The 125,715-nt window shown below is 43.4% G+C and overlaps 1 protein-coding gene across 2 annotated transcripts; it reads left to right on the top strand.

Annotated features, from left to right (window-relative positions):
• Positions 1 to 18,132: 18,132 nt before the first annotated feature.
• On the top strand, positions 18,133 to 71,213 carry LOC139542051 (chemokine-like protein TAFA-5). Of its 2 annotated transcripts, none has more exons than XM_071347043.1 (5): positions 18,133 to 18,722; positions 41,510 to 41,659; positions 46,102 to 46,229; positions 65,649 to 65,691; positions 69,850 to 71,213. In XM_071347043.1, exons 1-4 carry the CDS (start codon positions 18,638 to 18,640, stop codon positions 65,670 to 65,672), a joined length of 387 nt encoding a protein of 128 aa, XP_071203144.1. In that variant the 5' UTR covers positions 18,133 to 18,637; the 3' UTR covers positions 65,673 to 65,691; positions 69,850 to 71,213. The 2 variants fall into 2 exon arrangements, with proteins under 2 accessions (XP_071203144.1, XP_071203143.1); XM_071347042.1 differs by having other exon boundaries at positions 18,134 to 18,722; positions 65,649 to 65,695; positions 69,850 to 71,212.
• The last annotated feature ends 54,502 nt before the right edge of the window (positions 71,214 to 125,715 follow it).

Genomic DNA, 125,715 nt, shown 5'->3' with positions numbered 1-125,715 from the left:
GCTTTGGTCCTCCATAATTTATAGCCATTCATCTGAAATAATTCATAGATTTTAAAGGAAAAAAAACATTTTGTTTGTCTTGGACAAACAAGAAAGCCGAGTTCCTAACAAGTTCAGGAAGCCAAAATAGAGCTCTGTGAGGTGTTCACAGCAATGGGGGCAGATCAAGAGAGACCTCGAGAAAATATGCACATTTTCTACAAAACTAAACATACACATACAATACCAGTCAAAAGTTTGGACACACCTACGCATTAAAAGTTTTTCTTAATTTTTACCTCTTTTTACATTGTAGAATAATAGTAAAGACGTAGTGAAAACTATGAAATAACACATACTATGGAATCATGTAGAAACCAAAAAAGTGTTAAACAAAGATCCTTCAAAGTAGCCACCCTTTGCCTTGATGACAGCGTTGCACACTCTTGGCATTCCCTCAAAAAGCTTCACCTGGAATGATTTTCCAACAATCTTGAAGGAGTTCCCACATATGCTGAGCTCTTGTTAGCTGCTTTTCCTTAACTTTGTCGTCCAACTCATCCCAAACCATCTCAAAAACAGTTGAGGTCGGGTGATTGTGGAGGCCAGGTCATCCACCATCTTTGATGTGTGTGAAGTATAAGAGGTGTGCCACTAGTTCACAGATGATAGAAACTATAACCTAAGGAGTCAGCAATTAGTGTAAATGGGGCAACGATTTTGGTCATATTCAAGGTGAAATTGTACAGACTTGCATTGAAATGAATGATACTAACTGTATACTGTATATTCATATGTTGTATTGCAAATACATAATAGCATGTAGTATAGCATTGTGGGTGTTTTCATATAAACTATGAACTTATATCAATCTTTTTTCATTCACTCCATTGTTATGAGAACCTATCCTCTAGGTTTTAAAGTTTCATTTGTGCTATAATACTGATGTACAACCGCTATCCACTTGCTTTTTGGGTAACAGGTGTGCTTTGTTAGTCTTGAATCCAGACAAAATCCATAAACGTGATTGTTTCACCCTCTACGCTCTATAACCAATAAATTGTATTCTAAATAGCTTTTAAAGTTTATAAACTGTGTGTTTGTGTAATGGTAAAACATGGCATGTTTTCAATTTCCTGAAAATGTTCTGTTTTGAGATAATAAAAAACATCACTATCCATCTACCTACACTCATAGCCTAAAGAGAAGTTATAGTTTTATATCAACAGGCGATATCAAAGACGTTTTTTGGAGAGACATGGAAAATAGGGTCTCTAAATATCTCCCCATGAAATGTTCATGTTGTGTTGTTTGCTACCTGTGGTTTGGGGAGGACACGGATGAGTTGGTATCTGACAGGGAGGCAGCAGTGGTTGAAGTTGCAGAGACAAGCAAGCTGCTACCAGGCTTCACAGTCACTTTGCATGCTGATAGTTTGACAACTGAGCACCAACTTCTTCCTGTAGCTTTGACAAATAGTACTTTGGTTCCCTTCTCTGAAACGAGATGGCAGCAGATTGGCACCGTTCACACAAGGAAGGAAACAGCAGAGTATGTACATCTCCCTTTGACTGAACACTCAACTCAGAGCATTGTGTTTGAGCCACAATATGCTTACAAAATGTTCACAGTAACATTACACTTTGGCGTTGACAAGGGTGACCAAACGCCCCAAGGATAAGTTCCATCCCTCCACTGATACAGTACTTTAGCTGCCTTATTATCATTTCCCTCTGGTTGTGTCCTAAATGTGACACTATTCCCTACACAGTGCACTACTTTTGACCAAGGCCCATTGGGGTACCATTTGGGTCACAACCTCTGTCTGTAGGGTAGTGTCAGAGGTCCCTGGCCAGAGCTGCAAGATTAATTGGATTGCATGGCACCACTTTGTCATGGAGTCTTAGACAGGGCTAATAGCATTGAGAGACTCCTTAGTTCTTTCAAAAGGAGCTCAGCCTGCACTCCAATGTAGTCCTTGGAAAATGAGAATCATTTTCTCAAGGACCTTAGCCTCTCTGCGGTTTGCTCCTTTTTTATCTGTGTGTGTGTGCGTGCGTGCGTATGTGTGTGCGTGCGCAAGTGTTTGTGTGTGTGTGTCCGTGGTGTGTGTGTGTGTGTGTGTGTGTGTGTGCATGTGTGTGAGCACCTGTGTGTGTGTAAAATCTGTCAGCAGTTTCAATCTATCAACTCATAACTTTTTATACCATTGAGTATACCATATGTGAGAGTGTACGGATGGAAACCTACAATCTAGCAATTCAGTGTGATTTGATACTATAGATACAGTACATGCAGAGATGTGTTTGGCCTCAAAGTCAGTTGATGTAGATAAACTAAATATACAAAAGTATGTGGACAACCCTTCAAATGAGTGGATTCGGCTATTTCAGCCACACCTGTTGCTGACAGGTGTATAAAATTGAGCACACAGCCATGCAATCTCCATAGACAAACACTGGCAGTAGAATGGCCTTACTGAAGAGCTCAGTCACTTTCAACGTGGCACTGTCATAGGATGCCACCTTTCCAACAAATCAGTTTGTCAAATGTCTGCCCTGCTAGAGATGTCCCGGTCAACTGTAAGTGCCATTATTGTGAAGTGGAAACATTCAGGAGCAACATCGGCTCAGCCGCAACGTGGTAGGCCACACAAGCTCACAGAACGGGACCTCCGAGTGCTGAAGCGCGTAGCGAGTAAAAATTGTCTGTCCTTGTTTGCAACACTCACTACCGAGTTCCAAACTGCCTCTGGAAGCAACATCAGCACAAGAACTGTTCGTCGGGAGCTTCAAGAAATGGGTTTCCATGGCCGACCACACACAAACCTAAGATCACCATGCACAATGCCAAGCTTCGGCTGGAGTGGTGTAAAGCTCGCCGCCATTGGACTCTGGAGCAGTGGAAACACGTTCTCTGGAATGATGAATCATGCTTTACCATCTGCAGTCCGACAGACGAATCTGGGTTTGGCAGATGCCAGGAGAACGCTACCTGCCCCAATGCATAGTGCCAACTGTAACGTTTGGTGGAGGAGGAATAATGGTCTGTGGCTGTTTTTCATGGTTCTGGCTAGGCCCCTTAGTTCCAGTGAAGGGAAATCTGAAGGCTATAGCATACAATGACATTCTAGAGGATTCTGTGCTTCCAACTTTGTGCCAACAGTTTGGGCAAGGCCCTTTCCTGTTTCAGCATGACAATGCCCCTGTGCATAAAGCTAAGTCCATACAGAAATGTGACCGACCACCTTGATTTGGTCTTACGTAGCAACATTTGAAATTGTGTTTTTTACGAAAAAGCAGAGAGACAGAGCTACAAAATGGTATATCATCCACTGCATTTGAGGAACAATAGGAAAGTAAATCTGCTTTGAAAGTTGATCAACTTGTAAACTCACTTTTGAGAAAATCCACTTTGAATGTTTTGGTATCTAGTGAAGAGCTCTTCTTTGTCTACACCCATTCAGCATCATTCACACCCTCTTAAGCTTTAGCCCCACCCATCTCGTTTAGCTCTCGGAGCCCACACTTGACGCTCTGGCCGATTTGTTTACCTCTGGTTATATAACATGAAAACATTTTTACGTTCAAACGGCTCTCGTGCGACGTACAACTAGTTTCCTGAATCGGGTCACAAACGCCCCTGGAGGCAGCGATTCTGCCACTGGCTCTCTGCTGTTGTTCTGCTAAACACGACTTTACATTCTAGTGTAGGTGACCACCAGTGTTGATGCAATGATTACAGTATAAATGTATACATACTGTCACGTTCCTGACCTTATTTCCTTTGTTTTGTCTTTGTTTAGTTGGTCAGGACGTGAGCTGTGGGCATTCTATGTTATGTGTTTCTATGTTGGGTTCATTGTTATTAGCCTGATATGGTTCTCAATCAGGGGCAGGTGTTTTACGTTTCCTCTGATTGAGAACCATATTAAGGTAGGCTGTTCTCACTGTTTGTTGGTGGGTGATTGTTCCTGTGTCAGTGTTTGTGCCACACGGGACTGTTTTCGTTCGTTCGTTCGTGTGTTCTTTCCTGTTCGTGCGTTCATGTTATATGTTCACAAGTTCAGGTCTGTTAACGTCGTTTATTTGTTTTGTAGTTTATCAAGTGTTTTTTCGTGTTCGGCTTTCTGTAATAAAACAAGTATGTATTCAAACCACGCTGCGTTTTGGTCCGATCCATGCTCCTCTTCAGACGAGGAGAAAGACGAGCGTTACAGAATCACTCACCAACCAAGGACCAAGCAGCGTGGTAACGGGCAGCAGCGACAGCAGCGGCAACATACACAGGATTTCTGGACATGGGAGGAAATTCTGGACGGTAAGGGACCCTGGGCACAACCTGGAGAATATCGCCGCCCTCGTGAAGAGCTGGAGGCAGCTAAAGCCGAGAGGCGGTGGTATGAGGAGGCAGCACGGAAGCGAGGCTGGAAGCCTGTGAGTCAGACCAAAAAATTATTGGGGGGGGCTACAAGGGTGTGTGGCGAAGTCAGGTAGGAGACCTGCGCCAACTCCCCGAGCTTACCGTGGAGAGCGAAAGTACGGGCAGACACCGTGTTATGCGGTAAAGAGCACGGTGTCTCCTGTACGTGTGCTTAGCCCGGTGCGGGTTATTCCACCTCCCCGCACTGGCCGGGCTAGATTGAGCATTGAGCCAGGTGCCATGAAGCCGGCTCAACGTGTCTGGTCTCCAGTGCGTCTCCTCGGGCCGGCATACATGGCACCAGCCTTACGCATGGTGTCCCCGGTTCGCCAACACAGCCCAGTGCTACGGGGAGCATTCAACCAGGTAAGGTTGGGCAAGCTCGGTGCTCAAGGGAGCCAGTACGCCTGCACGGTCCGGAATATCCGGCGCCACCTCCCCACCCAAGCCCAGTACCACCAGTGCCAACACCACGCACCAGGCTTCCTGTGCGTCTCCAGAGCCCTGTTCCTCCAGCCCAGTACCTCCAGTTCCGGCACCACGCACCAGGCCTACTGTGCGCCTCAGCCGGCCAGAGTCTGCCATCTGCCCAGTGCCGCCTGCACTGCCCGTCTGCCCAGTGCCGTCTGCGCTATCCGTCTGCCCAGCGCCGTCTGAACTGCCCGTCTGTCCTGAGCCTTCAAAGCCGCCCGTCTGTCCTGAGCCTTCAGAGCCGTCCGTCAGTCAGGAGCCGCTAGAGCCGTCCGCCAGACAGGAGCCGCTAGAGCCGTCCGCCAGACAGGAGCCGCCAGAGCCGCCCGCCAGACAGGAGCAGCCAGAGCCGCCCGCCAGACAGGAGCAGCCAGAGCCGCCAGACAGGAGCAGCCAGAGCCGCCCGCCAGACAGGAGCAGCTAGAGCCGCCCACCAGACAGGAGCAGCCAGAGCCGCCCGCCAGACGGGAGCAGCCAGAGCCGCCCGCCAGCCATGACCTGCCAGTGCCGTCAGCCAGCCATGACCTGCCAGTGCCGTAAGCCAGCCATGACCTGCCAGTGCCGTCAGCCAGCCATGACCTGCCAGTGCCGTCAGCCAGCCATGACCTGCCAGTGCCGTCAGCCAGCCATGACTGCCTGTTTACCTGTTTGTTTTGTTGGTTAAGTTTTTCTCTCCGATTAAAAGATGTGGAACGACATGCACGCTGCGCCTTGGTTGTTTTATGACAGGGAGTTTGAGGATAGCGAGCGTGACAATTTACATATAATCCGACTTGGTGAAATGGTGCAGCCAGGAATAGATTAAATATACAGACAGAATATATACACAGGAATTTACACAGTCTACATACAGTATACAATATATAGATTAGATACCATAAACAAAGAACAATTACACATTATAGGAGAATATTAGCAAATTAACAGTTGAGGATTGTACTCTTTTAATTTAGCCTTGTAACCAGCCTAAGCGTTTTAAGCAAATTAATCAGGCTGGCATGCAGGTTAGTATTTCTGTACTACGAACCAAATATTCAGTGGTACTCTTATCTAAATTATATTAAATTCAGGTAATCCCAGTGAATTAAATATCCCTTTAACAACAGAGACCTGTCCCAAGAAGGCAGCCATGGTTACACATACCCATTTTTGATTACAAAAACTAAGGGGATGGCAATCAACAGAAAACTTGCTCAGAATTGAAATGCTCACCTTCGTTTATGTGGATTTAAATAAATCACGTCACTCCTCCTCTCCTTGGTAATCAGTTCTGGGCCATTAATAAGCGGAGGACTATCGACTGCCAAAGAAGCTGATCATTGAATGTGTAGAGACCATTAAACACAAACACTTCGAGGCTACTCAACAACAGTGAATTCATGTTCCTTATTGGCAAAATCAAAAACTTGGTGGTCTATTCCCAGCTAGCACATTTGGTTCCTTGGAAGTTGTTGGAATGAACATTTTTGGTTTTCCATTGGTTCTAGGAAAGAAGCAATACGTTTCCTGACCGTTTTTTAAAATGTTCTGAGAACAGAAGTGGAAGTACCTGTTCTGGGAACGTACATTTTTAGGTCGCAGGGACTGAGAACTTTTTACTATGGTTTATTGAAAGTTTTCCTGGGATGTTTAATTCACTTTCTGAGAATCATTTTAATAACACTGCTAGCTTAGTTTGGGTTAACTGTTTTGAACTCAAAGCACAGCTCAGTTGTAATTATTTTGCCACTATGGCCTATTTATTGCCTTTACCTCCCTTATCTTACTTCATTTGCCCACACTGTATATCGACTTTTTTCTCTATTGTGTTATTGACTGTATGTTTGTTTATTCCATGTGTAACTCTGTGTTGTTGTTTGTGTCGCACTGCTGTGCTTTATCTTGGCCAAGTCGCAGTTGTAAATGAGAACTTGTTCTCAACTGGCCTACCTGGTTAAATAAAGGTGAAATATATATATATATATGTTTTTTTAAACAGATAGCACACATGGAAATTTCATTTCCTTAGGCATTAACAATGCAAACACATTTTTTTTGTGGCACAGCGTCAGTGAGATTCAAAACTATGATCTTCTGTTCTCTATCAATGGAATTAGTCCACTGCGTCACCAGGATGGAGCTAGCATGCCATGTGTTTTTAACTCATACAAAGCTATTCACTTTAGTCTAATCAAACAGACCCCATTTCAAAGGAAACAAGCACTCATGAAGACCAGGTGTGGCCATTTAGTGACTCCTGAATACACCAAACAAGATAGAGAATAGAGTTTTGTTGACGCTGAGAACACCTACCTGTGTCCTCCATAACTTCATGAGGATGGACACGAGGACCAGGAGGAGATCTGCAGCTCGCTGCCGTGTGCCAGAGGAGAAGTATGCTTCTCTGCAGGATGTTTCAAGGATGGGGTCCAACAACGCAGCAAGAGAGGCAATCCGTGTGCAGGAGATCTTCACCTCCTACTTCTTCGGAGGGTGCTGTTCCCTGGCAACACCATAGACTACACTATGCACAACCAATGGCTCTTTTGATAGCCACCCACATTGCAATAAGAGTATTCTTCCATTTACTTAGCTTTGTCAACTGTAGTTATTCAATTCCCAGTTTCTCTCCCTTTGATTTCTACTTCTCAGGTGAGGGTGCTGTTTAGATAAGGGTGTGATGTCTGTACAAAAACAAACCAGGAGTCACCCATATTGAATACATTTTGAACAATTAGACACCCTATAACCCAGACCTACACACTCATGTATCAATCTGATTGATGGATTGTGTTGTACAGTATGCAGGCTCAGGTATATAACTGTGGCTCCTTCCACCTTCAATGAATAGGTGGGCCATGCATGGAGCATAGTAATCCCTTGTGTGTCTGTGCATGTTTTTCAGCATAAAGTACTCTGCAGCCACTTAGAATGGACACCAGGTGAGGCCACACACACAGATTCATGTTGAACACTGTCTCTTTAACTACCTTATTTTCTCAATAATAGGCTCTCTCCTTCACTTCATCTCTCTCTCCTCTTCTCCCTAAATCCCTAAGTTATATCAGCTGTGTTGATGAACCCTTCCCGCATCTGAACTGGCTACATAGAAGGTACTATAAGGGCACGAGGCCAGACCCAGATGCAGACATGGGAGGCAGATGGTTTGAGTCTTTGATATTTATTATATCCCAAAAGGGGTAGGCAAGAGAATGGTCGTGGACAGGCAAAAGGTCAAAACCAGTTTAGAGTCCAGGAACGCCACCTGGCATCCTACCGGGGCGCATACCTGGCTGATCAGGGTGTCGGCAGGATGAAAAATTGGCGATGAGGGCCAGGTCCAGGATGTCTTTAGCAGGAACCCAGCACCTCTCCTCCGGGCCATAACCCTCCCAGTCAACCAGGTACGGGAAACCCCTGCCCTGTGGTCGAACCCTCAGGAGGCGGCTCAACGTATACACTGGCTGGCCGTCAATGACACGGGGGGAGGGATGGGCCTAGAAACAGAAGACAAAGGGCTTAATCCTGGACACATGAAAAGTAGGGTGAACACGGAGGGTATGGGGCAACAGCAGGGGGACAGCAGTGGGACTAATGACTCTAGAAATGGGGAAAGGACCAATGAAATGGGGGGAAAGTTTATGGGATTCTACCCGGTGGGGTAGGTCCCGAGTGGACAACCATACCCTCTGCCCGACCCGATAGCGAGGAGCCAGAGTCCGGTGGCGGTCCGCTTGTCAACGATACCTGGAGGTGGTCTTGAGAAGAGCCGCCCGAGCTCTTTTCCAGGTACACCGACAGCGGCGGATGACCATCTGGGCTAAAGGTATGTTGACCTCAACTTCTTGCTCTGGGAAGAACGGGGCTGATACCCCATGGAGCATTCGAAGGGGGATAGTCCAGTAGCTGAGCAGGGGAGAGTGTTCCTGACATATTCCACCCAGACCAGTTGCTGACTCCAGGTGGTGGAATTACTTGCAACAAGACACCGGAGTGCCGTCTTCATATCTTGATTGGCTCGCTCCAACTGGCCGTTAGACTGGATGAATCTGGGATGAATCCCAGATAACCCGATAAGAGGGCAGAACGCCTTCCAGAATGGGGACGAGAACTGAGGACCCCGGTCCGAGAAAATGTCAACTGGGAGTCCATGGATTCGGAAAGACATCCTGCACCATAAGCTGGGCCGTCTCCTTGGCTGAAGGTAACTTCGGAAGAGGGATGAAATGGGCTGCCTTGGAGAATCTATCAACCACCGTCAGGATGGTGGTGTTGCCATCTGACGGAGGAAGCCCAGTGACAAAATCCAGGGAAATATGGGACCAGGGGCGATGAGGGACAGGGAGTGGCTGTAGGAGGCCATACGGAGCTTGCCGCGGAGTCTTGCTTTGCGCGCTCACCATGCATGCAGCGATGAAGGCTGAGACGTCAACAACCATGGTGGGCCACCAGAAGCGTTGATGAAGGAAAGCCAGAGTTCGACGAATACCAGGATGACAGGTAAGCCTGGAAGAGTGAGCCCATTCCAGGACCTGAGGCCGGACCAAATCAGGAACGAACAGCCGGTTATCCGCCCCCCCCCCCAGGGTCCGACTGGGAATGCTGTGCCTTGTGGACCAGAGCCTCAATTCCCCAAATAACAGGAGGCAGGGAGGATGGTCTCAGATTCAGAGGGAGTGGCAGTGGAACTGTACAGACGGGATAGGGCGTCCGGCTTCACATTTGTTGACCCTGGGCGGTAGGAGATGGTGAAATTGAACCTAATAAATAACAGAGCCCAACGAGCTTGCCTTGGGTTGAGGCGCTTGGCAGTGTGGAGGTATTCTAAATTCTTATGATCTGTCCATACCAGAAATGGATGTTCTGCCCCTTCCAGCCAATGTCTCCACTCCTCCAGGGCCATCTTAACTGCTAGGAGTTCCCGGTTCCCAACATCATAATTCCTCTCCGCAGAGTTGAGACGATGGGACATGAAGGCACAGGGATGAAGCTTTTGGTCCTGGATGGATCGCTGGGAAAGAACGGCCCCTACTCCCACATCAGAAGCATCAACCTCCACCACAAACTGATGAGTTGGGTCTGGAAGGATGAGGATGGGAGCAGTAGTAAATCGCTACTTTAGGTCCCCAAAAGCCTTGTCCGATGCTGGAGACCATGTGAACGGTACCTTTGGAGAGGTGAGTGCAGAGAGGGGAGCCGCCAGGTTGCTGTAGCCCCGAATGAAACGGCGGTAGAAATGTGCAAAACCCAGAAACCATTGGAGCTACACCCTGGACGTGGGCTGGGGCCAATCTACCACCGCTTTCACCTTCTCCGGATCCATCTGTACATTCCCCTCAGCAATAATGTATCCCAGAAAGGAGATAGTGGAGCGGTGAAACTCGCACTTCTCAGCCTTTACAAACAACTGATTCTCCAGGAGGCACTGAAGGACCTGTCAAACATGGAGAATGTGTTACTGGGCAGAACGAGAGAAAACCAGGATGTCGTCGAGGTAGACAAAAACAAAACGATTTAACATGTCCCGGAGCACATTGTTGACCAGAGCCTGGACGACAGCAGGCGCGAGTCCAAATGGCATAACCAGGTACTCATAGTGTCCACTGGCAGTGTTGAAAGCTGTCATCCACTCATCTCCTTCGCGTATCTACATAAGGTGGTAGGCATTCCGAAGCTCCAGTTTAGAAAAGATAGTAGTCCCCTGGAGAGGTTCGAAAGCTGAGGAGGGAAGTGGTAGAGGGTACCGATTTTTAATCATAATATCATTGAGGCCCCGGTAATCAATACATGGATGCAGGTTCTTGTCCTTCTTCCCCACAAAGAAGAATCCTGCGCCGGCAGGAGAGGCAGAGGGACGAACGCTCCCAACAGCCAGTGAGTCCTCTATGTATTCCTCCATGGCCTTGGTCTCAGGACTGGACAGGGAATATAGCTGGCCTTGAGGCGGTGTGGTGCACGGGAGGAGGAAAATGGCACATTCAAAAGGACAATGTGGAGGTAGGGAGGTAGCACGAGCCTTGCTGAAATGCTCCAGGAGGTCCTGATAATCTGCGGGCACGGCAGAGAGATCCAAGGCCGTACTTAATCCTGGAGACAGATGTTTCGGAGATGGCTGTGCCGCCTTTAGGCAGTGTGAATGGCAAAATGAGCTCCAACCCAGAATGGAACCCGTAGTCCTGTCAATATCTGGGTTGTGTTTTTGGAGCCAAGAAAACGCCAAATCCTCAGGTATGTGAGGGGACTCAATGAGGAGAAGCTGAATTAACTCACTGGGGTTTCCAGGTACCTGCATATTAATGGGAACTGTGCTGTGTGTGACTCTACCAATGGAGCGGCCGTCTAGGGCCCTGGCATCCATGAGAACAGAGAGGAGTTGAGTAGGGATACTTATTTCTGATACCAGGGTAGCGTCAATGAAACTCTCATCTGCCCCAGAGTCATTAAGCACCCGGAGAGACTTAGACTGGTCTCCCCACAGCAAGCTCACATAAAAAGGAGTTTGGGTAATGGGACTTAGAGGATTCCCAGTCAGACTCACCAGAGTGCTTGACCTAGTAATGCTTCAGGGCTCTTAACTGGGCAGATGGCTAAGTAATGCCCTACATCTCCACATTACAGACAACAATTGGAGCTTAGTCTGCAGGAACGTTCCCGAGGTGATAACCTAGCCCTTCTCAGGTGCATAGGTTCTGGTGTATCAGGCTCACCCGTCATCGATGATTCTCAAGGAAGCTCGGGTGGCTTCGGATCCTCTTGTAAAAATAGCCTTCGGGACTTCCGGATTCCTTCGAAGATGAGCGAGCCACTGCGGTTGAACGAGTGTGACCTAGGCCAGACCGCCTCTCACTCCTGCGTTCCCTTAGACGTCCATCAATTCTAATAATGAAGGCGATGAGGGAACTGAGGTCCACCGGTAATTCCCGAGCAGCTAGCTCATCATTTATCACCTCAAATAGTCCAAGAAGGAAGGTATCGAAAAGAGACTCCGGATTCCAGGCACTCTCTGCAGCCAACGTGCGAAAGTCAACAGCATAGTCTGCCACACTACGGGAGTCTTGACGTAATTCAATACGTTTTTGTGCTGCCTCTCTCCCGGATATTGGAGAATCGAACACCTTCCTCACCTCTGCCATGAAATCCTCCAGATCACGGCAAATGGTGGACTGTTTGCTCCCAAACTGCCGTAGCCCAGGAGAGCGCCCTTCTCGACATTAACGTAATAATATACGCCATCTTTAATTGGTCCGAAGGGAACGAAGATGGATGTAGCTCAAAAATAAGGGAGCATTGAGAAAGAAAACCCCGGCAGGTTCCAGGATCCCCAGAATATCGCTCCGGAGGAGGTAAGCGGGGTTCTCGGGGAGCCGGGCTAGGCCGTACAAACCCACCACTGATTGTAGACAGGTTACTGGGTGGTTGGGAGGTCTCGGAGGTGGCAGGCTGCCTATGAGCTAACTCCCTGATTTGCTCCATAATAGCCTTAAACCCCTGGTCATGGCGTTCCATCAGGGAATGAAGCCCTTCCAGAAGGTCCTGTAGTAGTCCTCATGCCTCCCAGTGGTGGATCCCTGCAGGGAGACAGAGTGGCGGAGCTGGTCCAGGTCTGCTGGGTCTATGGCCAGTTCGTACTATAAGTGCACAAGGCCAGACCCAGATACAGACACGGGAGGCAGATGGTTTGCCACCTCTTGTTCCTCTCTTTTTATAATGCACACCAGATGTGCATTGAAGTACAGATTGAACTCGTATTTGTAATATAATATTTCAATTATAATATTTATAATTCATGTATTATGTATTGATAAGACCTGGATAATGAATTTCTTTCAATAAAGCGTTTCACATTCTCTACTGGTTGAAATGAAGTCTCTCGTTTGATGAAATACTATACCTATCCTGTGTTTATCAAATCAATTTTACATGATGCATAGGAAGTGTAGTGCACTGTTTTTTTAAATTCTATTTCTGTATATATGTTATGTTGAACTGAGCTGTTTTTTTATATTTGGCACATTCCTGAATTAACAATTAACTAGTTAGTTTAAATTTGGTTGATTGTCTAAACAACTGACAAGATCGCCAGTTAGTTGCTAGTGTCCAACATTAGCTAGCTAGTTAGCTAGCTAGCTAGCTTAGCTAGTGGGCTGATGTCGAAAGCACAATAATTGAATTTAACATTAAGGGGTACCGTAACGTGTGCTTCCTCTCCGGCGCTCTAGGTCGCCATGCTCCCGCGTCTCAGCCGAACTGACATGTTTCCCGCGCCTCAGCAGAGGTGACCGGTCCGCTCCTGATCCCTGGGAACTTATTTTTGGTCGGCGTCCTGCGGCTGTAGCATCGTGTTGGATAGGGGGTACTGTCACATGTACTCCCTCTCCGACCTCTAGGTCACCAGGCTGCTCGTTATGGCGCACACCTGTCACCATCGTTACGCGCACTTGCGGTCATCAGACTCACCTGGACTCCATCACTTCCCTGATCACCTTCCCTATATATGTCACTCCCTTTGGTTCCTTCCCCAGGCGTCATTGTTTATGTTCCTGTGTCAGTTCTGTGCGTTGTTCGTGTTTCTTATTTTTGCATAATATTGTGTTTGTCACACCCTGGCCTTAGTATTCTTTGTTTTCTTTATTATTTTAGTTAGGTCAGGGTGTGACATGGGGAATGTATGTGTTTTTGTAGTGTCTAGGGTGGTTGTATGGTTTAGGGGGTTAAATAGAGTAGATGGGTTTGTGTTTAGTATAGGTGTCTAGCTGTGTCTATGGTTGCCTGAATGGTTCTCAATCAGAGACAGATGTCATTAATTGTCTCTGATTGGGAGCCATATTTAAGGCAGCCATAGGCACTAGGTTAATGTGGGTAATTGTCTATGTTGTACGTTTGTAGCCTTTGTGTGCACTTACGTCATTAGCTTCACGATTCGGTTGTTGTTTTGTTTCAGTTTGTTATAGTGTTTGTTGCGTGTTTTTTTCCTTTCTCTACAATAAAAGAGAATGTATTTTGCACACGCTGCGCCTTGGTCCACTTTCTCTCAGCAAGACGATCGTGACAGTGTTTATTTATTAAAACACTCACTCCCTGAACATGTTTCCCGACTCTCAGCGCACATCGTTACAATAAGTCAGAGCAAAATGTGTAGAATTGCAGGAAATTAGCTTAAAATACCTTAAAAGAAAATGACTCAAGTGAAAGTCTCCCAGTAAAATACTACTTGTTTTTAAATATACTTAAGTTGTCAAAGGTAAATGTAATTGCTAAAATAAAAAATTAAAGAAATAATTTAAAATTCCTTAAATTAAGCAAACCAGACGGCACATTATACTTTTTTTTACAGATAGCCAGGGGCATTCAACACTGAGACATAATTTACAAACAAAACATTTGTGTTTAGTGAGTCCTCCAGATTAGAGGCAGTAGCGATGACTAGGGATGTTATGAATTTGTGTGTGAATTTGACGATTTCCTTGTCCTGCTAAGTACTCAAAATGAGTACTTTTGGGTCTCAGGGAAAAAGTATGGAGTAAAAAGTACATTATTTTCTTTAGAGTGGAGTAAAATTCAATGTTGTCACCCTTTCCTTAACCCTTTAACCCTAAATCCTAACCCAGAGCCTAGCTAACATTAGCCTATCATATCACATGAATTGTAATTAGTAACATATCATACGAAATTGATGATGGACATCCACAAATTAATACATACCATACAAAGAGTAACATATCATAAACAATGGAGATTTGAGTTTATGTACAGAATAATACGAAATGCTCTGAGACCAGGTTACAGCGACTCATAGGCTAGGCCTACAGCTGACAAGCCATTGGGCAAAAACTGGTTGAATCAATGTTGTTTCCACGTTATTTAAACAAAAATGTAAATGTGAAAGTGGCAGTCAGTGTTGTTTCAGATGGAGGATGATTTTTTTTTTCATGAACTTTGCCTTATTTTTATTACAGCATATTGGATGACTGTCATTCATATTCCATTCACCCAGTTAAATGTAACAGCGATAGGTTTAGGCTAATACATGATACTCAAACTTTCCCTATACCCATCATGAGGTTGCCAGAACCCAGCCTATGAATGAAAGTTTACAAAGTAGGTGCACACAGGTCGAGAGACAAATTTGATGTGATAAACAGTGACAAATGGACACACAGTGACATTCAATACCGTCTTGCACACTCTTGCTTTCATCTTAAGCCTTAGCCCCACCCATCTCTTTAAGGGTTGGTCCAACCGTTCTGTACTAACTTGCCAGCTACTTCCAGATATCTAAGAGAGAGAGAACAGCTCACTGAACATTACTCACTATATCTGTGGTTTCGCGTTCAGAGCGCACACTGGAGGCTCTGGCCAATAAGTAGGATTGTTCTGCCCGCTACAGTCAAGCACCCAAGTTAACTGGCTAACATTGGCTAGCTACATCCAGACACATAATGAGAGAGCACCCCACTCTGACCATTGTACTCCCCCTAGTAGAGCTGGTTAGGCTTTTTTCATGTTATCCAGAGCGTTGACTGTAACTGTGACTGTAACTGTGCTGCTGGCAACAACTGAATTACGCTTTGTTGATGACGTTTACTGACACCGAACATATTCAACGGGTGTTGATCTTTCAAAAATGCATCAGTTATTCTGCACTCTGGCACACTAAGACGAAAGTCCTTTGTTAATAAATGTAGCTAGATAGCTAGCTAGGTAAACAATGAATCCCAATGCATGATGTAACGTTAGCTAGCTAGGTAAACAATGGACCATAATCACAACTCATGACGTTACTACCCTGCATGAATCTGCAGGTAGCTAACCAACCAGGTTCTATGCTAGTCAAGCAAATGTGTCTGAGATATGAAGAATACGATCATACGCATAACGTTAGCTAGCGAACAAACCAGCTAACGTTTGCTAGCTAACAGTACACTTGAAATTAAACCACTTTCTGTCAAAATTAGAAACGTGTAATATCTGAAAATCTTACCAGTATACATCATGGTTGGATGCGTCTCCTATCTGATGCCATGCATGGTTGCCTTAGTTTGACAATGTAATCCAGACTGGTGTTTTTCTCCATCTCCTTAGCTATCATACTCGAATTTCACTGACTTCAAAACTCGGTCCTCCAGAAAGTGGAGAGCATACACATATTGTTAGCTAGCGAGCTAGCCAGCTAACATTAGCTAGCTAACAGTACACTTTAACTTGACATTAGGTTTATGCAGTTTTACTAAGCGCTAAAAAAATTTAAAGCAGCATTCGACAGGATTACCTAAACATAGTGACCAGCTACAATAGACAGACGCGGGCTATATGGTAGACCAATTCAAACTCATCTCTCGGCATGTCCAGCCCTCTCATTATCTCAGCCAATCATGGCTAGCGGGAAGTTTACTCTTTTTTTCTGTTGATAAACCAACTAGGCTCATAATTTAACAATTTTATTCATATTTACAGATGGCATACACGTTTGATATGAAAGCACATGAAAGTTCACATGTTCGAGAAAGCATTTCTGCCCAAAAACATTTAGATAAAAAAATATGTTTTACTTAAAACAGCTCTCCTGTGAAGTCGTGACTTAAGACATATGCCTAGTTTCCTGAATCGGTCATTAACGTCATAGTCAGCATAGCTAATAGAACTAACGCGTTAGAAACCCACAACCATGCAGTAATGTTACAGTGTAGTAAGTAAGCAGTTACACCGCCCCCCGGTGGCAATAAATTAGTAAAACCAAAAGCTTGTGTAGAACAAGTGTGCGGGCCTTCTTGTTCTATACAAGCTTTTGGTTTTACTCATTCTTGTTCTATACTAGTATTCTTTATTAGCCCAGCATCTATGTTTTTAAGGTTGTGCGTATGACCACCAAAAGCTTACCTTGACTTGGAAGAGTTCCAGTGTTGTGTTGGATAGTCATAGACAGCTAGCTAACATAGCATCCCTCTGTTTGAGCAGGGTGTTTCAGTAGGCTAAACTAGCTAGCTGCATTTGCTAGCTAAATGAAACTGAAAGTGAAAAAAAAATTACAGAATCTGTCTCTCTATTTCTCTCTTGCTTCTCCTTCATTTAGGAAGAAATGAATCTGTCCAAAACTGTTCAACTGTTTTCTTTCTCTCTCTTTGAGTCAACTACACACCACATTTTATGCACTGCAGTGCCCGCTAGCTGTAGCTTATGCTTTCAGTATTAGATTCATTCTCTGATCCTTTGATTGGGTGGACAGTTCATGCTGCAAGAGCTCTGATAGGTCGGAGGACGTCCTCCCGAAGTTGTCAAAATTACTGTGTAAGTCTATGGAAGGGGGTGAGAACCATGAGCCTCCTAGATTTTGTATTGAAGTAAATGTACTCAGAGGACAGAAGCTAGCTGTCCTCCGGCTACACCATGGTGCTACCCTACAGAGTGCTGTTGAGGCTACTGTAAACCTCTTTGCAAAATAGTGTGTTTTAATCAATTATTTGGTTATCTTTTATTTTATTTTTTTATTTAACCTTTATTTAACCAGGTAGGCAAGTTGAGAACAAGTTCTCATTTACAATTGCAACCTGGCCAAGATAAAGCAAAGCAGTTCGACACATGGAGTAAAACAAACATACAGTCAATAATACAGTAGAAAAATGAGTCTATATACAATGTGCGCAAATGAGGTGAGATAAGGGAGGTAAAGGCAAAAAAAAGGCCATGGTGGCGAAGTAAATAAAATATAGCAAGATTTTCAGTGGAAGAATGTGCAAAGTAGAAATTGAAATAATGGGGAATAATCTAAAAAGGGTAACTTTTTAAATGTTGTATTTTTATTCCCTTAGGAGGATGGTCCTCCCCTTCTTCCTCTGACTCTACTGAAATGTGATGATGTTGAATCAACCTGGAAAATGTATTGGATTTGCAAAAAGTAATCAACTTTTTTGTTGATTTCACGTTGAATTCATGTTAGTTGACAACTCAACCAAATGTAAATCAAAACGTTGAACTGATGTCTTTGCCCAGTTGATAGAGATGGAGACACCGATAGCCTAGTTTTAATTATCAATCTTGTCCAAATAATTCCAATAACTGACCAATGCAATAGGTTTTGTAAGTGTATAATACAAAACGAATCCAACAAAAACGCAATTTTATAAGCGGCCTTAATATGTTGTCTTTTATTGCAGTCGCTTGCACATCACAAGTTACCTTGCAGAAATGTATATCCTGTTTTGATTTTCAATAACCTAACTTTTATTTTTATTGGGCTGAAGGAACAGTCAGTGGGTACAGGTTCCGTCCTCGTCGGCTATTCACGTTCAAGCGCAAAGTTGCTTACGATTCTTGCGGAGATCTTGGTGTTCGCCTCCGCGTCTTGCAGATGGCTTATCTTTCCATCGACAGTCCGTGGATGGATAAACCTAATGGGATAAACCTGTAACCTCCACCGGGATTAATGGTAGGCTAATTCATATCGCTGATGTTTCATTAGAATATTCTCCTGAATTTGAATGTGTTTAGAAACTTGCCAAATTGACATCTAATTTTGATTCAATTTTGGGCTATGACGCTTCTATCGGTGTTCCACTCCCTACAAATCATCGACAGACAGTCACAGGATAAGATAAAAGTGTCATTTTTAATAAGGGATCCTGTCAATCATAATCTTTTGGATTTTCCTCCACTAATTTACCGCGCAAAATGGATGCCAGCGACGGGCTATCAGAACACAACATGAATAAGTATTCAGCCATTTGAACGCCACCTTAAAAGTGGGAATAACGAGGGATACGTCGAGACGGGGCTGCGGTCGGGAAAGGGAATGAAGAGGCTCTCGGCAGGTGGAGGAGCGTCACTCTGCTGTCTGCTGCTCCTGTGGGTCATCTACTCCCATCGCCTGAGAGAGGGTAAGTGCATAGCCTACATGATGCATGCCACGGTTACTCTACTTACTGTACGCTTTTATTCATGCAAGGAGATAGGACAGATGCAAATGGATCATTGTCTTGATACTGCTATACTGCTATCTCAGTGTATAATTATAATTACATAATGTTGTTTTGCTTTGTTTATTGCTTTTTACATAAAAATTACCCTCTCTTAGGGTTGGTATTGTAGACCTTTTGTATGGTTGTGTTTAAGCAGTAAAACCCGACAAGGTGGTATATGGCCAATATACCACAGCTAAGGGCTGTTCTTTCACAAGATGCAACGCTAGTGCCTGGATTCAGCCCTTAGCCGTGGTATATTGGCCATATAAACTCTTAGGAAAAAAAGGTGCTATTTATAATCTAAAAGCGTTCTTCGGCTGTCCCCATAGGTAGAACCCTTTGAAGAACCCTTTTTGGTTCCAGGTAAAATCCTTTTGTGTTCCATGTAGGACCCTTTCCACGGAGGGTTCTGCATCAAAAGGTTTCTACGTGGAACCAAAAAGGGATTTCCCTTGAACCAAAAAGGGTTCTCCTATGGGGACAGCCGAAGAACCCTTTTGGAACCTTTTTTCTAAGAGTGTATCACAAACCTAGAGGTGCTTATTGCTATTTTAAACAAGTTACCAACGCAATTACAACAGTAAATAAGTAATTTTGCATCATACCCGTGGTATATTGTCTGATATACCATGGCTTTTAGCCAATCAGCATCCAGGACCCAAACTACCCAGTTTATAATTGTTGTTAGGCTACTCAAATTATGAATACGGGAAGCACTACTACTGTCATGTATGCTTTGGACTATCCCTGGCTATGATGTAGCCTATTCATTTTGCTATTAAGCCTACACTATTATTCTTCATCATGTTTCTTGTGATTTCATACGGGTTTGTATTCATTCCTTGCCATTCCATGACAGTAGTAGCCTTCCGTGTTGAATTATGTATGCGCTAGTGCAATTACACCTTCACTCGTCCACAGAATGGAAAGCAAAATCATGTTTCTCTCCGTTACCTCGGCAACGATTTGGAACCCCATAGTCATGTCTAACAGAGAAAGACACCAACGCTTAGGAACTTGGTTATTCACTTATTACTATTGTGTTCATTTTCTTCTCTCTGGTTCACAAGGCAAATGCATACTATGTCCTCCTCGGCTCCTCGTCTCTCAAACCAACAATATTTTATCCCTATTCATTTCTTTGACCCGAAAGGATTGACAAAAGGATGCTGTGTTTGAGTCTGTTACAATCCTATTATTCATTACCTTGTTACGGGCTGTAGAAACGAACCGATCAATTGAGTTTAATCTTTCACAACCCACTCCCATGCTGTAAGGCTACAGATGAAGCCCCCAGGGAATGTCTAAAGACTTGATAAAGTATATGCCTACATAAAGTCTGCATATAAACTATTCTAATAATCTATGCCATGTAGCAGATGCTTTTATCCAAAGCAACTTACAGTCATGCGTGCTTACATTTTACATATGGGTGGCCCCAGCAGTAGTCGAACACACAACATTTGCCATTGCAAGCGTGCTCTACCAACTAAACCACACAAGACCATTACATACAGTGAGGGAAAAAAGTATTTGATCCCCTGCTGATTTTGTACGTTTGCCCACTGACAAAGAAATTATCAGTCTATAATTTTAATGGTAGGTTTATTTGAACAGTGAGAGACAGAATAACAACAAAAATATCCAGAAAAACGCATGTCAAAAATGTTATAAATTGATTTGCATTTTAATGAGGGAAATAAGTATTTGACCCCCTCTCAATCAGAAAGATTTCTGGCTCCCAGGTGTCTTTCATACAGGTAACGAGCTGAGATTAGGAGCACACTCTTAAAGGGAGTGCTCCTAATCTCAGTTTCTTACCTGTATAAAAGACACCTATCCACAGAAGCAATCAATCAATCAGATTCCAAACTCTCCACCATGGCCAAGACCAAAGAGCTCTCCAAGGATGTCAGGGACAAGATTGTAGATCTACACAAGGCTGGAATGGGCTACAAGACCATTGCCAAGCAGTTTGGTGAGTAGGTGACAACAGTTGGTGCGATTATTCGCAATTGGAAGAAACACAAAAGAACTGTCAAACTCCCTTGGCCTGGGGCTCCATGTAAGATCTCACCTCGTGGAGTTGCAATGATCATGAGAATGGTGAGGAATCAGCCCAGAACTACACAGGAGGATCTTGTCAATGATCTCAAGGCAGCTGGGACCATAGTCACCAAGAAAACAATTGGTAACACACTACGCCGTGAAGGACTGAAATCCTGCAGCGCCCGCAAGGTCCCCCTGCTCAAGAAAGCACATATACATGCCCGTCTGAAGTTTGCCAATGAACATCTGAATGATTCAGAGGACAACTGGGTGAACGTGTTGTGGTCAGATGAGACCAAAATGGAGTTCTTTGGCATCAACTCAACTTGCCGTGTTTGGAGGAGGAGGAATGCTGCCTATGACCCCAAGAAACCATCCCCACCGTCAAACATGGAGGTGGAAACATTATGCTTTGGGGGTGTTTTTCTGCTAAGGGGACAGGACAACTTCACAGCATCAAAGGGACGATGGACGGGGCCATGTACCGTCAAATCTTGGGTGAAAACCTCCTTCCCTCAGCCAGGGTATTGAAAATGGGTCGTGGATGGGTATTCCAGCATGACAATGACCCAAAACACACGGCCAAGGCAACAAAGGAGTGGCTCAAGAAAAAGCACATTAAGGTCCTGGAGTGGCCTAGCCAGTCTCCAGACCTTAATCCCATAGAAAATCTGTGGAGGGAGCTGAAGGTTCGAGTTGCCAAACGTCAGCCTCGAAACCTTAATGACTTGAAGAAGATCTGCAAAGAGGAGTGGGACAAAATCCCTCCTGAGATGTGTGCAAACCTGGTGGCCAACTACAAGAAACATCTGACCTCTGTGATTGCCAACAAGGGTTTTGCCACCAAGTACTAAGTCATGTTTTGCAGAGGGGTCAAATACTTATTTCCCTCATTAAAATGCAAATCAATTTATAACATTTTTGACAACCGTTTTTCTGGATTTTTTTGTTGATATTCTGTCTCTCACTGTTCAAATAAACCTACCATTAAAATTACAGACTGATCATTTCATTGTCAGTGGGCAAACGAACAAAATCAGCAGGGGATCAAATACTTTTTTCCCTCACTGTAGATCCTTCACAAATAATCTATGTACTTTATTCAGACTCTATAAAGCCCTGAACTATGGAATACTATGGAATACTATGACCTGCCCTACGATGCTGATCAAACCTGCAACTTGACCTTTTCTCTATGTAGCCGACAGTAGTTCAGCTTTGGGATAAATTACTAGAATTCTATTCTCAACCAAACAAGAAGGATCCATAGTCACAAAGATGAGGACATCCTTGGGCAGCCATGTTGATCTTTTGTAAACATTGTTTTGAATAATGGTAGACAAACATTTTATCCCCACTGACTTCTCTTTCCTTCGATCCCAAATCGACCACTTGCTCCTACCTCCTATGCACTTGTGGAGATCTGAAAGGATTAGATATGATATGGTAGTAGCTCCTAGCCTGGCTCACGTGGTACACAGCGAGGGAGAGCCGTGACACTGGTCTGGACAGGAGTCCGTTTGTTGGTGCAATATTCCCACAAAAACTGGCGGATGCTTGAAAAACTTGAACTTTGATTGGTTCTCCAAAAAACAAAATCCTGGGGGGCTGAGACTAGAGGTCGACCGATTAATCGGAATGGCCGATTAATTAGGGCCGATTTCAAGTTATCATAACAATCGGTAATCGGCATTTTTGGACACCGATTATGGCCAATTACATTGCACTCCACAAGGAGACTGCGTGGCAGGCTGACTACCTGTTATGCGAGTGCAGCAAGGAGCCAAGGTAAGGTGCTAGCTAGCATTAAACTTATCTTATAAAAAACAATCAATCTTAACATAATCACTAGTTAACTACACATGGTTGATGATATTACTAGTTCATCTAGCTTGTCCTGCGTTGCATATAACCAATGCAGTGCCTGTTAATTTGTCATTGAATCACAGCCTACTTCGCCAAACGGGTGATTTAACAAGCGCAATCACGAAAAAACCACTGTCGTTGCACCAATGTGTACCTAACCATAAACATCAATGCCTTTCTTAAAATCAATACACAAGTATATATTTTTAAACCTGCATATTTAGTTAATATTGTCTGCTAACATTAATTTCTTTTAACTAGGAAAATTGTGTCACTTTTCTTGCGTTCTGTGCAAGCAGAGTCAGGGTATATGCAGCAGTTTGGGCCGCCTGGCTCGTTGAGAACTGTGTGAAGTCCATTTCTTCCTAACAAAGACTGTAATTAATTTGCCAGAATTTGACATAATTATGACATAACATTGAATGTTGTGCAATGTAACAGCAATATTTAGACTTATGGATGCCACTCGTTAGATAAAATACGGAACGGTTCCGTATTTCACTGAAAGAATAAACGTTTTGTTTTCGAAATGATAATTTCCGGATTTGACCATATTAAACTTCTTATGGCTGCAGGGGCAGTATTGAGTAGCTTGGATGAAAAGGTGCCCAGAGGTGCCCAGAGTAAACTGCCTGCTCCTCAGTCCCAGTTGCTAATATATGCATATTATTATTAGTATTGGATAGAAAACACTCTGACGTTTCTAAAACTGTTTGAATGATGTCTGTGAGTATAACAGAACTCATATGGCAGGCAAAAACCTGAGAAAAAAATCCAACCAGGAAGTGGGAAATCTGAGGTTTGTAGGTTTTCAACTCATCGCCTATCGAATACACAGTGGGATATGGGTCAGTTTGCACTTCCTACGGCTTCCACTAGATGTCAACAGTCTGTAGAAGCTTGTCTGATGCTTCTACTGTGAAGTGGGGGCGAAGGAGACGGGAATGAGTAAGGTCTACCATGAGCTGACCATGCTCTGACCATGCGCGTTCACATGAGAGGGAGCTCTGTTCCATCGCAGATGGAATTCTCCGGTTGGAACATTATTGAAGATTTATGTTAAAAACATCCTAAAGATTGATTCAATATATCGTTTGACATGTTTCTACTGACTGTTACGGAACTTTTTGACATTTCATCTGCTTTTAGTGAACGCGCTTCCTGACTTTGGATTTGTTTACCAAACACGCTAACAAAAATAGCTATTTGGACATAAATGATGGACATTACCGAACAAAACGAACATTTCTTGTGGGAGTCCTGGGAGTGCATTCCGACGAAGATCAGCAAAGGTAAGTGAAGATTTATAATGCTATTTATGACTTTTGTTGATTCCACAATTTGGCGGGTAACTGTATGGCTTCCTTTTGTGGCTGAGCACTGTTCTCAGATTATTGAATATTGTGCTTTTGCTGTAAAACTTTTTTGAAATCTGACACAGCGGTTGCATTAAGAACAAGTGTATCTTTAATTCTATGTAAAATATGTATCTTTCATCAAAGTGTATGATAAGTATTTCTGTTATTTGATGTGGCTCTCTGCAATTTCTCAGGATATTTTGGAGGCATTTCTGAACATGGCGCCAATGTAAACTGAGGTTTTTGGATATAAATATGAACTTTATCGAACAAAACATATATGTATTGTGTAACATGAAGTCCTATGAGTGTCATCTGATGAAGATCATCAAAGGTTAGTGATTCATTTTATCTCTATCTGCTTTTTGTGACTCCTGTCTTTGGCTGGAAAAATGGCTGTGTTTTTCTGTGATTTTGCGGTGACCTAACATAATCATTTGTGGTGCTTTCGCTGTAAAGCCTTTTTGAAATCGGATACTGTGGTGGGATTAACAAGAAGTGTATCTTTAAAATGGTGTGAAATACTTGTATGCTTGAGGAATTTTAATTATGAGATTTCTGTTGTTTGAATTTGGCACCCTGCACTTTCACTGGCTGTTGTCATATCGATCCCGTTAATGGGATTACAGCCATAATTAATGACCTAAGGCTCATATTTTTGTGTGTTATTATATTATAATTAAGTCTATGATTTGATAGAGCAGTCTGACTGAGCGGTTGTAAGCAGCAGCAGGCTCGTAAGCATTCATTCAAATTGCACTTTCGTGCATTTACCAGCAGCTCTTCGCTGTGCTTCAAGCATTGCGCTGTTTATGACTTCAAGCCTATCAACTCCCGAGATTAGTCTGGCAATACTAAAGTACCTATTAGAACATCCAATAGTCAAAGGTATATGAAATACAAATGGTATAGAGAGAAATAGTCCTATAATAACTACAACCTAAAACATCTTACCTGGGAATATTGAAGACTCATGTTAAAAGGAACCACCAGCTTTCATATGTTCTCATGTTCTGAGCAAGGAACTTAAACGTTAGCTTTTTTACATGGCACATGCACTTTTACTTTCTTCTCCAACACTTTGTTTTTGCATTATTTAAACCAAATTGAACATGTTTCATTATTTATTTGAGACTAAATTGATTCTATTTATGTATTATATTAAGTTAAAATAAGTGTTCATTCAGTATTGTTGTAATTGTCATTGTTACAAATATATATATAAAAATTGGCCGATTAATCAGTATCGGCTATTTTTTAGTCCTCCAATCATCGGTATCGGTATCGGCATTGATAATTCATAATTGGTCAACCTCTAGTTGAGACCTCTCGTTGTTAGAAAATCCAACAGTTGTATTGGAAGGGGGAGGCGCTTGGGGCTGTGTGTGCTTGTCCATGTGGGTGTTTGAATGAGAAAGACACAGAGGAGAACCAATCAGTAAAAAGGCCGAGCCCCCTTCATTATCGATGCATTATGCCAACAACATCAAGGAGCTTTTCTGGACTCCGAAGTCAGGAAGACTTAGAGTTTAATGTCAGCCAGTCTAAGTAGCTCCTACTTGCCCTCTGATTGACTAGAATTCTATCCATATCGCTTACACCTGTCCAATCCTCTCAGATCGTCACACGTCCATAGAGGCTAGTATAGGGGTCGATTTGATTTGGGATTGGGCTCTCCTCCAGCATTTGAAGTCTTCTGAACTGTCCCATCACTCAAGTCAGATACCTCTTAGATAGTGTGGACATAAATTCACCTCCACTTCCCTATTGTACGAATGTGCACAAACACTACATGACCAAAAGTGTGTGGACACCTGCTCGTTAACATCTCATTCCAAAATCATGAGCATTAATATGGAGTTGGTACCCCCTTTGCTGCTATAACAGCCTCCACCCTTTTGGGAAGACTTTCCACCACATGTTGAAACATTGCTGCTGGGACATGCTTCCATTCAGCCACAAGAGCATTAGTGAGGTCGGGTACTGATGTTGGGAAATTAGGCCTGGCCTGCAGCTGTGTTCCAATTCATCCCAAAGTTGTTTGATGGGTTTGAGGTCAGGGCTCTGTGCAGGCCAAGTTCTTCCACACCGATCTCGACAAGCCATTTCTGTATGGACCTCCTTTGTGCATTGTCATGCTGAAACAGGAAAGGACCTTCCCCAAACGGTTGCCACAAAGTTGGAAGCACAGAATCGTCTAGAATGTCATGCTGTAGCGTTAAGATTTCCCTTCACTGGAACTAAGGGGCCTAGCCCGAACCATGTAAAAAATCCATTATTCCTCCTCCACCAAACTTTACAGTTGGCGCTATGCATTCGGGCAGGTAGCATTTTCCTGGCATCCACCAAACCCAGATTAGTCCTTCGTACTGCCAGATTGTGAAGCGTGATTCATCACTCCAGAGGCCGTATTTCCACTGCTCCAGACTCCAATGGCGGCGAGCTTTACACCAATCCAGCTGAAGCTTCGCATTGCGCATGGTGATCTTAGACTTGTGTGCGGTTGCTCGGCCATCGAAACCCATTTCTTGAAGCTCCCGACAAACAGTTATTGTGCTGACGTTGCTTCCAGAGGCAGTTTGGAACCCGGTAGTGAGTGTTGCAACCGAGGACAGACAATTTTTATGTGCCACCCACCTTAGCACATGGCAGTCCCATTCTGTGAGCTTGTGTGGCCTACCACTTCGCAGTTGAGCCGTTGTTGCTCCTAGATAACTTCACAATAACAACATTTAACAACACTATACAGAACGGGGCAGCTCTAGAAATTTGACGAACTGACTTGTTGGACAGGTGGCATCCTATGATGGTGACACGTTGAAAGTCACTGAGCTCTTCAGAAAGGCCATTCTACTGCCAATGTTTGTCTATGGAGATTGCATGGATGGGTGCTCGATTTTATACATCTGTCAGCAATGGGTGTGGCTGAAATATCAGAATCCACTAATTTGAAAGATTGTCCACATACTTTTATATATACAGTATACTGTATCTCAACCACACCTGACCTTACACAGCTACTCAGTGCTCCTAGGGCCCATCTCCAACTCCCCCGGAGGCCCCTGGAAGCCCCCAGTTGCCTAACAAAGAGAATGTGAGGGAAAAATGATGTATTCACCTTATTTGTTGAATATGCAACAATTATTTACTTAACGAACAGTAAGATATTTCATCCTGCTAATGCTGTGTTTTATGGTCTCCACTCTAGCACCCTGCAGCCAGTCTGGGTGTTGAGGACGTGGGTTCTACTAGAGATAGCTTGAAGCTGACAATTGACTTGTGTTGGTGTGAAAATGAAAACCTAAAAGATAGCATTCTATAGACAAGATGTGGTGTGTGTGACTCGAGATAGAGAGAGCCTGGAAGAATTAAGAACAAAGCCTCATTGTCTCATCTTCCTGGCATCTGGGAAACTAAGACCGTCCTGTGTAGATAACCAAGGTGGCTTATGGGAAGGTTAGAAATCACTGACGAAGCAATCTTGCTATCAGCTATATAAAAACTGTGCGTCGTCTGTAAAGGCTAGACTCTCAGCCTAACAGTCAGTCAAGACTGGAGGGCTGACGGTCTCATTATTGCAATAATTTATCAATATTAAATAAAGATGATTGTTTGAAGAAATGACCAAGGCCGAGTCTCTCTCAGTACTGATTTTCCACGACAAGAGGTATTGGGTCTTGGGTGCCGGGCCGGTCATGAATCCTGCCACGACTGGCTGCATCGCCTCCCCTCTATAGCGGCGCCATCCGTCACAGCGGCAGCGACAGGAAATCAAAATGCAGTAGCCTGTCCGGCTCACACCATTGGGCCCCAGCCCCACACTAATGGATTGCCTGTCATGCCTCTCTCTACGCTCGCCAATTTATTCAACGATACATTCGGAGATTTCTGTATTTCCCTCACCGGAGCCAATTCCTCCAGTTGTTCAGTTGGACCAGCAGCTCCACTCTCTTCATTTTGTTAACCCTCAGCACCTTTGTTTTGGACGTGGGTTCGAGGACAGGGTGGAGATAGAGAGATGTTCTCTGATTTATGAGGTGGAGGTAGTTGTTGTTCTGACTATATCGGCATCGTAAGGTTGTGATGATGGGATGGTAAGTTTGTCACGTTAGCTGTGTGCTGTAGCCTACTATGTCCATTTGAAGCTACCAGCTTAATGGAGAATGCTTTGTAAAGTTTATAGAAAGATTTCAGTCCTCTCCGGCAGCTCAGTTCAGTGGTGACAAGTCAGTGAGGACGATTTTGATAAAAAATTGCAAGTAAACCACTACTCCTGTTTGAAGTCATATACAGTGGGGCAAAAAAGTATTTAGTCAGCCACCAATTGTGCATGTTCTCCCACTTAAAAAGATGAGAGAGGCCTGTAATTGTCATCATAGGTACACTTCAACTATGACAGACAAAATGGAAGAAAACAAATCCAGAAAATCACATTGTAGGATTTTTAATGAATTTATTTGCAAATGATGGTGGAAAATAAGTATTTGGTCAATAACAAAAGTTTTTCTCAATACTTTGTTATATACCCTTTGTTGGCAATGACAGAGGTCAAACGTTTTCTGTAAGTCTTCACAAGGTTTTCACACACTATTGGTATTTTTGCCCATTCCTCCATGCAGATCTCCTCTAGAGCAGTGATGTTTTGGGGTTGTTGCTGGGCAACACGGACTTTCAACTCCCTCCAAAGATTTTCTATGGGGTTGAGATCTGGAGACTGGCTAGGCCACTCCAGGACATTGAAATGCTTCTTACGAAGCCACTCCTTCGTTGCCCGGGCGGTGTGTTTGGGATCATTGTCATGCTGAAAGACCCAGCCACGTTTCATCTTCAATGCCCTTGCTGAAGGAAGGAGGTTTTCACTCAAAATCTCACGATACATGGCCCCATTCATTCTGTCCTTTACACGGATCAGTCGTCCTGGTCCCTTTGCAGAAAAACAGCCCCAAAGCATGATGTTTCCACCCCCATGCTTCACAGTAGGTATGGTGTTCTTTGGATGCAACTCAGCATTCTTTGTCCTCCAAACACGACGAGTTGAGTTTTTACCAAAAAGTTATATTTTGGTTTCATCTGACCATATGACATTCTCCCAATCTTCTTCTGGATCATCCAAATGCTCTCTAGCAAACTTCAGACGGGCCTGGACATGTACTGGCTTAAGCAGGGGGACATGTCTGGCACTGCAGGATTTGAGTCCCTGGCGGCGTAGTGTGTTACTGATGGTAGGCTTTGTTACTTTGGTCCCAGCTCTCTGCAGGTCATTCACTAGGTCCCCCCGTGTGGTTCTGGGATTTTTGCTCACCGTTCTTGTGATCATTTTGACCCCACGGGGTGAGATCTTGCGTGTAGCCCCAGATCGAGGGAGATTATCAGTGGTCTTGTATGTCTTCCATTTCCAAATAATTGCTCCCACAGTTGATTTCTTCAAACCAAGCTGCTTACCTATTGCAGATTCAGTCTTCCCAGCCTGGTGCAGGTCTACAATTTTGTTTCTGGTGTCCTTTGACAGCTCTTTGGTCTTGGCCATAGTGGAGTTTGGAGTGTGACTGTTTGAGGTTGTGGACAGGTGTCTTTTATACTGATAACAAGTTCAAACAGGTGCCATTAATACAGGTAACGAGTGGAGGACAGAGGAGCCTCTTAAAGAAGAAGTTACAGGTCTGTGAGAGCCAGAAATCTTGCTTGTTTGTAGGTGACCAAATACTTATTTTCCACCATAATTTGCAAATAAATTCATTAAAAATCCTACAATGTGATTTTCTGGATTTTTTTCTTCTCATTTTGTCTGTCATGGTTGTACAGGCCTCTCTCATCTTTTTAAGTGGGAGAACTTGCACAATTGGTGGCTGACTAAATACTTTTTTGCCCCACTGTACCTACGGGGATGTTTATGGAAAAATGAAAATGTTTTTACAGCAAAATCAATCAAGGCCCATATTTTACAGCTCCCTGAATAGGAATTATATTTTGCATCAACGGTTTGCCTCCCTTGCGGTTAAGTTTGTAGTGATTTTCTATGTGGAGTGCATTGGAGTTTCAAATTCTTGATGTTAGGGAGAGTGTGGGTGGAAAGTGTAAATATTATCAGTAATTGTCCTCGTCTTTTCCTTCCATAGTCTTTTTTGAATCATTTTATTCCACGAAAGGCGCTCCTTCCTGCATTTTAAAGGGTTAGTTTACCCAAATTACTTAATCACAAAAATGCCTAAGAAAAGTAGTGTATTGCAATCCACAATCTGGGTTTAGACTACTTTTCAGAAACAAGCATTGATGACCAAAAACCAAAGAGAGTGAATGGCCCCAGCATGCTCTTGGGCGTTATGAGTAGGGGTAAATCCCTTTGAATTTAATCACTTTTTGACAACACTCCTTTTGATTTGAACAAAACCTTCCGTACATATTTGCCCATGGTAGAAGTGCACTTAAAGTGACTTTTTGGACCTGAATGCCAAAACATTCAAGAGATAAAAGTACTCAAAGTTGATCCCTTTTGCATACCGTTCAATACCATGAGATATCCATGTCTTCATCACTGGATTATTTAAAGCTTACAAACAGTGTTGTCAAACTATTTTATAATTTCTTGAAATTAACAGATGTTTTTCATATTTGCATATGTTGTAGCGTGATCCTATTTTACATCATCTGATGTTTTTGACTAAGATGGTTGGAGGTCTAGACATCAGAGAATGTTGACTTGAATGGGAATATCTGTTGTTTTAAAATAAACTGTCAATCCCCTATAGGAAACCTGTTGAAATCACAGAAATATAGATAATAGATAGACATTAACATTTAAATTGACATTGAACAATGGATGGACCGATGGCCATCTTTGTGGCAGTAATTAGAAGTTACAATTTCAATGGTGTACCAGCTAATTTGCAGGGATAGGTCCATTCTATGAATTATATTTCTATGATTGAAATGACACACACTGCATTCAACAACATGTTGTGTCTCAACCGATGGTGGCAAAACACAAAAACCTCAGATGATGTACATGCTACAACACATGAGAATAAGAAAAAATCGAAGCCTACACGTTTAAAAAAAATAACTGCCCATACCATAACCCCACCGCCACCATGGGGCATTCTGTTCACAATGTTGACATCAGCAAACCGCTCGACCACACAACGCCATACACGTGGTCTGCGGTTGCGAGGCCGGTTAGACCTAATGCCAAATTCTCAAAAATGACGTTGGATGCGGCTTATGGTAGAGAAATGAACATTGAATTCTCTGACAACCGCTCTGGTGGACATTCCTTCAGTCAGCATGCCAATTGCACGCTCCCTCAACACTTGAGGAATCTGTGGCATTGTGTTGTGTGACAAAACTGCACATTTAAGCGTCACCTTTTATTGTCCCCAGCACAAGGTGCATCTGTGTAATGATAATGCTGTTTAATCAGCTTCTTGATATGCCTGTCAGGTGGATGCATTATCTTGGCAAAGGAGAAATGCTCACTAACTTGGATGTAAACAAATGTATGCATAACATTTGAGAGAAATAACCTTTTTGTGCAAATGGAACATTTCAGGGATCTTTTATTTCAGCTGTCTTATTATCCAGTGATGAAGACATGGATGTCTCATGGTAGTGTGGGGTATGCAAATGGTCAACTTTGAGCACCATTATCATAATAAGCACCATAATATTCTGATATTCAGGTCCAAAAAGTAACTTTCTGACCACTTCTTCCATGGGCAAACACGTATGGAAAGGTTTGTTTAAAACAAAAGGGATGATGTCAAAAAGTGATTGAATTCAAAGGGATTTACCTGTAGGCTATGAGAACATACTCTTATTTTCATTCACAAATCACCCCAAAATAAATCCAGTGACTCCCCAAAATCCCAATTTTTGCCATCCATGAGTGAGAAACCTACATACCAAGTATAGACCATATATTGATGTTCCCTACATGTTGTAGAGAATAGCAGTAGTGCTGAACATAGCTGTTCAGATCCCAGTCCCAACTTCTTACAGGTTATGGACAATTTGTGCTTTTAGTATTTGTCCAGTAGGTTTCCTCGATGAGATGGCCCAAACAATTCCCGACTCAGCAAGTAGAGCTCATGGGGGAGTTATAGGACAAACAAAAACACTCAAAGATATAGGTTATGCCACTCATTACAAACTGTATCAGACATGCGTGTGTCCTGTTCTGGACTAATGAGCAGGAGTGTGGGGTGCTACGAGGTACTGTATTTTAAAAACGAACATGTTCATAACAGAGCAGTACGTTACTCTTTAGGTGTCCACAAGTTTGCACCTATTTTTGCAATAACTGGGGACATGGGCTGGGAACCCTGTGAGGTGAGATGGAATGCGTGTTTGGCAGACTTTGGAATAGACTGTTGGATATGCCAACTGCCAGAATAGCAAGTAAAGTTTTTCAAAGAAATAGAGAATGATACACATTTTATTTTATTATTTTATTATGTGGCTCTTGCTCAGCGCAAACTGGCTCGAACCAGAATAGAAAGAGTGGGAGGCCCCGGTGCACAACTGAGCAAGAGGACAAGTACATTAGTTTGAGAAACAGACCTCAAGTCCTCAACTGGCAGCTTCATTAAATAGTACCAGCAAAACACCAGTCTCAACATCAACAGTGAAAAGGCGACTCCAGGATGCTGGCCTTCTAGGCAGTAAATGTACTTGTCCTCTTGCTCAGTTTGGCACCGGGGCCTCCCACTCCTCTTTCTATTCTGGTTAGAGCCAATTTGCGCTGTTCTGTGAAGGGAGTAGTACACAGTGTTGTACCAGATCTTCAGTTTCTTGGCTATTTCTCCCATGGAATAGCCTTCATTTATCAGACCAAGAATAGACTGACGAGTTTCAGAAGAAAGTCCTTTGTTTCTGGCCATTTTGAGCCTGTCACTCATCTCTGCCTTTGCAAAATGTCTGTGTTCTCCTCGAACCATATCACATTTTGGAACGTAGACTATACCACCTGTTTTCAAGTTAATTTGCTAATTTTTCATGCCTCTGACATGTGGGAATGATAAATAAGGGTGTAATAGCCTACACTTTTCTTGATATTTTGTTCTGATTATTGTAATAGGCTTGTGTTTTACCGGTACAGCTTACCCCCACAATTTATTTTGCCGGGACGCCGTACTGGACCTTACCATCTTACTTTCACCCCTGGTAAATACTAAAGTATATTACAGTAATGTCTGCAAAAACACTGCAGTAAATACTACAGTATTCACTCATTACCGGTCAAAGGTTTTAGAACACCTACTCAAAGGTTTTTCTTTATTGACTATTTTCTACATAACACATATGGAATCATGTAGAATCCAAAAAAGTGTCAAACAAATCAAAATATATTTTACATTTGAGATACTTCAAATAACCACCGCTTTCCTTAATGACAGCTTTTTTCTATATATTTTTTCTGCACAACCACTGCGCAAAAACACTACAGTGAATAATATAGTATCTACATATAGTAATACTTCTATAGTATACTATAGTTTTTTTTTCTTCATGTGTGCTGCCCTTCTTTATCAGGCTTTAGGAAAGGTTTGTAGTTGAATCTGTGCTTGAAATTCAATAATTAACTGAGGTACGTTACCATGCATCTCTGTAAGTGTGTGTGTGTGTGTGTGTGTGTGTGTGTGTGTGTGTGTGTGTGTGTGTGTGTGTGTGTGTGTGTGTGTGTGTGTGTGTGTGTGTGTGTGTGTGTGTGTGTGTGTATGTATCCATGCATCTCTGTAAGTGGGTACGTTTGTGTGTGTGTGCATGTGTGTGTGTGTGTGTGTGTGTGTGTGTGTGTGTATCCATGCATCTCTGTAAGTGGGTATGTTTGTGTGTGTGTGTGTGTGTGTGTGTGTGTGTGTGTGTGTGTGTGTGTATCCATGCATCTCTGTAAGTGTGTGTGTGTGTGTGTGTGTGTGTGTGTGTGTGTGTGTGTGTGTGTGTGTGTGTGTGTGTGTGTGTGTGTGTGTGTGTGTGTGTGTGTGTGTGTGTGTATCCATGCATCTCTGCAAGTGGGTACGTTTGTGTGTGTGTGTATCCATGCATCTCTGTAAGTGGGTACGTTTGTGTGTGTGTGTGTGTATCCACGCATCTCTGTAAGTGGGTACGTTTGTGTGTGTGTGTGTGTATCCATGCATCTCTGTAAGTGGGTACGTGTGTGTGTGTGTGTGTGTTTGCATGTGTGTGTGTGTGTGTGTGTGTGTGTGTGTGTGTGTGTGTGTGTGTGTGTGTGTGTGTGTGTGTGTGTGTGTGTGTGTGTGTGTGTGTGTGTGTGTGTGGATATATGTATCCATGCATCTCTGTAAGTGGGTACGTTTGTGTGTGTGTGTGTGTGTGTGTGAATATATGTGTGTGTGTGTGTGTATATGTATCCATGCATCTCTGTAAGTGGGTACGTTTGAGTGTGTGACTCAGTGATAAGGTCATTTGCCCCGGTAGAGCTAGTCTCTCTACTCGGTAGCGGGTGCCAGCGCCTGTAGATGTCATCTGTGATGGAAACCAGAGCGTGGGCGACCCCCCCCCCCCCCCCCTGCCATCCCTCACTCTGTGACCCGCCGTAAGTGCATTTCATAATCTGAAATAGAGGCGAGACCAAGCTTCTCCGTGCCGCCAAGTGACTGAAACCCCCTGTCATATGAATTAACTCCTGCTCTGCGTGATGGAATGGGCTGCAGTGGCTTAGGGCACATTAAGAAGCCTGTAATACTCCGCACTGTCTCCCTCCATCTCTCCCTCCATCTCTCTCTCCCTCCTCCCTCTCTCCTCTAGGCTTATCACATGTGGTCCCATTCATCTGGTTGCTGTTGAATCACGGGGAGAACATTGATATCAAATGGCACAGCCGTAGCCTCCAGCACACTGCTTACAGGAGTGGGGGACTTGCTGGATGTGTGGGGGGAGGTGTGTGTGTGTGAGACTATGTTGTGTCCGAATACTCATACTTGCGTCCTAAATCGTAGGCCGTTTGAGTACACAAGAAATAAAGTTTTATAGTATGTGACATTTAGAAAATGAAATATACTTGATGTAGTGTTTGAGAGATAAGCAGCATGTTATTATGCACACCTGGTTAAAATGGTATGCACGTGTTCAGTACGTGATATTGGAAATATGTATCTGATTGGATGCGCATAGTTTTATTGGCAGGCCTCATTGGTTGGCGGCCAAGGTATTCAATTGTGTTTCCTTTGAGCGGGTGCAGATGGACTCGGCTTGGAACCTGCTATGTAGTACCTACTGCCATCTTGGAAATAAACCTCTTTGTGATGTTAATGCTTTTTTACTGTCGAGTTTCTCTTTACAATAACTAAAAATAACCCGCTTCCATTACCCGGGGATGCAACACTTTAAATACCCAGATGTCATAATCATTTCGGCTTTGACAACAGCTGATCAATTAGATATGGGGATGTGCACAATGCGTTCCAAAGAGGGGCTGCGACTTTTGAAAGCTAGATGTCCAAGTAAACAAAACAAAACAACTTGGAAGATGGCGAGTAGCGAAGCTTCTGTGGTGGTGTAAGTCGTTTTTATTTATAACAATTTTTTTTTTTTTTTTTTGGTCAAGTCCTTTAAAAAAAAAAAAAAAGTGGATTTCTTTTCTAATTGAAAAGTGTTTCTGTCACGAGTCCCGCCGAAGATGGTGCCTCTTCCTGTTCGGGCGGCGCTCGGCGCTCGTCGTCACCGGCCTACTAGCTGCCATCGATTTCTTTTCCTTTTGTTTCTGTTAGTTTGGGCTGATTGGGTGCACCTGTTTTGAGTTTAGTTTTGTGGGTTGGTTATTTAAGGGAAGTAAGCCCGCTGGGTTTTGTGCAGGCTTGTTATTCTGTTTTTTGGTGGTGATGATTTAGATAGTGGATTCTGTCCTTTATATGTTGGACTGTATTTTGACGCGCCCTTTGTTGTGTGGCGTAGCCTTCTCATTTGATTATTCCTGGTTGAAATAATAAATTCCACTTGCTCGGAACTCCCTGCTCTCTGCACCTGACTCCTTCATCTTACCATTGGAAGTGTAACAGAAGCCCGCACCTTTACATGGAGTCAGCAGAAGCAGCAACCACCCCTCTTCCATCGATGGAGGAGCGTGTCCTCCATCACACCGCCGTACTCCATAGGATTGGGTCGGCAATGGACATGATGATGGAGAGAATGGAGCGATGGGAGAGGAGTGGTTTCCCGACGACTACCCCAGCTCCTTCACGGACGTCGCAACCTACTCCTTCCACGTCGGCGTCTGGTTCCGGCGCGTTGCGTCTCGCGCTCCCGAGGGAGTACGACGGAGCGGTGGCTGGGTGTCAGGGGTTTTTGCTCCAGTTGGATCTTTACTTGGCTACTGTTCATCCGACTCCCTCGGGAGAGGAGAGTGTTAGCCTCCTCATCTCCTGTCTGACGGGTAGAGCCCTGGAATGGGCTAACGCGGTCTGGAACGGTCCAGACTCGGTTCGAGACCACTACCCAGAGTTCACCCGCCGCTTTCGGGCCGTATTTGACCATCCTCAGGAGGGCCGTGCGGTGGGTGAGCGACTGTTCCACCTCAGACAGGAGACGAGGAGTGCGCAAGACTTCGCATTGGAGTTCCGGACCTTGGCTGCTGGTGCGGGGTGGAATGACAGGGCCCTGATGGACCATTACCGATGTAGCCTTCGGGAGGACGTCCGTCGGGAGCTAGCTTGTCGGGACAATACACTCTCCCTCGATGAGCTGATTGACATGTCAATACGACTGGACAACCAGCTAGCTGCCCGCGGGCGTTCAGAGGGGGTCCTGTCAGTTCCACCTCCCAGCCCTCCCGCTCCAACTCCGATGGAGTTGGGAGGAGCTGCATCTAGGGGGACCGGAGGAGGTGGCTTCTCTTGCACCTATTGTGGCCGGAGAGGACACACTTCGGATCGGTGCTGGAGGAGTCCATCTGGGAGTCGGGATGGCAGGCGGAATACTCCTCGGCCACCCCAGGTGAGTAGGCACAAGACTCACCCAGAGCTCCCTGTTGGTCACATGTTTTTGGTTATTTTTTTCCCTGCGTTTTTCCCCGCTCTTCAGCATAAGGCGCTAGTCGACTCAGGCGCAGCTGGGAGTTTTATGGATCGCGGACTCGCCCGTAAGTTGGGTATTCCGCTGGTGCAGATAGACCCACCTTTTCCCGTGCACTCCCTAGATAGCCGACCGTTAGGGTCAGGGCTGGTCAGGGAGGCCACGATTCCGCTGGACATGGTAACCCAGGGGGATCATAGGGAGCAGATCAGTTTTTACCTAATTGATTCACCTGGGTTTCCAGTGGTGTTGGGGGTTCCCTGGCTAGCCATTCACAATCCCCACATTTCCTGGAGACAGGGAGCTCTTCAGGGGTGGTCAGACGAGTGTTCAGGTAGGTGTGTGGGAGTTTCCATCGGTGCCACGTCGGTGGAGAGTCCAGACCAGGTTTCCACTGTGCGCATTCCCCCAGAATATGCCGATTTGGCTATCGCTTTTAGTAAGACAAAAGCGACCAAATTACCACCACATCGACGGTGGGATTGCGTGATAAACCTCCAGGAGAACGCTGCACTTCCCAGGAGTCACTTGTACCCATTGTTACAGGAGGAGACGTTGGCTATGGAGACATATGTCACGGAAGCCCTGGGACAAGGGTTCATTCGGCCCTCCATGTCACCCGCTTCCTCAAGTTTCTTTTTTGTGAGAAAAAAGGAGGGAGGCTTGCGTCCGTGCATTGATTATCGAGGTCTAAATTCAATCACAGTGGGATTTAGTTATCCACTACCTCTCATCGCTACGGCGATGGAATCATTCCACGGAGCGCGTTTTTTCACAAAACTGGACCTCAGGAGCGCGTATAATCTGGTGCGTATTCGGGGAGGAGACGAGTGGAAAACAGCGTTTAGTACCACATCAGGCCACTATGAGTACCTCGTCATGCCGTATGGGTTGAAGAATGCTCCAGCCGTCTTCCAATCCTTTGTAGATGAGATTCTCAGGGACCTGCACGGGCAGGGTGTGGTAGTATATATTGATGACATCTTGATCTATTCTGCCACACGCGCCGCGCATGTCTCCCTGGTGTGCAGGGTGCTTGGGCGACTGCTGGAGCATGACCTATACGTCAAGGCTGAGAAATGTGTGTTCTCCAAATCAGCCGTTTCCTTCCTGGGATATCGTATTTCCACCTCGGGGTTGGTGATGGAGTGTGACCGCGTTAACGCCGTGCGTAATTGGCCGACTCCGACCACGGTAAAGGAGGTGCAGCGGTTTTTAGGGTTTGCCAATTACTACCGGAGGTTTATCCGGGGTTTTGGTCAAGTGGCGGCGCCCATTACCTCACTGCTGAAGGGGGGGCCGGTGCGTCTACGGTGGTCGGCCGAGGCAGATGGAGCCTTCAACCAGTTGAAGGTAAGGTTTACTGAGGCTCCCGTATTGGCGCATCCGGACCCTTCGTTAGCGTTCATAGTGGAGGTGGATGCGTCCGAGGCTGGTGTTGGAGCCGTGCTATCACAGCGCTCGGGCACGCCACCGAAGCTCCGTCCCTGTGCTTTTTTTTCTAAGAAGCTGGGTCCGGCGGAGCGGAACTATGATGTGGGGGACCGGGAGTTGCTAGCTATGGTAAAAGCCCTGAAGGTGTGGAGACACTGGCTTGAGGGGGCTAAATACCCTTTTCTCATCTGGACTGACCACCGCAATCTGGAGTATATCCGAGAGGCGAAGAGATTGAATCCGCGTCAGGCTAGGTGGGCCATGTTTTTTACTCGTTTTCGATTTACAATCTCTTACCGACCAGGTTCCCTCAACACTAAGGCCGACGCGCTGTCTCGTCTTTATGACACGGATGACCGGCCCATCGATCCGACTCCCATCCTTCCAGCCTCTTGTCTGGTGGCCCCGGTGGTATGGGAGGTGGACGCGGACATCGAGCGGGTGTTAAGGGAGGAACCTGTGCCGTCCCAGTGTCCGACTGGCCGGAGGTACGTACCGCTTGGTGTTCGTGATCGATTGATTCGGTGGGCTCATACACTACCGTCTTCGGGTCATCCGGGGATTGAGAGGACAGTGCGGGGTCTTAGGGGGAAATACTGGTGGCCCACCTTGGCTAAGGACGTGAGATCCTATGTCTCTTCCTGCTCGGTATGCGCACAGAGTAAGGCTCCTAGGCACCTGCCGAGAGGGAAGTTACAACCCCTCCCGGTTCCACAACTGCCATGGTCTCATCTATCGGTAGATTTTCTGACTGATCTTCCCCCTTCACAGGGGAACACTACCGTTCTGGTCGTTGTGGATCGGTTTTCTAAGTCCTGTCGTCTCCTTCCATTGCCTGGTCTCCCTACGGCCCTACAGACTGCGGAGGCTCTATTTACCCACGTCTTCCGGCACTACGGGGTGCCGGAGGACATCGTATCTGATCGAGGTCCCCAGTTCACGTCCCGGGTGTGGAGGGCGTTTATGGAGCGTCTGGGGGTCTCGGTCAGCCTTACCTCTGGGTATCACCCCGAAAGTAATGGGCAGGTGGAAAGAGTAAACCAGGAGGTGGGTAGGTTTCTGAGGTCGTATTGCCAGGACCGGCCAGGAGAATGGGCGAGGTACGTCCCGTGGGCAGAGTTGGCCCAGAACTCGCTCCGCCACTCCTCTACTGACATGTCGCCATTTGAATGCGTACTGGGGTACCAGCCGGTCCTGGCTCCGTGGCATCAGAGCCAGACCGAAGCTCCTGCGGTGGAGGAGTGGGTACAGCGCTCTAGGGAGACCTGGCGGGCAGTCCAGGACTCTCTCAGGAAGGCCAGTGAACGGCAGAAGAAGAGCGCTGACCGCCACCGCAGTGAGGCCCCTGTGTTCGCACCAGGGGACAGGGTCTGGCTCTCGACCCGAAACCTGCCCCTCCGCCTGCCCTGCCGGAAGCTGGGGCCGCAGTGTGTGGGGCCATTTAAAGTCCTGAGGAGGATAAACGAGGTGTGTTATAGATTGCAACTCCCTTCTTACTATCGTATTAACCCCTCGTTTCATGTGTCTCTCCTCAGGCCGGTGGTAGCTGGTCCCCTTCAGGAAGGTGAGGTGCCGGAGGTTCCTCCGCCCCCTCTGGAAATCGAGGGGTCCCCGGCGTGCACAGTACGAGCGATTCTGGACTCGAGACGCCGGGTGAGGGGCCTGCAGTACCTCGTTGACTGGGAGGGGTACGGCCCGGAGGAGAGGTGCTGGGTACCGGGGAGGGACATTTTAGATCCTTCCCTCTTGGTTGATTTCCACCGTCGCCACCCGGATTGTCCTGCGCCTCGCCCTCCGGGTCGTCCTCGAGTCCCGCCGAAGATGGTGCCTCTTCCTGTTCGGGCGGCGCTCGGCGCTCGTCGTCACCGGCCTACTAGCTGCCATCGATTTCTTTTCCTTTTGTTTCTGTTAGTTTGGGCTGATTGGGTGCACCTGTTTTGAGTTTAGTTTTGTGGGTTGGTTATTTAAGGGAAGTAAGCCCGCTGGGTTTTGTGCGGGCTTGTTATTCTGTTTTTTGGTGGTGATGATTTAGATAGTGGATTCTGTCCTTTATATGTTGGACTGTATTTTGACGCGCCCTTTGTTGTGTGGCGTAGCCTTCTCATTTGATTATTCCTGGTTGAAATAATAAATTCCACTTGCTGGGAACTCCCTGCTCTCTGCACCTGACTCCTTCATCTTACCATTGGAAGTGTATTAGTTTCTTGTTTGTAATATATATTTTTTTACATGATATTGGTACATCTTATGTTGGTGTGTGTGTGTTTTACGTTCAACATTTCAACAAAAAAAATTACACTCGCGCACCTGAGCTATCTTGTTGCAGGTGCATGGTAACAATTTATATACGTAGATTTTTTTTTTACCTGCTCTTGCTAGTATCACTTTTTTATTCAAGCTTACGTTTTGGCCTCTTGGCCGTCATCAGAGCTTTTTGCTCTCTTTTGAACGAAATTAACCATCTTTGGTATAGTAATAGTATTAAAGTTTTACCGGTACCGCATACCCCCACTATTTATTTTTCTGGGATGACTTACTGGACCTTACTGTCTTATTTTCACCCCTGTTTGAACTGCATTGTGGGATGAGGTGAAATAATGCCTCAAGCCAGGAAGTAGAGCTGAAAGTTAACCTTCATGGAGCAACCTTGTTCATCTTAATATTTCATTTCTGGCAAAGACATAAAGAAGCACCTATGACCTAAAATTGAGCAAGCGACTATTCCATTGATTCCACTGTGCCGGGCAGCTCAATCATGCGCAGCTGAAGTATTTAGAAAGAAAACAAATACTATTTGAATGCAGGTCTAGATGAGAGCTTCTGCTGAATGACTGTAATGTAACACAGACGGTGTCTGAAATGGCATCTTATTCAATTCAATGGTCAAAAGTAGTGCACTGCATAAGGAATGTAGGATGCCATTGAAGACAGACAATGTAATGGACTCTCCCCCTTTTGTTGTCTCTGCAGGCCAGTTGGCTGTGGGCACCTGTGAGATTGTGATGCTCAACAGAGACAGCAGCGTGCCAAGATGCACCATCGCCCGTCAGACTGCCCGCTGTGCCTGCAGGAGAGGCCAGATCGCTGGCACCACGAAGGCCAGGCCAGCCTGCGTCGACGGTGAGTGTCAACAATTGCGGTTAAGGCGCTATCTAGTGTTATAAAATTCAGGTAAAATCCACATATTTTCCAGAAACCCTCATTGGAGGATTTTGGATTTCATGCTTATTCCCTCCTGATTCTAGGAATCTTCCAACTGGGATTTCTGGAAAAATCGGTAATTTTGCAACCCTAGCTGCATCTCTCCATGGTCATCTTACATGGAGATCAACCACACTTTAGCACCCCCCTGCCCCAGTCCGCATTGCTCTGCAGTACATAAACAACAGGACATACCTGGCGTATCTGGTACCACACGGTCTTTGTAATACTGTAACTGGCTCCGGCAATGCTAATTAACTAAGAGAGAACTATGATTATAGAATAAGGAAGTTGATTGTTATTGGCTGCTAGAGTTGTAATGGTTCACCAAACCCACGGTTTGGTATGTATTGCGGTTTTGGGGTCACGGTTCGGTTTCAGTACGGAGGGAAAATTAAATGCCAATGTTCAGCATTCACAATGTTCCATGCATTGTCTGTTGTGACCAGATTGCTATGTTGGGCCTCACACATTTCCACTCTGATGCTGCATTTGTAACACTGTGGGAGGTGGGAATTTACCAGTTGTGAAGTCTTAAATACCAGTCGGTTGCGTTCATGTGATTTGAACTCGTTGGGAAATGCTGATTGGCTAATGGCCAACAAGCTGTGTCAACCATAAACTAAAAGTACAGCTATCATGCTTGTAAACAAATGATAGAGTTCAAAAACCATATTAATAGATTGCTTTTTATAAATAATGTTTTGTTGCATTTAACTGTCGAAAATGCCGTTATCGAGGCCATCGAGGGGACGCGGATAATTTCAATGACCAAGACTTCGCCAGATAAATACAAATCCCCTGCGTGAAATCACCCATCCCTCTGTAGATTCAAGCCCTCCATGGACGTCCCATCGGCTCCGGCCAGGTGGAATATCAGACCAAGCCCATTCCACTGCAGTTTAGGGTGAACCACTCTGAGACTCTTAGTTTTCTGTTGATTACTGCTCCCGAGAACCCCCTTATCCTAGGGTACCCCTGGCTAGTGCTACATAACCCACTATTCTCCTGGTCCACGGGACACCTACTAGACTGGGGTAAGAACTGTCAGACTAGATGCCTAAGACCCCCACCAACAGCCTCGCTGCGTTCCCCTGCATCCATTGAAGACCAAGACTTTTCCCCTCTCCCTCCCGAGGAATTCGACCTCCGGGAGGCCTTCAGTAAGAGGTAATCCACCACCATCCCTCCTCATCCATATGACTGCGCTATAAAACTCCTACCCGGCTCTACCCCTCCCCGGGGCCGTCTGTACTCCCTCTCGACCCCTGAAGCAACAGTCATGGACAATTACATCCGGGAGTCGCTGGAGGCAGGTTTCATTCGATCGTCTACATCCCCAGCTGCTGCAGGCTTCTTCTTCGTGGGAAAGGAGAATGGAGTTCTGCGTTCCTGCATCGATTACAGAGGGCTGAACAGGATTATGATTAAGGATCGTTACCCCCTTCCCCTGATGTCCACCACATTGGAGTTGGCCTATGGGGCCCAATTCTTCACCAAACTGGACCTCCGCAACGCTTACAATCTGGTGAGAATCAGGGAGGGAGATGGATGAATGGAAGACTGCCTTTAACACTCCTAGTGGCCACTATGAGTATTTAGTCATGCCATTCGGATTATCGAACTCACAGGCAGTCTTCCAAGCATTGGTCAATGACACGCTTAGGGATATGTTGAATCGGTTCGTCTTTGTTTACCTCGGCGACATCCTAATCTTCTCCAAGATCCTTTCGGAACACATCCTGCACGTCCACCAAGTCCTCCTGCAGAATCAACTATACATCAAGATAGAGAAGTGTGAGTTCCATGTATCCAAAGTTTCTTTCCTGGGCCACATTATGTCTACCGCAGGCATCCAAATGGACCCTGTAAAGGTGAGGCGGTCACAGACTGGCCCCGTCCAGCCTCACTCAAACAAGTTCAGCTATTCCTCGGGTTTGGCAATTTTTACAGGTGTTTTATACGCAACTTTGGTGCCAACGGTCGCAACCCGCCAGTCCCAGACACGTTTTTGCTGGACCCCCAAGGCTGACAGGGCGTTTGGGGAGCTCAAGGGACGTTTCACCTCCGGACCCATCCTCGTCCATCCTGATCCTACCCGTCCCTTCGTGGTAGAGGTGGACACCTCGGATGGCGAAGCACAGGCGGTCCTTTCACAGCGGAACGAGGAGGACAAGAAACTATGCCTTTCTCTCCAAGCGGTTCTCGCCAGCGGAACACAACTATGATGTAGGCAACCGAGAGGTCTTGGCAGTTAAGTGGGCTCTTGAGGGGTGGAGACACTGGTTGGAGGGGGCACCTCATCCTTTCGTGATTTGGACGGACCATAAGAACTTGGTCTCCATTCAAGAAGCCAAGAGGTTGAATTGCAGTAATCAAGATTTGAATGGGCGCATAAGATCTAGTTGTTTTACCAGAATAGCCTGAAAAAAATCTGGCTATAAATTCAGCTGTTTTACTCAAAAGGCATAGGCCTACAACGTAGTGTTTATCTGTTAAATATTTGTTTAATTTATTCCTTCAGGTTGACAGTGCAGACTGAACCAAAGTCCCTGTACTGGACAGTTCGGTACAAATACATGTACTGTTACACCCCTACTGGCTGCCTGCCGCGGAACTCGTGCTCCGTTAATAGTCAGTCCATTAAAGAGGGACCTGTTGCTCACTGGCTGCCACTGTGGAGAACGGGAATGCTTTCTGTCATTACATCTCTTAATGGAATTACAGCGTAGAGTTGAGGTGAAGGGTGGTGCTGTCGAAAGGATATACCCACCACAGCACACATGCAATTGACCATTACTTGTGTTACCGTAGTGGGTTTGGGAACTTTGCCTGTAAATGTAATTGTGGAGGTAAAATGGAAATGTAGAGGACTTCATGGTTTGATGGTTATTCAGATTCTCTTTCTGTGATTTTCTCCTGCCCCCCCCACCTCACTGTACCTGTGCCTGTGACATTAAAACTTGAAACATTCATCTTGAGCACCCACTTCTCCAACAAGGTGACCTCTGATGTCACCTACTGCCTCTATAATGGCATTTATGACAGTTAAATGCAGTCTGGGTGGGGGGCCGTGATGACAGGTGTCACAGCTCTCCCCATGTGATTACTTTACCCCAGGTGATATTCAGTAGGACAACGTTCAAAAACGTTTTAAATGGAAAAAGAAAATGACCGTAGCACCACCCTGTTTCACTCTGTTTAATAACGTTTTTTTCCTATTGGACACGACCCAGCTAAATCAGTCCGTCTTCCAGCCAGGCTTTGCTATAGCGCTCTGTTGGTCCCTCTGATGCACACTTTGAAAACTCAGCTCTATTTTTTTAGCCCTTCAGCAGTTGGATTTGGCTGTCACATAATATACTCACATCTACATTTATGAATGACTGATCAATCTATGCTTTGTTATGTCTGATGGATCGTGCTGACAATCCAATTCGCAGAGGGAAATTGGAGTGTCGGGCTGGATAGCTGGGCTTTTTTCAGCAGATGAAGGAATTGAGCAGTAAGCTAAAGGGAATTTTGAATGCTTTTTTCATTAAAGCTAAGTCTATGTGGTCTTTGAATCCCTTTTTTACCCTTTTCCATTTCTAATATGATATTGGAAAACAGTTGGTGTTCAGTCCGCCGTTATTCTGTGTGTGTGCGTGCTGGTGTGCATACTGGCATGCTAAGTCCCATGGAATGACAGATCTGTACAGGACAGCAGTATCCAGCTCAAAGGGCCAACCTGACACACCCAATTATTGAAAACATGGACAAGGGGTTATCCTTTACTGACATCATGTCACAATCACTAGGGACACAAGCTCATTCACTCTATTTGGGGACATATGCCACTGTAGTTCCTCTCTTTCAATTTGCCCACCATCATAAAGTCAGAAGGACCTTTTGGTAAACCGAAAGGAACAATAGGTCATGCCAGGTCCTGAGAGGACCGATTAATCTTTGAGCAGACGTGAACACACACACCCAGTGTGAGGAACAATCAGTGTTAATTAGCGTCAACAAAGACTAATGCTAATTCATTGTTTTCCGGACAGATTATACAGAGAGCACAAGAGTGGCCATCATTACATTACGTCTAGACTGATGACATTCAAAGGATCTAATCAAGAACCCCTGATTGTGAAATACTTCTTTCACTCTCTCTCGCTCTCTCCTCTCTCTTCCTCTATCTAGATGTCTGTCATCTCTCTCTCTTCGCTCTCCCATACTCTCCTTGCTCTCTGGTTTTTATTACTGTTAAAATGCACTAAAGTGTGACTTTAAAGGTTGATATACAGTAGATCAATCGAGCTTGGTTCTAACTTTTGGTCCCACCCTCTCTCTCTCTCTCTCCCTTCTCTCTGTCTCCTCAGTGCGTATCGTAAGGAGTAGACAGTGGTGTGAGATGGCACCCTGCTTGGAGGGAGAGATGTGCGGCCTCCTCTTCAACCGCTCTGGTTGGACCTGTACCAAAGGCAGTGGCCACATCAAGACAGTCACGGTAAGACGTAGCCTTACAGAGTCATGTATGGAGTACATATTGAAACATGCAACTGCCATTAGCATTGTAACAGGAATGGAGAAAGGGGAATTTACATGGATTTTGAATAATGTGGATCTGTAACTGTGCTGTTATCATTGGGTTGTAAATAACGTTGATACACAATTATGATACAATAAGTGAGAGACATAGAGAAAGGGAGTGTGTGAATGTGCATGCATAAATAAATAAATCATATTTCTCCTATTCCCAAGTCCAAATTTTGCCTACATTTGGTGTATCATTTTACTGCAAGAAATGCCAAAATCATGCCGGAGATATTATTAAGGCTATAGCCCTATTCGCACGGGACTAGTTGGTTGTGTAGCCTATTTATTGCCCCAGAATGTCTGTTATTCCAGAGGACGATTTGGATGGGATGCATTTTTTCTGCCCTCTGTAATAAATAAAATAATAAATTGACAGTTACGTTTTCTAGATGTGAAGATATTTCAACTAGTCCAGACGATAACAGGCTACGCTAATAACATGAGCTTGTTTCCCAAATGTTTTAACCGTGGTCTTTGGTATAATGTGGCCATAATATTTGAATTGAGGATGTCATCATAATCGTTTGGATATTTTAGCGAACCACAGTAGAAGACGTCCCAAATACATACAAGATGGCGTAGCAGTCAGACGTCTTTGTCCTTCGTGTTGTCGTGTCCCATGTATATATATTTTTAATATTTTTCTAAACCTCATTGCCTGCATCCGAAATGTGTCTGAGGTCAAACAACCACCCCTCATCACTATCAAACGCTCCCTAAAACACTTCAGCGAGCAGGCCTTTCTAATCGACCTGGCCCGGGTATCCTGGAAGGATATTGACCTCTTCCCATCAGTAGAGGATACCTGGTTATTCTTTAAAAGTGTCTTCATGACCTTAAATAAGCATGCCCCATTCCAAAAATGTTGAACCAGGAACAGATATAGCCCTTGGTTCTCTACAGACTTGACTGCCCTTGACCAGCACAAAAACATCCTGTGGTGTTCTGCATTAGCATCGAATAGCCCCCGTGATATGCAACTTCTCAGGGAAGTGAGGAACCAATATACACAGGCAGTTAGGATCATTAAAGCTAGATTTTTCAAGCAGAAATTATCCTGCTGCCCTGATGGCTTTCTGCCAACTGTTCCCTCTCCCTCCAAGTTGTTAGCCAACATAAAATGATTGTAGACTCTAAGGACCCATTTTCTGGACCCTGGACTAAAAAGCACTTTCAATGAAGAATCTCCATTGAGTATGTTTTTTGTTGTTGTCCAGCAGTTGACTTCATCTTGGTCCGCAAAACCAGCCCTAGTTTGACAAGCCTATGCATTGAAAAGCATTCCGTTTGAATTTCAGCCATCGATCAATTAATCTGACCAACTAAAATACCGAAGTGTTGATAACGGCATCTTGTAAAATGTGTTATAATGTCGGTGACTACGCAAACCAGCATGCCTAAGTTCTTAATGCCCAAAGTTATTTTGATATCCCCTGCTCAAAATTGGAGGAGACAGACTTCAAACGAGCCCAGTGCTCAAAGCAAGGAAAAAAAACCTGGATTTCCCTTTGGTTTTTCATACAGGATGTAATTGATTGTAATGTATTGATCCCCCCCCAGTTGTATAAGGAGTAACTAATTATTTCATTATATATATAAAAAAGTATGCTTGAATGAGCACAGAGAGCAGAGGAATATTGTGTGTTAAGGAGGAAAGAAGGATAGGTTTGGAAAGTATGAATCAGTATGGATAGACGGAAACAGATGTAGAATGAAAGATTACTTAAAACGAAAGAATGAAAGCTGACTGCTGAAATCATTTCAATATGATTCCCCTATTTGTTCCCTCTTCTCTTTGACGTTCCAATGGCCTTTATGTTTTAGCTCCATTTTAAGAGCTAGTGAATTTCATGACTTTATCCACAGTATCTGACATGTCCCTGGGCACAGCCCCTTGTAGGTATAAATAAAGTGGCTTCCACTCTTTTTTTTTACTCCTCTGGTGCTGCCACACTCTATTAATTCATCTATGTTTTCCTTTTATTTTCTCCTCGGTGTATGTTACCCCTCTCTTGTTCTTGTCAGAGCCCCTGTCTGAACACTGTCCTTTCCCCTGGCACTTAGCGCACTTAAAGCCCGCTTCCCATTTCGACTTCCGTCATTGCCTACTTTTTGAACTGACATTTTTGTTTTACTCAGCTCTGTTTTCTTTGCAAACAGACTGTTGTCTGGTGTAAAAAAAGACCTGTGTTCTGTTGAGGTGTAACGTTCAGAATGGAGCAGATATAAATTAAATGTAGAATGGCTCTGGTTGCTCTCGATTCCATGTGATGCAAAATAGGGTATCTTCTATACACCTCATTTCTATCGGCAATGGTCTGGATTGTGCTCCCTACTAAATATGAAATGATGCACATCAATTAGTTACAATTAGTAGTTACGTATTGTGGCAGACGGCAGGGAGAGGTGAGGGAGGAATATATTTTGCTGCCCGCTGGCTCCACCCCCAAGCCTTATATGGACGTCCTGCCATAACGAGGCAAGCCGGTGTGTCGTTAAGCCATTGAGTGCTTGGGGATAAAAGAGGAAGCGGGATGCACAAAGAGGGAGAGGACCGAGAGGGAAATGCATATTATGGAGAGTGTGAGAAGCGGGAGAAATACCTGTACGATTACCCATTGTGAACTGGTTGCTGGATTCCCCCTTTTTATTATATATATACATGTATATATATATATATATATATATATATATATATATATATATATAATCAAGTTGATGGCACTGTCATATAGCCTCAGCCCCTACATAAAGCTGAGTGACTCACTCATTCATTGCTTTGGATCCCATAAAATAAGTTCCAACATTCTTTCTGATAGTCTTTAATAAAGAAATGTTTTGGTTATCCTGACCTGGACACCATGTAGAGTATTATAATAGCCCATTATGACTATTAGCAGGACAATATACCTTTACCAACACCTCTCTGTATTTTAATACTTAGTGCATTGCAATTGATCAGCATTAAAAACATTGTGAATGGGGCCTCCCGAGTGGCACAGCGGTCTAAGACACTGCATCACAGTGCAAACTGCATTGCTACAGACGCTGGTTCGATACCTGTGCTGGCCACCACCAGGAGGTGGCTTTTGGTTTCTCCAGAAATAAATAATTCTAAATAACAAACTGGCTTTATTTACAAATTAGTGAGAATGTCTCACCCCATGTTCAAGAATGGCCTTTTTCTTGCTCACTCTCGGTTAAATGAAAACAAAATCATCTCCAAAATATTGTTACTTTTAAAACAAAGCGATCATTATTATTATTATTATTGTTAATTTCGAATTCTATGAAAGCCCCTTCGACATTTTCAGATATTCTAACAATCCTAACGAAGAATTCCCCTTAGATATTAATTTAGAATCCTCCAATCCTCTAAATGTAATTAATGGTGGAGAGTCACGTCATTGAAAAAAATATTTTTAGATAAACTGTAGGCCTACCGTAGGCGTAATGGGTCTCACTAGTGTTAAGTAATGTGCTGTTAAAAGTGTAATGTGATGTTAAAAGTGGTGTTTATTTATTTAAAAAGCATATTGAAGAACCAATAACCTACAACTATTTTAGCACCGTTTCGCGCTGCTCTGAGACAAGCATGGGGACTGGTCTTGATAAATCAATGAGATTTTTATTTTCACTGAATCTCTGTTTGGGTATTGGTTACACTGCAATTAGAGTGTGGAAATGTTATGCCATTAGATATTAATTTGAATCTTCCAATCCTCTTATGCTGTAGCCTACTCCCGACCGTCACGTTGTACAGCGCCATATTTTCCATTCCATCCTAACGGAAACCTTTCTTGAATATAAACACCATAATATTAATCAAATTAATTAAGCTACATTTAATTACATTAAATTAATTAAGCTACAAGCTACATTAAAATCAATCCATATACTAAACTCAGCAAAAAATAAATGTCCCTTTTTCAGGACCCTGTCTGTCAAAGATAATTCATAAAGATCCAAATAACTTCACAGATCTTCATTGTAAAGGGTTTAAACACTGTTTCCCATTGCTTGTTCAATTAACCACAAACAATTAGTGAACATGCACCTGTGGAACGGTCGTTAAGACACTAACAGCTTACAGACGGTAGGCAATTAAGGTCACAGTTATGAAAACTTAGGACACTAAAGAGGCCTTTCTACTGACTCTGAAAAACACCAAAGATGCCCAGGGTCCCTGTTCATCTGCGTGAACGTGCCTTAGGCATGTTGGAAGGAGGCATGGGGACTGCAGGTGGGGCCAGGGCAAATAAATTGCAATATCCGAACTCTGAGACACCTAAGACAACGCTACAGGGAGACAGGACGGACAGCTGATCGTCCTCGCAGTGGCAGACCACGTGTAACAACACCTGCAGAGGATCGGTACATCTGAACATCACACCTGCGAGACAGGTACAGGATGGCAACAACTGCCCGAGTTACACCATGAACGCACAATCCCTCCATCAGTGCTCAGACTGTCCGCGAGAGGCTGGATTGAAGGCTTATAGGCCTGTTGTAAGGCAGGTCCTCACCAGACATCACTGGCAACAACGTCGCCTATGGGCACAAACCCACCGTCGCTGGACCAGACAGGACTGGCAAAAAGTGCTCACTGACGAGTCGCGGTTTTGTCTCATCAGGGGTGATGGTCAAATTTGCGTTAATCGTCGAAGGAATGAGAGATACACCGAGGTTACGTCCGGGAACTTGCAGGTGCCTTGGTGGAAGAGTGGGGTAACATCTCACAGCAAGAACTGGAAAATCTGGTGCAGTCCATGAGGAGGAGATGCACTGCAGTACTTAATGCAGCTGGTGACCACACCAGATACAAACTGTTACTTTTGACCCCCCCCCCCCTTTTTTGTTCAGGGACACATTATTTCTGTTAGTTACATTTTATGTCTCAGTTGTTGAATCTTGTTATGTTCATACAAATATTTACACGTTACGATTGTTGAAAATAAACGCAGTTGACAGTGAGAGGACGTTTCTTTTTTTGCTGAGTTTATGTTCTTACAAAAACAAAAAAACTCTTGTAATGCCAATATGGAAGACTATCAAATGCTCCTCAAAGATGCGCTCTCATGGTCAAATTAGCACTAACTTGCATTAATTAATGTTAAAAATTTGCTGACAATTAAATAAAGTTCCATAGAATGCTGCTGCAGCCCGCAAGGTGTGCTGCAGTATGACGCAACTTTTAAAGGAGGAACCACTGTACAAGCGTAAATATGTTGCATTTCTAAATCCGAACGAGCGGTTGTTAGGGTGCTAAATATACATATTTACAAAAGTTGAATTCCTTTGTCTCTCTTTCTCCCGCTCTTTCTTTCCCCACCCCTTTCATTGTGTAACAAGCCGTCATGTCGGGTTAGTCCACTAGGGACTTTTCATTGCATTATGTTAATAGTCAATGTATAATCTATCCTGTGTGTGTGTTTATGTAATTCTGTGTGATTATTTAGTTAGTTAGTAAATAAATAATTAACTTATTCGGTCTAGCCCCCCTTCTTCTCAATTTCCGCCTGACTGCCTGTAGCTCAGGCCCAGAAGCAAGGATATGCAAAGTCTTGGTATCATTTGAAAGGAAACACTCTGAATTTTGTGGAAATGTGAATTGAATGTAGGACATATGGTAGAAGATAATACAAGGAAAAAACACAAGTTTTCTTTTTTTTTTTATTGTTGTTGCATCATCTTTCAAATTAACAAGAACAGCCAAACATTCAGATAGGATGCTGGGGACAATTTGAATGAAGAATATAAGAGGGCAACAATAGTTGAACAAAGTTTCAGACAGATAACTTCAACAATGAGTGAGCTACATGACATTGAACATGAAAATCACCCAGGTGTCCCACACAAATGTACCCAAATGTACCCAAGTGGCTGAATTTCTACAGTGATACATTTTGAAGCAAATAACTATATTCAAAATACATAAATGCTATTCTAACACACCCCCAATATATATATATATACACTGCTCAAAGAAATAAAGGGAACACTTAAACAACACAATGTAACTCCAAGTCAATCACACTTCTGTGAAATCAGACTGTCCACTTAGGAAGCAACACTGATTGACAATAAATTTCACATGCTGTTGTGCAAATGGAATAGACAACAGGTGGAAATTATAGGCAATTAGCAAGACACCCCCAATAAAAGAGTGGTTCTGCAGGTGGTGACCACAGACCACTTCTCAGTTCCTATGCTTCCTGGCTGATGTTTTGGTCACTTTTGAATGCTGGCGGTGCTTTCACTCTAGTGGTAGCATGAGACGGAGTCTACAACCCACACAAGTGGCTCAGGGAGTGCAGCTCATCCAGGATGGCACATCAATGCGAGCTGTGGCAAGAAGGTTTGCTGTGTCTGTCAGCGTAGTGTCCAGAGCATGGAGGCGCTACCAGGAGACAGGCCAGTACATCAGGAGACGTGGAGGCCGTAGGAGGGCAACAACCCAGCAGCAGAACCGCTACCTCCGCCTTTGTGCAAGGAGGAGCACTGCCAGAGCCCTGCAAAATGACCTCCAGCAGGCCACAAATGTGCAAAACTGTTTTTCCCCTCATAAACAAAAAGATTGCAAGTGTAGGCACACACAGAATCGGCCAAAACAAACAGTTTGTAACCAAATTTTGTTGGTTTGTTACGCATGTATTGTTTGAGGCTGATTCTGGCATTTGAGGCTACCATCCTCATCTATGGACAGGTTCTGGGCGGGCTGAAAATAGGTCTTGCAGGCCTCAACGATGTTGGTGTAGAGAGGTTTGATTTTGCAGTGCCTATCAAACCTTGGTGTGCCTCTCTTTTTGTCATTCTCCCCATCGCCCGTGAGATAGCCAGAAATCTTTTACAAGAAAGACATGACAGTCATGGGGAAAGGCAGTTGGTAGAGAGCTGACGTTTTCCAGTAGTCCCTCAGAGTTTACAACTTCACCAGCCCCATGTAAATGACCAGTGAAAGGTAGCAGAAAAGGTCTGACATGGAAATGGCCTTCCATACCTCTTTCTTTCCTGCCTGCTTCTTAGCCCCATACTTATTTGTGTTAGACACCAGGGAATCAATAACAGACGAGGTGAAAAACAGTTGAAAAAGTTGAAGGGGGCTGTACTTTGCAGTCATGTCTAGTTGAGGTCCTGACTGCCTCTTGGGTCTAAATACTGGTGGAATTGGATCAATGTCATCTTCTAGCACAGAGTGCCAACGACCCTCGGCAGGTTTCTCTCCTCCCCACCTCCGCTTCTTTGTAACTGTCTTCACACCTCTAGATGGCCGGGTAGGTGTGGAGCCGGAGATAGCAGGGGTCCGGCTGGATGAACCAGCTTCAGAGGGGGATGGACACCTAGACATTGGAGGCTCATAATCAGAGTCACTGCCACTGTGAAAGAAAGAAAAATCAGCTAGAATACTTTCACGTATGAGCCCTGTATCAACACGAAAAATAAACAGATATGTATTATATAGAGTACAGAGAACATACTCACTAGGGTGAAGTGCTGTTCCATTCCATGTTTATATAAAATAAAACACACACACTCACATCCACAATGTATAGCCAATGTGTACTTTACACATTTCATTACTGGTGATAAAAAAATCGAAAAAAACATCTCAAATGAATAATATTTTATATTATTAATTTCAAACAACTGTCACGTTCTGACCATAGTTCTTTTGTATTTTCTTTGTTTTAGTGTGGTCAGGGCGTGAGTTGAGTGATTGGGAACCATATTTAGGTAGCCTGTTTTCTGTTGGGTTTTGTGGGTGGTTGTTTTCAGTCTTTGTGTGTCTGCACCAGACAGAACTGTTTCGGTTTTCACTTTGTGGTTTTTGTATTTTGAGTTGTTCACTTTCATTAAATAAGATGAACAATTACCACGCTGCGCATTGGTCCTCCGATCCTTCAAACTTCTCCTCCTCAGACGAGGAGGAAGACGACAGCCGTTACAACAACGACATTAGCATGACAAGAACTCTTACCAGTCCACAATAGCATCTTCTCCGTGGAGAAACATGTCTTCCACCTGTGAGTCAAAACTTGCCTCGCTGAAAGATTCATCTTCCTGAAGCAACTCGGTCTCGCTTTCTCTATCAATTTCCTTTGTAATTTGGGTTAAATCTGTATACCTAGACTTTGTTTTCGCTTTTCCTGATTTATTCGCCATAATTTAAATATATGAAATTGCTGAAAATGCTATTGACTATGTACTGCTATGCGTAACACTCGTGGCTCCGTCAAGTAGGATTTTCAATGGTGAATGAACCTCTTTTACGCCAGAGTTTTCAACAAAGGCTGCTCTTCGAACGTATAACCATTTCATATTGCCGTTTACCTCAGCTCATTGGCTATCTTCCAAGCTAGATTTCAAGATGATCAGTGGTCATTGGGCCAAAATACAGTCAATCAACGATAGACCGGTCCTACCATTGGTGCGCAATGAGGTCATTGATTGGTGTCTTCAAATCGGTTTGTTTCGGTCAATTACGTCCCGGGAAAAGAGCCATCATGTATGGTTGTGTTAATAACCATCAGAGGATTGCAATGAAACCAACCATGACTGGATAAACGTTTGTTTAGTGTGTGTAATTACCACAAACGCTTCGTCCAAAGTTGAATGAGACGGAAATTACGACGCAACCGGTTTACAAATGTTTCGTGTTAGGCTAAAAAAAAATGATTTTATCAAACAAAACGAACATTCACTGTGTAGTTAGGACACTTGGCATTGCCACCAGAGGATCTTCAATTCGTGACGCTAATGCTTGGTTGGAAAATGCTAGTAATACTTGTGTGTGTGGGGCGCGCAATACCCCATAATGACAATGCGAAAACAGGTTTTTGTATTTTTTGTCAATGTATTAAAAAATTCGTACCTTTATTTACATAAGTATTCAGACCCTTTGCTATGAGAATTGTAATTGAGCTCAGGTGCATCCTGTTTCCATTGAACATCCTTGAGCTGTTTCTACAACTTGATTGGAGTCCACCTGTAATAAATTCAATTGATTGGACATGATTTGGAAAGGCAACCACATTTGTATATAAGGTCCCACAGTTGACAGTGCATGTCAGAGTAAAAACCAAGCCATTATGTTGAAGGAATTGTCCGTAGAGCTCCGAGACAGGATTGTCGATGCACAGATCCGAGGAAGGTCCAGAAGAACAGTGGCCTCCAACATTCTTAAATGGACAAAAGTTTGGAAACACCAAGACTCTTCCGCGAGCTGGCCGCCCGGTCAACCTGAGCAATCGGGGAGTAGGGTCTTGGTCAGGGAGGTGACCAAGAACCCGGTGGTCACTCTGACAGAGTGCCAGAGTTCCTCTCTGGAGATGGGAGAAACTTCCAGAAGAACAACAATCTCTGCAGCACTCCACCAATCAGGCTTTTATGGTAAAGTGGACACCAGCTAGAGTTAGAGTTGTCCGAACCTTTGTCTGAATTCGCATTTTCAGACCCATGGAGATTGTTTAATCCATCTGGAAAAGCATACTCTTTTTTTCTCATCGGTTCACCACACATTTACGCACAGAGACTACTTCCTTGTAGATGACAGACTTTCCCATTCCATATCTTCATGTTCATATAATCCAATTGTTGTATCTGACCACGCCCCTGTTACTATGGAAGCAGTCTTTCAAACTGTCTGCGACCACCACCTAAATACTCAACTGCTCAGAAATAAACACTTTGTCAATTTTGTTTTGGGTCAAATTGACTTTTTCATGAGTACAAATAGAACCCCAAACATCGCTGCGTCTACACTCTGGGAAACTTTGAAAGCATATATCAGAGGTGAAATTATTTCCTACACCGCACATGAGAACAAACTGAAACGGGATAGGCTATCTATGTTAACACGCTGCATTGCCCAATTAGATTACATTTATGCCATTTCACCATCTCCGGATATTTATAAGGAGCGTTTTAACTTTGGAAGCAGAATTTGACACATTATTAACAGACCAGGTTACTGAACTGCTTGTCAAGTCTAGGAGCACTTACTATGAACAAGGAGATAAAGCCAGTAAATTATTAGCTCACAAGTTACGTCAACTATCATCATCATTTCAGATTCCTAAAATCCGTACATCGTCTGGGATATCATTAGACCCTAGGGGGATCAATGATGAGTTCAAGAGATTTTACCAGTCTTTATATACTTCTGAAAGTAAAGTGGTTACATTGGATTTGGATAATTTCTTCCACTCACTTGCTGTGCCTTCGGTCAGCCGGGATTTGGTTAAAAAATTAGAGCAGCCGATCACTGTTGAACAATTGTCTAATGCTGTCAAATCCCTTCAATCCGGGAGAAGCTCAAAGCCTGATGGCTACTCGGCAGAGTTTTATAAAAACTTAATCTCCAAAATAGCCCCTATTCTAATTGAAATGTACAATGAAGCATTTCTAAATGGTGCTTTCCCACAGACTCTCAGTCAGGCAACCTGTCACGCCCTGGCCATAGAGAGGTTTTTATTCTCTATTTTGGATAGGCCAGGGTGTGACTAGGGTGGGCATTCTAGTTTCTTTATTTCTATGTTTTCTATTTCTTTGTTTTTGGCCGAGTGTGGTTCCCAATCAGAGGCAGCTGTCTATCGTTGTCTCTGATTGGGAATCATACTTAGGCAGACTTTTTCCCACCTGTGTTTTGGTGGGTAGTCATTTTCTGTTTAGTGTCTGTTTACCTGACAGAACTGTTCGCGTTCGTTTTTGTTACTTTGTTCGAGATATAAAATAAAATCATGAACACTTACCACGCTGCACTTTGGTCCACTATTCCTTACGACGACGAGCGTTACACAACCAGTCGGGTAAAAAAAAAAGAAGACCCTCTTGACTGTGTATCAATTAGCCTGCTAAATGTTGACTATAAAATTCTAGACAAACTTCTGGCAACGCGTCTGGAAACAGTCCTCCCATCAATCATCTCTCTGGGTCAAATAGGATTTATTAAAAATAGATACTCATTCTTCAATCTTCGACGATTATTTAATATTATATATAATCCTTCTGTCGCCAATACCTCTGAAGCCATTATATCCCTGGATGCGGAGAAAGCATTTGACCGGGTGGAATGGAATTTTTTTACACTCCAAATAAATTCGGCTTTGCCTCCAAATTCATGACTTGGATAAGACTTCTGTACTCACCCCCTCAAGCCTCTGTCAGGACTAATAACACTCATTCAGATTGCTTCCCTTTGCAACGATTGACACGCCAGGGTTGCCCTTTAAGTCCCTCACTGTTTGACCTCACCATAGAACCCCTTGCAATAGGTCTTCGTTCCAACCCCCTCCTGAAAGTTATAGTCAGATACGGACACAAACAAAAACTGTCTTTATATGCAGATTATTTATTATTATACACATCCAACCTTTCTATTTCTGTTCCTGCTGCCCTTGCCACTTTCGCATCCTTCGGTCACTTATCAGGGTATAAACTGAATCTCAGTAAAAGCGAATTGATGCAGCTTAATATGGCCGCAAAAAATTCCCCTTTACATAACTTGCCATTTAAAATTGCTCACAGTAGTTTTATTTATCTCGGGGTACATGTCACAATCAGATTTGAAAACCTTTTTCAAGCCAACTTTGCTCCTTTGCTACACCTCTCCTTAGTCACAAGAATTAATTATATTAAAATGAATACTCCCTAAAATCTTATATCTCTGAGTGCCTACCGATTTTTCTTCCCAATACATTTTTCAAAAAGATTGACAGCCTAATTCTACCTTTTATATGGAACATAAAGCCCGCTAGGATATGAAAACAGCTTGTGCAGAGGTCCAAACCAGTCGGCGGTCTAACGCTACCGGATTTCAGATTCTATTATTGGGCCACTAACCTTAGGATCATTCAGTACTGATTGCAGAGGAGAGAGATATCCCCAGCCCCAATTTGGCTGGAGATGGAGGCCGCCTCATCTATACCATCATCATTGTCTTCCCTCACTCGCTCCTCCGTTACAGGCCCTTACTCCACCTTCAACAAAAATATATGTGTCAAAACAACATTGAAGATCTGGAATCAATTTAGGCGCCACTTTGGGTTCCAGACAACCTCTTCTTTGGCTCCGGTAGCCTCAAACCCAGCTTTTCCCCCCATCTATGGTTGATGGTGCTTTCTCAACATAATCTAGTCTCTGTATTAAAAGAGTCAGATATCTCTATTAACAATACATTTAGTACGTTTGAACAATCATCAGCTACATTTGGTCTCCCCAGACATTCTTACTAGTCTGGAGTTACGTCCACAGCGTAGATCCCCGATTCCCCACCCTTCCTGGTGAAACACAGTTTGACACATTTCTTGTCCCACTTCCTACTCTGAAAGGCCCCATGTCAATAATCTATAGTCAAATTTGCTCACTACAAACCACCTCATTAAATAATATGAAATCCTCATGGGAGGAGGAACTGGGTGAGGAAATATCTGATGAACTATGGGAAGGGGCACTCAAAAGGGTACATACCTCTTCTATTTAAGCTCGGGCACTGTCTCATTCAATGCAAACTCATTCATAGGGACCACTGGACCAAAGCAAGATTATCCAAAATGTACAAGGATGTGAACCCTAATTGTCTACGATGTAACCGGTCTCCTGCTAATCATGTACACATGTTTTGGTGTTGTCCATCTCTTGTTGGTTTATGTAAAGACATCTTTAACACACTCTCAGAATTAAGCCAGATCGACCAGACCCTTTTATTGCACTATTTGAGGTTTCCTTACCCGCAATACAATTGACCAAAATGAATAAGGATCTAATTGCCTTGGTTACTTTGTTAGCAAGACGAATAATTTGACATAGATGGAAATCCTCTGCACCCCCTTCTCATGCTCTTTGGATTAAATCTGTTATGAATTGCATGAAGTTGGAAGAATTAAACACACACTCAATGGGTCTGTAGACAAATTCTATGCAATGTGATGTATACTTATATATTGGTGAGGTAAGAGGCCTGGTATGTGTATACACGACATCTCGGATGTTAAGGATGGTATTATCTGTGAGGTAAGAGGCCTGGTATGTGTATACACGACATCTCGGATGTTAAGGATGGTATTATCTGTGAGGTAAGAGGCCTGGTATGTGTATACACGACATCTCGGATGTTAAGGATGGTATTATCTGTGAGGTAAGAGGCCTGGTATGTGTATACACGACATCTTGGATGTTAACCTTTCACGAGCCTCTACCCCGGGTCCGGGATCACCCCCCACCCCCCCCACACACTGATTAGCATAGCTAGCATAGCTTCACAAGTAGATAGTAGCATCTAAATATCATTAAATCACAAGTCCAAGACACCAGATGAAAGATACAGATCTTGTGAATAAAGCCACCATTTCAGATTTTTAAAATGTTTTACAGGGAAGACAAAATATGTAAATCTATTAGCTAAACACGTTAGCAAAATACACCACTTTTCTAACTCCATCAGTTTCTTACTACTTCAGGTGCTATCACCAATTCGGCTAATCTAAGATATTGATAGCCACAAACCAAGAAAAAAACTCATCAGATGACAGTCTGATAACATATTTATGGTATAGGATAGGTGTTGTTAGAAAAAAGTGCATATTTCAGGTAGAAATCACAGTTTACAATTGCACCGACCATCACAAATCGACTAGAATTACTAGATAGAGCAACGTGTATGACCAATTTACTCATCATAAAACATTTCATAAAAATAGACAAAGCATAGCAATGGAAAGACCCAGATCTTGTGATTCCAGACAATATTTCAGATTTTCTAAGCGTTTTACAGCGAAAACACAATAAATCGATAAGTTAGCATACCACATGTGAAAACGTTACCAGAGCATCGATTCCAGCCAAAGAGCGCTATAACGTAATCACCGCCAAAATATATTAATTTTTTCACTAACCTTCTCAGAATTCTTCCGATGACACTCCTGTAACATCATTTTACAACATACATATACAGTTTGTTCGAAAAGGTGCATATTTAGCCATACAAAACCGTGGTTATACAATGGAAATAGTCACAACTCAAGCCTCAAAATGAGGAACGTCAGCTTTCAGAGTGATCTAGTTTAATCGAAAGCTAATCATATACTTGACTAAAAAATACAGGGTTGACAGGAATCGAAAGACAAATTAGTTCTTAATGCAACCGCTGATTTACATTTTTAAAATTATCCTTACTTTTCAATACAGGGTTCGCCAAGTGAAGCTATACCAAACAAAATGGCGAAATATGCGTTTAAAATATTTCGACAGAACAACGATTTATCATATTAAATATTGCTTACTTTGAGCTGTTCTTGCATCAGATTCTTGGGCAATGTATCCTTTCTATGTTATAAACGTCTTTTGGTCGATAGATGTCCTCTGTCCTTGGAAATATCCACTAACGATCGAACGGGACCACAAAACGTGTCCAAAGTTTCAGAGTGCACAACAAAGAAATTCCTCAAAATCGCACTAAACGGATATAAATTGCTATAAAACGGTTCAAATTAACTACATTATGATGTTTTTAACAACTATAACGACTGAAAACATGACCGGAGAAATATTGCTGGTTAGACAACGATTTGGAATGAGGCAAGTCCGATGTCCTTCACGCTTCAGGCGCGCGACGAGAAAGGGAGGTCCCTATACATTTTGTGGTTTTATAATGGCTGTGATTGTGCAATCGATTCCATTCAAAACGTGATGACGTACAGACACCCAGAGGAAGACGTAGGCAGTGTCGGTTTCTTCATAGCATTCACTGTCGCCTTAAAAACAGACTCCAGATCAGGGGTAAAAATTTCTGAAATCTGACCCCTGTCATGAAAAGTGCTGTAGATATTGTTCTGTACCACTCAGAGACAAAATTCCAACTTCTATAGAAACTAGAAGGTGTTTTCTATCCAATAATAACAATAATATGCATATTGTACGATCAAGAATTTAGCACGAGGCAGTTTAATTTGGAGACCCAAATATGCTAATGCGGAACAGCACCCCCTATAGTTCCAAGAAGTTAAGGACTGTATTATCTGTGAGGTAAGAGGCCTGGTATGTGTATACACGACATCTCGGATGTTAAGGACTGTATTATCTGTGAGGTAAGAGGCCTGGTATGTGTATACACGACATCTCGGATGTTAACGACTGTATTATATGTGAGGTAAGAGGCCTGGTATGTGTATACACGACATCTCGGATGTTAACGACTGTATTATATGTGAGGTAAGAGGCCTGGTATGTGTATACACGACATCTCGGATGTTAACGACTGTATTATATGTGAGGTAAGAGGCCTGGTATGTGTATACACGACATCTTGGATGTTAAGGATGGTATTATCTGTGAGGTAAGAGGCCTGGTATGTGTATACACGACATCTCGGATGTTAAGGATGGTATTATCTGTGAGGTAAGAGGCCTGGTATGTGTATACACGACATCTCGGATGTTAACGACTGTATTATCTGTGAGGTAAGAGGCCTGGTATGTGTATACACGACATCTCGGATGTTAAGGACTGTATTATCTGTGCTAGTTGACCTGTAACAACTGTCTTTTATTATTCTTTTTTTTTATTCTCTCTTTTTGTTTTGCTGTATTGTTGTCTTTGATGTGTTGTTTTATATTACTACCAAATACCTTACAAGTGCAATTATTTTGTAAATGCTGGTGTTGAAAATTCAATAAACAAAGTAAAATAAACAAACATTTTTTTTTTAAAGAAGAAGAAAAAAAGAAGCCTCTTAGACCTAGACTTGGCACTCCGGTACCGCTTGCCGTGCGGTAGCAGACAGAACAGTCTATGACTAGGGTTGCTGGAGTCGTTTACAATTTTTAGGGCCTTCCTCTGACACCGCCTGGTATAGAGGTCCTGGATGGCAGGGAGCTTGGCCCCAGTGATGTACTGGGCCGTTCGCACTATCCTCTGTAGTGCCTTGCGGTCGGCGACCGAGCAGTTGCCGTACCAGGCAGTGATGTAACCCTTTAGAATGCTCTCGATGGTGCATCTCTCTTTTGTTATGTCTCGTGGGTTTCATAACCAAGTCTTTACAACAATTCAATAATAACGACCCTCATGATGCGCTGGGGCACAACCACAATACACAACAATAGCAATTCTAGCAATAGGCCTTGAAGGTGCTATAGTATGTTTCACTGCAGACCTCATCCAACAAATAATGTACAGAGAAATGGGACCAGCCCAGCTGTTAGATAGCGACTGTTGTTCATCTTCCTTAGCCATTAGATTGAATGACAATGTGTGTTGCCTGGATAAGTACACAAACTCCCGCCCCGGTCTGATAGCATGCACTCTGGCATGTTGTGTATTTGGGGCTCTGACGAGGCAGAATAGTAGCATTTCTAGTGGTTGTTAGTGGTTCTGAGCATGATGAGTCTTTAGATGGTTAACCCCACCCAGCAAAGGCCACTCCAGGATGCTAGCACATTACTGTGCAGTCCTCTTGCGATACAATGTTTCTTTTTTTGTCATTGTGCTCGCAGTGTCTACAATGGCTGGGAACTCTGAAGGTGAGAATTAGTGTCCTTGTCTGAACTACCACTCGTGTTAATGTAGTGTTGCCTCTTCTCCGGTTCAGTGTACCCCTCCACAGTATGCAACCAAGCTGCTGGGGTTACTTGAGTAAAACCGTTTGTAATAGTGGATTTTATATATGTAGCAATGTTTGTAGAGATCCTTTTTTTAGTGGCACAACTGGTTTGTACATTGTCAAGTGGGTGGTCATGATGTGTGTTAGTGATCAGAGGAGCACTGGTTCGAGCCCAGTAAAGGGACCGGGACAGTGGAGGAAGCGAAGCTGTTAGCAGCAACAGTGAAGCCAGTTACATAGAGACACATTCTTTTTTTTAAGGTTAGATCAGCACTCCTACTCTGAGAAGCTTGACACATACTTGACACATAGTCCTCGGAGCTCGGGGTCAGGGTTTATGCCTTTCAGTTAAACAAAGAAGAGCTAAATAGGGAAACACTCGATACCTTTAATGTATCCCTCTCTTTCTCCATCCCTCTCCCGTCATTTTTTTTCTCTCGATCTTTCTCTTTGTCGCCTAAGGAGAGGACTTAGTCTGCGATGTCCTTAGGTTTCTTGTCCTGTAAACGCTAGGCATTGCTCAGCTGTTTGTTTGACTGGCAGTGGTACAGGCCACTATGTCTCTCGCACACCTCCTCCTCTCCTGGACCCAACTCACCTTGTTAGTGTCAGCGTTTAACAGTGCCAAGCTAGTGCCACTACCGCCTCAGCACATTGGCTTGAGTTAGTGTCCCCACAATCGATATCTAAGAGAAGTAGCGAGAGAAGGGCACTTAATTGTTGGAGAAGTACTAGCTCAATCGGGACTCGCCTTTGGGGGGGGAAATCCCTTTTTCTTTGAGAGCCGAACGAGGGAAAAGTGCCAAAGTTGGGTATATCCCCAAAGCCAACACTTCCTTTGGCCGACCTTTCCTTCAAGTTCTCTGCTGCCAAGGACTGTAACAAATTGCAAGAATCACTGAAGCTTGAGTCTTATATCTCCCTCTCTAACTTTAAGTGTCAGCTTTCAGAGCAGTTTGCCGATCACTGTTACTGTACACAGCCAATCTGTAAATAGCACACCCAACTATCTCATCCCCATATTGTTATTTATCCTCTTGCTCCTTTGCACCCCAGTATCTCTACTTGCACATCATCATCTGCACATATATCACTCCAGTATTAATGCTAAGTTGTAATTATTTTCGCCTCTATGGCATATTTATTGCCTACCTCCATACTCTTCTACATTTGCACACACTGAGCATAGATTTTTCTATTGTGATATTGACTATACGTTTGTTTATGTGTCGCACTGCTTTACTTTATCTTAGCCAGGTCGCAGTTGTAAATGAGAACTTGTTCTCAAATGGCCTACCTGGTTAAATAAAGGTGAAATATAAAATAAATTAAAATATCAATACCTCGCCTTCTACTCGGTTCTTGTACGTTTATAATAGATAGCAAGGTCTTGGAACTCTTCTCACACCACCAGTAGAGAATGTTCTAGGCATTCAGCCTTCAACTGAAGAAAACAATGAAATCAAGAAACCTTGGGCATGCTCGGAAGATTCTATTGTGGTCATTTGAGATTTTTTTCCCCCTCACTCTTTTCTTATTTTGATATAAAGATGCCGCAGAAGTACTTAGCATTTAGATGAGATGATGTCGAAGCGGTGTGGTGTATCAGCACCGCTCCGAGGAGTGTTTCTCTGATAGCGCTTGGTAGGGCACTCGGACAGACAGAACAGACACAGCAGGCAGACAGACAAACAGATGGACCAGACACACACCAGACACAACCAGACACAACATACAGAGACACGACTGAACTACCGACTGACCAACAGATGGGTGGGAAGTGGAATACCAAATGTGCCCGTTGTTGCTGCAGGAGCCCCCCCCCCCCGTACAGCAGAGAAGAGGCTCCTGGGAACGCCAATGTGTTTACCGCTCCCCACTGTACCATGGCCTTGATTGGCTGCACAGACCATTAGCTTCCTGATTATTAGACTTTAGCTTCTTGGAAGTAAGATATTCACATTCCCCACAGCTAGAAAGCACTGGCAGTGGTTTCCGTCCCTCTGGGCAAAAGGCAAACAGTTGTTTTTGATGCTTACCAGTTTAAATGCGCTGACGAGTTTCTTCAAATGTGAGGGAAACAACAGAAAGTGCTCTGGGAAATTAATGAGATGCACAAAATATTAGTGCTTATTCACAGAGAATAGATAATGAAGTGGAAATAAAGTATTCCTTTGCTATTAAACAACATGCAGCAAGCATATAGTTCAATTTTCACTGGACACACAGTATATTGTAATTGTTCTATTGTGACACTGGAAGGTAATGCCTCGGGAACCATGGCTCAGTCGCCCATATGGACCCACCTTACCTGCTAGTATTTCCTGGTAGTGTATAGTTCAAAGGTCAGAAAAAATGCAACGTTTGACAAGTAAGCCTAACTTTACGTTTTGGGCTCCCGAGTGGCACAGCGGTCTAAGGCACTTCACCAGCTGTGATCGGGAGTCCCATAGGGCCCAGCATAGGGGAGGGTTTGGCCGGGGTAGACGGCATTTTAACATAAGAATTTGTTCTTAACTGACTTGCCTGGTTAAAAAAAATATATATATATAAGTTTCCATCATCTAGCCTTAAATTTAATTGAATGTTTTTTCATCTGTGCTTCAAAAGGGACATCTGTTATATGCTCCTTGCCATTTTGCTGGTCTAAAGCATGATAGTACACTTTGATAGAAGAGAGCTGTGGTCTGTCCTGAAGTTTCTGCCTTCCAATCTTGTCTTTTATCTTCTTTCTAGCCTTTGCCTAAGGAACCATCGTAAGGAGTTTAGAACACAGTGGGTAGGTGAGTCTGGCTCAATCCATTTTCTTTTTTGCACTGCCAGCTGTCAATCACATTTTTATATACAGTGGCAAGAAAAAAGTATGTGAACCTGTTATGAGAATTTTGTTATCAATGTTCATAGACTTCAATTAATCTACTCAGTCTGCAACCCAGAGTTTGTAAGATTCTGGTTGAATGAAGCAGACAAGAGTCCCAGCATATAAAAATCAAAGTGTTTATTCAATTACTATTATTGTTATAATGCTTCTTTTCACAATCTATGTATATGTGCTTTTTACCGTTATTATCCTTAACCTATGTTGATAAATACCTCCCGTTAATCTTTCCTAGAAGTTTACAATAATTATTTGTATGAATCCCGATATATTATTTAGATCTCACACTTCATACGACTATAAGTTCTACTTATTCTTAGTTGTTCCTTGTGACTTTTGACTGATCAATATATCTATCTGACACGCAAATAATTATCTTCTTATTCTATGTGTGTGCTTTTAAAACTCTGATTCAACTACTTCTATGTGTCTCATAATTGGTGTGTATGTCACTACTCCCTAGGTGTGTGCTCCCACTCTATGCTCACAATCTATGTGTATCTTTTAACCTATGTGTGCTTTTCCTTTCCTGAAACTTTATCTATAGAGGTGTCTTTCGACCGGACATTAGGTCTCACACGTCTACAACTATAAGCTATTTTCCAGGGTTCATAAGGCCCGAGTTAGCAGCCTATTTTTCTGTTGTTCCTTGTGACTCGTTAATATCTCGTATCTCACCCCGCTATATTAGGTTTCCCTTCTTTTCCCTCCTTCCTTTTTTGGACGTTATTTCAGTATTGTCTTTTGAATCGTATCTATGGTTAATTCACCACATGTTAATTGACCATTTGAGTTATCTTGTTCGCATAGAATTACCGTCCTATCTCACCAAACCTATTTTATATCCCTTGTTAATAATCTTTCGGCCTTTTCTCACAGACCTCAATTATTAAGATAGTTTTATTTATGGTAGTGCACAGGTACCTCAGGTCTTCGCGGACCTGATTGATTTCGTTATACACAAAGTATAAACCGTCACGGTGAATCTGTTTAGAATACCTAAGATCCTATCCCTGACTTCTAGGTGTTTAGAATATCAAGTCCAAGATGTCTTCAAATATTCCCCCAAATTTGTGAATAAAGACTTACTGACCTTGTCTTGTAGGCTGGGAAAAGCAATGTCGGTTGGATTCCGTCACTGTCTCTGTCGACCTTAGATATATACCGGCCTGTTATGGAACCCCAATGTCAGGGGACAGGTCTTTGATTTACGGGTCAACGACCCGCCCGTGCACGTGTTACAGGTATTGGAATCCGGTTCGAAGGACCACATTGTTATGAGAATTTTGTTATCAATGTTCATAAACTTCAATTAATCTACTCAGTCTGCAACCCAGAGTTTGTAAGATTCTGGTTGAATGAAGCAGACAAGAGTCCCAGCGTACAAAAATCAAAGTGTTTATTCATCAGAACGTTCTGAAGTCCATTATACAAAGACATCCATTTTATAGCTGCGCACATACTTCCACACAAACAGTAGGTATCCTACGCACATACTTACACACAAACAGTAGGTGAGTTTTATCTCTATAGTTCTCACCACTGTGTATCACTGCCCAGCCGACAGTTCCATTCCCCCGAGATTAGGGAAACCTTGAGAAGTACTCCCTATGCTCTCATAGGTTCCTCAGAGGCCTTGCCTGGTCGGTCCAAACACAGTTTAACTGTTCTCAGTATCTTTCTCGGCCCCCACATACAAGTTCAAATCCTGAGCTACACCTTGCTCAGACAGTCTGTGTTTTTCCACTATACAGATACATTGTTTAACCTAATTCTGACTAAAACTGCACACATCATCAGATTATAATTGTATGATTCTAATCAATTTCATACAATTATAAGGTTTCAGAGTGGAATTATTTAATCATTATCTTTCAACATTTAAATTATTTTATCAGAACCCTTTGGAATTACCTGTACTTCCACATAAATAGAATTTGATCTGATCTTCATCTAAGTCACAACAATAGACAGTCTGCTTAAACTAATAGTACACAAACAATTATACGTTTTCATGTCTTTATTGAACACACTGTGTAAAAATTCAGTGCAGGGTGGAAAAAGTATGTGAACCCTTGGATTTAATAACTGGTTGACCCTCCTTTGGCAGCAATAACCTCAACCAAACATGTTCTGTAGTTGCGGATCAGACCTGTACAATGGTCAGGAGGAATTTTGGACCATTCCTCTTTACAAAACTGTTTCAGTTCAGCAATTTTAGTTCAGCAATAAACTTGGGAATTCATTTTTCTGTTGTTGATAGCCAGCTGTCCAGGCCATGAGGCAGCAAAGCAGCCCCAAACCATGATGCTCCCTCCACCATACTTTACAGTTGGGATGAGGTTTTGATGTTGGTGTGCTGTGCCTGTTTTTCTCCACACATAGTGTTGTGTGTTCCTTCCAAACAACTCAACTTTAGTTTAATCTGTCCACAGAATATTTTGGAACATCCAGATTCTCTTTTGCGAACTTCAGACATGCAGCAATGTTTTTTTTTGACAGCAGTGGCTTCTTCCGTGGCGTCCTCCCATGAACACCATTCTTGTTTAGTGTTTCACGAATCGTGGACTCGTCAACAGAGATGTTACCATGTTCCAGAGATTTCTCTAAGTCTAAGTCGGAACACAAGTTTTTAGCTGTACCCTCAATAACATCTGCGAAATATGTGTACGTATGTGACCAATAACATTTGGTTTGATTTGATTTGAGATGAGCAGTAGTGCAGATCTGAGAACATCATGCCATCTACCAATTCTAACATTATTCGTTGGAGTTTTAAAAGGTAAAACTTACACCTATTCATAGCAAAAATGTTCTCTTTTCCACAGAAAATACATAATTGGTGGTTGCATTTTCCTCTGCGAAAATTACTTTGATGTAAAAAAAAAAGGCATGAGAAAAATCTAAAGGCGCTATACTGCTAGAAAATTACTTAATGCAGAGGGTTACAAATTAAAAAGCCCAAAGAGGCTACTTCAAAGGACCAGGCTACTTCAAATGGCTGTGTTGTTTAAGAAGACTAAGGAAATATACTGTGGTGTTGAGAGTGTGCGCTATTTTTGGACTGAGAAGGAAAGAAAACGAATAACCAAATTAAGTCAAACCCGCACTGCAGAAAACCGTAAACTCCTTTTTTTTTTACCAGGGGTAAACATTGGCTACTGCAGTTTATCCAATTATTTAGTGAATTTCTGAAGCCATAGGAATATTATGTGTCCATGGTGCAGGGCTGTGTGAATCCCTGCCTAGAAAAACTATGACTGTAAAATTGGGTGAAATTGCAGAATCTCAATGCCTCTGTCTCACAGCCAATGTTGTAAGATTGATTTTCATTCTTCCACAGAGATAACAAAATGTATCACACAATTACCAGAGATGGGGAGAAAAAGGGAAATTGGGTGCGTCGTAAATATTTATTTTCCCGGTAGCCTCAAATTCATGAATTTCTTTGCAGATTTCCAGACTCATATTTAAATGTATGAAAGCTGCATATGAGGGGTCTAGGGTGTCTAATTTGACCATTGCTCATGGTGAATCATTTCTAAATGTTAATAAAAAAGTAGCTTTGGAATAGTACATGAAGTATACAGATAAAGATGGGGAGGATTCAAATAGTATGTTTTATTTAACCTTTATTTGTACAGGTTATTCTCACTGAGATAAAATCTCTTTTACAAGAGAGACCTGTTCAATGTAATCCTACATAGTCCTTAAGCTGTCATTATACACCACTTGTTGGAATATTAGGAGGGTTTGTATTGTCAAATCAAATTGCATTAGTCACATGCGCCGAATACAGTGAAATGCTTACTTACGAGCCCCTAACCAACAATGCAGTTTCAAAAAATACAGATAAGAATAAGAGATTAAAAGGAACAAATCAGCTTACTTGGGAAGTTGATTTTATTTTTCCCTTTTATAAAGTTCATAGTTCACTCAAGATGAAGTCACCCTGTATAAATGACAATGAACAACCACGAGTGATGAAACACCTTGTTTTCTCAATTCTACTGTTTATCCCCCTTTCTCCCTCTCTCTAACCCCCTACCCCCATCCCAGGTTTTTTTTGCCAATCATGGCAGAAGGGGAACAGAGGGCAAACACATTTTTTCTCAAACCACTACACACCCCCACTCCACAGACCAGAGGAGCCCTACTATGTGACAGTGCACAGATGTCCGTACTAGCCAATGAAAGCAACACACCACAGCATCATCATCGGGACCCACATGCCACGTCACAAACTGAAGTACAAATCCTACTGTATATAGCCTGGGTTGTTTCAGCACGGCAAGCAGGATATCATTGGGAGTCTATGCATGTGTGAGGAACCAAGCATTTTTCTACCTATCCCTATGGAAAGAAATCTGAAGGTGTGTGTGGGGGGGGGGGGTGACTTGGACAATAGTTTGTTGTGTCAAGGTGTTGGAGGAGAAACTCTTGGATGGATTTGTCAGTGACTATTTAACTTGACATTGACAGAACATTGTTTATCTGGTGCATAGGACTGTCTGTCATGAGGCACTTACTGATAGACACCTGCCTGGCCCTTTATCGTGTGTGTGTGTGTATGTGTGTGTGTGTGTGTGTACCTCCTGATATACAATGGGAACAAGTTGACATAATCTTGTTCTTAAGTGTGACACATCCAGTATTGTACTTCTGTCTAGAACTTTGTCACTTTACCTGAAGCTCACTTTCTTGCAAACTTGTATAATCATGTTTTAGGGGATGATCATGGATGTAAAGCATCATTATAACAGAATCATATCTTTTCAATACATAAATATATATAGAAAGATCTACGTCACATAAGTTAAAAACAGTAAGTATGTCCGTCAATGTGTAGTATCAATTAATATTTCAAAGTTATGGTTTAAATTGCCTATGTTTTAATATGAAGCTCATTGCAAGTGGCACACCTCCACACTACATCAAAGTGCTGCTGTTTATATTGGATATAATGTGTACATTCACCGTGTATACTGTTCCGTGAATATTTTTTACTTGCATTTATGTTACAGGAATATAAGAGAGTGAGCATCACAGAAAGAGTGAGATCATAAGGATATTGTACACATATCACTGACATGTAGTTATTTTCCTTCGAAAAACATGAGGATAAAGAGAGCCTCATCCCTGGGGCTAATTTAATTGTGTGTGTGTGTGTGAATGTACTCACGTGTGAATGTAGTCATGTGTGCTTGATGCTTGATTCACAGTGATAACTTTTACATGCACACAGTATTCCGGATAGTAGCTCATAACCCAGTTAAGGTCTTATTCAGGATAAGATGTTTACATGCACCTTTGATATCCCGCTCACGAGTATCCCTTTATCCATGAATAAACGAAATATTCATAATTTGCCCGTGAATTATTTTTTTGACAGGGGCTGCGGGATTTTTTGTTGTTGCCTCACTTAGATAAAAAAATTAAATCATAATCTGACCATAAGTAGGCTATTTGTTTGTCAACTTCTCCAAAATTTGATACATACTTCTCTTTTGTCATTACTTGGTACTCAATAATAATGTCATAAATCGATAGAATGATCATCAACAATCTAGTTGACATCTGTAAAGTGTTATCTTTCATTTCTGCTTCTCTCACGGAGCGAAGACGTTTGGGGACCGGGGAGATTTTCCTTGCAAAATTTCCAAATTACATCAGTTTGTTGGCCGGTTTTAAAGGACCCCCCAACCCTCTGAAGAATGACGAAGGCTACTTGTACATATTCACAAATCGGGTGTGGGAATTTCCATGTGGAGTTGATAAACATCAACATATAGCTAGCATGCTAACCTGCTAACCTTATCTAACTAGCTAGCTAAAGTTACAGTGGGGCAAAAAAGTATTTAGTCAGCCACCAATTGTGCAAGTTCTCCCACTTAAAAAGATGAGAGGACTGTAATTTTCATCATAGGTACACTTCAACTATGACAGACAAAATGAGAAAAAAAATCCAGAAAATCACATTGTAGGATTTTTAATGAATTTATTTGCAAATTATGGTGGAAAATAAGTATTTGGTCAATAACAAAAGTTTATCTCAATACTTTGTTATATACCCTTTGTTGGCAATGACAGAGGTCAAACATTTTCTGTAAGTCTTCACAAGGTTTTCACACACTGTTGCTGGTATTTTTGCCCATTCCTCCATGCAGATCTCCTCTAGAGCAGTGATGTTTTGGGGTTGTTGCTGGGCAACACGGACTTTCAACTCCCTCCAAAGATTTTCTATGGGGTTGAGATCTGGAGACTGGCTAGGCCACTCCAGGACCTTGAAATGCTTCTTACGAAGCCACTCCTTCGTTGCCCGGGCGGTGTGTTTGGGATCATTGTCATGCTGAAAGACCCAGCCACGTTTCATCTTCAATGCCCTTGCTGATGGAAGGAGGTTTTCACTCAAAATCTCACGATACATGGCCCCATTCATTCTGTCCTTTACATGGATCAGTCGTCCTGGTCCCTTTGCAGAAAAACAGCCCCAAAGCATGATGTTTCCACCCCCATGTTTCACAGTAGGCATGGTGTTCTTTGGATGCAACTCAGCATTCTTTGTCCTCCAAACATGACGAGTTGAGTTTTTACCAAAAAGTTCTATTTTGGTTTCATCTGACCATATGACATTCTCCCAATCTTCTTCTGGATCATCCAAATGCTCTCTAGCAAACTTCAGACGGGCCTGGACTTATACTGGCTTAAGCAGGGGGACACGTCTGGCACTGCAGGATTTGAGTCCCTGGCGGCATAGTGTGTTACTGATGGTAGGCTTTATTACTTTGGTCCCAGCTCTCTGCAGGTCATTCACTAGGTCCCCCCGTATGGTTCTGGGATTTTTGCTCAACGTTCTTGTGATCATTTTGACCCCACGGGGTGAGATCTTGCGTGGAGCCCCAGATCGAGGGAGATTATCAGTGGTCTTGTATGTCTTCCATTTCCTAATAATTGCTCCCACAGTTGATTTCTTCAAACCAAGCTGCTTACCTATTGCAGATTCAGTCTTCCCAGCCTGGTGCAGGTCTACAATTTTGTTTCTGGTGTCCTTTGACAGCTCTTTGGTCTTGGCCATAGTGGAGTTTGGAGTGTGACTGTTTGAGGTTGTGGACAGGTGTCTTTTATACTGATAACAAGTTCAAACAGGTGCCATTAATACAGGTAACGAGTGGAGGACAGAGGATCCTCTTAAACAAGAAGTTACAGGTCTGCGAGAGCCAGAAATCTTGCTTGTTTGTAGGTGACCAAATACTTATTTTCCACCATAATTTGCTAATAAATTCATTAAAAATCCTACAATGTGATTTGCTGGATTTTTTTTCTCATTTTGTCTGTCATAGTTGAAGTGTACCTATGATGAAGATTACAGGCCTCACTCATCTTTTTAAGTGGGAGAACTTGCACAATTGGTGGCTGACTAAATACTTTTTTGCCCCACTGTATATGTTGTTGCTGTTTTTTTTTAACTACAACATATTCAAAAGATTAGCCAGCTGGCTCTGTGGCTGGTCATGGATTTGTCATAAGCATTGATTTAGGGAAAACATCCCCACAGATGGAAACCACTTTGGCTTTGCCATCTATTGTTATCGCCAAAGTTGTGTCATCTTACATAAATTGTGGACGCGAATCCGCCATATAAATAGTTAGAAAGAATAAGATGAAGCTCCAGTAACATGGGTAACTATTGAAAGAAAGCTGATCTGCGTTTTTCTACATTGTAATGGACACGGGGGAACCTTTGGTAGGTAACGTTACGCTGCTGGTAGGCTTCGGCTGTGGTAGAGCAAAGCCACGTCAGCCCTTGCTCATGGTTCTCACAGGGGAAGTGAAATTATAGGCTACATTGACTTTAGTCATAATCATGCACGCCACAAATAACATGTAACTATAAAATTCATATTTATTTTTTTCGCAGGTGACTTTTAATTATCTGGATAGACACTTGTGGTTTCTAGCTAACGTTACACCAATTAAAACATTGAAGAAAAAAATACGTACGTTTGCACCTCCTAGTTTCATTTTCTCCATGGCTCAGACGGCAAAGTGGACACAAGGCGGTTGGGCTCATTTTAGTAACGAAGAAGAAGAACTTTGCAGCTGTTTCTGATTCATAAACAACGCCATGCTGGTGGGTGGTAACATTCAAATAAAACCCAGCCCTGAAACGAAACGTAGGCTGTCAATCATTTCTATGTCATATCATAGGATAAGACACCGCGTTCACACAGACTTGCACAAAGTGGGCAGTTCGGATTTGTCACTTCAAACACAAATATATCATTCTTTGTCTAAAACAAATGACTTATTGACATAAATCGTTGTGCAACATCATGGGTAAGCTCTAGCCATCATCTTTCAGGTTGAAAAAGTGGATTTCTACTGATGTTGAAAAGCTATAAAAACGATCCACTATGTTTCTGATACTATTCAGTTCGTCTTGGATGCATGTTTAGAGAGTGAAATACAGTCAGCTTTTATGTTGCGGACATTTTTGCACATTTAGGCTACAGTATATTACATTTTTTTTAAGATGAAATAAATTAATCATATTTCACCACACAAAATTAACATTTGGCCTATCAAGAAACACTTAATTCTACAGGAGTTAATATTATAATAGGGTACATGTGAGGCCTACAGTCAGTGTCCAGACTTCAGTTACTATTATAATAGGGTACATGTGAGGCCTACAGTCAGTGTCCAGACTTCAGTTACTATTATAATAGGGTACATGTGAGGCCTACAGTCAGTGTCCAGACTTCAGTTACTATTATAATAGGGTACATGTGAGGCCTACAGTCAGTGTCCAGACTTCAGTTACTATTATAATAGGGTACATGTGAGGCCTACAGTCAGTGTCCAGACTCCAGTAACTATTATAATAGGGTACATGTGAGGCCTACAGTCAGTGTCCAGACTTCAGTAACTATTATAATAGGGTACATGTGAGGCCTACAGTCAGTGTCCAGACTTCAGTAGCTATTATTTAAGGGTACATGTGAGGCCTACAGTCAGTGTCCAGACTTCAGTAACTATTATAATAGGGTACATGTGAGGCCTACAGTCAGTGTCCAGACTTCAGTAGCTATTATAATAGGCTACATGTGAGGCCTACAGTCAGTGTCCAGACTCCAGTAACTATTATAATAGGGTACATGTGAGGCCTACAGTCAGTGTCCAGACTTCAGTAACTATTATAATAGGGTACATGTGAGGCCTAGAGTCAGTGTCCAGACTTCAGTTACTATTATAATAGGGTACATGTGAGGCCTACAGTCAGTGTCCAGACTTCAGTTACTATTATAATAGGGTACATGTGAGGCCTACAGTCAGTGTCTAGACTTCAGTTACTATTATAATAGGGTACAGGTGAGGCCTACAGTCAGTGTCCAAACTTCAGTAGCTATTATAATAGGGTACATGTGAGGCCTACAGTCAGTGTCCAGACTTCAGTTACTATTATAATAGGGTACATGTGAGGCCTAGAGTCAGTGTCCAGACTTCAGTTACTATTATAATAGGGTACATGTGAGGCCTACAGTCAGTGTCCAGAGTTCAGTTACTATTATAATAGGGTACATGTGAGGCCTACAGTCAGTGTCCGGACTTCAGTAGCTATTATAATAGGGTACATGTGAGGCCTACAGTCAGTGTCCAGACTTCAGTAACTATTATAATAGGGTACATGTGAGGCCTACAGTCAGTGTCCAGACTTCAGTAACTATTATAATAGGGTACATGTGAGGCCTACAGTCAGTGTCCAGACTTCAGTAACTATTATAATAGGGTACATGTGAGGCCTACAGTCAGTGTCCAGACTCCAGTAACTATTATAATAGGGTACATGTGAGGCCTACAGTCAGTGTCCAGACTTCAGTAACTATTATAATAGGGTACATGTGAGGCCTACAGTCAGTGTCCAGACTTCAGTAACTATTCAAACTATTACTGTTCCGGTGATACTATGGTGATACTATGCAATAAAACTTACGCAGGCCGCGAAAAACAATAAACGGGATAAGATGTTTACCCAGTCTAAGATCAGCATATCCCAGGCATCTTATTCTGGTTTTTACAAGCCTATTTATGTTATTGTAAATGGGATATAATGTTAATATGGGTCAACTAAAAAAAACAGAGTACTTGAGTATCCCGAGTAATAATGATATATTGGTTGGCATGTAAATGTCATCAGGGGTATGTGTGAAAAGAACACCACTATTCTCATCTGATCACACTTCCCTTTGATTACTCCCAGCTGTACCCATGTCCTTTTCTTTCACTCCTTTGTCTTTTTTTTTTTTTTACCCAACACAATTAAAATGCTCTTGATTGAGTCTAATTCCATGGATGAAGCTATGAATCCACATCGGACATGTGATAAAAGGTAAGTTCTCTGATGTCTTGAAGCGCAGATATGAATGGTATCAGTCAAAGTTAGAGAACAAGGAAATGTAAGGAAGTCTTCAGTTCCTCTTTCTATGTGGTCTTCTCGGTTACAGTCATTTTAAAGGATTGCACTTTGAGCAATACAATGGCAAAGGTGCATAAGGATGGTATTCCCCATATACTTACCACTAATGCCTCGTTTGCTAAGTTCGTCGCATTGCACATTGCTCTCCGTTACTCCTTTTTTGATCAGCGTTAGCGCCGTATACATGATCCCAATTCTAGCTTCAAGAATTTGAAAAAGCTAAAAAAGTAGATTGTGCTGATTTACTGGCGCATTGAACCATGTTGCACACCGTAGTTTAGGAACTGTGTGGGTAGTGCTAAAAGACCAGGACATAATATCTGAATTACTCCATCTTTATGCACCTTCGCCATTGGGAAAAAACAGATTTGTATGTGGTCAAACTTTGACCTTTTGACTCGAATGCATAGTTTTCCTAAGACTCTTCAAATAGCAAAACAGATTTTTTGAAGAGATTAACATCTACAATCAGTGTGAGGTAAACTTTAGGTCACATTGGCCCCGTTATCTTTAATGGTTGAATCCTGTCACAACACACCTAATACAAGAAACACACTTCAGAGGCCTTGGACTCTCTAAAGACAGCATCGTTAAAGAGTGCTGTGGCATAGCAAATTAACTTTATGCCTGCATAAGATACCATTTACTTACGCATCTATCTTACTATTGGGCTAATGAGAAGCGGTCTCGGTCTCACCTGATCCGATGTGACCCCACAGTCAAGTTGTGCTTTGTTCGCTCTGACACGGCACTGTGCAGTCACAGAGACAGGGAATTTAGATCCTCTGCTCCCAGGCCAAATTGTTTTCTGCATGACGGGACACATATCGCTCACTCGCTCTCCCAGTCTCATTAATGTGTACTTGTTTCAAACGATACAACGAACTGGTAAAGAAAGGCAATTAAGCCAACTGGGCATCAGCCCACGCCTAAGGTCCACCACCAGCCTGTTCTAATGGGAAAGAAAGTATAGCCATTTGACTGAAGCCACATCAGCGTTTTGTCACTTCAAAACATACAACCAGACCCATTATAGCTATATAAAGGCCTTATCAGTGTGCAGTGAGACGGGGGGAACAGAGAGAAGATAGCGGTGTGAAATTGTCGTTTTGCTTGAGCAACGTGGCTAATTTATAATTCTCCAGGGGTCAGGTGACGCTCCTTGACTTGTGGATTTTATAGGTCTTAATAAAGTGCTGCGGGCATTTATGCATAGCACAACATCCTTCGTTCCCTTCACTTAGTGAGGCAAGGAGGGGCTGAATTTAGCCACTGTACTGCAGCGTCGCTGTCCTTCTGAGCATGACACACACACACAAACACACACACGACGCTTTAAATTCAAAAACACGAACACACAAATGAATGATATGACAATTGGATTAAAAAAAGGTTCTTAACCAGAAGCGCTAGTCTAAAATCCCACACCAGTCATTTCAAAAATGAAAAGACTATACGTATGTGCTGTTTCTGTTTGGTAGGTTGCTCACCATGTTAATCCATCCGTTCTCTTGGTATACGTACGTCTGCCATCCCTGTTCCTCATAATGGTAAGTGTCTCACGCCCCCAGAAGCATTTCCCCGCAGCAGTTTCTAGCTGTAATATTTGGAGGTTGACAATATGCCGTGATGTGCTCACAACATATTGGCAGATGTGCACCCATTCTCATTTCTTGGTTGTGTTGGGGGGCCTTAAAGGGGCAATCCTAGATAGGTAGATCCAGTTTGTGACCCAAATGAGTTGCAGGATGACTGCTTTGTTATTCTTTGAATCCCGGATTGTCTCTGTAATGGGAGAAGCTCCATCGGTACGAGGTGTAAGAGTCTGCCGCATAATGAAACAAAGTTCCAATCTAAAAGTGGTCGGATTTTCAAAGAGACCCGGCCAGTAGGCCTAAGCTAAACAACACGTGTTAGTACTCTCATTTTAGTACTGTGGTACTCTCCACTGCCACCTCTTCTACCATTCATAGGTCTTCAAAAGAAAAACAAGCCGAATGGAAAATCTCCAATGAAAGTGCTTTTTAAGTCCAGGACTAGGCATTCCTGTTCGCTGTGGGAACGCTGTGACATTGGTTTATGGAAGGGACTCTGATGATGTCTACGTCCCTTCCGTCTTCAAGAGAGCGAGAGTTGCACCCCTTCTGAAAAAACCTACACTCGATCCCTCCGATGTCAACAACTACAGACCAGTATCCCTTCTTTCTTTTCTCTCCAAAACTCTTGAACGTGCCGTCCTTGGCCAGCTCTCCCGCTATCTCTCTCAGAATGACCTTCTTGATCCAAATCAGTCAGGTTTCAAGACTAGTCATTCAACTGAGACTGCTCTTCTCTGTATCACGGAGGCGCTCCGCACTGCTAAAGCTAACTCTCTCTCCTCTGCTCTCATCCTTCTAGACCTATCGGCTGCCTTCGATACTGTGAACCATCAGATCCTCCTCTCCACCCTCTCCGAGTTGGGCATCTCCGGCGCGGCCCACGCTTGGATTGCGTCCTACCTGACAGGTCGCTCCTACCAGGTGGCGTGGCGAGAATCTGTCTCCTCACCACGTGCTCTCACCACTGGTGTCCCCCAGGGCTCTGTTCTAGGCCCTCTCCTATTCTCGCTATACACCAAGTCACTTGGCTCTGTCATAACCTCACATGGTCTCTCCTATCATTGCTATGCAGACGACACACAACTAATCTTCTCCTTTCCCCCTTCTGATGACCAGGTGGCGAATCGCATCTCTGCATGTCTGGCAGACATATCAGTGTGGATGACGGATCACCACCTCAAGCTGAACCTCGGCAAGACGGAGCTGCTCTTCCTCCCGGGGAAGGACTGCCCGTTCCATGATCTCGCCATCACGGTTGACAACTCCATTGTGTCCTCCTCCCAGAGCGCTAAGAACCTTGGCGTGATCCTGGACAACACCCTGTCGTTCTCAACCAACATCAAGGCGGTGGCCCGTTCCTGTAGGTTCATGCTCTACAACATCCGCAGAGTACGACCCTGCCTCACACAGGAAGCGGCGCAGGTCCTAATCCAGGCACTTGTCATCTCCCGTCTGGATTACTGCAACTCGCTGTTGGCTGGGCTCCCTGCCTGTGCCATTAAACCCCTACAACTCATCCAGAACGCCGCAGCCCGTCTGGTGTTCAACCTTCCCAAGTTCTCTCACGTCACCCCGCTCCTCCGCTCTCTCCACTGGCTTCCAGTTGAAGCTCGCATCCGCTACAAGACCATGGTGCTTGCCTACGGAGCTGTGAGGGGAACGGCACCTCAGTACCTCCAGGCTCTGATCAGGCCCTACACCCAAACAAGGGCACTGCGTTCATCCACCTCTGGCCTGCTCGCCTCCCTACCACTGAGGAAGTACAGTTCCCGCTCAGCCCAGTCAAAACTGTTCGCTGCTCTGGCCCCCCAATGGTGGAACAAACTCCCTCACGACGCCAGGACAGCGGAGTCAATCACCACCTTCCGGAGACACCTGAAACCCCACCTCTTTAAGGAATACCTAGGATAGGATAAAGTAATCCTTCTCACTCCCCCCCCCCTTAAAAGATTTAGATGCACTATTGTAAAGTGGCCGTTCCACTGGATGTCATAAGGTGAATGCACCAATTTGTAAGTCGCTCTGGATAAGAGCGTCTGCTAAATGACTTAAATGTAAATGTAATGTCTGAATACCTGTGATGACTATTGACTTTCATTTTAAAGGTTGAGTGGCACCATTTAAAACTCAGGTCAATACATGACATGGTTGTTTCTTTGTGTGTCTATCCATCTGACATCTGTCGGTCTCTTTCACAGACACCGACAGAAATGTGAGTTAAAAAAATAAATATTCATAGACATCTTATTCCCTCAAGGTTGTCTTAAAGGTCCTGTACAGTCATCCTATTTCCCAAATAAAAATATCCTTTGAATGACCAAAACATCGCCTATAATATTTTTACCCTATTAAATCAAATGCTCTGAATTTAAGAAATTCTACCTTTTCTCTCAACTCTAAATATCATGAAGACTGAAGAATGGCTGATTGGGCAGGGAGCTAATATTCATGATTTCACCTTGACTGACAGCTCTTTGAAACACCCTTGTGGTTGTTGCCAGGTAACAAGATAAACAATGGGCCGCATGTCTTGCCCAGACAAAACAGTATTCCTCAACCCATTTTCTTTGCAAAATGCTCTCATGGTCACCAATTCTGATCACGGACTGTTAGATATCAGATGAACAGCAGGAATATACAATTGCATTTCTATTGTTCCGTAACTAATTACAGAATACAGTTCACAGATACACTTCTTCACAATATTTACTTGAGTCTGAGTCACATTAGAAGCTTAGACATAAGGGAAAATATATGACAACGTCATGCAATACGTGTACAGGACAATTTATTGGTGCATCTGCATTAGCATTATACATGACAATTGTCATGTTTTGTCTTTGATCATCATGTCTTGTCCCTGTGCTTCCCTCTGCTGGTCTTATTAGGTTCTTTCCCTCTTTCTCTCTCTCTCTCTCCTCCTCCCTCTCTCCCTCTCCCGCTCTCTCTCTCTATCGTTCCGTTCCTGCTCCCAGCTGTTTCTCATTCTCCTAACGACCTCATTTACTCTTTCACACCTGTCCCCTATTTTGCCCTCTGATTAGAGTCCCTATTTCTCCCTCTGTTTTCCGCTTCTGTCCTTGTCGGATTCTTGTTTGATGTTTGCTGTCCTGTGTCCTTGTTCCGCCCTGTCGTGTTTTTGCCTTCTTCAGATGCTGCGTTGAGCAGGTGTCTATGTCAGCTACGGCCTGTGCCTTCCTGAAGCGACCTGCAGTCTGTGGTCGCGTCTCCAGTCGTTCCTCTCTACTGACGAGAGGATTTCAGTTTCCTGTTTTGGATTTACCTTGGATATTTCCAGGAGAATCATTGTTTGTTTGATACTGGAATAAAGACTCTGTTTCTATTACGTCGCTTTTGGGTCCTCATTCATCAGCATAACAGAAGAATCCGACCAAGATGGACCCAGCGACTATGGATTCTCTCAACACTGCCGTCGAGTTCCAGGGAGCAATGCTCGGCAGACACGAGCAGGAATTGTTTGCTGCTCGTCATGCCGTTGAGACCCTGGCCGCTCAGGTCTCCGATCTCTCTGGACAGTTTCAGAGTCTTCATCTCGTGCCACCAGCTACTTCCTGGTCTTCCGAGTCTCCGGAACCTAGGGTTAATAACCCACCATGTTACTCTGGGCAGCCCACTGAGTGTCGCTCCTTTCTCACCCAGTGTGATATTGTGTTCTCTCTCCAGCCCAACACGTACTCAAGAGAGAGAGCTCGGATCGCTTACGTCATATCACTCCTTACTGGTCGGGCTCGGGAGTGGGGCACAGCTATCTGGGAGGCAAGGGCTGAGTGTTCTAACGATTATCAGAACTTTAAAGAGGAGATGATACGGGTTTTTGATCGTTCAGTTTTTGGGAAGGAGGCTTCCAGGGCCCTGGCTTCCCTATGTCAAGGTGATCGATCCATAACGGATTACTCTATAGAGTTTCGCACTCTTGCTGCCTCCAGTGACTGGAACGAGCCGGCGTTGCTCGCTCGTTTTCTGGAGGGACTTCACGCTGAGGTTAAGGATGAGATTCTCTCCCGGGAGGTTCCTTCCAGCGTGGACTCTTTGATTGCACTCGCCATCCGCATAGAACGACGGATAGATCTTCGTCATCGAGCTCGTGGAAGAGAGCTCGCGTTAACGGTGCTTCCCCTCTCCGCTTCTCAACCATCTCCTCCCACCGGCTCAGAGACTGAGCCCATGCAGCTGGGAGGTATTCGCATCTCGACTAAGGAGAGGGAACGGAGAATCACCAACCGCCTTTGCCTCTATTGCGGTTCTGCTGGACATTTTGTCATGTCATGTCCAGTAAAAGCCAGAGCTCATCAGTAAGCGGAGGGCTACTGGTGAGCGCTACTACTCAAGTCTCTCCATCAAGATCCTGTACTACCTTGTCGGTCCATCTACGCTGGACCGGTTCGGCTGCTTCCTGCAGTGCTTTGATAGACTCTGGGGCTGAGGGTTGTTTTATGGACGAAGCATGGGCTCGGAAACATGACATTCCTCTCAGACAGTTAGGGAAGCACACGCCCATGTTCGCCTTAGATGGTAGTCTTCTCCCCAGTATCAGATGTGAGACACTACCTTTAACCCTCACAGTATCTGGTAACCACAGTGAGACCATTTCCTTTTTGATTTTTCGTTCACCTTTTACACCTGTTGTTTTGGGTCATCCCTGGCTAGTATGTCATAATCCTTCTATTAATTGGTCTAGTAATTCTATCCTATCCTGGAACGTTTCTTGTCATGTGAAGTGTTTAATGTCTGCTATCCCTCCTGTGTCTTCTGTCCCCTCTACTCAGGAGGAACCTGGTGATTTGACAGGAGTGCCGGAGGAATATCATGATCTGCGCACGGTCTTCAGTCGGTCCAGAGCCAGCTCCCTTCCTCCTCACCGGTCGTATGATTGTTGTATTGATCTCCTTCCGGGGACCACTCCCCCTCGGGGTAGACTATACTCTCTGTCGGCTCCCGAACGTAAGGCTCTCGAGGATTATCTGTCTGTTTCTCTCGACGCCGGTACCGTGGTGCCTTCTTCCTCTCCCGCCGGAGCGGGATTTTTCTTTGTTAAGAAGAAGGACGGTACTCTGCGCCCCTGCGTGGATTATCGAGGGCTGAATGACATAACGGTTAAGAATCGTTATCCGCTTCCCCTTATGTCGTCAGCCTTCGAGATTTTGCAGGGAGCCAGGTTCTTTACTAAGTTGGACCTTCGTAACGCTTACCATCTCGTACGCATCAGAGAGGGGGACGAGTGGAAAACGGCGTTTAACACTCCGTTAGGGCATTTTGAATACCGGGTTCTGCCGTTCGGTCTCGCTAATGCTCCAGCTGTCTTTCAGGCATTAGTTAATGATGTACTGAGAGACATGCTGAACATTTTTGTTTTCGTTTACCTTGACGATATCCTGATTTTTTCACCGTCACTCGAGATTCATGTTCAGCACGTTCGACGTGTACTCCAGCGCCTTTTAGAGAATTGTCTCTACGTGAAGGCTGAGAAGTGCGCCTTTCATGTCTCCTCTGTCACATTTCTCGGTTCTGTTATTTCCGCTGAAGGCATTCAGATGGATCCCGCTAAGGTTCAGGCTGTCAGCGATTGGCCCGTTCCTAAGTCACGTGTCGAGTTGCAGCGCTTTCTCGGTTTCGCTAATTTCTATCGGCGTTTCATTCGTAATTTCGGTCAAGTGGCTGCCCCTCTCACAGCTCTGACTTCTGTCAAGACTTGCTTTAAGTGGTCCGGTTCCGCCCAGGGAGCTTTTGATCTCCTCAAGAAGCGTTTTACATCCGCCCCTATCCTTGTTACTCCTGACGTCACTAAACAATTCATTGTCGAGGTTGACGCTTCAGAGGTGGGCGTGGGAGCCATTCTGTCTCAGCGCTTCCAGTCTGACGATAAGGTCCATCCTTGCGCTTACTTTTCTCATCGCCTGTCGCCATCGGAACGCAACTATGATGTGGGTAACCGCGAACTGCTCGCCATCCGCTTAGCCATAGGCGAATGGCGACAGTGGTTGGAGGGGGCGACCGTCCCTTTTGTCGTTTGGACTGACCATAAGAACCTTGAGTACATCCGTTCTGCCAAACGACTTAATGCACGTCAAGCTCGTTGGGCGTTGTTTTTCGCTCGTTTCGAGTTCGTGATTTCCTATCGTCCGGGAAATAAGAACACCAAGCCTGATGCCTTATCCCGTCTCTTTAGTTCTTCTGTGGCTTCTACCGACCCCGAGGGGATTCTCCCTGAAGGGCGTGTTGTCGGGTTGACTGTCTGGGGAATTGAGAGACAGGTAAAGCAAGCACTCACTCACACTGCGTCGCCGCGCGCTTGTCCTAGTAACCTTCTGTTCGTTCCTGTCTCTACTCGTCTGGCTGTTCTTCAGTGGGCTCACTCTGCCAAGTTAGCTGGCCATCCCGGCGTTCGGGGTACGCTTGCTTCTATTCGCCAGCGGTTTTGGTGGCCTACTCAGGAGCGGGACACGCGCCGTTTCGTGGCTGCTTGTTCGGACTGCGCGCAGACTAAGTCAGGTAACTCTCCTCCTGCCGGTCGTCTCAGACCGCTTCCCATTCCTTCTCGACCATGGTCTCACATCGCCTTAGACTTTATTACCGGTCTGCCTTCGTCTGCGGGGAAGACTGTGATTCTTACGGTTATCGATAGGTTCTCTAAGGCGGCACATTTCATTCCCCTCGCTAAGCTTCCTTCCGCTAAGGAGACGGCACAAATCATCATTGAGAATGTGTTCAGAATTCATGGCCTCCTGTTAGACGCCGTTTCAGACAGAGGTCCGCAATTCACGTCACAGTTTTGGAGGGAGTTCTGTCGTTTGATTGGTGCTTCCGTCAGTCTCTCTTCCGGGTTTCATCCCCAGTCTAACGGTCAAGCAGAAAGGGCCAATCAGTCGATTGGTCGCATATTACGCAGCCTTTCGTTTCGAAACCCTGCGTCTTGGGCAGAACAGCTCCCCTGGGCTGAGTACGCTCACAACTCGCTTCCTTCGTCTGCTACCGGGCTATCTCCGTTTCAGAGTAGTCTTGGGTACCAGCCTCCTCTGTTCTCGTCCCAGCTCGCCGAGTCCAGCGTTCCCTCCGCTCAGGCTTTTGTCCAACGTTGTGAGCGCACCTGGAGGAGGGTCAGGTCTGCACTTTGCCGTTACAGGGCGCAGACTGTGAGAGCCGCCAATAAACGTAGGATTAGGAGTCCTAGGTATTGTCGCGGTCAGAGAGTGTGGCTTTCCACTCGTAACCTTCCCCTTACGACAGCTTCTCGCAAGTTGACTCCGCGGTTCATTGGTCCGTTCCGTGTCTCTCAGGTCGTCAATCCTGTCGCTGTGCGACTGCTTCTTCCGCGACATCTTCGTCGCGTCCACCCTGTCTTCCATGTCTCTTGTGTCAAGCCTTTTCTTCGCGCCCCCGTTCGTCTTCCCCCCCCCCCGTCCTTGTCGAGGGCGCTCCTATTTACAAGGTACGGAAGATCATGGACATGCGTTCTCGGGGACGTGGTCACCAGTACTTAGTGGATTGGGAGGGTTACGGTCCTGAGGAGAGGAGTTGGGTTCCATCTCGGGACGTGCTGGACCGTTCGTTGATTGATGATTTCCTTCGTTGCCGCCAGGGTTCCTCCTCGAGTGCGCCAGGAGGCGCTCGGTGAGTGGGGGGGTACTGTCATGTTTTGTCTTTGATCATCATGTCTTGTCCCTGTGCTTCCCTCTGCTGGTCTTATTAGGTTCTTTCCCTCTTTCTCTCTCTCTCTCTCCTCCTCCCTCTCTCCCTCTCCCGCTCTCTCTCTCTATCGTTCCGTTCCTGCTCCCAGCTGTTTCTCATTCTCCTAACGACCTCATTTACTCTTTCACACCTGTCCCCTATTTTGCCCTCTGATTAGAGTCCCTATTTCTCCCTCTGTTTTCCGCGTCTGTCCTTGTCGGATTCTTGTTTGATGTTTGCTGTCCTGTGTCCTTGTTCCGCCCTGTCGTGTTTTTGCCTTCTTCAGATGCTGCGTTGAGCAGGTGTCTATGTCAGCTACGGCCTGTGCCTTCCTGAAGCGACCTGCAGTCTGTGGTCGCGTCTCCAGTCGTTCCTCTCTACTGACGAGAGGATTTCAGTTTCCTGTTTTGGATTTACCTTGGATATTTCCAGGAGAATCATTGTTTGTTTGATACTGGAATAAAGACTCTGTTTCTATTACGTCGCTTTTGGGTCCTCATTCATCAGCATAACAACAATATGTTCAGAATTGTATGACATTTTTTTGATCATTTACAATATGCCAGCATAGCCAAAATATTCGTTCAACATTAACACTCATGAGAAATAATGGTGAGACATCGATTTGACATAAATAATTGGAGCCGTAAACCTATTATAGGCACTCGGCCGCCCTACAGTGTGCATTTCCATTGAATTGATTTGTGTGTAACGATGTGCGCTGAGAGTCAGGAAGCAAGTTCAGGGAGTGAGCGTTTTAATAAAATAAACGGAACATAATACGAACCTCAAACAACGCACAGACATGAAACCGAAACAGTGACGCCTGGGGAAAGAACCAAAGGGAGTGACATATATAGGGCAGGTCATCAAGGAAGTGATGGAGTCCAGGTGAGTCTGACGATGCGCAGGTGCGTGTAACGATGGTGACAGGTGTGCGCCATAACGAGCACCCTGGTAACCTAGAGGCCGGAGAGGGAGCACACGTGACATTGTGCAATTTATAACACTCATCTCCCATCCGGATGCTTGAAAAAAACTATTCCAAATAAATAACAAAATGTGATATAATTAATTATTTAGGCTTTAGGAAACCAACGACAGAGATTGATGGGGAGGTTAGAGGGAGAGGAGGGGCACCCATGTATCCCGCTTCAATCAAGCGGGCCAGTCACCCACTTGGCTTCAGTCACCCCCAACATTGAAGCAGGAGACAAATCCATCTATGGCCTCCTCCTTATCAGGCCTCTCACACTGGGCAGACAGGGGTCCTCTCACATTGGGCAGACAGGGGTCCTCTCACACTGGGCAGACAGGGGTCCTCTCACACTGGGCAGACAGGGGTCCTCTCACACTGGGCAGACATAGAGAGGGCTATGATCCCCCCCCTCCCCCAAGGTCACGTCATGACAATGCTTATGAGCAACTGGAGTAAGCAATTATATAAATGTGTCAAGTGCACGGACCAACAGATTTTCTTTACATCAATAACATAGGAATCACTACAAAAATTATTGAAGGACCTCTTATACACTATATTAGGCCCAGCCTTTGGAACTTTGGGTTTCCTAGATATGGCTATTAAATTATGATCACTACATCCGATGGATCTGGATACTACTTCCCTGTCTTAGGTCAGTTAGTATCACCACTTTATTTTAAGAATGTGAAATGTCAGAATAATAGTAGAGAGAATGATTTATTTCAGATTTTAAAATATAAACACAACAATTTAAACGTTGGTCCCATGTTTCATGAGCTGAAATAAAAGATCCCAGAAATGTTCCATATGTACAAAAAGCTTATTTCTCTCAAATGTTGTGCACAAATTCGTTTACATCCCTGTTAGTGAGCATTTCTTCTTATCTTTTCACCAAAATAATCCATCCACCTGACAGGTGCAGCATATCAATAAACTGATTAAACAGCATGATCATTACAAAATATGCAGTTTTGTCACACAACACAATGCCGCAGAATTCTCAAGTTGAGGGAGCGTGGAATTGGCATGCTGACTACAGGAATGTTCACCAGAGCAGTTGCCAGAGAATTCAATGTTCATGTCTCTACCATAAGCCACCTCCAATATCATTTTAGAGTATTTGGTAGTATGTCCAACCGGGCCTCACAACCACAGATCACATGCCCAGGACCTCCACATCCGGCTTCTTCACCTGCGGGATCATCTAATACCAGCCACCTGGACAGCTGATGAAATTGTGGGTTAGCACAATCGAAGAATTTCTGCACAAACTGTCAGAAACCGTCTCAGGGAAGCTCATCTGATTGCTCGTCGTCCTCACCAGGGTCTTGACCTGAATGCAGTTCGACATCATAACCATCTTCAGTGGGCAAATGCTCACCTTCGATGGCCACTGACACACTGAAGAAGTGTGTTCTTCACTGTTGCAAGTGTACCCGGGCAGATGCCAGACAGCGTGTATGGTGTTCTGTGGGTGAGCAGTTGGCAGTAGGGTTTTGATATGGGCAGGCATAAGCATCGGACAATGAACACAATTGCATTTTATCGATGGCAATTTGAATGCACAGAGATATCCTGATTTTGATCCTGATCCTGATCCTGATTGTTGTGCCATTCATCCGCCGCCATCACCTCATGTTTCAGCATGATAATGCACGGCCCACATTCCGCAAGGATCTGTACTAAGCTGAAAAAGTCCCAGTTCTTCCATGGCCTGCATACTCACCAGACATGTCACCCATTGAGCATGTTTGGATGCTTTGGATTGACGTGTACAACAGCGTATTTCAGTTCCCGCCAATATCCAGCAACTTCGCAGAGCCATTGAAGAAGAGTGGGACAACATTCTACAGGCCACAATCAACAGCCTAATCAACTCAACGCAAAGGAGATGTGTCACGCTGCATTAGGCAAATGGTGGTCACACCAGATACTGACTGGTTTTCTGATCCTTACCCTTTTTTTAAAGTATCTGTCACCAACAAATGCACATTTGTATTCCCAGTCATGCGAAACCAAAGGATTAGGGCCTAATGAATGTATTTAAATGGACTGATTTCCTAATATTTGAAATTGCTGCATGTTGCATAGATTTTTTTTTCAAGGTTGGTAGACTTTAGAAAAGCAAGCAATTACTAAATGTACTGAATTACTTTCAATCTTTGACCCAGATGATGCAGAGAAGAATATTTCGTTTCTTCAATTTTTTTTTTTTTTAAATCAGGAGGATACAGACAGGTCAAAAGGTATGCTTAGATATGCAGAATTTTTTTTTTTTTTACATAGAGTTAAGCATAATGATTATGTCTGTAGATTGCAGGAAAAAGCTGTTTCAGCGGTTTGATAAATGCCAAATGTCCAACTTCCAGATGGGGGAGCCTAGTCCCCCTAGGGACCGCCCCCAAGCTATCCTCACGTACTTTGTGCCCCCTCAGATTTTGCATTGCATGACGCCCCTGCTTGCCCTCTAGGACATTGTTTTTTCCTGTGCCTTAAACCCAAATCAAATAGATATCCTCCACTTTAAAATGTCTGAAAAGTATACAAAGTTAGTATTCCAGGCGATTTGTCATAGCCTATCTCGATTAGCTCAACTCTCAGCTCCATGCATTATCAAAGCTGTCCCAGCAGTCTGAGGTGCTGGTCCCTTGGGTTTCGACTGTGACAGATTGAGGGTGTCAAGAGTGTGGATGGGGGCACTCACTGACTACTGAGGCGGGAGCCCGTCTGCGAATCTCAAGTCTCCCACCTCCTCGTATCAATACCGTAAAGGGCCCCAACAGCAACACAATTGACCGAGAGGGGGCGAGAGAGTGACAGACAGATGCTGAGAAAGGGACAGAGAAAGAGAGAGGGAGACAGACAGACAGACAGAGGTAGAGCGAAAGAGATCGGTGGAGAGAAAGACAGACAGAGAGTAGAGAGAGAGAGAGGGAGGGAGAGAGATCCAACATGAGTTGGCCTCTGTCCTCAGGGTGGGCTCTGTCCAGATGGCTCACTGGAAAGCAGTTATCGTCTCATCCAGCAGACAGCTGAATCTCATGCACCATTGAGGATTAGTTAGACAACAGAGCTGTCTACTCATTGGTCTGGAGATGGATGACAGTTTTTAGTCTCTAATGGTCTCTAATGGTGGTTATGTGTTAGACTGGCAGGCTAATAGGGTTTTGGAATGGGTGTTTTCCCTAGTTGTGGTAGAATCAAGATTATAAAGGGATGACATAAACATAATTTATTTTTTGTACAATGGATTAAAGTGAGCCAAAATAAATCAATCTCTGCCTTTTGTTTCTGCCTCGAATTAGTCCATTTGGAAGTTTTTCTTGGTAAGCTGTCTTCAGATTTGTTGTTGTTTTTGTATCACTTCAGAAGCTGAAGTAATACAGATGTCCCAATTTACTATCACCTTATAGAAAACAAACATGTAAAACATGTTCTAATCTATATTATCAAGAAACAAAAAGAGCAGTTACAAAAATGATTAGCTGTCGTCATCAGAGCTGGGCCTACCAGTTAATAATCATACCTTTCATTTAAATTTTTCCTCTGTGAAGTGGCGTAAAAAAAAACAGCCTCTATTCTTGTTATAGCGTAAATTTCATATTTGTTACAGCCTTCACTGAGTTCTCATAGGGCAATTATTCCACATTCAAATGAATGCTAAAAAAAAGTATGGATAGAAATTTCCCATGTGTGAATGTTAGATCAGAAATCCACAAAGATCCATGCCACTACTTGATCAGTTTAATTCACTATGAAATATCCCCTTTACGCCTCAGTGGTCGCATCTTGCCCAGCAATTCATTTTGGTTAGCCATTCCAATGTAGCAATCAAAATGAATTAGCATGACAATTTTATCTCTGAAAAGCCTCACAGACCAAAGTTGTATAAATTAATTTCAATAAGAACTAGACGGTGGTCTTTTCAAAATGTCTACCGCACTCTCCCACTTGACCTTCAAGTGCCCATTGTTCTCGGAGTAAGTACCTCCATGAAAGTCCATATCTGCAATCATTTTATATCACCATGCCCTAAGGTAATAGATGCTGGAGTAGAAATACAACCACTAAGCAGGATAAAAAATATAATGAGAAAATTCAAGTGTAGCCGATGTGGGACGGCTTGCAAGTTAGCTGTGTGTGCTAGTAGCGGCCAAACGGTGATGTCAACTGCTTTGAGACCAAGAAGTAGTTGTTACCCTTGCGACAGGTAACGCTGCATAGAGTGCCGAGGTATTGTTGAGAAGAGGAGATTTCTGGTTAGAGCTCAGTGAGGGACGAACATAATCTACCCTGTTACACAGGTATAGATTGATTTATCAAAACCTCAGTGTTTGCCAACACCATTAAAAAGCCTGACATGTTTTCGGTTGTTGATTGTGTGGGCTTTGTTAAAAAACCCTAACTATTATTTGGATGGTATCTTCCTTCCATATGCATGTTCTTGATCATGAAGGCCAGATGTTGCTTTTGATCCACCTTGGGTAATTTGGAGTTATCTGGGCTCAGCAGTGAGATGGTGATGAGCACCATTAACAATCCCTTCAGGAGATTCACTGTCGAGAAAAGAGATTGTGTCTGATCTCTGTGGTATAGAGAGGGAGTCACTGTGTGGGTCTGAGCCATCACAGGGTTGCCATAGCAGGGTGGAAAGGAGAGACGGCCGTGATATCAACAGGGGTTGCTGGGTAATTGAGGCCGCAGGGAGTCCATTTTGTGTCTGAGGAGATCTCACCGTCCTTCCACATCATGTCATCAAAGCTTCTGCAGTCCAAGGCACGTTCTTTTTATCAGCTCGCCCACTCCCCATTGGGATCCAGACACTGACAGGGTCAGATCATTACCAAAGAGGAACAGATAGAAGCTTTGGGGTTTTGACATGGTGGTGACAACATTTTAGTGGCAACTTTTCAAGGTGAATCAGACATTTCTTCTGATTATCACACACAAATCTGGAAGATATATTACAAAAAAGGTACTACATAGAACCATAAAGGATTTTTCAGCTGTCCCTGTAGGATAACCCTTTCTGGTTCCAGGTAGAACCCTTTTAGCCAAAGAAGTTTCTCCTACATAGGGGCAGTTCATCATCATCATCCATCTGTCCATCACTTGACTCTATTTCCTGACAGTGAGTCATGATCATTGCAAGGATGTGTAGAAGCATATAAAGGCCCCGCATTGGGTTAGCTTTGTTTCATCACTTCCAGCACCCTGCCACAAAGATGTTAATTCAGAATTACATCAGAATTCCTCCATACTCAGTCAACATCAAGATGAAGCTCTTGGCATTTCTCTCTCTCTCTTTCTCCCTCTTCCCACTATCTTTGTCTGTCCGTCTTTCCGTCTGTCTTTCTCACTCTGTCTCTCTCTTCCTTTCTCTTTCCCTCTCCTTCTGATGAGGGATAGGATAGCACCATGTGGTCGGCAGCAGGCACTGATTAAAAGCTAAAAGGTGTGGCTTTATTGATATTGTATTCCTACTAAACGCTTGCTCTTAGAAAAAATGTTTTTTTCGGCAGTCCCTATAAGAGATTCCTTTTTGGTTCCAGGCATAACAATTTTGGGTTACATGTAGAACCCTTTGTTGCCAATGTTTGTCTATGGAGATTGCATGGCTGTGTGTTCGATTTTATTCACCTGTCAGCAATATGTGTGGCTGACCTTTGACCTCTCACTCACCTTCGGTTGAACGAGGAATGAGGAAAAGCTCGGTTTTGTTGTTTCAAAAAAGTTTATTGTTTGTTGTTTTGAAAGTGTATTGGAAAGTTCTTAGTAGCTAGCTAACTTTTTAGTTTGGATCCCGCAAGGCATTTGGCATCAGTTGCTGGGACTGCTAGTCTCTATCCAGTGATCCTGCCAACCAAGGACCGTTCTGAGGAGCTATTTGGGCTTGCAGCTAGCCTAGCTGCTAGCTATATGCATATCAAGCTAGCTGGGTTTTCTTGAGTCCTTGAACGCAGCCCACGACGCAGTTAGCCATTGTGGCTGGGACCACGGCTTTTCCTGGGTTTGTGGTTGTCTAGATCTCTGCTGTTTGTTGTTTTCAATCTTCCCTGTGACCTGCCCTGTCTGGAACTGTGAGGAGTAACAGCGTAACATACGTTCCTAGCTACCATGAAAGAGACCAAAGCCGGCGGGAGTACCGTTGAGGACATTAGTGTCTCTGTTAAAAAGACCCTTCACGCGTGATACAAACAAAAATAGTTCTACAAGCAGTTGTTGTTACAACAACAAGAAAATAGTGTTTTGTCTAAATACTCGTGGAATCAACAAATAAAAGAATGGACGATCTGACCAGAGAGGTCCAGGACCTGAAGAACAGGTTGCAGTTCTCCCAGGGTCAGCTCGAATAGTTGAAACAGGAGAACGGCAAGATGACAGCAATCTGTAAGTCATTGAGAGAGGACATCACTTCTGTATGTGAATCCATGATAACAATGACAGATAAAACTCGAGGGACAATCAAGGCGGTTGTGGACGGAATTGCAGAATCTCCACATGAGACCTGGACGGACTCTGAGGACAAAGTGAGGAAATGATCTCTGAGAATTTGAAGATGGACCACAGGAAGATTGAGGTGGTGTGCGCCCACAGGACTGGAAAACCCACCACCGGCCCAGGTGACAGGCCCAGGCTGATAGTGGTCAAGTTCCTGAGGGTCATGGACCCCGGTAGCTGTTCTGGAAATAGCCTAAAACTTAAGGGGAACGTATATCTTCCTCAACGAGGACTATCCTGAAGCTGTGCGCCAGAAGAGGAAAGAACTGATCCCAGCCATGAAAGCTGTCAGAGCGTGTGGGGACATTGCTTACATCCGCTATGCCAGGCTCATTGTACGCCCTCCCTCCCAGAAGCCTGGAGGGGATGAGAGCCAAGCCTATGGGTTTGTAGCTTCAACCACACCTCACACACACACACACACAACAATTGAGGACTGATGAATGTATATGTTTTTCTCTTGCTTTGTTTGCTCTTTTCAGTATTATGTCTATTTCTGATAAGCTACCCAGGAAAGGGCTGAGAATAGTCCATATTAATATATGAGCTTTAGAAATAAGGTTCATGAAATCAATAACTTTCTGACATCAGATAACATTCATATGTTAGCCATTTCTCACTTACTAGATAATTCTAGATAATTCATTTGATGATGCAGCAGTAGCAATACAAGGATATAACATCTATAGAAAAGGCATAAATGCTTATGGGGGAGTTGTTGCTGTATATATTCAGAGCCATATCCCTGTAATGCTTAGAGAAGATCTTATGTCAAGTGTTATTGAAGTGTTTGCAGGTTGCAGGTTCACTTGGCACATATAAAGCCTTTTCTTTTCTTGATGTTTTTCTTTAGAGAAATGAAGAAGTAGCCCTGTTGGTTTCCTGTCACTCCAGGTGCACTCTAATGATTTGGTCCGCGCTTTCTTTGTTTTCGTCCGGTATTGAACACAATTTGTTCCATCTTAAATTTTATCGATTATTTACGTAAAAAAATACCTGAAGTTGTATTACGAAAGTTGTTTGAAATGTTTGGACAAAGATTACAGGTAACTTATGAGAGATTTTGTAGTCATGTAGCGTGAGTTGGAACCGGTGTTTTTCTGGATCAAACGCGCCAAATAAATGGACATTTTGGATATATAACGACAGAATTTATCGAACAAAAGGACCATTTGTGATGTTTATGGGACATATTGGAGTGCCAACAGAAGAAGCTCGTCAAAGGTAAGGCATGAATTATATCATTATTTCTGAGTTTTGTGTCGCGCCTGGCGGGTTGAATTATGATTGTCATGTGTTTGTTTGATGGGGTGCTGTCCTCAGATAATAGCATGGTTTGCTTTCACCGTAAAGCCTTTTTGAAATCTGACACGGTGGCTAGATTAATAAGAAGTTAAGCTTTAATTTGGTGTATTGCACTTGTGAATGTATGAAAGTTAAATATATATATATTTTTATTTTTTTCGTGCTCTGCCATTTCACCGGATGTTGTCGAAACGTTCCGCTAGCGGAACCCCAAGCCATAAGAGGTTTAAAGCTGCAGCTGGCCCAGAACAGAGTAGCAAGTCTTGCTCTTCATTGTAATCAGAGGGCTGATAAAAAATACTATTCTGCATCACTTCTTCTTTCTATAAGAAACAATGTGTTGAAATCTCCAAATTGTTTGCATAGTCAACACACAGCTCTGACACGCACACTTACTCCACCAGACATGCCACCAGGGGTCTTTTCACAGTCCCCAAATCCATAACAAATTCAAGAAAGTGTACAGTATTTTAAAGAGCCATTATTGCAGGGAACTCTGTTCCATCTCATATTGCTCAAATAAACAGCAAACCTGGTTTAAAAAAACAGCAACCTCAAGGCACAACGCCTCTCCCCTATTTGACCTAGAACGTTTGCGTGTATGCATTGATATGTAGGGTACGTGTGCCTTTCTAAAAATGTATGTAGTTCTGTCAATGAGCTGTTCATGTCTATTAACGTTCTGTATTATGCCATGTTTCATGTTTTGTGTGGACCCCAAGAAGAGTAGCTACAGCTAATGGGGATCCTAATATAATACCAAATACCTCTATCGAAAGGGCTCTACATGGAACCCGAAAGGGTTCTACCTAGAATCAAAAGGTTCTTGAAATGGTTATCCTATGGGGACAGCCGAATAACCCTTTAAGGTTCTAGATAGCACCTTTTTTTCTGAGAGTGTACATGCAAAATGTACCCTTGTCAGCATGTGAACCTCATTACGCTCTTGTGTTCTTCATGTTCTTTGTGTGCTCTTGAATAAAATGAATGTTGAACAAGAAGAGGTGTGTGCGTACGTGTGTGTCCGTGTGTGCGACAGAGAGACAGAGTATGTGATTAGTTCATTGAGTTCGACTGCAAGTGAGTTTGAAAGAGTGCACACTTACAGACCCTAATAAAATATTAGTCGGACAAGCAATTTGCAACTAAGCCAAGCTCCTGCATTAAATGGAGGACATTTACATTAATGAGGGAAGTACAGAGGCCGTATAGTAATGAACTCTTATCTCCAGTAACAACCTTGACTCAGGGGTAGACTTAACATAGTAAGCGTAAATCCGGGACACTCCAATTAGTATGATATGTTACGTTTTGTATGTCATGCATTAATTTGTGGATGTCCATCATCCATTATCCATGATATGTTACGGATTGCAATTCCCTCTTTCTCTCCCTCTCCCTTTTTCTGTCCTCTCATTCCCTATTCCCTCTCTCTTTATACCTCACCCTCTCTCCCTCTCCCTTGTTCTCTCTCTCCCCCCCTGTGTCTCGGTGTGAAGCGTGTAGCTCATTAGTTTGCTTTCCGCGCTCCCGTCAGTCCGTCCTTCACATCTCGCTGCACTCCTAAGAAGTAATTTATGCCGACCGATCTCCATATGCTTTCATCGCCACTACAACAGCAGCACAGGTGCTCATAAAAATATAAATAAATCTCTGAGGCTGTCTACTTTGTAAAAATGGCATTATCCCGTGTAATGATGCAGCGCTTTGATAGCTGAAGAAGAAGAGAAAGCGCGTAATAAAGCAGGTCGCGTCTGGAATCTTGTAAATGCAAAATAATAAAATGACTATTTGTCATTCATGGGAGAGAATGGGATATCAGTGGATAATCTTGACTGGGTTCTGCCTGCTGCTCACATGTTATTGCAGGGGTCTGGGTTTTTGAAGTTGCTACTGGGTGGAGCAAGGTGAGCGTGTGCTACATGTGTATCATTTGTTGATGCACTATTGTATAGATAAGTACAATGAGACATTTGCATACCTTCATTATGCTGGATAAAGATTTTTTTATCATTAACAAATGTAATGTGATTTGTATGGTTCAGTATATTTTCTGTATTTCAATTATTAGTCTACCTTTCACATGAGTTTGAGGAAACCCGGTATATAATATATATATTAATATATATAAAATGGCAAGAAAAAGTATGTGAACCCTTTGGAATTACCTGGATTTCTGCATAAATTGGTCATCATCTAAGTAACAACAATAGATAAACACAGTGTGCTTAAACTAATAGCACACACATTATTGTATTTGTCTTCTCTATATTGAATACATCATTTAAATATTCACAGTGTAGGTTGGAAAAAGTATGTGAACCCCTAGGCTAATGACTTCTCCAAAAGCTAATTGGACTCAGGAGTCAGCTAACCTGTAGTCCAATCAATGAGACGAGATTGGAGCTGCCTTGCGCTATAAAAAACACTCACAAGAAGCATTGCCTGATGTGAATCATGCCTCGAACAAAAGAGATCTCAGAAGACCTAAGATTAAGAATTGTTGACTTGCATAAAGCTGAAAAGGTTTACAAAAGTGTCTCTAAAAGACTTGATGTTCATCAGTCCACAGTAAGACGAATTGTCTATAAATGGAGAAAGTTCAGCACTGTTGCTACTCTCCCTAGGAGTGGCCGTCCTGCAAAGATGACTGCAAGAGCACAGCGCAGAATGCTCAATGAAGTTAAGAAGAATCCTAGAGTGTCAGCTAAAGACTTACAGAAATCTCTGGAACATGCTAACATCTCTGTTGACGAGTCTACAATACGTAACACACTTAACAAGAATGGTGTTCGTGGGAGGACACCACGGAAGAAGCCACTGCTGTCCTAAAAAGCGTTGCTGCACGTCTGAAGTTCGCAAAAGAGCACCTGGATGTTCCACAGCGCTACTGGCAAAATATTCTGTGGACAGATAAACTACAGTAGAGTTGTTTGGAAAAAACACACAACACTATGTGTGGAGAAAAACAGGCACAGCACACCAACATCAAAACCTCGTCCCAACTGTAAAGTATGGTGGAGGAAGCATCATGGTCTGGGGCTGCTTTGCTGCCTCAGGGCCTGGACAGCTTGCTACCATCGACTGAAAAATGAATTCCCAACTTTATCAAGACATTTTGCAGGAGAATGTAAGGCTATCTGTCCGCCGATTGTAGCTCAACAGAAATTGGATGATGCAACAGGACAACGACCCAAAACACAGAAGTAAATCAAAAACGGAATAGCTTCAACAGAAGAAAATACACCTTCTGGAGTGGCCCAGTCAGAGTTCTGACTTCAACCCGATTGAGATGCTGTGGCATGACCTCGAGAGCAGATCACACCAGACATCCCATGAATATTGCTGAACTGAAACAGTTTTGTAAAGAGGAATGGTCCAAAATTCCTCCTGACCGTTGTTCAGGTCTGATCCGCAAATACAGAAAACGTTTGGTTGAGGTTATTACTGCCAAAGTAGGGTCAACCACTTATTAAATCCAAGGGTGCACATACTTTTTCCACCCTGCACTGTGAATGTTTACACGGTGTGTTCAATAAAGACATGAAAACATATTCTTGTTTGTGTACTATTAGTTTAAGCAGACTGTGTTTGTCTATTGTTGTGACTTAGATGGAAACCAGATCAAATTTTATGACCAATCTATGCAGAAATCCAGGTATTTCCTGGTTCACATACTTTTTCTTGCCACTGTAAATACTACAGCGACAGCAGCAAATAGGCTATATCATAAAGACATTCCCTTAACCATGATAAATGACGACAGTGCGTGTGCGTGCGTATGCATGAGCGCGTGTGTGTTTGCGTGTTAATGTGTGTGTTTCCGTGTGCATGTGAGTGAGAGACAGAGAGAGATGAGTGGAGAAGAAAAGACAAAGAAAATCAGTGGGTGATTCAAAAAGATATAGGACCTACAACACATAGGGTATATAAAGAAAAAAAGCAGCTATGACCGAAAAAAAGAAAAGGGAAATGAATGATATATTGTACGTCAATCCAAGCCTCTCCATCGCCAGCAATCAGCTGTGTTGGTGTCTTTTCTGTCGCTGAGGCAGATAGCTCTGACTAATTGCAGCAGTAGGAAATCGCTGTCAGCCCTCTGTTTAAGTTTAGACAGCTAATGACCTCTACGTGTAACCCACTTCACGCGAGCTATGCAAATTCAGCCACAGAGCATTGTTTTCTACATAGCTATATGTAGAGGTTCACATTTTGGAATGGACCATATACGACGCTCTGTCGCTCTCTTAGCAGAAGGAGTAGGCATCATTAATCAGATACATGTCTGCTGCATTCGAGCAGACTGTCTGTCTCCTACTTCCTCTCTGTCTCTCTCTCTCTCTCTCTCTCTCTCACACACACACACACACACGTCATTGTTTTTTTTTACGTGATTACGGCTTTATCTACAACTACAGGCTGTTATCTAGTAACTGTATGTCTCGAATTAGAAAATTCTAAAAGTTGGCCCGCTCTCCAAATATATGGCTCTGAGTTTTTCCTGGGCAGGTTACGATGGTCAGGTCAAACTCCGGGCCCTTCTCTTAAATAGCTCTAAAGGGAAGGGAGAAGTGGTGTAACTAGTGAGAGCCCTCTTGCCTTATCCTTTTAGCTGAGGACAGGTCATCTGGCACCAACCAAATGGGGTTTCAGAGTGGGAGGCCAATCATCCAGACAAGGACAGGACATTGGACAGGACAGAGAGGGGGAGGGAGCGAGGGCAACAGGACAGGCAGGGAGACTATGAGAGAGAGAAAGCGAGAGAGAGCGAGCAAGAGAGAATGACCGAGAGAGTTAAAATCAAGTGAGGGCAAGAGTAGTAGAACTACTAGTGGTGGCTGGCTGTCCATGGGTGGTTAGTATTACTTCTTCCAGGTGACAGGGCTTCTGGGTCGGGGAGCCGGACACGTTGCATCACTGTCACCTCACGCCTGACAGGGGACGAGGAGGTATGACAGGTTTAAGTAACATGTTTTATCCCTAGGACGCTAACACACTGTGACACATGCTCACCAACACACACCCACATGTACACACGCATAAACCAGTTTAAGATTAGGGAGGACGATTATTATTTTTATGAACATGGCCTTCTTTCTATTATAACATTTTGGATGACTTCGATAGGTTAGGCCAGTGGTTCCCGAAATGTGGGGCATGGGGGGGGGGGGGGGCGCGCGAGGAGTCGGCAGGGGGGGTGCCCCCCACATTTTGTTTATATATATATTCAATATTCCGTCAAAAGTTTAGATAACATCTCATTACAGTGTTTTTTTTAAAACATTTTACAATTTTCTACATTGTAGAAAAATCGTGAAGACATCAAAATGATGAAATAACACAAATGGAATCATGTGGTAACCAAAAATGTGTTAAACAAATCAAAATATATTTTAAATTGAGATTCCTCAAAGTAGCCACCCTTTGCCTTGATGACAGCTTCAAACACTTTTGGCATTCTCTCAACCAGCTTCATGAGGGAGTGAAATGCATTTTAGGTAGAATTTGTTCTGTTGCATTGTTTGTAACTTATTTTTTAACTTATTTTGTACATAATGTTGCTGCTACCGTCTCTTATGACCGAAAATAACTTCTGGACATCAGACCTGGGATTACTGATCACGAACTGGAAGAAGCTTTTTCCTTTAACGAGTCCGACACAAATTATATACTGCTTTCTCGGGAACAGGCCCAACTCCCTATCATTTGCGTGAAGAAAAAGGGGGCGGAGGTCGGGCTGACTTCTAAGAATTCGTAGGTGAGCGAGTAAACCCCCACCGCCATCCGTTATATTGGCCAACGTGCAATCATTGGAAAATAAAATCGATGACCTACGATCAAGATTATCCTACCAATGGGACATTAAAAACTATAATATCTTATATTTCACTGAGTCGTAACTGAAAGTCAACAAGGATAATATAGATCTGGCAGGATTTTCCATGCACCGGCAAAACAGAGAAGCTACATTTGGTAAGACGAGGGGTGGGGGTGTGGGTCTATTTCTCAATAACATCTGGTGCGTGATGTCTAATATTAAAGAAGGCTCGAGGTATTGCTCGCCTGAGGTAGAGTACCTTATGATAAGCTGTAGACCACACTATCTACCAAGAGAGTTCTCATAAATATATCCGTAGCTGTCTATTACAACCACAAACCGATGCTGACACTAGACTGCATTCAACCAACTCTATAAGGCCATAAGCAAACAAGAAAATGCTCACCCGGAAGCGGCGCTCCTAGTGGCCGGGGACTTTAATGCAGGCAAACTTAAATCTGTTTTACCTAATTTCTACCAGCATGTCACATATGCAACCAGAGGAAAAAATAACTCTCGACCACCTTTACTCCACACACAGAGATGCATACACAGCTCTCCCCCGCCCTCCATTTGGCAAATCTGACCATCATTATATCCTCCTGATTCCTGCTTACAAGCAAAAACTAAAGCAGAAAGTACCAGTGACTCGCTCAATAAGGAAGTGGTCAGATGACGCGGATGCTACGCTACAGGACTGTCTTGCTAGCAAAGACTGGAATATGTTCTGGGATTCATCCAATAGCATTGAGGAGTATACCACCTCAGTCATCGGCTTCATGAACAAGTTCCCTCAGACAAACCATCAAACAAGCAAAGCGTCAATACTGGATTAAGATTGAGTCCTACTACACCGGCTCTGACTTTCGTTGGATGTGGCAGGGCTTGCAAACGATTACAGACTACAAAGGGAAGCACAGCCGCGAGCTGACCAGTGACGCGAGCCTACCTGACGAGCTAAATGCCTTTTATGCTCTCTTCGAGGCAAGCAACACTGAAGCATGCACGAGAGCACCTGTCCTGGACGACTGTGTGATAACGCTCTCGGTAGCCGATGTGAGCAAGACCTTTAAACAGGTCAACATTCACAAAGCCGCGTGGCAAGGACGTGTAATCAAAGCATGCACGGATCACCTGACAAGTGTCTTCACTGAAATTTTCAAACTCTCCCTGACCGAGTCCGTAATACCTACATGTTTCAAGCAGACCACCATAGTCGCTGTGCCCAAGGAAGCGAAGGTAACCTGCCTAAATTATTGCCATCCCTTAGCACTCACATCGGTTGCCATGAAGCGCTTTGAAAGGCTGGTCATGACTCACATCAACAGCATCCTCCTGGATACCCTAGACTCATTTCAATTCGCATACCGCCCCAACAGATCCACAGATGACGCAAACTCAATAGCTCTCCACACTGCCCTTTCCCACCTGGATAAAAGGAACATCTATGTGAGAAGGCTGTTCATTAACTACAGCTCAGCGTTCAACACCATAGTGCCCACGGTGCGCATCACTAAATTAAGGACCCTGGGACTAAACACTTCCCTCTGCAACTGGACCCTGGACTTCCTGACGGGCCGCCCCTAGGTAGTAAGAGTAGGCAACAACATGTCTGCCACGCTGATCCTCAACACTGGTGCCCCTCAGGGGTGTGTACTTAGTCCCCTCCTGTACTCCCTGTTCAATCATGTTTGCGTGGCCAAACACGACTCCAACACCATCAATAAGTTTGCTGACGACACAACAGTGGTAGGGCTGATCACTGATAACGATGAGACAGCCTATAGGGAAGAGGTCAGAAACCTGGCAGTGTGGTGCCAGAACAACAACCTGTCCCTCAATGTGAGAAAGACAAAGTAGCTGATCAGGCCCACATTAACAATCGATGGGGCTGTAGTGGAGCGGGTCGAGAGTTTCAAGTTCCTTTGTGTCCACATCACCAACAAACTATCATGGTCCAAACACACCAAGAAAGTTGCGAGGGCACGACAAAACCTTTTCACCCCAGGAGACTGAAAAGATTTTGCATGGGTCCCCAGATCCTCAAAACGTTCCACAGCTGCACCATCAAGAGCATCCTGACTAGTTGCATCACCGCCTGGTATGGCAACTGCTCAGCATCTGACCGTAAATTGCTACAGAGGGTAGTGCGTATGGCCCAGTACATCACTGGGGCCAAGATTATTGCCATCCAGGATCTATATACTAGGCGGTGTCAGAGGAAAGCCCAAAACATTTTCAGAGACTCCAGTTACCCAAGTCATAGACTGTTTTCTCTGATACAGCACGGCAAGCGGTACCGGAGCGCCACGTCTATGACCAAAAGGCTCCTCAACAGCTTCTACCCCCAAGCCATAAGACTTCTGAAAAATGTATTAGACTATTGAACAATTGATGAAATGGCCACCGGACAATTTACATTGACACCCCCATTAGTTTTGTACACTGCTGCTAGTCGATGTTTATTATCTATACATAGTCACTTCACCCCTACCTCCATGTACAAATGATCTCGACTAACCTGTACCCCAACACGTTGACTCGGTACCGGTACCCCCTGTATATAGACTCATTATTGTTATTTTATTGTTACTTTAACTTAATTTAAAAGTATTTTCATTTTTTTTTACTTTAGTTTATTTGGTAAATATTTTCTTACCTATTTCTTGAACTGCACTTTTGGTTAAGGGCTTGTAAGTAAGCATTTCACGGTAAGGTCTACACTTGTTGTATTCGGTGCATTTGACAAATAAAGTTTGATTTGATTTGAATTAACAGGTCAAATAAGCAAAGAGAAACGACAGTCCATCATTACTTTAAGACATGGTCAGTCAATACGTAAAATTTCAAGAACATTGAAAGTTCCTACAAGTGCAGTTGCAAAAACCATCAAACGCTATGGTGAAACTGGCTCTCATGAGGACCGCCTCCATGCAGAGGATATGTTCATTAGAGTTAACTGCACCTCAGAAATTGCAGTCCAAATAAATGCTTCAGAGTTCAAGTAACAGACACATCTCAACATCAACTGTTCAGAGGAGACTGTGTGAATCAGACCTTCATGGTCAAATTGCTGCAAAGAAATAACTACTAAAGGACATCAATAATAAGAAGAGACATGCTTGGGCCAAGAAACACGAGCAATGGACATTAGGTGGTGTCACGACTTCCGCCGAAGTCGGTCCCTCTCCTTGTTCGGGCGGCGTTCGGCGGTCGACGTCACCGGCCTTCTAGCCATCGCCGATCCACTTTTCATTTTCCATTTGTTTAGTCTTTTTTTTACACACCTGGTTTCAATTCCCCAATTACATGTTCATTATTTAACCCCCTGTTTTCCCCATGGTTTTTGTGCGTGATTGTTTTATGTATGTTCGGGCCGTTATTGTGGGCTCGCTATTATGACATGTTATTGGAATATTTGAGTAAAGTTACTTGTGTTACTCATCTCTGCTGTCCTGCGCCTGACTCCTCTGCACCAGCTACACCCAAACCACTACAGGTGGAAATCTGTCCTTTTGTCTGATGAGTCCAAATTTCAGATTTTTGTTTCCAACCGACGTGTCTTTGTGAGACGCAGAGTAGGTGAACGGATGATTGCCGCATGTGTAGTTCCCACCGTGAAGCATGGAGGTGTGATGGTGTCGGGGTGCTTTGCTGGTGACACTGTCTGTGATTTATTTAGAATTCAAGGCACACTTAACCAGAATGGCTACCACGGAATTCTGCAGCGATACGCCATCCCATCTGGTTTGTGCTTAGTGGGACTATCATTTGTTTTTCAACAGGACAATGACCCAAAACACACCTCCAGGCTGTGTAAGGGTTATTTGACCATGAAGGAGAGTGATGGAGTGCTGCATCAGATGACCTGGCCTCCACAATCACCCGACCTCAACCCAACTGAGATGGTTTGGGATGAGTTGGAATGCAGAGTAAAGGAAAAGCAGCCAACAAGTGCTCAGCATATGTGGAAACTCCTTCAAGTCTGTTGACTGTTGGAAAAGCATTCCAGGTGAAGCTGGTTGAGAGAATGCCAAGAGTCTGCAACGCTGTCATCAAGGCAAAGGGTGGCTACTTTGAAGAATCTAAAATCTAGAATAAATGTAGATTTGTTTAACAAAAAATGGTTAATACATGATTCCATTTGTGTTATTTTATAGTGTTGATGTATTCACTATTATTCTACAATGTAGAAAATTGTAAAAATAAAGAAAAACTCTTGAATGAGTAGGTGTGTCCAAACTTTTGACTGGTACTGTAAGTATTCATACCCTTTACTCAGTACTTTCTTGAAGCACCTTTAGCAGCGATTACAGCATTAATTCTACTTGGGTATGATGGTACAAGCTTGGCACAATTGTATTTGGGGAGTTTCTCCCATTCTTCTCTGCATATCCTCTCAAGCTCTGTCAAGTTGGATGGGGAGCGTTGCTGCACAACTACTTTCAGGTCTCTCCAGAGATGTTCGATCAGGTTCTAGTCCGGGCTCTGGGTGGGCCACTCAAGGGCATTTAGAGACTTGTCCTGTAGTCACTCCTGCGTTGTCTTGGCTGTGTGCTTAGGGTCATTGTCCGGTTGGAAGGTGAACCTTCCTCCCAGTCTGAGGACCTTAGCGCTCTGGAGCAGGTTTTCATCAAGCATCTCTCTGTACTTTGCTCCGTTCATCTTTGCTTCGATCCTTACAAGACTCCCAGTCCCTGCCGCTGAAAAATATCCCAACAACATGATGCTGCCACCCCCATCTTTCACTGTAGGGATGGTGCTTGGTTTCGTCAGAACAGAGAATCTTGTTTCTCATGGTCTGAGAGTCTTTAGGTGTCTTTGGCAAACTACACGTGGGCGTTTACTAAGGAGCAGGTTCCGTCTGGCCACTCTAGCGTAAAGGCCTGATTGGTGGAGTGCTGCAGAGATGGTTGCCCTTCTGGAAGTTTCTCCCATCTCCACAGAGCAACTTCTCCCCCGATTGCTCATTTTGGATGGGCGGACAGCTTTAGGAACAGTCTTGGTGGTTCCAAACTTCTTCCATGTAAGAATGATGGAGGCCACTGTGTTCTTGGGGACCTTCAATGCTGCAGAAATGTTTTGGTACCCTTCCCCAGATCTGTGCCTCAACACAATCCTGTCTCCGAGCTCTACGGACAATTCCTTCGACCTCATTGCTTGGTTTTTGCTCTGACATGCAATGTCAACTGTGGGACATTATATAGACAGGTGTGTGTCTTTCCAAATCATGTCCAATAATTTGAATTTACCACAGGTGGACTCCAATCAACAACATTTTTTGTTGTTGATTTGATTCAACCAAACTTTAATAAATTGAATGTGCAGTAAAACTGGCATTTAGGTTGTTAAAATGTTAGCTTCTATTGCAGTGCCTAAAAGTGGATAAAATCATGGTTTTTAAAGTGGTTTAAAAGTGATAAATGGGCTCAATATTTAAGAAGCACAGAGAGGGGGGTGTTGCATAAAACCTGGGCGAGTCAGCTTGTTCCTCCCGAATCAAGAGGGGTTTCAGAGAGGGATTGTTCACTGATCTGAGGGTAAACATGCGCCCCAGAACAGCCATCCTCTCCTCTTGTCAGTCCTGAAAGTTCATGTACGTAGTGTGTGTGGGAAGACTGACTTGATGACAAGGCTTTGAATGGTCTGAAGCTTTCTGACATGAGACCTCCCCACCTTACACCAGACTTGTGTAGCATACTCAAAGAGCGGCTGGATGTAGCTCTGGTACACTCTGATGGCTGTTCCGGGAGTGGTTCCGGGAGTGGTTCTTTTCTTCTGCAGAGTAGCCTCAGGTAGTTCAGTCGCTTCCTTCCCTCCTTCTCCAGGCACTGTATGTGGGCACTATAGGATGTGTTTTCTTGAAATGTGACCCCAAGGAACTTAGCCGTTGGGGTCATCTGGAGTGCTTGTCCATACAGTTTAAGGTGCACTTGCTTGGTTCTTTTGGGGTTTCTGGAGAAGAGGACATATCTGTAGGGAACATAATATATGGTGTATACTTGGCATGTCGGTTTCTCACTTACGTCTGTCACAAATTAGGATTTGGGGGAGGGAAATGGGCAGGGTACATACACATTAAATATTGTAGTATTTACTGAAGTTTAAAATATGTCGTGTTTTTATGTCGTGTTGTGGATAATACTGTACTATTTACTATAGTATTCTCCAGTATACTACACAATTCTCTATTAAGTACTTCACATGATTGAAGGATACTACAGTGCGTAGTATAGTATACTACAGAATTCTATAGTGTAGTATAGCGTTGGATTCGACATTTTTAACATTGAGATATTAAAGACATGAGAGATCAGACACATAGTATGTAAAGGAGTGAGATCTGTAAAAGGGACACAAGTCCCAGTTGCAGTGAGTTTTTTTAAGATGAGAGTTCTAGAAGAGAGAGTTTTTTTTTTTTAACTAAAAAGAAAGATAGGCTATTGGAGCACTGTTTGATTTGTGTGGGGTAGCAGTATCAGTAGGGAGAGAGGTTGGTTTATGCCCTATGGGGAGAGGGAGCCATGAGAGATGATGTGGGTTATCAATAATAGTGATATTTGAGGAAGTACTGGAATAGGACATAAAGTCCTCTCCGTATTCTCCAGTAATACATTTGCAGACACTATGGTATTGGTTCTAATACACTATGGTATTGGTACACTATGGTATTAAGTGCCGTGATCAATTAATTATTATCCTGGGAAGTGTGTAGTGCTATTATAGATGGGAGTGGTGAAATCTAAAATACCCTGATAACATTTCGGGAGTTTTTAGGGAATAATAACTATTGATATGGCGACAAACGGCTACGACTCTCCCTGTAGTATAGAGCTAGCAGATTTTAATAAAGCCCCGGAGGCGCTGAAAGAAGCACACGAGCATTCTACCAATTCGTCTGGAATATGGGAAAAATGTTGCAAATTAGATCAAATTGGACAACATTTTCCAACTGACAGAGAATTAAAATCTAATAAAGAATTCAGGGAGGCAATTATGACTTGGCACAAGGACGTATAACCAGAATCAAAAGCTCAATATACCAGCGTGTTGATGTCAGCATTCTATCAACAACAAAAATGCATCAGGATAAACCCAGAATGAGTACCAGTACGCTACTACAGAAGGACTGGGAACGGGAGTGTATTGATAGAATTTGCACTCCTGCTTTGATGGCAGGTTTGAAACCTGTGATCAAAACGGTAATTGGGGGGGGTGGTAGATTTAATTCAAGACGATGTTTTGAGAGTGGGATATAACTCTGCTTATCTTGCAGACGTGTGAGTGGTTAATAGGGCCATAGTGAAAAGCACTAACTATAGGTTCAATGGCCAAAGTAAAACAAAAAAAGCATTCCAGCTGACATGGAACATAACCCGGTAAATTAGCAGTGGTGAAATGTGAAGCTCATACTAGTCGTACAGATAAAATCGTAAAGCAGACGAAATGGCTAAGGCGGCTGCCTTGGTGAGAGAAAGTGTTAGAAAACCACATGTAAGTATTGCGGATTCCTTGCAATGAGAAATTTGCTAAATTTGCCACAGGAAAACGTATTTTGGGTTAAAGATTCTAGGCAAAATGCCAGGGGAATGGATTCTAAAGGAAACACATTTAAATTATTTGGACAAATAATCCTTGCAAATGCAGAAGGCCTTAGGGTTTGTTTAAATCATGAGACATTTTATGTGGTTTTATTTTTTAAATAAATTGACATTTTATGTTGTCTTATTCTGGAATGGAATTCTAGACTGGATGAAAGGGTGGAGGGGTCACGAGGAATTAGTATAGGGGTTACCTAACCTAAAACGAACTGGAGTCATGAGGAATTGGTATAAGGGTTGCCTAACCTAAAACGAACTGGGGTCACGAGGAATTAGTATAGGGGTTACCTAACCTAAAACGAACTGGGGTCATGAGGAATTAGTATAGGGGTTACCTAACCTAAAATTAACTTTACATTTTTTGATGTGGTGTGGTGGTTATGGAGAATCATGGGGAAAAGGAGACCAGTGAATCGTTAGACTCGGTGGAGAGACACTGTCGCCGTGTTGTGGGATTTACTGGATGGGGTCTTTTCAATGCAGTTAAAATGGGTCTGCAGGAGGATGGAAATGTTTTGAAGAGGTATTTAAATGGTTTCCGAAGGACAGGGAAAGAAAGGGAGAGGAAACGTTTTAATGGTGTCGGAAGCCCTGTGTACTCAAATTCCTAATGAGGAATGATCAACTTCATTAGAAATGAACGGAACAGGGGGATTTAATTATAAAATGAATGAGAAACACCATTCTCTATTCAACGTGTACCATTACTTTAGGAGCTTATTATTATTTCCATAGGGAGTTATAAAGAGTTGTAATTCTAAGTTGATTAGTTATTCGAATTTGTTTCTTTTTGATTTAACATGTGTTTTTTTTACCACGTGTTTGAAAGGGGAAAATTACCAGTTCCCTGGGGTCCTGGTCTTTGGGTACACTATACAGTGGTACTGTGTTCACTCTGCATATAGAAAGGAAAATATATGAAAATAAGGGATGACAGTTACTTCAAATGGATTGTAATATATGTATTGCTGATTTAATTTAGTGTTTTTGTTTCGATACAAATTTCACCAGATTGGGATCCTGGAGTGGGAATTCTGCGAGGGGTTAAGGGGCTAGAGAGTTGACAGAGAAAGAGAGTTGACAGTAGTGTTTTTATTTACCATGGACCAAAAAGGTATCCCATACTGCCCAAGATTTTACTTTGTGCTTTGCCTCCATCTTGTGGTCCATATCTGAACTATTTCAAAAGAGTAGACTGAACGCCTGTGGCATCCACTCAGAACAAGTGCTGGCTGTGTACTATGTTCTTCATATCATGTCATGTAGTACCACAAACTAGATGTATGTATCTACATGTTATTTCATATATAATCAGTTACATCGACTGCACTAAACCATTGCTGACAAGTCTCATGTGTTGTGACTGATTATCTGCCAGCCACAACTACGACTAATCACATTAAATAACTTGTTGCTTGGCAGTTTAGAATTGTCCTCCAGTCAACTGTAGAGAACAGGGTAGGTATTCAGAACCTTCTAAGAGTAGGAGTGCTGATCTAGGATCAGGTCCTCCCTGTCCATGTAATCTTATTCATTATGAACTAAAAGGTATCATATAGGCCTATCGGCACTCCTACTCTTGTCTTTGTGAATTCAGGCCCAGGCTAGATAGAGGTTGGAGACTAGAAACAATCCGAAATCAACCTGTGTTGCCACACATGTTGGTGACCCTGGTAGATCTGCAAGAATTGGATTGGTGTAAGCAATATGATTTAGCTTAACCTTTTTGTCTCTGATTAAAGCATATTGACCAATCAGCGCTCTTATATTCACTGAAAGGTGAGATTGTTCAAATTTGCCCATTTATACAGTAGCATTACCCAAATAATACAATGACGTTAAATCAAATCAAGCAAATAGGCTTAATTTTCATATGATGTTATTGTTTAACTATTTTAATAAGAATTTAATCATATGGAGGTTATTATACGTATCAAGTACAGTACCACCTACTGCCTATGTGTGTGTGAACAGAAATCGCTCATCGTTTAAATTTTAAAAATGCTTTCAATTCAGAATTGTAACATGAAACTAATATTCTTGGGATTGTCCTTAACATTTCAGACTGAGCTCAGAAAACATAAATGCTGTCTTGGCCTAATTCCAATACTTCCACTATACATTATACAGCAAATAAGGGCATTATTGTCACCATAAAAGTTGAATGATGGGCACACAGTTTTACAACAAGTCTGATTTATAACAGGAAACATGCATGTTTCAGACTGAGCTCAGAAAACATCAATTTCATATTTATCCAACAAATATTATCATGGGACGGGGTTAAGACTAGGGTGACAGGGTTGAAAACTGAAGAGACACATAGGTTTCCATACAAACCAGTCTAGTTTACAATCAAAATCCCTCCAAGATTTACACCAAAACATTGCATGTCATTGTGTGCAATGTATGTAATAAGGACATTAAATACAGTGGGGCAAAAAAGTATTTAGTCAGCCACCAATTGTGCAAGTTCTCCCACTTAAAAAGATGAGAGAGGCCTGTAATTTTCATCATAGGTACACTTCAACTATGACAGACAAAATGAGATTTTTTTTTCCAGAAAATCACATTGTAGGATTTTTTATTAATTTATTTGCAAATTATGGTGGAAAATAAGTATTTGGTCACCTACAAACAAACAAGATTTCTGGCTCTAACAGACCTGTAACTTCTTCTTTAAGAGGCTCCTCTGTCCTCCACTCGTTACCTGTATTAATGGCACCTGTTTGAACTTGTTATCAGTATAAAAGACACCTGTCCACAACCTCAAACAGTCACACTCCAAACTCCAATATGGCCAAGACCAAAGAGCTGTCAAAGGACACCAGAAACAAAATTGTAGACCTGCACCAGGCTGGGAAGACTGAATCTGCAATAGGTAAGCAGCTTGGTTTGAAGAAATCAACTGTGGGAGCAATTATTAGGAAATGGAAGACATACAAGACCACTGATAATCTCCCTCGATCTGGGGCTCCACGCAAGATCTCACCCCGTGGGGTCAAAATGATCACAAGAACGGTGAGCAAAAATCCCAGAACCACACGGGGGGACCTAGTGAATGACCTGCAGAGAGCTGGGACCAAAGTAACAAAGCCTACCATCAGTAACACACTACGCCGCCAGGGACTCAAATCCTGCAGTGCCAGACATGTCCCCCTGCTTAAGCCAGTACATGTCCAGGCCCGTCTGAAGTTTGCTAGAGAGCATTTGGATGATCCAGAAGAAGATTGGGAGAATGTCATATGGTCAGATGAAACCAAAATATAACTTTTTGGTAAAAACTCAACTCGTCGTGTTTGGAGGACAAAGAATGCTGAGTTGCATCCAAAGAACACCATACCTACTGTGAAGCATGGGGGTGGAAACATCATGCTTTGGGGCTGTTTTTCTGCAAAGGGACCAGGACGACTGATCCGTGTAAAGGACAGAATGAATGGGGCCATGTATCGTGAGATTTTGAGTGAAAACCTCCTTCCATCAGCAAGGGCATTGAAGATGAAACAGTGAGTTTTTTGGGCTCAAAATGGCCTGAAGGACAGGAGACCACATTGTGTGCCTGAAATGAAGAGATTGTATAATTTTGATAAGTACTAGTTTTCCATCTTTATTTCATGTAACAGGGTTCAGTTGGTCAGCTCGACGATCCCCACCTGAAATATAAAATAATGTGATTACTTGCCTATTTCTGTACCATGCAGTTGAAAATTGTTGAATGATGTCACTTCCTGTTAATGATGGCACATAAGGGTGGACTGACCATTTTTATTGGCAGAGTTTTGTTGGCGTGATGGAGTAGAGTGTTGATTGAGGGACAGAGCTAAATTGTGTGATTTGAATCATGCATTTTTTGGATTAAAATACTTTTTCAACAAAAAAACACAAATACATGTTTGCATTAATGGCAAAAAAGTTTTTAATTATGTGCATTTTAATATTAATTTCCCGAGTAAAAATTAAGAGAAAAGCCTGGGGGACATGACACAATTCTTAGTGTCAGATAAAAAATAAGATTTTTTAATTATAAAGTTTCATTAATGCTATATTTGTTTGAATTGGTTATACTGGACATCTCAATTTCTATACAAAATCATTTAACATTTCATTTTGGTGACCAAATACTTGAAATGTAATATAAAAAGTCAGAGGGACTGAAATATTACGCGAGCCCAAGAATGACCCAACTGTTGCTTAAAATTTGCACTAAATATCTGCATGTGCCATTTCTGAAAAGACTGCTCACGCACAAAAATATTGAGATTCATAAACTTGGCACACGCCATACATACAGTTGAAGTCGAAAGTTTACATACACTTAGGTTGGAGTCATTAAAACTCGTTTTTCAACCACTCCACAAATGTTTTATTAATAAACTATAGTTTTGGCAAGTCGGTTCGGACATCTACCTTGTGCATGACACAAGTCATTTTTCCAACAATTGTTTACAGACAGATTATTTCACTTATAATTCACTGTATCACAATTCCAATGGGTCAGAAGTTCACATACACTAAGCTGACTGTGCCTTTAAACCGCTTGGAAAATTATAGAAAATGATTTCATGACTTTAGAAGCTTCTGATAGGCTAATTGACATCATTTGAGTCAATTGGATGTGTACCTGTGGATGTATTTCAAGGCCCACCTTCAAACTCAGTGCCTCTTTGCTTGACATCATGGGGAAATCAAAAGAAATCAGCCAAGACCTCAGAATTTGTTTTGTAGACCTCCACAAGTCTGGTTCATCCTTGGGAGCAATTTCCAAACACCTGAAGGTACCACGTTCATCTGTACAAACAATAGTACATAAGTGTAAACACCATGGGACCACGCAGCCGTCATACCGCTCAGGAAGGAGACGCGTTCTGTCTCCTAGAGATGAACGTACTTTGGTGCGAAAAGTGCAAATCAATCCCAGAACAACAGCAAAGGACCTTGTGAAGATGCTGGAGGAAACAGGTACAAAAGTATCTATACCCACAGTAAAACGAGTCCTATATCGACATAACCTGAAAGGCCGCTTAGCAAGGAAGATGCCACTGCTCCAAAACCACCATAAAACAGCCAGACTATGGTTTGCAACTGCACATGGGGACAAAGATCGTACTTTTTGGAGAAATGTCCTCTGGTCTGATGAAACAAAATAGAGCTTTTTGGCCATAATGACTATCGTTATGTTTGGAGGAAAAAGGGGGAGGCTTGCACGCCGAAAAACACCATCCCAACCATGAAGCACGGGGGTGGCAGAATCATGTTGTGGGGATGCTTTGCTGCAGGAGGGACTGGTGCACTTCACATAATATATGGCATCATGAGGACAGAAAATTATGTGGATATATTGAAGCAACATCTCAAGACATCAGTCAGGAAGTTAAAGCTTGGCTGCAAATGAGTCTTCCAAATGGACAATGACCCCAAGCATACTTCCAAAGTTGTGGCAAAATGGCTTAAGGACAACAAAGTCAAGGTATTGGAGTGGCCATCACAAAGCCCCGACCTCAATCCTATAGAACATTTGTGGGCAGAACTGAAAAAGCGTGTGCGAGCAAGGAGGCCTACAAACCTGACTCAGTTACACCAGCTCTGTCAGGAGGAATGGGCCAAAATTCACCCAACTTATTGTGGGAAGCTTGTGGAAGGCTACCCAAAACGCTTAAGCCAAGTTAAACAATTTAAAGGCAATGCTACCAAATACTAATTGAGCGTATGTAAACTTCTGACCCACTGGGAATGTGATGAATGAAATAAAAGCTGAAATAAATAATTCTCTCTGCTATTATTCTGACATTTCACATTCTTAAAATAAAGTGGTGATCCTAACTGACCTAAGACAGGGAACTTTTACTAGGATTAAATGTCAGGAATTGTGAAAAACTGAGTTAAAATGTATTTGGCTAAGATGTATGTAAACTTCAGACATCAAATGTGTATAGAAGAGTTTTACCAAGTGTATAATTTTAGTATACCAGGTAGAATATTCTGTGCTGAGAGTACTACATATACAGTGGGGAGAACAAGTATTTGATACACTGCCGATTTTGAAGGTTTTCCTACTTACAAAGCATGTAGAGGTCTGTAATTTTTATCATAGGTACACTTCAACTGTGAGAGACGGAATCTAAAACAAAAATCCAGAAAATCACATTGTATGATTTTTAAGTAATTAAATTGCATTTTATTGCGTGACATAAGTATTTGATCACCTACCAACCAGTAAGAATTCCGGCTCTCACAGACCTGTTAGTTTTTATTTTAGAAGCCCTCCTGTTCTCCACTCATTACCTGTATTAACTGCACCTGTTTGAACTTGTTACCTGTATAAAAGACACCTGTACACACACTCAATCAAACAGACTCCAATCTCTCCACAATGGCCAAGACCAGAGAGCTGTGTAAGGACATCAGGGATAAAATTGTAGACCTGCACAAGGCTGGGATGGGCTACAGGACAATAGGCAAGCAGCTTGGTGAGAAGGCAACAACTGTTGGCGCAATTATTAGAAAATGGAAGATGTTCAAGATGACGGTCAATCACCCTCGGTCTGGGGCTCCATGCAAGATCTCACCTCGTGGGGCATCAATGATCATAAGGAAGGTGAGGGATCAGCCCAGAACTACACGGCAGGACCTGGTCAATGACCTGAAGAGAGCTGGGACCACAGTCTCAAAGAAAACCATTAGTAACACCCTACGCTGTCATGGATTGAAATCCTGCAGCGCACGCAAGGTCCCCCTGCTCAAGCCAGCGCATGTCCAGGCCCGTCTGAAGTTTGCCAATGACCATCTGGATGATCCAGAGGAGGAATGGGAGAAGGTCATGTGGTCTGATGAGACAAAAATAGAGCTTTTTGGTCTAAACTCCACTCGCCGTGTTTGGAGGAAGAAGAAGGTTGAGTACAACCCCAAGAACACCCTCCCAACCGTGAAGCATGGAGGTGGAAACATAATTCTTTGGGGATGCTTTTCTGCAAAGGGGACAGGACGACTGCACCGTATTGAGGGGAGGATGGATGGGGCCATGTATCGCGAGATCTTGGCCAAAAACCTCCTTCCCTCAGTAAGAGCATTGAAGATGGGTCGTGGCTGGATCTTCCAGCATGACAACGACCCGAAACACACAGCCAGGGCAACTAAGGAGTGGCTCCGTAAGAAGCATCTCAAGGTCCTGGAGTGGCCTAGCCAGTCTCCAGACCTGAACCCAATAGAAAATCTTTGGAGGGAGCTGAACGTCCGTATTGCCCAGCGACAGCCCCGAAACCTGAAGGATCTGGAGAAGGTATGTATGGAGGAGTGGGCCAAAATCCCTGCTGCAGTGTGTGCAAACCTGGTCAATAACTACAGGAAACGTATGATCTTTGTAATTGCAAACAAAGGTTTCTGTACCAAATATTAAGTTCTGCTTTTCTGATGTATCAAATACTTATGTCATGCAATAAAATGCAAATTAATTACTTAAAAATCATACAATGTGATTTTCTGGATTTTTGTTTTAGATTCCGTCTCTCACAGTTGAAGTGTACCTATGATAAAAATTACAGACCTCTACATGCTTTGTAAGTAGGAAAACCTTCAAAATCGGCAGTGTATCAAATACTTGTTCTCCCCACTGTATGTATATTGTAAGACTGACTGGCCGTTCACTTGAGCACCTAATAAGTGAAGTTGACATTTGTCTCCTCAAACCTCAGTATAGTTGTCACTTTGGAGAATCTGTTAATTGGTGTCATGTTTCATTCAAACAGATTATAATATACACTGTCTACTTCACTGCTTCCCAACCATGGGTACTAAGACACCTGGGGGTACTTGAGAACACTCATGATACCATAGGTTTAGTGGTAAAATGCACATTAGGGTGTGCTTCAGGGGCACTCGTGCTGAGGAAAATTCTGTTGGTGGTACAGTACTGGTCTACTTCACCTTTAAAGTATATCGAGCCAAGTAAGCAAAGCACTCCAAGGTTGTGGCATCAGTTACCCAAGGTTGGCGCGACCAACAGAGCATTTTTTCTTGGTGTCATAACCCTAGTTATTGTTCTGCCTATTACTTGAAATGCTCCCATTTATAACCATGATGTTCCACTGTTCAAACAGTAATTAAGTCAATAATGAACAGAGGACCACTGTGCCTCCTTTACGATCCCCAGACTCATTTGCATGTTAAGTATCATTAACAGCGGGGGAAACAAGCCCCAACAGCTAAATTAGCAAATTCGTCATTCTTTCCACCAACATTTCCCTCGGGTTTAAAGTGTTTGCCCCGGGATTATTTTTAAGTCAGATTAGGGTTTTGTGACCTTGGTTGTCATTGTTTTGGGTGGCTCAAAAGTCAACATTATTACATGCAAGTCATTTCCCTATAATTCATTCTCTATGATTTACAGTATATCTCCTAATTGTGCTTTTCAGTAAGCAACCTTTAATGTAACTTAATGACAAGACAAAACCTTTGTGACATTTGCATTTCAGTAACAGTAGCCTGTCACATTAATCATCTCCAATCCAAAATTAAATCTAGAATCGGCATCCTGTTTCGCAACAAAGCATCCTTCACTCATGCCAAACATACCCTCGTAAAACTGGCTATCCTACCGATCCTTGACTTCGGCGATGTCATTTACAGTATAGCCTCCTACACTCACCAAATTGGATGCAGTCTCTTACAGTGCCATCCGTTTTGTCACCAAAGCCCCATATACTACCCACCACTGCGACCTGTATGCTCTCTTTGGCTGGCCCTCTCTTCATATTCGTCGCCAAACCCACTGGCTCCAGGTCATCTATAAGTCTTTGCTAGATAAAGCCCCACCTTATCTCAGCTCACTGGTCACCATAACAGCACCCAGCACGCACTCCAGCAGGTATATTTCACTGGTCACCCCCAAAGCCAATTCCTCCTTTGGCTGCCTTTCCTTCCAGTTCTCTGCTGCCAATGACTGGAACGATTAGCAAAAATCACTGAAGCTGGAGACTCATATCTCCCTCACTAACTTTAAGCATCAGATGTCAGAGCAGCTTACAGATCATTGCACCTGTACATAGCCCATCTGTAAATAGGCCATCCAACTACCTCATCCCCATATTATTATTCTTTTTTGCTCCTTTGCACCCCAGTATCTCTACTTGCACATTCATTCATTCATTCATCTTCTGCACATCTATCACTCCAGTGTTAATGTTAAATTGTAATTACTTCGCCACGACGGCCTATTTATTGCCTTTCCTCCCTAATCTTACCTCATTTGCGCACACTTTATATAGACTTTTCTATTGTGTTATTGACTGTACGTCTGTTTATTCCATGTGTTGTTGTTTGTGTCGCACTGCTTTGCTTTATCTTGGCCAGGTCGCAGTTGTAGATGAGAACTTGTTCTAAACTGAACTACCTGGTTAAATGAAGGTGAATTAAAAAAAAAAATTAAAGTCTGAGAATAAAGAATACATACTCTATATCGAAGCCATCAAGGTCTGATAAGTTAGAAAACCATTTTTCTACAAAAACCCGCTGGATAATTTTTTTTTTATGTCTGTATATGAAGTGTAAAAGAGTATGCATTTTACTGTAGCCTACTGTACGGCCTTTTAGTTTCTGTCTTGATTTTTTATTTATTTTAGAAGTTTGTTGGGGGTAGTGGTCCACGCTCTTACCAGAGGAGGGCGACAAAATCTAGCTTTTGGACACCCTAGATGTCCTCCATCCGTAAAGAAGCTAAATGTGTCCAATGTCCAACACAAGCCTACTTTTTAAGAAGATGATCGACTTGCATTTAAATATCATATTTTGATCATTTTAATTACGGTAGGCTTCAATGTAACATTTGATTAGGGCAGGCTACTCTTTTTAGGATTAAAGCTTAGTTTTCTAATCACAGACATTTCAAATAACTTAAAGGACAATTACACAACTTTTGAACCTCATATTCATTGTTTCCAGCAACATACCAGTGTGTATGTATGTGAAAACAGAGTGTTTCTATGTTTCACTGTAACCATTTCTCCATCCACAGTTTTCATGTCGTTAAAGTAATACAGAATAAAATAAAATCATGACAGCTGTGATGGAAACAAGTCGTTTCGGTACAATTTTAGAAATGCCGACAGATCATTTGTTCGTTCACCATGGTGGGATCGTATTGTGTCTGTAAAATGAATGATGGTGGAAATGCCTTTATGCACAAATATTAATATATTAACCAAATTGGAACGAGCAATGTCAGAGTTCGTAATATAACTTTACTGTATATGTATATGATGGTGTGTATAGACAGTGTGGACAGTATACTGATAGAAAAGGTATGCAGTTATATAGGATGAGCCGTGACTAGAATACACTATATACTGTACATCTGAAAAGGGTACAACAGAATGTAAACATTAAAGTGACCAGTGTTCAATGACTATGTAAACTGAACAAAAGGATAAACACAACATGTAAATTCTTGGTCCCATGCTTCATGAGCTGAAATAAAAAATCCCAGAAAATGTCTATACACACAAAAAGCTTATTTCTCTAAATGTTGTTCACAAATTTGTTTACATCGCTGTTAGTGAGCATCTATCCTTTGCCATGATAATCCATCCACCAGACAGGTGTGGCATATCAAGAAGCTGATTAAACACCACGGTCCTTACACAGGTGCACCTTGTGCTGGGGACAATAAAAGGACAATGTAAAATGTGCAGTTTCGTCACACAACACAATGCCGCAGATGTCTCAAGTTGAGGGAACGTGCAATTGGCATGACGACTGCAGGAATGGCCACCAGAGCTGTTGACAGAGAATTTAATATTCATTTCTCTACCATAAGCCACTTCCAACGTCATTTTAGAGAATTTGGCAGTACGTCCAACATGCCAGCCCAGGACTTCCACTTCCAGCTTTTTCACCTGCGGGATCGTCTGAGACCAGACACCCAGACAGCTGATGAATCTAAGTACTATTTCTGTCCATAATAAAAACCTTTTGTGGAGAGAAACTAATTCTGATTGGCTGGACCTGGCTCCCCAGTGGCTGGGCCTGGCTTCTAAATGGGTGGGCATATGCCCTCCCAGGCCCACCGATGGCTGTGCCCCTGCCCAGTCATGTGAAATCCATAGATAGGGCTTCATTTATTTATTTCAATTGACTGATTTCCTTATATGAACTGTAACTCAGTAAAATCATTGAAATTGTTGCATGTTCAGTATAAATCAATAGTTGTTTAGTAGTCTGAAGATGTCGGAAACATTAGCTTGATTGAGGATGGGTCTCTGCGGTTTTGTTCCAATTTTCGGAAACTCAAAGCCTTTACTAAGGTCCGAGTCGTACCCTTTTCCCGGGGTCGACGATTGTGTGTACTGTGTTGACGCTGCTAATTACAGTAGCAAGTTCGACCTTCTGAAGGGATATTGGCAGGTCCCTCTCACTGAGTACACCAAAGAGTTGTCGGCTTTTGTCACTCCTGACGGTTTGTTTTCCTACCTTCGTCTTCCGTTCAGGTTACGAAATGCTACCGGTGCTGGCTGCTTCGGATTTCTGAAGTCCGTTTGCTTTATACGCTGATGCTTTGTAGAAGAAGGAGCTGTGCTCCTATAGAAAGACGATAACACTGTTGAGCACCCTGTGCGGTACTTTTTAAAGAAATTGGCCTCCATATTCGAAACACTATTCAACTATTGAGAAGGAGACACTCACTTTGGTACTGGCTCTTCTGTACTTTGAGGTTTATGTATTGGTCTCTACCCCTATGGTGGTCTATACCGACTGTAACCCTCTCGTTTTCCTGCGAAAGACGAGCTCCACGAATTACCCGACTCCTTCGCCGGAGTCTCATATTGGAAGAGTTTTCCTTTGAAATTAGACGTGTCCGTGGTAAGGACAAGTTGGTTGCTGACGGTCTTTCAAGGGTGGGCAGTCAATACATTGTGTGTGTTGTTTTGCAAGTGTGTAGCCCTGGCACACATTTTGTTTTGAATGCACGCTTTCGTATAGAGCCGTACAGTGGAAGTGCCATAATACCCATAAACCTAGTGGTCAAATAGGGAAATAGTTCCAATCATTTTTCACATAAGGGATGATAGAAACACTTCAAAATAGGACTGTATTTCGTATAGGCTTACCCTGGCGTGATGCTTTGATAACCATGTAAATCTGTCTACATTCGGCCCTATTTACTCTGGAAAATGCTAACTAACATCATAGACGTCATGCAAAACTACAAATTGTCCATTTAAAGAAAAATAGCGCATTTATTTATTACTACATTTAGCTAGCGTTAGATAGTTAATCCAGAGACTCTTACCTTTGCCTCGATTCGTCAGTCTTTATGATAGCCACATTAATTAGCATTTTATTTTTGGGGGGTAAATACAGGCGAATATATTGACGAAAGTCACCTTTTCCTAGAGGGATTTGCATGGTTATCAAAACGTCACGCCAGGGCAAGCCTACACAAAACATCACCCTTATGTTAAGTGTTTCTAATTGGAACCATTTCCCTTTGACCGCTAGGTTTTTGAAATGCTTTGAAAGGCTGGTGATGGCTCACATCAACACCATTATCCCAGAAACCATAGACCCACTCCAATTTGCATACCGCCCAAACAGATCCACAGATGATGCAATCTCTATTGCACTCCACACTGCCCTTTCCCACCTGGACAAAAGGAACACTTATGTGAGAACGCTATTAATTGACTACAGCTCAGCATTCAACACCATAGTACCCTCAAAGTGCATCACTAAGCTAAGGATCCTGGGACTAAACACCTCCCTCTGCAACTGGATCCTGGACTTCCTGACGGGCTGCCCCCAGGTCGTGAGGGTTGGTAGCAACACATCGGCCACGCTGATCCTTTAACACTGGAGCCCCCCAGGGGTGCGTGCTCAGTCCCCTCCTGTACTCCCTGTTCACCCACGACTGCATGGCCAGGCACGACTCCAACATCAACATTAAGTTTGCAGACGACACAACAGTGGTAGGCCTGATCACCGACAATGACGAGACAGCCTATAGGAAGGAGGTCAGAGAACTAGCCGGGTGGTGCCAGAATAACAATCTATCCCTCAACATAACCAGGATGAAGGAGATGATTGTGGACTACAGGAAAAGGAGGACCGAGTATGCCCCCATTCTCATCGAAATGGCTGTAGTGGAGCAGGTTGAGAGCTTCAAGTTCCTTGGTGTCCACATCACCAACAAACTAGAATGGTCCAAACACACCAAGACAGTCGTGAAGAGGGCACGACAAAGCCTATTCCCCCTCAGGAAACTAAAAAGATTTGGCATGGGTCCTGAGATTCTCAACAGCTTCTGAAGCTGCAACATCGAGAGCATCCTGACTGGTTGCACCACTGCCTGGTACGTCAACTGCTTGGCATCTGACCGTAAGGCACTACAGAGGGTAGTGTGTACAGCCCAGTACATCACTGGGGCTAAGCTGCCTGCCATCCAGGACCTCTACACCAGGCGGTGTCAGAGGAAGGCCCTAAAAATTGTCAAAGACCCCAGCCACCCCAGTCATAGACTGTTCTCTCTACTACCACATGGCAAGCGGTACCGGAGTGCCAAGTCTAGGACAAAAGGCTTCTCAACAGTTTTTACCCCCAAGCCATAAGACTCCTAAACAGATAATCAAATGGCTACCCGGACTAATTGCATTGTGTGCCCCCCCCAACCCCTCTTTTACATTGCTGCTACTCTCTGTTTATCATATATGCACAGTCACTTTAACTATACATTCATGTACACAGGTACATACTACATCAATTGGCCCGACCAACCAGTGCTCCCGCACATTGGCTAACCGGGCTATCTGCATCGTGTCCCGCCACCCACCACCCGCCAACCCCTCTTTAACACTACTGCTACTCTCTGTTCATCATATATGCATATTCACTTTAACCATATCTACATGTACATACTACCTCCATCAGCCTGACTAACCGGTGTATGTATGTTGCCTCGCTACTTTTATAGCATCGCTACTGTATATAACCTCACTACTGTTTTTCACTGTCTTTTTACTGTTGTTTTTATTTCTTTACTTACCTATTGTTCACCTAATACCTTTTTTGCACTATTGGTTAGAGCCTGTAAGTAAGCATTTCACTGTAAGGTCTACTACACCTGTTGTATTCGGCGCACGTGACAAATAAACTTTGATTTGATTTATTGTGGTACTCTTTTGGAGATCAGTTTTGTTTTGGTTGCACTCGTTCCAAGCGGATGAGAGTATAGAAACATATGTACTTTTACCACTGTTTCTCAAAACTTCAGATTTCTAGGCAGCTATAGAAAGAAAAAGATTGTAATAAAAAAGAAAGTGTGTGTATATATATATATATATAGCCCTGGAAGAAATTAAGAGACCACTGCAAAAGTATCACTTTCTCTGGTTTTACTATTTATAGGTATGTGTTTGGGTAACATGAACAACTTGATTGACGTGGCTGTGTGGCATGGTGGTAAAACCAATCCTCAGAGTTGGGGAACATTGTCAGAGCAGAAGTAAGCAAGTTTTCAGCAAGGCTGGAATCGGGCAGATTTGTCTATGTGAAGGACACATGAATCAAGCCACATACAAGGTTGTCCTGGAAGAAAACTTGCTTCCTTTTGCTCTATTAGGAGGGGTTCTGAAAGACACTCATGGGGTGTCCGCTGAAAGTTGCATAGCAGCAACAACTGGGATCTAAAAGACCCAGCATGAGCGCCCACTTAAGAGACAAACAAAAGGTAAAACCCACACCAAACTTAAAGACCGGAAGCAGAACAAAAACAGGGAAGAACAGCTGAATGTTTTTCTAGAAATCAAATATGCAGTGCCAACTAAAGCTGTTGACACTCCACATCTCTCAAGACAACTGTAACACTCTTAAATATCACCTGGGCCAGCCCAGGTGAAACACCATCGCCTTAAGACAAAAAATATATCCGATATTTGTTGGACAAGTTTGCTCACAACCAATCGAAAAAAACTTCCATCTCACACAACACGATCAACTTAAATCTGGTGCATTCTCCAATATATCCATTGTGTCTACTGGCTGGCAACAATTACATACCAGACAGAACATCCACCTTTTTTGTTCTTGTAAATATGCCTTTTTATTTATTTTAATCACAAGTTTTGAGAAATGTGTCAAATCACATACGATTCTAAAACTCTAGAAAAGGACTGAAATCTTGCAGTAGGAGGTGACTTCTCTGGATTGCTTTTTGCGTAGGGATAACTACTGAGTGCTTTGCTTGTGAAGGTAGTTTAATGTGTCAACACAACCTCATCTGCAAGGAATGCAGCTTTCTCAAGAATGAGATCTTTGTGATCATAAATGTAGGCAGCAACCCTTCCTTGAAGCTGTTCTTGAACTGCTTAAGAAGTATGAGTGTCTTTAAATCCTCGAGGTCCTTGACCTCTTGAGAACCACACCACCAATCAAAAAGACATGCATGTTCCCTTGCGAACTCAACATGGCTTTGTGATTCTGTCTTTCGTAATTTACGGAACAGTTGTCTGTATGCATCTGGGTCCAACTCGTAAGCCCGAAGGATAGCAGTTTAACAGTGTCGTAACCTGAGCTCTGTTCAAGGGATAAAGCAGTGTACATTTTCTTAGCGTTTCCAACGAGAACGCTTTGGAGGAGCAGTGACCAAATATCTCGTGGCCATTTTAGGGATGTGGCAATCCGCTGAAACATAGCAAAATATACATCCACCTGCCTTTTGTTGAAAGGCGGTTCAAGTCGGCTGTTGTGACCAAGAACAAACTCTGTTGAGGGTGCAGCCTAACTGGATTGGGAGCACTTCCAGATCCATTTCTCTTAACCAAATGGCACATGTTCTTCTTGTTCTAGTCTGGCTGCACATTATCTTCCCCTTTCCTTGTGCTCGAGCTCTAATTGATGTTCCCATTTTGCATTTAGTTCTAACTCTCCCAGTTGCACGTCTACGGGACTCACCCTACTACCCGTAGTACCATTGTCATCAACCTTCCTCTCCAGAAGGATTTCCTCCTCCACCGAAGCAGTACCGATCAACTCTTTGACTACTGCTTTTGGATCGCCAGATGCACCCTTGATGTCATAATATTTTGCAATGACGAGGAGATTCACCTTTGTACATTTATCTAGTAACTCCCATGTAGGGTTATCCACAAATGCTTCAAATTTGAAGTCCATGGCTTTCATTTTATAAGCCTGTGTGTTCATGCAACTTTCAAATTGATTCCACCAATCTTATAACCCTTCAGGGTGGATGTTAGTGACAGAAACTCTACACAAAAGTGTCTTTTGAACATACAAATATCTGGGCGCAGCAGAGCTTCAGAGTAGGTGATTAGAGCGACTACCATACTCATGGGAAACTAGATCTCGGACGAGCCCCCATTTAAACCGGTTCCTATGAGAGATTCAGGGCTGTCTTCGACCATCCTTCAGAGAGGGAGGTGAGTGACTTTCCCAAATCCTGCAGGGTGCCCGGATCGCTGCGGAGTACACCCTCCCCTTTCGGACTGTGGCAGCCTCCAGCGGATGTAATAAGCTGGTGCTCCGCACTCTATTCCGGAGAAGACTGCACGAAGAGGTCCAGACTGAGTTGGCGTGTCGGGATGACAATTTATCCTTGGACACACTCATCGCGATGGCCATCCGTCTGGATAACCTTCTTTGGGAGCGCCGGTGCCCACCTTCTTACTCGCCTCCCTTTGGCTGTCCTGAGGCAGAGTCTGAACCCATTGAGGTAGGGGCCACACACCTCTCTGTGGCATCGCCGGAGACAGCTGGGGCTCTGTCCCTATTGCTGCCAGGAGGGGCACCAGCTTCAGCGGCGTCCCTTTTATCCTAACCTGGGGTCCACTAGAGCAGAGGGTGGTTTTCCGTCTCACAGGGTAGGTGTGAGTATTCCATTGTTTTCCTCCAAACCCTTTCTGGTTCCCATTTCCCTGGCTGTCCCTCAGGTGTTGTCTCTACAGCTCCACTCTACTCACCATTTTATTTAGCCCTCAGTTGACATCAGTCATTAGCTAGTATTGTTTTCTCTCACGTTTCTGTACTCTTCTCATGTTTGGTCATCTCTATCATTTCATTATTAAACTCACCTTCTGCACCTGCTTCCTGACTCCCAGCGTATTACGTTACAGAACCGAACGTTGGCCTGTCATGTGACTGGGCAGGGATGCTGCTGGAAAATGAAGTTGAGGTGTGATGGTGTTAGGCGACAGCAGCTGTGTTCAATGCATGTGAACAATTCTTTTTGAGCCATGGAAGGGTGCTGAGAAACATGACTTGGGTGCCAACAGGAGTGACATGCCAGACCTTGTCCTACAGCTCCCTTGCCTTTGCCCCTGCACCACTGGGTGTGCTAGTCACCCACTCTAATCATCTCATTCACTTTAACACCTTTTTGAATGACTGGAGCCACATTTGTCATGTTTTGCTAGTCACATTGAATACATTCACTTGTTTCTTGACTTTGTGCAGTATATGGCTGAGATCCTATTGTTATAATTTGTTGTTCCCATTGAAGTTTTATTTTGCTCTTGCTGTACATGCGCCGATGTAATTCCACTTGTTGTCCTTGTTTCATGTTTTTTCCAATATACGATACTACAACTCAGTATGTCTGTTATTTATTCGTTTCAGTCCAGAGCACATGGCTCTCTGCCGCATTCTGCTGTTCTCACTTTTATCTTCTGATCCATCGGTCATGGAGCAGGGATCGGGTAGCTGCGCTCAGTCATTTCTACAACCAGGACCTGGTGCAGCAGGGGCTGTAGGCAGCACACGCTTCCCATAACATGACCTCACTGGGAAATGGACACACCAGCACACAGACGTCAGTAAGACAAAGAAAAAAAGGGGGGGGGGGGGTTGTGGGAATACGAGGGTCATGGCACTAACACACCCGCACTGCCGGGCGGGTGAAAAAGGCTTTATTGGCGCAGGCTTCACCAGCACGCGAGCAGACTTCTTACCATATAGGC

The sequence above is a fragment of the Salvelinus alpinus genome, chromosome 17, assembly GCF_045679555.1.
Source record: "Salvelinus alpinus chromosome 17, SLU_Salpinus.1, whole genome shotgun sequence".
Classification (NCBI taxonomy): domain Eukaryota; kingdom Metazoa; phylum Chordata; class Actinopteri; order Salmoniformes; family Salmonidae; genus Salvelinus; species Salvelinus alpinus.
The sequence above is the reverse complement of the archived record's forward strand: the minus strand, read 5'-3'. Positions and strand labels throughout refer to the sequence as shown.

Coding starts and splice junctions, on each gene's coding strand:
- LOC139542051 (XM_071347043.1), top strand. CDS start 18,638: ATGAAGAGGCTCTCGGCAGGTGGAGGAGCGTCACTCTGCTGTCTGCTG. Junction 41,660..46,101: donor CAGGCCAGCCTGCGTCGACG/GTGAGTGTCAAC, acceptor CTGTCTCCTCAG/TGCGTATCGTAAGGAGTAGA. Junction 46,230..65,648: donor GCCACATCAAGACAGTCACG/GTAAGACGTAGC, acceptor TCTTCTTTCTAG/CCTTTGCCTAAGGAACCATC.